This window comes from Pholcus phalangioides, unplaced genomic scaffold (assembly GCF_987345545.1).
Source record: "Pholcus phalangioides strain wild (caught in Gottingen) unplaced genomic scaffold, Ppha-v1.0 ptg000042l_1, whole genome shotgun sequence".
Lineage (NCBI taxonomy): Eukaryota > Metazoa > Arthropoda > Arachnida > Araneae > Pholcidae > Pholcus > Pholcus phalangioides.
In genome coordinates this window covers 25,863,082-25,974,368 of record NW_028301628.1, presented here as the reverse complement: position 1 = coordinate 25,974,368, position 111,287 = coordinate 25,863,082, and the positions used below count along the sequence as shown (strand labels likewise).

Genomic DNA, 111,287 nt, shown 5'->3' with positions numbered 1-111,287 from the left:
ATAGCTGAAGATGTCTGCCTTCTCTCAATTCATAGCTGAAGATGTCTGCCTTCTCTCAATTCATAGCTGAAGATGCCTGCCTCAGCTTCATTCGGAGCTGAGGATGTTTTTCTTCACTCTATTCGGAGCTAAAGATGCCTGCCTTCACTCCGTTCACAGCTGAAAATGTCTGCCTCAGCTCTATTCGCAGCTGAAGATGCCCTCCTCCACTCTATTCGCAGCTGAAGATACCTGTCTTTGAATTCATTTTAATCTGGAGATACCTGCCTCTACTCCATTCGGAGCTGAAGATGCCTGCCTGAATATCTATCTCTTCAGGCACGAATCGGATGGGGGGGGGGGAGTGATAGGAACGATTGCCTCTCTCAAGAGATTAACCATATGGGAAAACTTTTCTGTCCCGTAAAATACGGGATGATTTAACGAACTTGCATAATCACCCCTCTCGACAAATAAAATCGTCATCATAAATACATATATACATAACATCGTCCTGGATCCGCACTTGACACTCTATATGTCACTATTTTTTGGTTTATCATGTCTTGGTAATAATTTCTTAATGATGAGAGCTGCATGAGTTGAAATATCTGCCGAAATACTTTTTCGATAAACGAGGAAAATGAGGCAAAAATATAATTTTCATGACATTCACAGGAATGTCTGATTTGTCATTCTCGAAAAAAAGGGGCAGTAGAGAATATCTTGAAAATTATGAAGAAGCACAAAATTGAAAGGAAAGAATATCGAGAAATTTGTCTTGTTATTAATTTACTTTAATGGCGAAAAAAAATGAAACTACCTATTTGAGGTCGAATTGGTCATACTTGCTGGGTCGTCTTAACACATGCACCGACCTGGATATGGCCGGGGAGGCCACAAGTGTATAAAGGGGTTTCGTATTAATTAGACCAAAATTTAAAAAAATGAATATTTAATATTATGACAGAGTGCATTAAATTACAAATTATGGATGACCAGCAACTACAATTCAGTAGGGAGGATGCATGAACATAAAATTTGAGAGAATATTGCATGAGCATAAAAATCTCTGATGCAGGGTTTCTTCCTACCCTAGAGCCTGACCCACGTGTTGAAGGCAAATAAGCCTCCCTTATGTAGAGACTTATAACTTAATCGACTGGCAGGAACACCACCAATAATTGAAGCTTAATTATTGAGCTTATACATTGTACGAAGAGTTTCTGATTTCCATGAAAGTTGTCGAAGGTGTGCTTTCACAAAAGTGATCTCTTTTAAGCGGAGTGTGGAGACGCATTATCAAGAGTTCAATAGCATGAGAATGCCATAGAGCAGGGGTGTCAAACTCACTGTCTGCGGGCAGCATGCAACCTCCGAAAGAACTGTTGGTGACCTGTGACGTTCCAACAAAATCGAAAAAAAATAATAATTAAAAGAATTCAAATAATGTTTAAAAAAATGAAGAATTTCCATAAATATTTTAAATTTGAATGAGGATCGGCAGTGAGAGCTGCTACATATTCGTGAAAATTTCTGCCTTTTAGCAACAGTTCCTTGGCTAAGGAATGGATGATAAATCCATGCAGAGGAAACGTTTGTCTTAAATATGTTTAAGCATTTCATGATATATTTTATACCGGGACCTATTGTGGCCGAAAGAATAACAGGAATAGGTGATGATTTTCATGACCAGTTGGAAGTGGTATCCTTAAATGTACAGTGTTTTTCGAAAGCACTCAAAGAATTTTCGGGTTGTTCAAGACGGCTCAAATAATTGTTTTTTTGAGCTTATAATGGCGAAATGAACATCATTGAAGAATTTGAAATTAGAAATCGTTTCTATTCACGAAACCACATAATAGAGAAGACATTCCCGACGTCTTCACAAAATATATCAAATCATGCCCACTTAAGGGAAAACATCAACTTCCTATGAACAAACTCGTAGCAGTGGAAAAGGGTGTGTACACGTCAGCAATGGCTGACAAAAATATAAAAATTTTGCTTCAAGACCAGCAACAAAATTAACGGAAACGCATTCATAAAATTCTTGAACTGCAATTTTTCTTTATTCCGCAATTTATAAGTATTTTGCTGCAAAGAGTTGGAAATAAGCAGCAAGTGTTCTTCTCAAGCCTGCGGACGAACACTTTGAACTTCACCTGATACAGAGAATTCAAGCAGAGCTTATTCTCGCAATTTCCCGAAGACTTGGAGAGTGAATTCGACTCGCTACCTCATTACAAAGAAATATATTGGTTGTCTTGTCATAAAGTTCCAAAGAAAATTTTTTTTCTTACTTTTAAACGAGGTAAAATGGTTCCTAGAAATAAAATATCAAGATTTTTCGTTTCATAATGATAAGACACGGGCACTACATTATACTTCATTGATAACTAACTACTTGACATCTGAATGACTTAAATATCCAATTTCAAGATAAAAAAGACCAGCTAATAACACATATTTTTTATGCGCTGGCAAGTTTTTGTGTAACTCCCGCTGTAAGGAGTTTTTCCTTCTTTGTTTTCCCTGCTGATGAAGGAACTTCTTATAGTTGCGAAACGCGTATAGCCGTGGTTCTTTTGCAATTTGGGGTTCATCTACGTCGGCTTTCAATTTTATTATCTAACACAAAAGGTAATTCATTTCTGTCTTCAGCATTTTCCAGTCACGAGCACCGCATGCGCTTCGCATCAGAAGAAGAGCACCTCTGTGGATAATGAAATTAGCTTGATGCTAAGTCATTAATGCAACTTTTATGGAGTTTTTAATTGATGAGATTATTAATTTAGTAATTATACGAAATTTTGTGTGTACACCATGAGTAACAGGTTGACGATGCCTTTTCACAAAAGCTCTGTTTTTAACCCGCGGTCACAGCACTTACAAGGAAATAAAGACGGTGAAGGAAATATATTTTTTCTTCTTCTTCAAAGCTCGATGATGCATGTGAAGAATGCACGGTCCAGACGGCCGCCATATTGTTCCAACGCAACTCATGTCTGTCTGTCTGTCTGGCCACGATTTTCTGGATGGCTGGACAACGACAGCAGTGCAACTCGGCTTCCAATTTTTCTTATTTCACACACACAATTCGTTTTGTGTCTTACCTCCAGTCCATGAGTTCTGTTTATGGTCGGACGGTGATGGATGGACGTCAAAACGCATTGACCGTTGCCTCCACTCCCCCCCCCCCCCGTTTTTGCATTAAAATGAAAAATATTGAATATCAAGTGTTTCCGCAAAATATCGGGGGGGGGGGGGGCAATTGTCATCTTACTATGATTGGCTGGGACGTAGTCACGTGTTGGAATGCATCATGGGGGGAAAGAACCGGAGATCCGTCAATAAAATTAGTTAAAACATCAGGGCTAGACAAATCTAATGCCCGACATGCCCGGGGCATGTAAAAATTTTTGCCGGGCATGTATTTTTTTTCGAGACCATGCCTGACGCGGGCATATATAATAACATAAAATTTTAACATCTTCGTTTCTTTAATTTTAAGATTGCTCCTGAATATTTGCATGTGTCAGAAGATAAATTATGTTGCCTTGAATGTGAGTTAGTACCTATTTGATTTCTCGCACCGATAAAATTTTTTGTATAGAAATATTTGATAAGAGAATATTGCACATAAAAATATTGGTTGAAATGAATAAACTGCGACTTTTTGCTGCCACCTATTGAATAAAATATAACTATCTGATATAATTCTCTTCAAAATGTTTATCGGTTTTAAACAAATAAACAACATGAAAATGTACAACATGCGATATAAAACTATAATTTTTATTCTTTTATGCTGTATGTCTGTGTAGATTTTAAACGCTAAAATACCGGTTACTATATTTTTGAATTTTCAGCAAAATCACTTGGTAAATATTAAAAAAAATATGGTAACCGCTATTTTGTTGCATGAATTTTATGCAGGTATGCAGCATAAAAATAAAAAATTATAGTTTTATACCATATATCGTGTATATTTATGCTGCACATCGGTGAAAAACCAACATTCATTTTATTTTAAGAACTATAAGAGATAGTTCTGTTTTTATTCGATAGGTGACAGCAGGGGTTATATATAATAAGTCGTAAAAAAAGGTTAGGGAATTTTCTTCATTTCTTTATTCGTCTGTTCGAAAATTAGTTCTCGCACTCTTATGCTTGCTCGCGAAAATGTTTAATTTAACTTAATTTCAGCGGTCTCTAATGAGGAAAGGTTGGAGAATATTGCATTAAAAACCAGTGGTTCTTAACCTTTTTTTTTTATCCCGCACCCCCAGTATAATACGACTTACCTTTCGCCCCTCTTGGATAATTAGAGTTTTCTATTCATTATTTTTTCTATAACGAATTACATTAATTATTAATTAATTAATTAATTAATATTAATTAACTTTCATGAAATCTTTTACTTATTTAATTCCCTTTTCCCGGGCAACTATTAATATTTAAATTTTGGTTTCTGTTTCTTGAAATAAATTCAAAAACTAAACTAAAATAAGTTACTTCTTTTGTTAACATTTTTCAAAATTTGGGAAAAATGTTCAATGGAATTATTGATTTTTACTCCAGCCGGTACAACAATATACAGGGTGTTCCGTAAGTCCTAACTCGGCCTTCATCTCATCAAGCATTCGTCGTAGAGAGATGGTTCAAATTTAAATATTGCTCAAAATGTGTTCAAAAACTACATTGGACCAATTTTGAGCGTGAAACTATTGTGTCAAAAAATAAAAATATCTATAATTTCATATGGACGCTTCGTCCTAAAAAAATTAAATTAGAAGATAGCTGCCCTTTCTTATCTGAGGGGGAAAAAAAAATTCATGTCGATATTCGCTGAGACATTTGAATTCAAAATCAGAGAAAAGTTGGGAAAGAACTATAAACTAGTGGATAATGCTCATTTTCCTCATTTTTATGCGATTCTTTCCCAACTTTTCTCCAATTTTTGAATTCAAATTTGTCAGCTAATATTACACTTTGAAAAGTGAAAAATTTTTTTGTTGGCCTCAGAAGAGACAAGGAAACACCTGTCTAATTGAGTTTTTGAGACAAATTGGACACTTTTATGGGATAATACTGTATTTTCACTCTCAAAACTGGTACAGGATGATTTTTTAACACATTTTGATAATTTTTTAAATTCAAACCATTCTTCTACGATGAACGTTTGATGAGATAAGAGCCATTTATGACTTACTGGACATCCTGTATATATGTTTGTTTGGCATTTTATTAAATTTTCTGATGTTTTTCCTGAGTCATGCTAACGACAATATCAAATCCAAGCGCAGCATGTTAAATAACACGCGGTATACAATAATGTAAATAAACCGTGAAATATTTCAGATATTACAAATACAATGCCACAACAGGCAAATTGCCCAACGAGGTGGCTGACTTAAGAACATCATGGATCATCAAGGATTCCCCATGGATCCCCATTTCATGCGATACAGGGGTTGGACAAAATAATATGACACCTGTGAAATGAGACAAAATCTTTATCAATAGGCTGTTTGCTATGTGCTGTCATTACAGTTGACACGGTACTTCTCCCGACACCAACAAGGGTGGACGTTCTCGTTACTGTGGCCCCGGAAAGACGGGCTCCAAATATCATGCCTCTTTCGAAATCTGTCAGGTAAGCCATAACGAAGTTTTACCGCCTCAATATTCTATTTCCCATCCGAACGTTCCCACTGCTACGACTAGACCAAACTAGACCACGTGGCAATCTTCCACACTAGAGGGCGGGAGTATATGACAGTTTCCCTCGAGTGTTGTTTTTTTTCACAGGTGTTCATATTATTTTGTCCAACCGCTGTACATTTCTACAAGCGACAGTTGAAAGACAGTGTTAAAATATCTGTTTCATTCATGTTTTTTTAAGAATCGGAAAATTAAATTTTTATCATCCTTTCGATTTTTCCTGAATAATCAGTCAACATGTTGAATTTTTTTTTTCATCCCGCACCCCTGGGAACCGCTGCATTTAATCGTGAGAACCCCGGACTTTTACTGTCAATAGGTAACTTGGTTCTATGGTACTATTCCGTGTTAAAGCGGCTCCTCTTGGCACGATCCATGAAATTTGGCGACAAAAACGGCAGAAATAGTAATGGCAACCTTTAACAGATACAGATTAACGCCCTGTATGCCTGCTAAGGGCTCTTGGACTACCAACCCTTAATCAAACCAACATCAGATATAGCAGGTATCCGCTACAACTGGTATTGACCAGATACGTAATCATGCATCGATTTAGCTATGGATGACATTGAGAACCAAAAGAATCACATTTCTCATTTCCCATGATAACCATGAGCTAAATACAAATACAAAGGCCACAACAGACAAAATGTCCAACGGGACCAATTATCCAATGATATTAACATTATATTTTTATTTATGATTTACAATAGATTTTAATTATATTTAAATAAACAATAATTTATAATTTTTAATTATAATTTATTAATATGCAATATTAACAGTGTGCTATCAGACTACTAGTCGGAGGGGTTTGGGGGGTCATCCCCCCAATAACGAACGTGACGAGAGATGGGGATACAAACTCCCGTAGCTACTGGCTACATAAATGTAAGGTTCATTAATCCTTATGCTCTATAGAAATCAACTCGGACCGCTACTGAAGCACGTATGCACCTCGTCCATATTCCCCTGCGGAACTTCTAACGAATTGGTGCATATTGGAATGTGCGTATCCGTGTTGTGAATCTAACGTGAGCTTGTTTCTGTGTAATGCTTGCTATATAGCGCTGCCATCTGCTTTCTATTTTTCGAACTATGTGAGTGAAGTGTCATGATTGAAGATATACCGTTATAGGCCTGTTGCTCTCAACTCGTACCACTAATTATTGATGTTCATGCTGAGTTTGACTGCATATCTATACTGCTTCTACCGACCGCCTAGTTCGTTTCAGCGCTCCCCCTCTTAATGAGTGATATAGCCCATTTCAAGAACTTCTATAAATGAATATGGAAAGAAAAATTCCATAGCGAGAGAGCCATCAACAATAGCATACATGCTCAACCCATAACCCGCGGGCCAAATGTGGCTCTCGGGGTCATCTGATGTGGCCTGCGACCTCAAACCTAATTTTGTAAAAATGAACCGAGTGGATTTCCAAAGCACTCGAATGATCCGCGGTATATTTACGGATCACTTGAATGACCTGTGGCAGGGTTCCAGAGCACTTGAGTGACCCGCGGCACAGTTCTAGAGCATATAAAGTGACCCGCGGCACAGTTCTAGAGCATATAAAGTGACCCGCGGCACAGTTCTAGAGCATATAAAGTGACCCGCGGCACAGTTCTAGAGCATATAAAGTGACCTGCGACACAGTTCTAGAGCATATTCGTTACCCACGGCACATTTACAAATTTACTAAAGTGACTCGCGACACAGTTCCAGATCTTTCAAGTACCCACGGCACATTTACACACTGCTCAAGTGCCAGTGACACATTTAAAGATAATTTAAGTGACCAACGGCACATTTATTAAACGGCAGGTATTTAGATCACTTAAGTGACCTGCGGTCACGGCTCCCAAATACTAGTGCCAGCCCCTCGGTTGAGATTTCTCACGAGCCCCCTCTACAGTGAATTTATAGTGCAAAAAAAAAAAATCAATAAGATTTGTTTCGAGCCCTTGGTATGGAGCACTGCCCAACTCTACCCGTAGGAGGGGAGGGGGTACCCGTGACGTTGTTTCAGATCATTTTAGTGGCCTTCGACACATTTTCAAAACAAATGAATTGGCCCGCACTGTCCTAAAGGTTGAACGCTCTTGGTCTACAGAGCAATCGAAAACCACGCGAATGTTTCATGTTCGAAAAGAATCAGGTCATCCTCACGCTCATGTTTCATCCTCTCAACATCAATACAAGCTCGAATATTGGACATTCATATACTGTTTTTATTTACAATCATACCAAAACAAGATGACATTTTGCTTTATTGAAATGTCAGTCACTAACGTCATTGAAATTAGATCAAGAACTAAAAATAATCTCGATAAAATCAATGTCCGATTTTGTATCGATTCTGTCAGATTTTTTTAGGACAATAACACATTTTCTTATGAAAAAGTCATTTTTCTCTCTTTAAATACCGGTACATTTTAGTTTGTCTTTATTCTTTTTTTTTTTTAATATTTCGTTTAAATAGATTAAATTTTCGATACTTTATTTATTTTCATAGTAACAAGAATCAATGGTTGTTTATTATCATAGAATCAATGGTGGTTTTTCCTCTACAAAAATAGATTAAATTGGTAAAAGTAGGCTTTTTTTTAATTTAGAAAAATTAATTTAATAAATTTGAAACCGTAAATTTAGTTTGTTCGTTAGTCTAAAATTGCCATTAACAATGGCTGTGAAATAACAAAAAAAGGGAATTTTTTCTTGCATATTTTTTTAAATTGTAATTTGATAGTTTTTCATTAATTAAATTAATTCATTAAACTATTTTTCTTATTTAAAAGGGGTCTCCTACCTTTTAACATGGTAAAAATAAAAACTTTCTTATGTAGAAATATTGTTTGAAATATTATTTATCCATTGATTTATTTTAAAATTTTAACGTCATATATTTGATTGCGTAAGTTATCCTATGCCACTACAAAATTTTACATATTTCTAAGGCCGGGATTACACTATAAAAGTTTCATAAAAGTCCTTTTATAAAGCTTGAAAAATTCAAACAATAAGCTTATCGGTTGTATTTGCTCGAATGTAACCTATGAGCTTTATTGGTAAAATTTTTTAAGTTTTATAAAAGTTTCATAAAAGTTCATTTATAAAACGTGAAAAATGCAGCAAATAAGGTTACCGGTTGCATTTGCTCGAATGTATCCGTTCCCTTTATTGGTTGCATTTTTCAAGTTTTATAAATGAACTTTTATAGTGCAATCCCGCCTTACACTTAATTTTTTACTATTTTTCAAAAAATGCGTTAAAACAGCTTGCCGGCATGTTAAAATAGCATGGCATATGAATGTAATTGAATAAAAAATTATTCAAAATAAAGAAAACTGTTCAGTGTTCATAAAATGATGAAAAAGTTTGATATATTTTATCTACTCAATCTCATTCAAAATTAAATTTTAAAAAATTTTAAATTTTTTTTATCACCCAAGTATTTATGAATGAATCTTGTCTTTTTGTCATTATATGAACTGCACAGTTTCCTTAATTTTGAATCGATTTTTGTTCAATTTCATTGATGTCATGCTATTTTATGATGCACGCAAGCTGTTTTTAATAATTTTTTTTAAATTTTTTTAAATTATTGGAGATACGTAGCATTTTGTACTGACATATAGAATAGCAAACACATTCAAAATATATGTGGTAAAAATTTGCAATAAATCAATGAAAACATTTTCAATAATATATCTACGTAAGAAAGTTTTTATTTTGTCAAAAAAGGTAGGAGTCCCCTTAATTTAGTATATTATTATTCTCTATTTCCGCAATGTTTCTCGATATGCGTTTAGAACTTAGGGGGGTTTCTCTGGAAATCGCTAGGGTTTACATAATAAATGGTAAAGAATAGCAGTGCGGCTGCTCATAGCAATGTTATGTAGAAAGCAACAAAAAATACAACAACAACAACGTGAATATTGATTCACTAACTCTTTTATTTTCAGAATTATCTCAACATGGGCATTATTCAGGTGATTCCCAGACTATGGATATTTTCAACGAAAATCTTCAACCATGGAGATTTTCAATGTGATTCTTATGCTATGAACATCTTGAGTGATTTATAGCCATTAATATTTTCGTGGGACTTCACAGACTATGGACACATTTTGCCCATCTCAACCTTTTTTTATAAAATGTCCCGTTTTTTCATTTTATTTCAAACAAGGCTTAGTTGGATTTTTGAAACCGAGTATTAAAATTATTTTCCTAACTGTTTTTGTTTCATTGTTTTTTTGGCTTTAATGGACTTAACTTGCCTTACAATATTTTTTTTTTGACTATAATTGGCATCTTTACTTGCATTCGGCAATTTGTTTTTGGCTTTTATTGACAACTTTACTTGCATGAGAGAATTTTTATTCACGATAATTGGAGGTATTATGTATAGTTCAAGATTTGCCGTTTTTTATGGAAGAAATATGGTAAGCCTTCTTATGCGTTGTGTATTTTGATACTTTTCTACCCAAACACTTTTCATGGGCGAATGAAGCCCCATTGAAGTTTTGCATGTGGGCCGTGGGCTAGAGATGTGTAAACCCCCCCTCCCCCCCGCTGTATATACAGGTTATATACAAAAACAAATCTACTTATACAGAAACAACAATCAAGTAGATAAATAAAAATAATGTTTTCTTTGGTCCACTGAATAACAATTACTCTATTTTCCCTCTTCATGAATTCGTACTCATAAAAGTAATCGGTATTTAAAAGTATACTGTATGATTCTCATCAAATTTAACTATTTATAAAATCCGGATAATCTGATTATAATCTTTAGTTTTATGTGACACCTCTGATATCATTCTAAATATTTTTGAAGATACAATTCAATGGCATCACAAAATTATATACATCTTCCATAATGGCAGTGATTTCTAAAAAAACTCTTCAAAACAATGTAATGTGGAAAAATACTGAAATAAACGCATGTATACGGTATTAAATTAACATTATTACCTCGCCGTATTATGGATAAAAATGTCTCAAGAAACATAATATAATTTCCCATACATATAACAATAGTTAGTATAATGGTGTTCGCGTCACAAATAGTCACAATCCAAATACGATGAAGTTAACAACCTCTCTCTCTTACAATTTTGATGATCTATAGCCAATAACATTTTCAAAAGAATTCAAAGACCATGGATATTGTCCAAGTGATTACTAGGCTATACATTTCTTTTATTTGTAGTCATTAACATTTTAAAGAGAATTCGCAGACTATGGATATTGTCCAAAAGAATTCTTAGATCAAGGATATTGTCCAAGTGATTCCAAGGCTATGAATATTTTTTTGATTTGCAGCCATTAACATTTTAAAGAGAATTCGCAGACTATGGATATTCTTCAAGTGATTCGTAGGCTACGAACATTTTTAGTGATTTAAAGCCATCAACATAATTTGTGTATTGATCAAATCCGGATAATCCGATCATAATCTATATTTTTATGACATTTTTAATATCATTCTAAATATGTTAGAAGACACGATTTAATGACACGTATCCTCAGAAAATTATGTACATCATCCATATAACGGCAGTAATTTTCAGATAAACGCTTAAAGAACAACGTAGAAAAATGCTGAAATAAATACACATATATATATAATATTAAATGAATATTATTCTCTCTCACCTTATTATAGCGAAAAATGTCCCGTAAAAGGGGAAAAAAATCCCGTATAATTGCCCGATTAAAGTCAAGTCCTGTCTGTGAAATGCCTAGACGAATAGTTAGTATAATGGTGTCGCGTCACAAATAGTCACAATCCAAATACGAAGTTAACAACCCGTTTACATACATTTACAAAAAAAAAAGCAAGAGGATTATATGGAATCGAAAAAAAGGAATCGAATCGTTTTTTGATGGTTAACTTCCTCGATTAGACTATTTCTATTTTCTTTATTTCTGTATAAATAAGGAAAAAAAATAGACTAGACAAAAAAAATAAAGAAATAGGAATTGTTTTTTTTTAGGTAACACTTATGCAAATGATTGGAATCACACTTATTTTTTTTTGACTTAACGTCACGGTTGTAGTTGTAGACACCTATTGGCATTAATAGCTATAGGAATTGTCGTGGAACAGTTGTTTTTTTTAGTTAATAACACCTCACTTCACGTGAGAACTTAATCATTAAATTGTTATTTTACTCTTCGTTTTTGTTTAATCGAGTGAATGCTCGTTTTGGTGATAATTAATGACTTTTGTGTTGATCGTTTTAATGTTCTGTGTGATTTTTGAGGAGCATGTATGTAGTTCTTTTCTTTTTTTTCCTAGGCTAATGTCATGATTTATTAGAAATGTATGTAGGACTTTTCACGGATGTTTTCACGGAGTGTCTAATCGCCGTGTACAAAATTGCGCAACACGTGTTCTGCGACTTGTCGCTAGACAAATCGAGGGATTTGTTGCGCAACTTTGTGTATGAGTGTGGACATAGTCTAAGAGGGATAAGGGCTAAGTGTGGCACAAAAAATTCTGTTTGAATTTGAGGCAATGCTGTGGGTAAACTAACAGAGCTGCGAAACAATTTTTTTTTTCATTCTGTCCATAAAATAATTTACAAATAATTTTTTGTCCAATTTGAAACAAATGCGTCATAGTTTTAACAGATTTTTTTTTTTTTTTTTGGAAAAGCCAGCTGCTATATCTTACTCACTTCTTGAATTGCGACAAACGTGGTTTCGAAAGGGGGTAAGTGTGGCGCCAATTTCTTCTGCACTTTTATGAATGCCAGAGATGCTAAAAGAGAGTGAGGTTAAGTAGATACCTTTCTTTCCTCTCCACAAGAATTTTTTTTGCATACGTCAAATGGTGACGTATCTTCTAAGCATTGAATACAAAGTATGTTAAATACAAAAATCCTAAAAAAAAAACATTAAAAAATGTACATACCAGAGGCAAATACTTTTTGAAAGCAATACAGTTGAAAGATAAACATGTATACAAAAAGAAACATATTCTGAAGAAAATGAATTAAGGTGTTTGCAGACATGCACGTTAGATGCAAACTTCAACTTGCTGTGAACTCTAGCAAATGTTTTAGTTGGTTTCTGTAAAATGGCCAGTATGTGCTCTAAATGGAATGAAGGGAACGCATGAGCCATAAGTAAGAACTCATTTTCTAAACTAATTCATACACACATTCGATCCATTACTTTTACTTCATTTTCGTCATGTGCCTCTTACAAGACGACTCAAACCTATTCATTTGCTGTATAATACAAATACAAATACAACGCCACAACAGGCAAATTGCCCAATGGCTGACTTAAGAACATCATGGATCCCCGAGCCATTTTTTGGAGGCCCTACCTACTACTGCTACACCACACATGCACCCCCCCCCCCCCCCGCGATGCTAACCCTGCAAACCGTTTTTTATTTCGGTTATATTTTTCCGGTTTTTACGAATTTTTATTTCTACGGACTTTTTGCCCACCAGATCTCATTGTCATAAGGCACGTCCTACACTTGGGCCGGAACTGTTCTCGATTTAAAAAAAAAGAAGAAAGAATGAATAAAGTTATACTAGGAAATTGAAGGGCTCGGTGCAATGTTTATGTCATAGGCGGAATTACGGGAAGGGCGTGGGGGGGGTGGCATTGCGCCCCCCCCCCAGAGTCAAAGGTGGAGTCGACTGATCTAATGTATATATGTATATATGAATTGACATCATCATCATCTTGCCCCCCAGCAATAATGACCGTGCCCCCCCCCAGACTTCCAAGTCTTATCTCCGCCTATGGTTTATGTACAAAAAAATGTCGTTTTTCTACTAGCATCTATGCATCTTTTGAAAATTATTCATTATTAAAATTATTCCTCTTCATTCACAGCTGAAGATATCTGCCTGCCTCCGCTCCACTTACAGCTAAAAAATATTTGTCTCGGCTCATTCGCTGCTGATGTCCGCCACGGCTTCATTGACGGCTGAAGATATCCGCCTCCGCTCCATTCGAATCTGAAGATGCCTCTGCTCCATTTTAGCTAATAAGGAGCTACATATGTCTTTCTTTGCTCAGGCACGAATCTAGAAGGGGAGGGCTATAGTCCCTTTCAAGAGCCGAATAACAGGGGAAATTTTTTGTCCCGTAAAATACGGGACGATTCAACGAATTTATACAACTCGCCCCTCCCGACACATCGTCCTGGATCTGCGCCTCAACCCACTAAAATAGTGTTGTCCAGAGGCGTAATTTACAGAAGGGCTAAGCGGGCTACAGTACAGGCAGACAGACATGACCGCTGGCCGCCCAGAGAGACCATCTTGGGATGGTTTGCGCTCTTTCCCAAAGGGATGGACGATCTCGAAGAGCCTGATATCAGACTCGATTATGGAGGGAGAAAAAGAAATTAAAATAAAAAATAAAATAAACCACCTATTTTACCCCAGGAAACACCATTAACATTTCACGAGCAGACATTTAGTGCCCCTGAGGTTTACATAGTGCATAGAGGGCTATAGTACAAGGCAGCAAGTTTATATGGGATGCAAATTCCTGCCGACTATCACCAAGTTTTAGCATATATTGCCTATTTACGACAAAATTATACAGTATCATGATCCCCACCCATGACTCAAAAAACGACAGGGACACCGGGACGTTTGGTTGCCAGTTACTACGCTTAAGTAATACTCCAAGTGCTGTGCTTGAGTTGTGCTGTGAATCACGGAACTTGTTTATTTGCATGAGTATGTATATCGTATTTACAGAATAATAATGAAGAAAGAAAAATGTTGTTTTTTTTTTACTTCAATTTCGTCTCATAGAATTAAGACAAGGGAAAAAAAGTCGTTTTTTCCTCAGAAAAGGCAAAAAAAAGACATATTTATTTCAATGACTTGTGTTTAGGGCGTGTTGACAGACACGGCTGACACTAACAAAAGAAGATTCTCAAGGTATAGTTCCTAAAAAAAAAAACGTTGAGAGAAAACAATGTCTACAGAAAGTCCAGACCTGTCTCCACCTTTATTCGGGTGTTTGACCTGTCTTTGGATTGCTTTGTTTTTTGCTATGCTGTGCGATTTCGATGCCGGATATGATATGAGAACATCATTACCAACTAAATATTACATTTACACTTATCATATAGCATATTACGTTCTTGTTAAAAAAAACAATCTCAAGGAATTGACTAAGAAAGTTATCATATAGTTTATTTTCAAATATCACCTATAAATAAATTGCATTTCACAACTACACTCTCATTCTCAAAAGTTAACTAACTGATAACTCTCCATTGTGACGGTATGATGATCTAGACAGAAATTGTTATTGGCGACCGCATCGACCTTCACTAGAGTTTCAGAGACGGTAGTGTACTACTACTACTACTAAAACACACATCCACATTCTTCTGCGGAATTTCTACCAAATTAGTACATGTTGTAATCTTAATGCGAAGTTTGTTAAAATGTAATGCTTGTTATGTGTGGTGCTGCCATCAATTTTTCTAACTACGAGTGAAGCGCAATGATTGATAATTGCACAGTAGAAGGTCTATTGCTTCCTGTAGCGAGGCTTTTCGGAGGGGAGATAGGCACGGTTGTGCACTATCGCGATGACATCCTGGCACCATATACTCGACCTATTTCTTTCTGTCATGGGACCTGATGCCATGTTTATGGACGGTAATGCCAAAGTTATCACAGTTTGTGTTGTCGAGCATTACTTTCGCGGTCTGAAACGCTGACTCGTATGGAATAGTCACCCATTTCTTCTATGGACCCCAGACATCCATGGCAAACATTCAACTGCTCTCCGTGACCCTTCCCAAAACCTCGGCGAGCTGCGAACAAGTCTTTCAATTAAATAGACCCTGATACCGCGCAACGCCATTGATCATCTTATTATTGGTATGGATTGACGTTGTCGAGCCTGCGCATGCAGCATAGGTGGTCATAAACCCACGTTAGCCGATCTTCTCCACTGAGCTTTTTATGGCTGAATATGTGTTTGTTCCTTTCTACGCCAGTTATTCGATTTTGGATTTTCTATTACCTTTGTGATTTCACCAGAAGTGTCGTTTGCTTCACTCTATGATAATAGGCGGAGATAGACTTGAAAGTCTGGGGGAGGCGCACGATGATGATGATGTCAATTCATATATACATATATACATTAGATCAGTCGACTCAACCGTTGAAGCTAGCAGATGACCACTAGGGTAAAGGAGCCGTAACTGACCAATGGGAAGAAGCTGACCACCAGTGTAAAGAAGTCGTAAACGACCTGCTGGGAAAAAAGAGCTGTGAAAGATTAGGGTAAAGAATTCTGATCAATGAGGTAAGGGATCTGCAAATGACCGCCAAGGTACAGGACCAATAAAAAACATCAGATAAAGGATCTGCAAGTGGACATCACAAAAGGAGCCGTAAATGACCACTCGGGTAAAGGAACATTAAAAATTCACGCACAACACTTGATACGCACTCAGACTGTTACGCACAAATGCACACTTCCGTCACAACTCATTCTGGCACGACTCATTTTGCAGTAAATTGTTCAAGGCGATAGACCAAAGTTGTGCTCAGTTTTAAAGGAATGGAAAAAACAACAACAACAACACCACCACCAGAGAAAGAAGCTGTAAATGACCACCAGAGAACAGGGGCAGTATGAACTTCTGTGAAAAAACGGGGCATTTTTCTGGAAAAAAAAAATGGGGTGACAAAAATATCGACACTGTCCCGTCAAATTCGATTCACATCATAACCCTATCGTTTGTACCAGTGATGGCTGACTGACTTTTTCCTCTTGCCGGTGCCAATTTCAAGGCCAGAAATTTCACGCGTGCAACTAATTCCCCGACGTATACGCATAAACGTTTCCGCGCGACACTCAATTATCAGTTATCATTGGTTCAAATAATGGTCCCCATATTAAACAGAGTCTGGCCATTACTAAATATTCAATAGATAATGTAATTTTCTTTTCGTGCGACTGTATGATTATTTTTGGATGTTTCTTGCTTTGACCTAACCAATCAACTATCTGGACTTTGGCCTCAACTTAATGCAGTCTCAATCACAAAATACTCTTGCTCGTAGTCAATGCTAATACAAAGAAAACTACAAGGGTTCACAAGTTCATCGATTATGTATTCTTATTGACTTTCAAATTGGCACTGTTTAGTATTCATTTCCGAATCATACTTTTTTGTGAACGAATGAAAACACTTTCTATCGAATGTGAAGTACAGAATGTTTTATAATTACTTATAAGTGTAAGGATATTTTTTCTTCGTGATTTCTTCTCCTTGGATACTTTTCGCGTGATTTCTATACCATTGATATATTCCCCGTGCTTCCTAGACCATGGATATTTTCCACATGATTCCGAACCCATGGATATTTTATATGTGATTCCGAACCCATGGATATTTTATATGTGATTCCGATACCATGAATATTGTTCCGGATAATTTCTCTCACAAGTCCTTGAAATGAACCGAGGATGAAACAGAATGCAGACTGGACGTCACAGATTTATTCACAGAACAGCTATTTACAAGCAGAGATTTTGACGGAACGTGACCTAAAGATAGAATGCGATCGACAAATAATGTGTTGTCTTCCAGATATAATTTCACAACTCTTAGTTCCGTTTCAGCGGCGCTACTTATAAGGGCGAAATAGACTTTCTAGAATGATCTTGACGCTTCGAGTGACATCTTTACATTTCTGGTTTGGCATCATCACGTTACTGAATCGCAGCTGTCACCAAACGTTCCAACTTGGCAGTATTTCGAGGGGGGGTTTACAAGGAAAAAAAATGCGTTACCGATTATTTACAGGTGAAAAGTGACATAAATAATAATAAATAATTAATGATGACTATTTACATAATTTTTGTAACAATATTTTATACGTGATTCCGAGACCATGGATATTTTTGATGTGATTCCTAGAGAATTGATACTTTTAACGCGATCCCTAGAAAATTTATATTTTCCATGTAATTCCTATACCTTGGATACATTCCATGTAATTCCTAGACCATGGATATTTTCCCAGCTATTTTTTGACCATGAAATTTTCGACGCGATTCCTATATCATAATTGTTTTCCACGTGATTTCCCTACGCTTGGGTATTTTTCACGTGATTCTATATCATGGATAATTCCCGCGTAAATTCCGGGGTATCAAATCCAGACCATGGATATTTTCGACAATAACATTTTATACATGTGATTCCTATACCATAAATATTTTTCACGTGATTCCTACATACTGGATGTTTTGTGCACGTGACTTCTGTACCATAGATATTTACCAGGTAATTGCCAAACAATGGATATTTTCATGGATCTGATTTCAATGAATCATGTGTTTTCCACTCGATTCCTGAATACTTTGAATATTTCCATGAATATATTCCACTGGATTCTCTGATCGTAGACATTTTCCACGTAATTCATACACCAAGGATAACTTCCTCGTGGTTCCTAGCCATGGACATTTCCCACGTAATTTCTGGACAATTGTTTTTTATGTTCATGATTACTGGACAATTAGCTTTTCATGATTACTGGACAATTAGCTTTTCATGATTCCTGGACAATTAGCTTTTCATGATTACTGGACAATTAGCTTTTCATGATTACTGGACAATTAGCTTTTCGTGATTACTGGACAATTAGCTTTTCGTGATTACTGGACAATTAGCTTTTCATGATTCCTGGACAATTAGCTTTTCATGATTACTGGACAATTAGCTTTTCATGATTACTGGACAATTAGCTTTTCATGATTACTGGACAATTAGCTTTTCATGATTCCTGGACAATGGATATTTTCCAGGTGGTTGTTAAGGTGATTCCTAGATCCTGCATGTATGTATTCCAAGATTATCCCTGAAACACGTATGTAACTTAAAGATAACTATAAAGCACTAGCATTGTTCCAATGACTGCTTAGGACATGGCTGCTTCAATTATTCCGTAGAATTAGGATATAATTCGAAGGCATCTGAGAACACATGAAAGTTATTTTTAAGGATTCGACAAGGGCGAAAGGGTTGGAAGAAACTGAGCTATAGATAATAGAAGCTTTAAAAGATGACAAACTAGATTAGGATGAGAGATGTTCAGTTGACGCCTCGAATATAGATACGTAACATCGCGTGCGATTTCTACTGTCCGAATACAGTGAAATATCCAATCAGATTAATTTCTCGGGCTCATCTAGTAGCGGATTGTGTTATTTTGAGCGTTTATATATGGAGAATATATAAATCTCTGTAATACCATAATCGAATACAAAGCGATTCCAATTATATCTATCTTAGCACGTGACAGAAAAATGTCTCCATTGCCTAAAATATATGTACACAAATGCCTAATATATTCGGTATATTTAATACATCGAACACGTATATTCGCTATTATCATTAATGTCACAGCAATAGCAGAGATCTGACATGCCGCAGGGTGACAACAAATATCATCCATGCCTGATTGTCTTATAGTAATTATTCTTGTATTCTTTCGTGGACAATAACTTGTTTTTCCTTACTTGAAAAACATTCAGACGCAATTTCTGATAAGATGAAACACAACAACTCCAGACATCGAAAATATGTGTCGTACTCTACACATTGTGGCTGCCGCTGACATGTCATGCTTCAAGACTCCCTGATTTGGCATCTGAACCTGATTTGGCACCCGGAATACGAAATCTTGGCGACATTAAACAATCATTAATGATGACTAGGTATTTAAAAACTTTCTATTGGCAGAGAAAGACGGTGAAAGCTTGTTATTTTTGTGTCCCGATATACAAGGGCGTCTCGAAGACTGTGCGACTCATGCGATCGCACGGGGTACCACCATGCGTGTGTGGGTGGAGGGGTTTTACGGTAAGGAGTTTTCAACAAGCTTTTTCATCATGGAGGAAAATGTTGCCTATGCAGGGTCGTCTGTCCAGGATTGTCATAGGTTCTCGGGCAAAGTTATGTTTTGGGGCCTCGTATTTTAAGCTGGAATTCACATATCTAATATACTTGCTACTAAACTAGAGCATAGAACCAGATGCAATCATAAAGGCGTCTTACGAGAATTAGGCCACGGACAATGTCTGTATGGACCCAGGGCCCGATTTCTGCATGACCAAGTGGACGGCATTCATTTGCCTATGGCCTCAATATTTTGGGGCCCCAAAAACTTTAAACAATATATATTCACTAGCTAACAAGCATTTTTGACCCTAGTTGCAGTTCCCCCTCCCCATGACTTAGGTGGCCCTGTTTGAGCTCATACCTTAAGATGTCCCCTGTTTCTATGAGTAGTTCTGCTGGATTCTGGAAGTATGCATATCCTTCCCACCATGCTTCACTCATTTCTTTACGTCTGAATTTTTTTCACTGCTCCCTGTGGTGCCCCCCTTAGCCATATTCCATGGATTTTCACCCATGGGCCCCTTAGAACGTACATTCTCAACCCATGTCTCGCGGGCTAAATATGACACTCGAATCCATCTGATGTGGCCCACGACTTCAAACTTAACTTCTTTTGAAATTATCTAATTAGCATATATACACTTAAGGGACCCTCGCTGCAGTTGTACATCACTTAAGTGGCCCGTGGCACAGTTCCAGCAACTTAAGGGACTCGCGGTATATTTACAAATCACCAACAGGTTTCTAAATTGACCCGCAGTGCAGTTTCACATCAGGCGGCACATTCCCAGATCATATAAGCGACCCACCGCATATTTACAGATCACAGAGCACTTAAGCGGTCCGCGATGCAATTCCACATCATTCAAGTTACCCGCAGCACATTTCCAGACCAGCTGCATGGCCCGCAACACCTTTTCAAACTAATTAAGTGGCCCGCATTCTTCTAAAGGTTGAACTCCCTTGCCTTAGAATGTCCCAACCTGCAACGGATGCGGGGGGGGGGGGGTGGCATATGACTCCAGATTGTTTGATGCCAAGTCCATTATCAAGTCCGGCATTCCATATGGGGGGACAAGTCGAATCTTCAAGTCCAGTCACGTCTTCTTACGGTAGGCTGGATATTTTCCACTTCTGTGGCCTTTGTCGGATCATTCCCAGCATTGATTATACCTTAAAGTCAAAAAAGATTAACTTCTAACAACTAATTAGTCTCGCTAACAACGAGATATTCGTAATCTTTAGATGGAGTAAACTTATGGGGTCAGTAAGTTTTTTCTTTCTTCTACCATGCACGTTACCAACAAGCACCCCGAATGTTGCAAATCTAAAGAATAATAAGAATGCATTTCCTTGCTTGTGATTATGCAAATGTAATTAAAATTTAATTAGATGCTTGGAATCCATATATTACTTACGGTGTCAGTGATGAAATCCGTTCGGTGGTAACGAAATTCTCAGAGTATTTGTTATTCATACAATCTCATAGGCGTACGCAGAATTTCCTCGAGGGGGTTTTTCAGATTTTTTTATCCTTCGGGGGGGGGGGGTTGAACACCAAAACCCCCATTTGCGTATGCCAATGCATACAATAATATAGAAGATACGGTCTTTTTTTTTTTTAAATTGCATTTCAGATTTCAGAAGCCCTAAGATAAGGCTCAGATTTTTTCACGGGCTCCATCTACGGTGAATTTACGTGTGAAAAAACAAATGCAAAAAAAAAAGAAAAAAGATATTGTTCCGAGTACCCAGGCTGGTGCCCTGTCAGCCCATCCTTATAGTGGGGCAAAATGCTCCCTTCGGGGAACCCTGCATGGCGAACTATATTTGCCGGGCCGGGGGTTAGTATCTCTTATAGTGGGGCAAATAATCATAACTATTGTTCATGTTGAATTTTATGTGTTGTTTAGAGTTTTTCGTTTTACAGCGCCACCTGGAAGGGAATTTGAACTTTCCTTAATATTTATCAAAAAAAGAAAACTCGGTGCCATGATAAGTATTTTAGTGCAAACCGCATTTTTTATGTCAATTGGTTGATTTGTTATTAACTTTTAACATGTGTCCAGGACTTCTCGCCCTCCCAGGGCCGTCTTAACTGCATCAAGGGCCCCCGGGCCAATAGGTTTTTCTGAGATCCTACCTGGAAAATTCTTGAAAATTTCAATTAGTTCTCATTTTTGTGAGGCCCCCTCTTTTCTTGAGGCCCTTGGGCCGTCTCCGGGTGGGCCCATGCGTTAAGACGGCACTGCGCCCTCCCTCCCCGTATACTATTCATTATGATATAGGCCCTGTCAAATTAACCACTTGCCCATACGGAAATTGGGCTCTGGTTGATATATTGCTGTACAACATAGACTATATTTCCAAATGTCTGTGTGTTTTGGAGTTTAGACATTTTTTTCCTTCAATTTCTAGAAAAATACTGAACGAATCGTTCTGAAATTTCGGTCATAGTTGATATTCACCGTTTCCAGGGAAAATTTAGTCATGAGTATACTGACCATATTTCCTCGAGAGAAATACGGGACATTAGGATTCCAAATACGGGGAAATACGGGACATCGCCAATTATCGCCAAACACGACGCCAAAATCAAACAAAGTTGCTAAATATTGCTGAAATTACTGAAATATCACAATGGTGGGAAACGAAGCATTACTGCAAATTGCAGTGGATTAAAATGTATTCCACGAAAAAAAAAACTTTCACCAAGGCAAATGTGGGAGATTAATATTCTCATATATAGTTGTAATTATCATAAAATAATTTATGAGTTGAAAAATAATGTCAATCTTTGACTTCAATAAAGAATAAAAATTCAAGTAGGCTTCGTGTAAAATACGGGAAAAACCGGGACACTTTTGCCAAAAAGTCAGGACGGCCAAAAAAACAGGAAATACCGGGACTGTCCCGGGAAATACGGGACGTATGGTCACCCTAGTCATGAGTGCATTTGGGTGTGGTGGGGGGGGGGGGGGCAACAGAAAATTGAATGAGAAAAAAATGTTTTTTATCAGAAAAAGCTGCAAATGACTTGTAATTTTGACAAAATGTTGTACTAACTGTGTGTGTAATACTTTTGTGCATTTTCGTGAGAATAGCGTGCATATTCTTGAGTTAAAAATTGTATGATTTTTGCTTATAGCATGGGAAGTTTTCAACCAATTTTCACGCAATTAACAGAAAAAGTGACCCTATACATGGAACATACTGTATATAAATTTAAAATGTGACAAACATTATTGAATGAGGTATTAGTATTTTTAGTAAATGATTATTAATTACGCATGTGCAAGACGTATAAATTTTATTTCTCATAATTTGATTGCCAGATATACATATAGTGCAATTTATATGAAAATTCCAGCTGAATGTCTTGAAAATTCAGAGAAATATCGGTGATATACAGTGAGGAGAAATTTCAAAACTTCCTGAAATTAACTAAATGATAAGGGGTTTTCCACAAATTGGTATAAGATTATTTTCTGTTATTTCATTATTTCGAGAGTAAGCTCGCAGCATTGTGCGAATGAGCGAAGACGCGTGTCTGATGCCAGGGTCAGAACTGGGGGGGAGGGGCAACTATCCAGGACTTTTTTTTTTTTTTTCAAACTGAGCGCAATTCAGGTCTATCGCCAGAGGCAATTTACTACCTAGTGAGTTGTGCCGGAAGTGTAAGTGTGTGTGTACCTAACAGTCTGAGTGCGTATCTAGTGTTGTGTATGATTTTTCAGTGCTGCCATCTATATCTCAGAATTTAAGTGAGTGATGTGTAGTGACTGAATATTTGTACTGTTTGTAGGACTGCTGCTCTCTGTGGCGAGACTTTTTAACTGGGAGATCGGCTCGCATTTGCGCCTCGAAGTTGGGAACCACAGAAAACCAACTTCAGCCGACCACAACTGTCCAGGACTGCAAAATTTAGGGGGGGGGTGGCAATTTTTTAGGTGGGAACGAAGAGCACCGTTATAAAATTATCAAATTTTGAAGTTGTGGGGGGGGGGCTGGCAAAATAATGTTTGCCCCGGGCGGAAAAAATCATAGTCACCGCCCGGTCTCATGCCACGTACAAGTGTTTTAGCATGAATCACGAGTGTATGATGTCAAAATAAACTTGAATTATAATTGAAGTCAATAATAAAATAAGAGAAAATAATCTTACACGAATTTGTGGAAAAAACCCCTTATCATCTAGTTACTTTCAGGAAGTTCCGAAATTACTGCCCACTGTATCACCAATATTTTTATGAATTTTCAAGGCATTCAGCTGGAACTTTCATATAAATTGCACGATATTTATATCTCCACACCACTAAGCTACAGAGGAGATAATGCTTATCCCCTCCACCACCCCACGGGGACTCGAACACCGGTCTCCCGCTTGCCGGATGAGTGCTCTACCGTCCAAGCTATAGAAGCAGATTATAGGTATATCTGGAAATCAAACTATCAAAAACAAAATTTATACTTGCACATAATAATGCCTAATTAATAATCATTTGCAAGGATGACGTCACTCTCCGCTACCATAAGGTTTTTAACAACTGGCTGTTGCGAAGATATAGTTTGGAAAGAGAGAAAATTCAACTGCCCCTGCGGGGAATCGAATCCACGTCCTTTCACTTTCCGGGTGAACGCCCTAGACCACTAGACTACAGAGGCACCGAATCTCTCAATCTTTCCTTGGAGCTCGTGTACACCAGCGTCAGCAGTTGTGAGCTTGGCCTGAGTCTGGTCCGGCCGTCCATGTATGGTCCCTTTCAGTGTACACGAGCTCCAAGGAAAGATTGAGAGATTCGGTGCCTCTGTAGTCTAGTGGTCTAGGGCGTTGGTTCGATTCCCCGCAGGGGCAGTTGAATTTTCTCTCTTTCCAAAATATATCTTCGCAACAGCCAGTTGTTAAAAACCTTCGTAATAATCATTTGCTAAAAAAAAATGCTCATACCTCATTGAATAATTATTTTTCACATTTTAAATTCTTATACAGTATGTCTCATGTACAGCGTAACGTTTTCTGTGTACTTCATGAAAATTGGTTGAAAACTGCGCGTGTCATAAGCGAAAATCATGCGATGAAAATTATAATTTTTATAGAAAATCTTTATATTTTCGTGAATATACGTGCTATTCCCACGAAAATGCACACAAGTATTGCACAAAGTTAGAAAAATATTTTGTGAAAGTTACAAATCATTTGCAGTTTTTTTTTATCATACAGGGTTGATCAAAAACACCTTTTTCTTATTTAATTTTCTGTCGGTCCCTTACAGGCCCGTCGCCAGAGATTTCGTTAGGAGGAGGACCACTTTCATTTCGGAGTCAGGACGAAAGTGATAGAACAATATAGATTTGGCTATCTTTCCCCCCTTTTTTCGGTCATTTTCTCACATTTCGGAGGGAGCAAACTCCCAAGTCCTCCCCTTCGCTTCGGCCTTGCATAGGCGGAGATAGGCCTGGAAGTCTGTGGGGGGGGGGGCACACGGTCATTATTACTGGGGGCACGATGATGATGATGTCAATTCATATATATACATATATACATTAGATCAGTCGACTCCACCTTTGACGCTGGGGGGGGGGGGATGCCCCCCCCCATATCTCCGCCCATGCGGCCTTGGTCCCTTGAATGCACCCGTTTCTAAATTTTCACTGGAATTGTTAAGTATCAATGTAGGATATATACGAACGAACTCCAAAAAAGACGGACTTTTAGAAAGTATAGCGGAATATATTTTAGAAATTTTTTCAGTGACTATAAACAGGGCCGTTTTCATTTCCAAGTATCCTAGGCCTGGTATGCGATTAAGCTTATCCTAGGCCATCAGGCAAAGTGATTTTTCTGAAGCACCCCTTATCGGGATAGAAATACTCACCTCTCAATTTACGTCCCCACTCTGTAAAATTTATATCATATTTCATTATCTCGATGCTCTTTCTTTACTTGAGACACACGAGCCATGCTCGGGTGGGTCTTACACGTTAAGATGGTACTGAATGTAAATTATGGCAATAAAACGAAATTCCCGGTAAATTCGTGGTTAATTTCCGAGTTTTTTTTTTCCCCCTCGCGGCCGTAAACTTCAGTTTACACAATAATCGTACAATTCTTTTTTTTATTGATGAATTGTTCTTTGGCGTGTTTTCCCACAATTTGTCGGGACAAGGACGGATTTATTTTGAGATGCTCACGAAAACGCGTGATAGGCCGCCTAAGCATGTGCTTTTCTCTCTCTTATGGGTTTTTTTTTTCCTTTTCTTCAAAATGTCGTGCTTTCCCATGTCTTTTAAAATAATAATAATAATACTTGGACTGGGTAATGAGTTTGTTTCCGCATCAATTGCATATCGCATGCATCGTGCTCCGTCGATTTTTATGAGATAGGCCTATATACGGGGAGGTGGGGGGTGTGGGAGAACGAATCTCCGACGTCTAGGTCATCGCCGTTTGGCTCGTTTTGATTTTGAAATGACTCTATAATATTTGCTACCCTTGAACCTTGCCTTTGGTTGTGTGGCCTGTGCGGCCGTGTGGGTAGAGTGATAGCTTCGTATGCTGAACTATGCGATTCTTGTGGCCATTTCATAAGAAATTTACCACTGGTGAGTAATTTATTCAAAAAATTATTCAATCCAGAGACTCATAAGATTTTGAATGGAATAGTAGACACGTTTTCCCTCATCCCTCATTCTTCTTCTTTCGAATTCTGTAAATTTGTGCTTTTTTTAAATCGCCCCCCCCCCACCGCCTGCTACTACTGCCTTGACCAGACACCGATTCAGAGCGTTGTCAGTGTGTTGGGGGGGGGGGGTTGGAAAGACTATATGAGGCTTTTCTCATAGATGTTATAATCACTAATAGAAACCAATGCTAAAATTGCCGATTTTAAACGGTCGAAATGCAGAAATTAAGTGCGGTTTTAAACCACATCAATAATTTAAAAAAATTGAATTAAATTCTTGATTTTCGAAAGTTTGAGTTCGCTCGGAGATACGAAGCCCAGGATATCAAATAAAAAATTATTGACCAGACCTACTTTTGAGTTGCAATATCCATGCAATAACACTGATTTGAACTTTTTAACTATATCTTCTAAGGCAGTGGTTCTCAACCTGGGGCCATACGGCCCCCTTGTGGTCCTGGGATATTCTAGGGGGGCCACGGGAGAAAATCAGAAGAAAGGTGATGACAGGTGGTGAAGGGAGTCATAGAGAGCTGTGAAGAGAAAAGCTTTAAAAGTGAAACATAGTTGAAAAATGTTACTATTTTCATAATTCATCAGATCCGTCCATAGAACCAGGGGCATCTTAACCCTTGGGTCTATGTGGGCATGACCCGGGTCTTCATGTCTATAATGGAGGGAGAGAGACTGCACTACATGGGATCTAGTACTATGATTTTCATATGTAAGAACAGCTTATATGTGAAAATCATATTGCCAAATCTAGTACCAGCTTAGTATGGAGGGCTGCCAGAGCAACGGTTGATGTGTTGGGAGAGTCGATTTATTGTGCATGTTCGTTGGATAGTCCCGTATTTTACACAGACCTGTTTTTACCATATAATTTGACTCCTGGGAGAGATGATAATCCATCGTTTGAATCCGTGCCTAGCCAGGATTCTAGAGATTGACCTGATTTATTAAAATTTCATTCATAATAAAAAAAATAGAAAGTATCTCACTCTTGGATGAGGGTAGAGGGGGGGGGGGCCCTGGATAGAACAGGGGGGCCACAAGACAAAAATGTGATCCGTCGGGGGGCCATGAGCTGAAATAGGTTAAGAAACATTGTTCTAAGGTATGAAAATCAAAATTAATTTCTTCTTGTTGCCTTTCAATATTCAATTACATCAATTCATATTGTTCAAGTATTTTTCTTAAAGTTAATAATGGTTCATAAATTACATTGAAATAATTTAGCAGTTTTCATAAAAAATTCCTCAATTTTCATTAATTTTTAATAATCCTAAATTTGCGTTAATTTTTATTCATCTTCAATTTTTATTAATCTATGTAAATCCACCTTTAGTTGTTAGGTTCCGCCCCCCCCCCCCCGAAATAATTTACCCTTACTTCTGAATTTTCATTAATTATGATATTTCATCAATCAAATCTGAATTTAAAATTTTTTTTTTAATTATTCACTAATTTCGAATCGTCATTTCCTGTGATTTTTTATTATTTCTTTGTGTTCACGTTTTTATAAACAGTATTTTAATAGATATTTTTCATTATTCCCGTACTTTATATTTTAATTAATGTCAGGTTTTCATTTTAATGCCAACTTTAATGACCAATATATAATATTCAGGATCCGGGAGCCTCCCAAATGCCAAGGTTCCGGGCCCCACGAAATAGTTTCTTTCCGAAAGCGCTCATCCACTCGCGTCCGGAGTTCACTATGCGCATCCCCCTGCTAAGACGCCTTCATATTAAGGAGTTCTACCCCTTGCTACGCGTTGGGCGTGTTGACGTCATCGAGCTCGGGTCCCGCTCACTCGCGAACGATGCACGCGACTCAATTTGCGCTTAGCCTTAAAAACCACCATTACTTTTGTGACATTGGCCCGAGGAACCCCAGAAATTGATTCAGAAATCAAAATCTCTCCTGCATAAAGCTCAAGCAGAGTACTCGTGAATATTAAACACCTTTCGATGCTCCTGAGCTCCTATTATGTACCCTAACCCCCTCCCCCATGGCCCATGTGGTCCTCCTTCCATTCAGAATTGAATGAAATTGATGAAAAAAAAATCCCTTACCTCACACCTGCTGAAAATTAGAAGAAAGCTTACTTCATAAAAAAAGATATAACATATTTTATAGGAGAGTTTAATGATTTCCTGTGCTGCTTAAAAAGGATAAATTTATATATCCTCCGTTAAAAAGCCCCTTTTCCCTAAAAATGCTGTATATCAGTGTTTTTCAGAGTGGGCAATATTGCCCGCTGGTGGGCGATGGGCCGATAGAACCTATGGATTAAACATAGGATCCTATGGATTTAACTTGAGTTGGGGGCGATGAGAGAAAAAATTTCAGAAGAAGGGGGCGATGGAACAAAAAGTTTGGGAAACTATGCTGTTGTATACTGTCAAACCTCTGTTTCAGGGACAAATGTAACGATCCGTTCTTCTTTGAATAAGAGCTCTTCATTCTTGAAGAAGGCAAAACACTTCCCTTTTTTCGATGCAGTGGTGCCATCTGTTATAAAAATTTGCAAGGGTTCCCTTTCTGGTGATAGCCTACCGGCGAAATCATTATTTGCTTGATGAAGCGATTCTGTCACTTAGGGGCCGTTCAAGTATTACGTCATCATCTATGGGGAGCGGGTTTCCAATTTGCTGATTTTTGATGACAAGGGGGGGGGGTTTGGATAATGCTTACGTCATCAACCACCCTGTATGAAAATATGAAATATTTTTAATGGCATTTTACTCGGTTCGCCAAAAACGAGAAAAATCTTTCGATAGTTTGTGGGCACTTGAAGTGACATTACCCCCCTCCCCCCTATTGATAAGTGCCCTACAGAGCCACTTTAGTGATTTCTAAACTTTTCGCGGATCCAATTGGGATCTGGAAATGTGTACGCGCCGCTTAAGTGCTCTGGAACTGAGACACGCATCACTCAAGTGATTCGTAATTATATGCCGCGTATCACTTAAACAATCAGAGAATGTGCCGCGGGTAACTTGAGTGATGTAGAACCCAACTGAAGGCCACTTAAGTGCTCTAAAACTATGTGACACGTCACTCAAGGATCTCCAAATGTGTCACGGATCGCTTAAGTGCTATGGAACTGTGTCCCGGGTCATTTAAGTGATCTGAAAATGTGCTAAAAAGTCTCTTCTCCCTTAAAATGCTGTATACCAGTGTTTCTCAAAGTGGGCAATATCGCCTCCTTGTGGGCGATGGAATGGTCCGAAGGGGCGATAGAACCTATAGATTAAACATAGGATCCTATGCAAATGGAAACATGGAAATGCTCTGGAATTGTACCACGGGGCACTTAAGCGATCTGTAAATGTGCCGCTTAGTTCATTTTTTTTACATAATTAGGTTTAAGGAGGGCAGGCCGCATCAGATAACCCCCAGGGCCATATTTCGTCTATGCGATTTATCATTATATGGCTTTAGAGGGTGGGTCGCAATGAATTTATTCAAGATAAATTTCGTGAGTTCATAGCCTTCAAATAACAAAAGGATGGAGAGAGATGGAAAAGCCCTGGAAACCATCAAGGACCTGGTTAAATTCCTAGAGGCCAACCAGGAACATCTCCACACCAAGAGGGATGAGATCATCCAGACTCCACATGAAACGCAACAACTGAGGAGGAGCGAAAGACTGAGAGCAAGGGCAGAAGCCGAAGACAGCGTCGACGATAGGGTACTCTCCCAGGAAATAGAAGAATTAGAAGACGAAGAATACGACACAGAGGGAGAGCAATCGGAGAGAGAAGAATCGGTCGAAATATGGGAAGACTCTGACTTCAAATAGGATGATCCAGTGAAAGAGTAACCAAGAAACAAAGTCCCAATGATCAGTGTTTAAACTGCGAAGCACCCAACCAAAAGCTGAGGAGCTTTTGAATAATCGAACAACCCCCCTCCCCTCATGCTGAAAGGACCTGGCACCTGGTCGGACGAAGGGCTCACACTGGCCAACAAGCCAACGAGGGAAGACGTGGTCCCGGACCTGGCCTGGCCACAGCGGAGGGCATTGGCGTCGGAGCCGGGGGTGCTGTCGGTGCTCGAGCACCCACGGAAGTTTGTAGAACGGCTCCGAGCACCCACAGAATTGATTCAAAAATCGAAATTTCCTACATGAATCTCAAGACGGGCACCCACAGGTTCGAAACACATCCGACGCCCCTGGCGGAGGGCTCACCCGAGCCAACAAACCAACGAGGAGAGACGCGTGGTCCAGGACCTGGCCTGGCCACGGCGGAGGGCTCACCTGAGCCAACAAGCCAATAAGGGAAAACGTGGTACAGGACCTGGCGCTTGGACACAGAGAAAAACAAAGGGCTCAACCTCAATAAAGCTAAAAGAGACATCAAAAGAGCCATCGGAGACATCGGAATAAATTGTATATTGTATAATAGAAATATTTAAATCTGTATATACTTTTTTTTTTAATAATGTTCCCATAATGTTTAATAATTTCTGATCCCACCAATATGCGTTAGGATGCAGAGGGGCAGAGAGCTGAAGACGAAATTTTGCTGACAAGGGAGGGGATCAAAATGGCTAAAATTTTGCTTACGTAATACTTAAACGGCCCCCTTACCACGATTCGAAATGAAGACCGTCGATTTAGAGGTTGGTCCATGCAACAACACAGTAGAGATATCTCTAGTACGGTATTGGCCGATGTCATGATGCTGCAGAGCAAAATTTAATTGCAACTTTATATGTAGGTCTACACTACACCAGTACAGGCGGAGGGAAATATTCCCGGGTCGACCGACTTAGAATGTAATTCTGTGGTAATTATGTACTCACGCGTGGTAAGCATATATTATGTGAGTCTGTGAAGATAACGGACCATTTGATCCGAGAGAGAGAAAGGTTTATACTTTCTTTTTTTTTTTTTTTATCCATTGAAATTCTCGTTTAGCTCATTTCCTGTTACCTGTTGGACCAAGGACTTGCGTTTCAGCAATCAAAATACACGCCCGTTATTAAAAAAAAAAGAAAAGATACTTTCGTGACAATAGGAGAGGGGAAATAATAGCAAAAATGGCCTTGATGCAAGAATCGAGTTCCATTAAAGTGGACTGATATACGTACACGAGATTTAAACGCTAGCCAAGTGGAAACACCCTAATGATGTTTCTTGTGCTGTTGTGTTGTTGTTACCTCACCGTATCTTGTCTTTCCGCTGTTTATAGCGTCATCTATGGATTTTGAGAGGTACTACTATGGATGTCGGAGATCTCACGACGGGTATTACCAAAGCCTCCTAGATACTACTTCTAGGAGGCTTTGGTATTACTCAGTAGTTCACGACATATACACCGAGTAGGGTTACTAGACGTTTGTCGTTTTCTTGTCATTTCAAGCATCCTCTTTCGAAAATTTTCCTCTTTGTCCCCCTTGTTTACAGGTTTCCATAATTATTTTTCTTTTTTTTAGGGATTTTTTCCCCCCATTTTGAAACACATATCTGTTCATTGATATGAAAATTTTTATATGTATGTTTCTTTTCCCCCATTGACCAATGGTCGTCGAACGAAATTCCCAGAATTTTTTCTGCATCTGTTTTTTTTAGAGGTTCTGTTTTAGTTGGGAAAATTTATTGGAAAAATTATCATAACTATGCAACTGGGGGGGGGGGGAAGCAGGCGGGTCTCGTGCCCCGGACGCTGGACCCGAGGGGGAGCAAATTTCATTCTGAACCCGATCCTTCAACATCACAAGGGGGGTGTCAAAATGCGCTCTCTCCCCGGGTGACCAAGCATCTACTTGCGGCCCTGCTCACTGCAATTTCTAGCTGTCATTGAGGTCGATTCAGAATGGCCTTGGAATATCCTCTGGACAGTAGAAGCGTGGATGGTTCAGTCAATACTCAAAACTGCCGAATTTGGGAACCAGAAAATAATGCACGTTATCTTAGAGGTTCCGTTGCATTCACCAAAAGTGACGGTATGGTGTGGATTTACTGCATCATTTATTCTCGGTCCCTACTTCTACGAAGAGTTACATTCTACAGTAAGTCGGGACAATCCAATAACTTTACCTGACCTTAAAGGCAGCATTTCACGCCACGTGCTGAACACACACAACACACACTTCGATCAGTTGTGGAACATGCCATCTTGCGATTTCACATGGTATCTGAAAATGATGGTCATCATGTGGAACATGTTTTGTTACAATAACAATTGTAAAAGTGCTTAGCAATTGTTAAAATTGTAAACGTTTGCCTAAATGTGCCATTTCTTAATAAAACACACTCTCGGGGGGGGGGGGGCGGCTACATGTGCAACTACCAAAAACAGTCCCATCACTTCATGAAGTCCTCCACAAAATTTCACACTTTTATGATGACTGGTTTCGCCTGTAGATTACTTTAAAATAGGATCTTTTAATTATGCACGCCCTGTACATGATCAGCGTATTAACAAAAAAAAAACATAAATGACGTTGAAACAGTACCTGTGACCAGTACCAGTTTTATAAATGCGAGTAAAAAAAATAATTAAAAGATACTTTCCTGACAATAGGAGGGGGGGGGGGGTGGAGGAAATAATAGCATGGCCTTGATGCAAGAATCGAATTCCATTAAGTGGACTGATATACACGTAAATACGTACACGAGATATAAACGCTAGCCAAGTGGAAACACCTTAATGATGTTTCTTGTGCTGCTGTGTTGTTACCCACTCTAAATAAAGAAAGAAGATCTCATCAAGGGATGGTGCACTAGAAGCTCCGTCAGGAAATTTCTCGAAATCTGCAGAAGTCCCTGACCGAGCTTCTAGCGCACCAACCCCTTGGCGAGATCTTCATTAATTGTCAGAATCCTGCGCCCGCATCTACAGTGCAACCGTTCCAAAGCCATTTATATTTTTTTGATATGCTGATCGTTTTGCGATGCACAAAAGTAGGCGTTGCCATTCGAATTTTTCGAAATGTTTTCATTGTGGCTGTAATCGCAAGAGAGCTAGGGTTTCGTTTTTTCTTACATTCTAGAGCGCATACTCTGAAACACGTATGTCCAGGGCCTTCTTAAGAGTATCGTGGGGCCCCCAGGCCATATGATTTTTCTGAGGGCCCCGCAAAGCAAATTCTCGAAATTTTCACCCAGATCTTTTTTTTAGGGCCCCCCCCCCTTCTCTTGAGCTCCCCCCCCAGCTCATGCCCAGGTGCGCCCATGCCTTAAGTCGGCACTGTCTATGTCTCGAATCTCACCCGAATTCATTGATTTTTGCGGCCGCTAGGGGCTCGTTTATTGGCGAAGTAATTTTATGACCACCCGGTATTTATAATGTCTGCGTCTTGATTGTTTCGAGTTCTTGTTGGTGCTGCCATCTGTCTTCCATATTTTGAAGTGAAGGTGGTAAATGCTTGAATTTTAATATTATGTAGGCCTAAGTATCGCGTTGTAGGCTTGCCTGCTCTCTGAGGTGAGTCTTTTCAAATGAAACGGTTTACATATATTACTGAACCGTACATGCACCTCGTACACTTTTCTCCACGGAATTTCCAACAAATTTGTACAAGCCGGAATGAGCGTGACCTGTTGTGAACCTAACGTGAAGTTTGTTTCTGCGTAATGCTTGTTATGTATAGTACTGACATCTGTCATAAATTTTCCTAACTATGGGTGACGTGTAATGGTTGAGTAATTATTCTGTTGCTCTCTGTGGCAAGACTTTTCAACGGGGCGATCGGCTCGCATTTGCGCCTGGAAGCCGGCCACCACTGTGAGGTGAATGGGATTCGAACCCGGCCCGTCACTCGACCACCACAGTTTACATATACTGCAAGGAAATTTTAAAAATCTTCAGATTCACGCTACACGATTTTCATTTCGTAAGCACAATATTTTAATTTCGTAAGCACAATATTTGAATTTCGTAAGCACAATATTTGCCACCATCTCCACAATACCTACAGAAATATTGAGTTTTAGCCTCTCCCCCCCCCCCCAAATATTTTGAAACTCTCCCAATATTTCCAATAAATTTACGCCTATGTTTATAAGATGCTGGACGCATTAAAAATTCACAATATTTGCTACATCAAGGTAATATTGAAGGGCAAATGGCGTATTAATCCAATTAATAAAAATTTATACGCTTAAACATATATCCGGCTCACGGTCACCACCCCCCCTCCCAAATGTCTCTCATATTTACCATCTCCATAACTCTGTAATGCTGTCACCACTTCGAGTGTCTTACTAACGCATCAGACAGATTTCATATATACAGTAAAACCTCGATAAGTCGTCACCTCAAGTTATCGAAAAATTATGACGGCTTAAGCGGAGTTCCGTCAGTTTTAATGTGCAATGTTATGAAAAGCGTATAAATTTAAAGTAATATGACATTTATTAAAGTATGAATCAAAATAACAATATTAATAAAATTTATAGATTGCGAAAGAAAAAATAATAGCAATTTTTTTTCTTTTATATCTCTTAGTACTTGAATTATTGTGGTGAAATGTACTGTACACTTTGATTTATACAAGTAATTTTTAATTTATAGACTAACAGAGTAACTGTTTGAATAAGTAGCTTTTCTTCATAACTGAACTCTCTATTGCACATTAATTTTACATATGCATCAAATTTAATTTTAGTGTTTGAATTCTTCATCATGATGCAACCACAAAGTAATCTCGAACACTTTTGACTTAGTGAATGAGTATACACATTCAGAGCATAATCTGAAAATGTAAGCAAATATGGAGTTGGTTCTTAGTGTGGCAGGCTTTTTCCTTCATTTGAGGAGGGGGGGGGGACGGTTGGAAGGGGACAGAAAAAATAAATTTGAATCAATTAACCTCTTTACGATGACGAGCGTAATATTACGTCCAAATTCCAGTGTAATAAATTCAATCCAATATATAATCTGAGTTTTCTTTTCTCTCTTTTCACCACCGAGAAACTGTATGGTAACCCTATTATTAATGGAAGTTGCTTTTCCTCCTATCTTTCTGCACTCCTATTAATGATTTTTTCCCCCACACATATAATTTATCTTTTTACTATGCAGGGTGATTCAGAAAAAATGGGAAAAAAAATCCCATGTTTTCCGCATCACCCTGTATACATATAAAAGGAAAAGAGAATACTCACGGTGATTGTGAGAAAAGGACTCTTATCTTCTAAATATACTTTTTCCTTTTATATATTTTTATTTTCCCCCCTTCGTTTTTCTAACGTGTAGTATAGGCTATGACAAGGTTACCATATTTGTCGCCAATTCATTAAATAGAGATAATCCAAATTTCTTGCCAAACGCTTGTACGCCAAATGGTTAACGAGAAAAAAAAAATATTTGAAATTCTCGAATCATCACAAACGAACTTATTCTGAAATGATTTTTAAATGTCGGGGATTGAAAACAGCTATTTCTCTTGTATTTCAGAAAGTTTTGAGCCATGATCAGCATTTTTCTTATTATTTTCTGGTTTTTTTTATTGTCCCGACTTTTTGGCGAAAGTGCCCCGGTTTTTCCCGTATTTTACACTAAGCCTACTTGAATTTTTATTCTTTATTGAAGTCAAAGATTGACATTATTTTTCAACTCATAAATTATTTTATGATAATTACAACTATAAATGAGAATATTAATTTCCCACATTTTTGTATCCCTGAACGTTTTCTTTCCGTAGAATTCATTTGAATCCACTGCAATTTGCAGTAATGGTTCATTTCCCGCCATTATGATTTTTCCGTAATCTCAACAATATTTGGCAACTTTGTTCGGTTTTGGTGTCATTTTTGGCGATAATCGGCTATATCCTGTATTTTCCCATATTTTAAATCCCAATTTCCCCATATTTCTCTCGAGAAAATATGGTCAGTTTATTCATTATCGCATGATCATTACATCGATTATTTTACGTATTTTTCGTACAAGAAATATGGTCAGCATAATAAAAAGCACTGCATCTCTGTACATCTGTACAATTTGGCTGACCATATTTCCTCGAGAGAAATACAGGACATCGGGATTCCAAATACGGGGAAATACAGGACATCGCCAATTATCGCCAACAACGACGGCAAAACCGAACAAAGTTGCCAAATATAGTTGAAATTAAGGAAATATCACAATGGCGGGAAATGATGCATTACTGCAAATTGCAGTGGATTAACATGTATTCCACGAAAAAAAAAAAAAAAAAAAACGCTTACTAAGGCAAATGTGGGAGATTAATATTCCCATATATAGTTGTAATTATCATAAAATAATTTATGAGTTGAAAAATAATTTCAATCTTTGACTTCAATAAAGAATAAAAATTCAAGTAGGCTTCGTGTGAAATACGGGAAAAACCGGGACACTTTTGCCAAAAAGTTGGGATGGCCAAAAAAACAGAAAATACCGGGACTGTCTTGGGAAATACGGGACATTTTAGTACAACACAATACAATAATTATTATATAGGGCTTTTTATAGTAATTATAAGAGTGCAGTAAGCTTAAGCTGACCATATTTCCTCGAAAGAAATACGAGACACTGGGATTCCAAATACGGGAAAATACGGGACATCGCCAATTATCACCAAAAACGACGCCAAAAGTGAACAATGTTGCCAAATATTGCTGAAATTACGGAAAAATCGCAATGGCGGGAAACGAAGCATTACTGCAAATTGCTGTGGATTCCACGAAATAAAACGTTCACCAAGCCAAATATGGGAGAATAATTTTATTTGTATTCGTAATTATTATAATATAATTTATGAGTTCAAAAAAATTTTCAATCTTTGACTTCAATAAAGAATAAAAAACCAAGTATGCGTCATGTAAAAACGGGAAAAACCGGTACACTTTCATCAAAAAGTCGGGACGACTAGAAAAAGGGAAAAACGGGACTGTTCCGAGAAATGGTAAGCTGCTTTCAAGTGGCTTTGGTCGTAGAAGATATTAAGATAAGATATCTAAACTATATCAACAACAGTTTTTACTAGGATAGATGCTCGCATTAATGTAATGCTGTGTACATGTGCTTTTCTGTCAGACAACAATTTTCATGTGTAATCATGTAAATTAATTAATCGTGGATATTGAATCCCTATGCACACAAATTTTCAAAATAATCATTTGTATAAATTTGTTTTTATTCGTTAAATATCGGCGAGATGTTTCAATCGATGAAGCCTTTCTTTTGTCCGTTTTGTAATTGTGCTTTCTCGAGTAGAGGTAATTTCATTATTATACTAATTAATATGGCATTGAAAGAAAACAAAAATCGAGTCCTAAAGACGGGGTCTTCCTAGGAGCAGGTTTCCTGTGCCCCGCGCAACGTGATTCGCCCAGCGTGACACGCCGTCCACTCGCCTGACGACAGCGCTTTACGTCGAGCGTGATTGGCCGACTGCTTCTGGAGGAGTCAAATGCGTCATGCGCCGCGGTTTTGCCGATATTCTCTTCACTCTTCTGTGTTTAGTTTTCCTTCCTTTCAAACCGGAGCATGCAGACGATAGAGTAGCTGATGCCAAAGCCATATACTTTATATAGCCGCCCCTGATCGGATGCGCCTCACTAGGAAAACACAAACGCGCAGCGTGATTATGTAACACGTTTCTCTCGGCGTGAAATAGTCTAATTCGGTTCACGCTGCGCAACAAACCTATTCCTAGGAAAACCCGGCTTAATGCGTATTTACATCTATTAACTACATTCATAATGTTTAACAGAATTCGTTTGAAATTTCTCTTATGCTGTCGGTGTTGTATTTCAACCTGGGACCATATGTAGAGACGGATTTAGGGACGAAAGCATGTGGCTTTCGAGTACAGTCAAAGGAACCTCTCTATAGTCGGCACTGCACTACAAAAGTTTTAGAAAAGTTCTTTTATAAAACTTGAAAAAAAAACCCAATAGACTGTGTTTGGTTACATTCGTTCGAATGTAATCATTCAGCTTATAACTATCTACTTTTATTGTATCATCGAGAACATAACATGTTGAATCAGCATTATCTTCAGGTCTGTCGAGTCACAAAAAATCCTCTCGCGCATTCCCCGCACTTGGCGACTGTTGGCCACAGTCTTTGGTGAGCCGCTGCAAGCTTAATGGCTGTATTTTTTGTGTTTTTCAAGTTTTATAAAAGTACCTTTATTAAACTTTTATCGTTTAATCCCTGCATATCTTGAGACTGACAGGACGGAAAAAAAATTTTGAGATTTTTTTTTTTCAGTGAGCAAAGGAAAACCACCATGTCAAGAATGGCGAAAAATTTGATTGATAAAAACTGAAAAATACCATACTATATTTTACTGCGGGCTAATGAAATTATTGGTTAGGCCAGTGGTTTTCAACCTTTTTTGAATCACGGAGCCCTTTTCAGTACATAATTTCTATGGCGGAGCCCTAGTGTTTGACTCGAGGAGTCCTTTTTTGTACATAATTTTTAGGGCGGAATCGTGTAGACCTCTCTTATTTACTTATCCATCAAATTTAATGATTCATTTTATTTTCTCGAGTTGCTGCGGAGCCCTTGAGAGGTGCACACGGAGCACCGGTTGAGAACCGCTGGGTTAGACAATCCATTACACAATCAGTGTTCAACCTTTTATCACCCTTTTTGGAGTTTGTATCTGCATTACTCAATATTCGGAATCAAAGGTGTGGAATGCAGTTTAGCAGCATTGTGCTTCTGTATGACAAAGCGCAGCCTCGTGTTTTGAAGAAAACCAAACAAGTCCTTGAAATGTTTTATTGGGAAGTTATCGATTATCCTTCATATAGTCCTGACTTGGTCCCTAGTGACTTTCATCTCTTCACCAAACTTAGAGTTTGGGGAGGGGGTAAATATTTTCAAAACAATGGAAAGTTCAAAAAACAGGTCGCAGCTTTTCTTCATGGAATGGGCAGCAGATATTCACACACACATACACACTTAAAAGCTCATTACAAGTTGCAACAAATGTTTGAATTTAAATGGGAACTACATCGAAAAGTAGCTTAAGGTGTAAAAATGCAAAAAAAAAAAAAAGATTTGTAAAAAAATTGCAAGTAGTTAATGTTTTATTTTTGAAAACAAGTATTACTTTTCGATCGATCCTCATAGCTAAGCGAATCTATTGAGTATGAACCTAAGCATGCGTATTGTAGACCCAAAGACATTTAGAACTTGAGTTTCCTGTATTTCAACACTGGGGCGCTGTAGCCCGGTCGATAAGATGCTCGCCTAAAGTACCAAAGGATGTTTAGAGGTGTCGTGAGTTCGATACCCGGTTTGTCATTGTCAGAAAACTTTCCTGACGCAGGGGTACAACAAAGAATTGCGACTTGACCGCAGCAAAAAATTGCTACCGCAGGGAGTCTCCCATCGAGGGGTTAGTGCACCAACCTTTCAATGAGTATAAAAACAAGCCTGCCGTTCGGAATCGGCAATAAATTATAGGTCCCGGTCTAATTAGCCCTCGTGTGCAGAAAATGACCGTGGTGCGACAAAAATGATCAATGTATTTCCAGACTAAAGCCTTGCACTATAGCCAGGGATCTGTCCTATCAAAAAGTTAATCATTTTTCCAGACTCTTCTCATAATTTTGGGTTCAAAAATAGACTATTCACGAAATATAATTCGACAAAGCAGTAAAAATGACACTTCATTTCTTTTCTGGAAAATCAACTTTTACATTTTATAAAATTACTTGAAAATTGATGATAATTTTCATAAAACAGGAACTCGAAAAAGAAGTCTTGTCAGACACCTGATTACTTTATAATTTGTGTTAAATGGGCTTTCGATGTTATAGCTGAATAGGTGGGATTATTCAGCTGTATAGTTGTATGTAGAATGACGTCACTCTCTCCCTGTTAATACAACAGATACGAAGAATTGGCTAAGTGAAGAGGTATCGGTGTTAGAGCACTCGTCCGGCAAATGACAGACCATAGTTTGAGTACCAGTGAGGGCAGAGATGTATTTCTTTCCCTGAAACACAGATATCTCTTCACTCAGCCAGTTTTCAGTATCTGTTGTATGATTTTACCAAAATAAATTTATTTCCATGTTATGAAATGTGTTATCTATCGTTATTTCTGAAATGCAGTCATTTTTTTTTCAATTTTTTTTTTTTGCTATTTCAGTTATATTACTGCTTACTTTGATTTTTTAGCTTGTTTTATAAAAGCGTATGATATATTTGTATTTACAGATCATTGTCGCAACCAAAATGCTTCTCGATTCCCTCTCATTCTAAAATGTGGTCATACAATGTGCGAGAGCTGTATCAGAAACTCTTCAAAAACTAATCAAAGCATCACGTGTCCGATTTGTCAGGTAAAATGCAAATTTTTTGTTTTGCGATTCGGTCTCAAAGTTCTAGGATTGCTTTTTTTTTGGTTTATTTGTGTTATTAACAATAAGCCTTTGTTTGTGTAATATAGTACAGTTGAACACCAATTTAACAAACTTGGATAAAACTGAGAATTTTATTCGTTAAATCAAGGCAATCTTTAAATCATGGTCAAATTGATTGGGGGCCGTTCAAGTATTATGTAAACAAATTTTTAACCATTTTTACCCCCCCCCCCCCTAGTCAGCAAAATTTTGTCAATCAGCTTGCCCCCTCTGAATCCTATATTGGTGGGATCAGAGACTAACACGTGGGCGGTATAGGAGGCTCGTGTTCCCCCTTCCCTCATGATCAAAAATTTATTTTTTAATGCAAAAAAATTTTTTTTTAATTGAAATTTCGGAAGAAAATATTTTTATATGTTGTCATAATCAATTTCTGTTAATTTCATTTTTGAGAGAAGAAAATAATTTCCAGGAGTTAGGTTGTCAGGGCTCTTTTTTTAGCGATCTTATTATTTAATTTACATTGTGTGTGTGTGAATTTAATATAATTGGTTTCGCGGCAAATTTTGGCTTTTAAGCTAAAGATAGGGTTTCTGTTCCAACATATGTACCGGATACTTCTGTCAAACTGGTTTCCAATGGTTACAAAAGATGAGTAAAAGTTACGGTATTTTCTCGTGTACCCCTAAAGCAGAATATACCAAAATCTGTGAAGTACATCACAGAACAATCAGTGTTACTGCAGAACAATCTCAAAGAATTTTAAGAAAAATGTAGAAAACACTTTTATGTTTGAGTGGGAATTTTTTCTTTTTTTTAATTTTTATTACCAGATGCACCCCGCTCCCCATCAGATACAGACATCAGAGCGTTCCCAAAGATCGGGCATGCCTGGAAAATCCAGCCAACTTTTTTTTTGTCTGCTGGAATTTTTACTGCAGAACATTACAAGTCAGCCGAGGGCTGGCAGTGTGAAACATTCTGCTTTGAGGCTTGTGCACTCCAAAGCAGAATATTTTGCATTGTTCTGCAACAAGCCTTCGACTGACTGGAAATGTACTGCAGTAAAAATTACCATATTACCATATAATAGTGTTTCTTCTCTGCTTTTCTTAAAATTCATCCAGATTGTTCTGCAGTAGCACTGATTGTTCTGTGATGCACACATATTCTGATTTGGGGCTCGTGCATAAACAGAGTTTTATTGCTTGGAAATTCATTCCTGTATTAGGGGCTCATTAATTCCTGCTTATATAGGCCTACAGGACAGGTTTTTAGGAGGAAAAACCACTTCAGGACCACTGGTTTTAGTGGTTGTGAAGTTGGGGGAAGGAATTGGCTTATTCACGAGTATAACAGTGAATGGCTGTTTTGGATTGAAATTTTGGTTCTTGATTCGGGATAAATAAAATGTTACATCCACCACAGAGCATTCAAAAAAGAGTTCTTCATGGATAGCCCACAGATTAATTATAGAAAATTACAATGTGTGTGTGTGTGCTTTCTAAATGGGGGAATCTGAGGACAAGATGCTTGGCAATCCGAAGAAATTCAGCTGACTGTTAGAATATTTTGTGATTCGTCAAGTCCTGATCATTTCATTGCGTATAAAAATTTCATCTTTGTTTTTCAGTTTTATTATTTCTTTAATTGAGGAAAAATTACTTAAAAGCATATTTATTCAGGAATCATCTCTTCGCAAATCACAGTGACAGTACAGTCTGCGCTCATTATAAAGGCCCTCATTGTTCCATGAAAAACGGATATTATTCTTGGAAGTCATCATATTGAAAAGAAAACATATATAGGATAGAGACTTGTCTTACTGGTTGTTTGAACTTAATGGTTGTTATAATGTACGGTTGTTATAAGGAACATTGACTGTATACTTTTTAAAGAAGCCATATTTGTTTTGATGTAAGAGTATCTTTTGGATCATAATATCTTGCAAAGCTTATTATCTTAAATATAATATATTGTTCTTGAATGAATGTAAAGCCTTGTGTGTTCTAACGTGTTTAATTTGTCAATAGAAAACAGCTGCCATAGATGCAAGAGAAATTCCCAAGTTATTACCTGATTTTTATGCTCTCGGAGTTCTGAGTGTTTCTTCATCTAAAAGTATCCCTAGGTAATAATATAGTTTTAATAAATTGCTTTCCATGGTTAGATCTTTCTTAAGGTGATTTTAGTCTTTTAATTGTCTGTTTCATGTTTTTCAATGCTGTTTTTTATGAAAACAATATTTATTGTTTATGTTGTATATTTGCATACCTTGTTTGGGGAATCTCAAATATTTGATAAATTTAGAAACCAGAAAATCTTTCCAAATGCAGAGGAACCCCAATTTTGTTTTTTTAAGGTATCGCCAAGAAGAAAAACCTACTAGCTAAAGCAGTGTTGGAGAGAGAAAAAAACTGTACTTGGCATAAAAGCCATATTAATAGTAGTTCGAAATTTCCCATAGTTTAAATTTTGACTTTTTTTTTCTATTTCAAGATCTTTTGATGTGAAATTCACATTTCCATCCCAAGCCAATGAAAAGTCTCATCGAAATGAAGCCTATGGTAAGAGGATAAAAATTCCTGCTGTTTTTTTGTAAATTTGTATTTTTCTTTGAAACAAAAAAGTGTAATTGTACAGTCAAATCTTGATAAGTTGGATGTGCAGATAAAAGCACTTTGAGTTATCATGAGTTCAAGTTATTGGAAATTCAGATTTCAGATTGGGAAAAAGATTTAGTAAAACAACCGCACTATTTAGAAATATCTTATTAGCGACAAATGTCAAACCGGAAATGAAGCAGTTCAAAACAATAAATTTCTCTAATTTAATAATTAATAATATGAATTATATATTTAGAAATAAATTAGACATACATACTCTGTATTGTGGAAACATACTCATACATAATCATGGGTCTGTCCAGAACAGACAGACGGTCGTGTTTTTATGGTCCTGGTTTTTGTTAAGATTTCCCTTATTTTTGTGAAAATGGTCATTAGTTTTGTGATAAGTAAATAATTTTTCAGAAAGCGAAACGGCCAATTTATAACAAAAGAAATTAAATTCCAGATTTATGGTTTCGCTAATTTATATTTTGTGAAGGGTCAGTTTCCCAGACACAAATTTCAGTTGGACAGACCCCTGATGATACTTAAATATTAATGAAAAAATTATAAAATTTATACAAGAATATTTTCTGTCAAAAATGCATAGATGTTTTACTATCTCACATTTTGCAAACAGATAAATGAATCCTCTAAATGATTGTGCTAAATTCTATTGCTCAGTGCTGTGTACCACCATGAATGTGGCCTCAAGAAATTATCAGTAATCAGAACTGCATGTGGATATTCACTTATCTGACTCCATAACTTGCAGCTGAATTATTTTAGCTAAATGCTAAATTCTAATGCTAAATGTTATTTTGGAAATTTTTTCTTATTCCAAAAAACTTTGACATAAAGGAAGAAAACTGATTTAATTAAAAATTTTAACATTAAAGTACAGAAAATGTTTTGGAGCTAATTCGAAACTTTATTTTAAACAGGTATTCAAATTATCAGAGTTCAACTTATTATGAACTGACTGTATTTTGTAATCCAACATTTTAAAATATATGTGAAGCTCAAAAATTTTAAAGGAAACATTGTTCCATTAAAAAAAAATTCAACTATTGGTAGAATTTGGGAATCAGTTATGAAATACAGATTAGGCTGGAAAATTAGCTGGGCTACATAAAATGTATCTGGCTGTTGGCAATTTTGAACAGAGCATTTTTATGGAAAGGAAAAAAATGTTTAATTAGGAATTAAAAATTTTATTATCAACTTCATTATAGCCTTGGCCAAGTCTTCAATTCTTGAGTACCATGGTGCCAATCAACTCATTGGTCATAAGGTTATTCATGATTTTATACTCTTACATAGCCATTGTTATAAGTGAGCTTTTCCTTAAACTGGTCTGCAATGTGTTAAAAAGAATGTAAAGACAACTGAAAATTTTCAAAATTTATGCCATCCTGTCTATCAATACAGAAGAAATTACAAAATTCCTGAAAAGTTAAAAAATATATTAAAAACCATTTTTTTTCATGAGGGAAAAATGTACCATATTTTTCTGTGAATAATTTGTGGATTATTCTTTGAAAAAACATTGGAATCTGTTAATGTGAATAATATGCTGCTGCATATTTTTTTTTCCTAAGAAGTTAAAATATAAATTAAAAAAATATATTTGTGAAAAATTATTTTCTACAAATATCAAAGATTCTACATTTTTAGAAAAATGAACATTCATTCTACAAAACAGAATGCACAACCGCTTTCATTCTTTAAGATTGTATTATCAATGGATGAAATTTTCACTTGCAGATTATGCATTGTCGTTGACATAGGAAATTAGGTATATATGGCTTACAAGAAATTTGGTTGGTGACTAAATTTTTTTCTGATATTATCAGGCCCTGTTCTCATCAAATGAAGGTTAAATGTTCATGTTTTTTGTATTCGTAATATTGATAATAATGGGAAAATTTTTCTTACTAATTTTAGTTACGTGCGAACATTGCATGAAGAAAGAAGCATCCTTCAGGTGCCAGAAATGTGAAGAAAATTATTGCAATACATGTTTTGACGAGGCAAGTCTTTTTTTTTTTTGCTTAAGTTGCTATTCAGGCGAAAAGTTTTAGTGCTACTACAACTACTTAACAATACATGCACCTCGTACACATTACTCTCGAAATTTCTAATGAATTGTTACATGCCAGAATGTTTGTTTTGTGTGTATATGTGGCCCCTAGCATATTTATGTTGTCAGGGTTAGGCGTGTTTTGTGTTTTTGCTGGTACTGCCACCTGTCTTCCATATTTTCAAGTAAAAAATGGTGTATATGCTGGAATTTTCATGTTTATGCAAGTATCATGTAGAATCTGCATGATCTCTACAGGAAAAATGTTTAGAGCTGCAGATTTCTGGACGATGATTTTTTAATTTGTATTTGGCCATCAATTTTCTGTAATTTCCTCTATCTGACATCTTAGGTTGATACAATAATATTAGTGATGGCCCAATGTTGAAACTCAAAAAAAACAAAAATTTCAAACACCAAACAGCTGTTTCAAGGCCTCAAAAATAACCCGTTCAATGGAAAAAGTCTGTTATTGTGTAAACTATAGTTTCCCAAACTTATTGTTCCATCGCCCCCTTCTTCAGATAAAATTATCCCTCATCGCCCCCCAACTCAAGCGAACCCATAGAATCCTATGTTATACCCGTAGCTTCTATCGCCCACTTTGGGAAACATCGGTGTAAACTATTCACTTGAACAAAAACGTATTGATAAAAACTGACACATGATGATGAGAGTCAAAGTTGCATTAAGAGTAAACATTCAACCGGCTTTGATGATGGCAGAAAAAAAGATTTGACTTGTTTATAGTGATAATGATGGTGGTACAATTACTATATGGTTAAGCAGAGTATCGATGATGGAGTGGAAGGAAGGGGTAGGAGAAATTAATTCTGAAAGTTTACTCTTATGCTGTTAATGCCCACACCTTAATTTGTTTTGAATTCCGTTTCGATATTGAGATATTTTGTTGAAATTACACCAATTACGAACATTTCAAAAGATTTTTTAAATACATCAATAGGAAATATAGCACTGGACGACACGTGTTCTCAATTGAGGGCAGCAAAATATGACCACATATTTGAATAAAAAGTTGAAATGAAACGAAATTGAATTGTGTTAGTTATTCACAATTATATGAACTATAACCAAATAATCAATTAGAAAGAAATCACTTGCATGAAAATAAAAACATAATATAAGGTGGAAAACAAAAGTACCCACTCCAATATAATAAAATATACCAACTTCAAGAGTTCATTTTTAAACCGAAAATGACTTCTTGAGCATTTTTTCGATGCTAATATCTGAGTAGGGTTGTCATCTACAAATGCCAAAATATGCAACATCTAGTTGCATGGCTGAAATATTATGCAAAGCCAATTCCTCACTGTCCTCAAATAAGGGCTCTGGGCAGAAACAGGTCAATGCAGCTCTGGCTATCATCACCACCATCACACGTCTATTTTCACTCAACCACATGTTTTTTATCAAGCGAGTAATTTGCACTACAACTTTTTTCACTAAAGAAGAGGCTATTTCAGCCTCAAAATAGCTGTTTGGCATTTGAAATCTGTTATTTTGAGCTTTAACATGGCATTTAGGCTGTCACTTATAATTTTGTACTGTGCTGAAAAGGTATTCCCTTTCCTTTATATCGTAGCACTCTCTATCAATACTACAATAATACAATCTGCGATATAGGCACAACTCTGTATCAAGGTTGCGGTTGTATTCATTCATTTATTGTATCGCTTCTGTGTGCACACGCTTTTTTTTTTTTTTTTGCCAATTTGGATGAAGTTATTCCTCTCTGAAGTTGGCTATCCAATTTCACTCACTTAAATATTTAATGTAGTGAGATGCTGTGATTTTGGTGAAACATCTATTACAGGAGGTTTTAACATTTTATTTTATTTCAGACTTCGTAGATTTACCAATCATTCATTGTAAATTCAATTGTAATCATTGATTTTTTTTGTTTTCCTAAACACTGATTGCTTCAACTTTTCAATGTTGCAGTTTCACAAAAAGAAAAGCAGGCAGAAGCATGTTGGGGTACCTGTTTATGCAAATATGTAAGTATTTTTCTGTTTTTTTTTTAAGTTTATCACGGCTAGCATGTTATATTGAGGTATTGAGCTAGTTTTAAATGATCACCTTCTGAGCAAAAGTTTTCATATATTCCAGGTACTCAAGCATGGTTCAAGAAGGTTGTGTTCAGCATGACAATAGAGCGATAGAATTTTACTGTGAAGATGATGGTGCATTGACATGTAGTATGTGTGTTGTCACTGGTATTCATAAAGGCCATTCCGTGCTGACTTTAGCGGATAAGGTATGTTGTAACATCATCTGAAATAAAAATTTTAGTTACTTATGGAGGACAAACTTTTTGTTTTGTTGAGAGCATTAAGGTAGATTAGATAGTTCGGTTTTTTTTTTCTTCTTTTTTTTTGAAGATACAAGTGTGCCATGTTTGAGATTTATCGTCCCCCTTATTCCAGAAACTTGAATAAGAAAAAATTTCAGAAAATTGAGATATGATGTTTGAATGTTTACTCTACCCATATTACTCTATGAATGTAGTTTTCCTAAAATGTTTTGTAACATGTTTTTCAATAGGGGATACACATCAGTGTTTCTGACAAAATCTAGATAGCAAAATAAGATATCCAACCAGCTGATAAACCCAAACATCGAAAATTTTCACATTCATGTCTTTAGCATGAGGGGAACGATATCATGCTCTTTGTGGGAAAAAATTTAATTTTATGAGCTATATGTTCTCTATATTATTGTTTGTGATAAAAATCAGTGATAAAGAAACCAGCAGTTTTTATTACCATGGGGCAAAAAAGATGCAAAAATTGCTCACATCGAACATTTTATTTTTGTGAGAATTTTTTTTCTCTTAGGTAAAAAAAAAAATTCTAAATTTGTGTAAATGATGCTATTGTGGTAGTGCTAACTTTAGAGCAGGGGTGCACAACCTCTGGCGAAGGAATACCATTTGGCCTGCAAAATGTGCTCCGGTAGAAAAGTATCAATACACACACATGCCTTGACTGACCGTATTTCCTTCATGGAAATACAGGATATCACCAGTTATAAAAAAAAACAAAAATTATCAATGGCAAGTAAAGTTGCCAACCATCACTATGGATATTGCTGAAAAATCACCAATAGCAGAAAGTGATGGCTACTGCATGTCGCTACGGGTAAAAAATATAATTTGCGGACAAATATGTGAGAGGAAGTACCAATGAAATTGTCAAAGGCGATTAAAGTTGCTCATTTAAGCCAAAAATGCCAAAGGTTTCATGTAAAGTTTAAAGTTATCAATTACAGTCAAAAACTGCCAAAGGCAAGTAAATTTTCTATCTATCACTAAAATTGCTGGAAAATCTCCAATGGCGGGAAACAGAAGGTTGCAATAGGTAAAAAATTCACCAAAAATGCATATGTTGGGAATTATGGGAGATATAGTAATTAAATTATAGGCATATAAATATATATAATTTACAAGTTGTGAAAATAATTTAAATTCTTGATTTCAGAAATTTAAGTAATTGTTGAAAATAAGTAAAAATTACACAAAAAAGTTTCGGATGGCCAAAATAACAGGAATGTCCCATAAAATATGGGGGTTATATAACAATCCTATATTTACAAGCTTCTGGTCCACGAGCAGCAGAATTACTGCATATTTAAAAGGTTGTGCACCCTGCTTTAGATTTTTTGGTATTAAAAAGTTTAGGGAATATTAGGGGTTAGGGGTTTTTATTTCAAGGATATTTTTTAGTTTGTAAAGTTTGTAGAATTTTATCAAACAAATCAGCTTTTTATTGTGATTGCTCATTCATGCATTTTCTTAAATATGAGAATACCTTTTTATTCATTAATTGAGTGTTTCTTAATTTATTGAGTATTTGTTTGTTTTTAGTGTTTTTTTATAATTTGATTTTGCTCCAATATCTGTTTTTTCAATTTTTTTTGTTAGAACAAATCGTGCTCAGAGGAGCTGAAACTGGCAAGAGCGGAAGCTTGTATTGTAAATAAACGTTTAAAATTAGCAGAAAAGGTAGATTGATTTCAGTTTCATGTTTTAGTCATTGTTGTAATTTCAAATGTTTATTTTTACCATGCATCATAAGTTTACAAATGCTACGATATATATTTATAGAAACTTGCAAGCTGTGTACCTAGTGAAAAAGTTGATGATTCTCAATTTATTAAGCAGATACGAGAAAACTTTCACAAATTGCATACTGCATTAATACTACGGTGAGTATTTTATGAATTTTTTTTAGCACTCAGTTTTTTAATGAATTTTTTTTTTTCATATGAATCTTATATATCGATGGGGATGGGCTCAGTGTACACATGTGGCAAGTGGCATTTGGCTGATTTTTCAGGAGAGCATTTTCAATGTTTAGTGCAGCATAAAAATACATTCACATAGCACATCAGTGAATGCTGAAACTCAGCTTTCTTAACTTATCACTTACCACATTTGTGCATTACAATATTTGGAGCTATGGCTTCCAACTCATACACTTACTCCATTTTTACAAAAAATGTCACTTGCCACATTTTATGCATTAAACCATTAATATATAAACACAGTATGACATGCCAAAAATACTAAAATCTGTACCATGCTTCTCTCTATAAAAATTTTTTACTGGAATTATTGCTAGTTAACTTTTTTACAATGAGCATTATTTCTATGTAGCAACTCAAAAGAATTATTATTCAGAACATATTTGAAATTTCCTTTGCTATTCATTACAGGGAAAGTCAATTGATATCAGAAGTTGAAGCCGCATCAAATTCTAGCATCCACGAGCTCGAGACATTGGTATGCTTACTGAATTTCACACATAACATGATTATTTTACATGCAGGGGAAGGGTAGCTCAATTTCAATATCACTGGTTAAAAAAGTGTGTTCTGTTTAAAAAATATATATACTGGTATAAGGCAACTAATGAAGCACTACTCTAATAATGATGCATAAAGGTAGATGGACTTTGCCTGTCTCTAAAGCTAAGTCTGACAGGCTGCAGCCAAGATAGCCAAAAAGTTAACAAATACTTAATTTAACAGGGGAGAATCAAATTCCAACCTGTAGTTTTCTCAGATTCTAGGACAATGAATTATATACTTGTGTGAATATATGAGATTACATTAATTTGCTTATTTTTGAAGATTTTATTATGCTAGTAATATAGTGAGACTTCTATATAACAGTGCTCAAGGGACTGAAAAAGCATATCATTATAAAGAGTTTTATCATTATAAATGAAATATATATTAATGCTATGAAAAGTGAATTAGTAACAAAGATTTTGATATCATTATGTAGGTGATTATCCTTGTAGAGGGTATCATTATGTAGGATTTTTACTGTACAACCAACTTTGTGATCTAAGCAATAATAGTACTGAATACTTATGATATTTGAATCTTTATTGGTCTATGTGTAATTACATGTACAGTTTTTCATTGCAGAGACAGAAAGTTTCAGATGCTAGTAAAGATCTTGAATCCATATTGAAAGGTAATCCTTTTCTACGTAAGTAGACTCTGGACTATCTGGCTTGCTTAATGTGGTGGAAGGGCAAACCAAATAATGGAGAAAAGCCAGATACTCCAGAGTTTAGCCTTCACTTCCTACCCCCCCCCCCCCATACCATCAAAAACATATTGTTCATACAATGAACCTGCTCCTATTCATATTTTCTGGCCTAAAAGTACATGCGAGTATTTAATGTTTGTTATGCACTTCTGAACTGGTTGTGTTTTAAAAATTTACCATGGGAAAAAATTGGAGTCCAACATTAAGAATATTGCACATATTTCAAGATAAACTTTATAATGTCTGACGTAATTGTGCGGAAAACGAAATCAAAAGCACTGCTGTGCAGTGCTTTTGTTCATTTTCAGCGAACCCCCATGGGTTCGTGGGATCATTTTCATTTACTATTATTGCATGAAGGACACATTTAGTGTTCTGAAATTTTAATTTACTACAATTTTTTATGATATGAACAAATTTCTATTTTCTAAGAAAATGTCCTCCTCCTTGCTGTGTCCAGCCCATTTTCAAATTTTAAAATAATTTGCTATCCTAAAATGAATATATATTCTTTTTCGCAATAATATATATTTTTAGGGCCAGTATCCTTTCATATTTCATCTTTTTTACAATTTAAATTTTTTTTACATATAGTTTATTGACAAATGAAAATTTTCCCCAGCCTTTTTTCCCCATTCGTGACATTTGGAAAATCTTATGATACTAGTTGCAACCTATCAAATTTTGTGTTGCAAAGGTAAAGAAGAGTGTGCCATCACTTGAATCTCCTTTTAAATAAATTACAATTGTAAATTAATTCACAAATTAGAATTATTCAGGAAAAAAGAGACGGGTGTTTTTATTTAGTGTCCTTCTGACTATTTTTTTTTTTGTGAGAATTATATAATTGAAACTTATTTTCACTTTACCATGTTCAGAGACATCTATTTCTGAAAAGCACATGTTTTCAACATGCTTAGGTTTCGATCAATGTTGCAAAACATGCAAAAATTTCTTTCTCCTGGCATTAGGAAACCAGGAGAAGAGTTTGATCATAAGTTAAAGGGGGAAAAAGCAAACAAAATCAAAATATCTTGGTTGCAACATGAAGCTGCAGTAACATTTCATCTATAGACCTTGTTTTGGGAATGAAATTCTTCCTCCAGCAAAACAGGGACAAATTAGAAATCTATTGTCCCCGAAAAATTGATGAAAAAAAACAAAAAACGATGAACACAAATAAAAATGTGATCGATAAAAAAATTAAAGCATTAGTGCTTGTCCAAGTTGAAAATAAAATATCAAAATATATGGAACACATGCTAAGATTGTCAAGCATAAATATCAAGTTAAGTGCTGTCAAAATGGCTCGTCTTATTTGCCTATCTCTCAACATTTTTAAATTTAAATTTATTTTCACCATGAATTTTTAACAAACTTCATTGCTGACCATATTTCATTTATCAGCTGGTACAAACATGTTCTCAAGAATTTTTTTTCAAATGTTCAAATGTTTTGTTCTATTTCATAAGAATGACCTACATATATTTATTTTGACTGCAGATGCAGAACGTGTCCTAGAAAATCACACACTTTCGATTAGTGTACCCGCCATCATATCAAAACTCCAAGATGCCAAGTCAATTCCATGTCATTTAGTGCTTAATCAAAGTGAAACTAAAGCCAGGAAAATAAGGTAAATTTTGTGCATTTGATTGAATGAGATTTTACTTTTTTACGCTCAGTGTTTGCCAATGTGGATCTAGATACGTATTTCAAGAATCAAAATTCATTTTTTATCCCTCCAAGTATTTTTAAGGAGGGAAATACTCCTTAAGTTTTGAGTGGATTTTTTTTCTGTTCAATATTGTGAAATTGTTAAGTATAAAAAAAGACAATAAACATGCAGTGAAAAGGACACAGGTGATGGGTTTTAGCTGTTTAATTGCTGCAATTTGACTATATAGGCTTTTAATTTCAATCAGCATATTAATGACATTGCTGAAAAACCATCAAGAAATACCTGTTTTATAATCTGCAACAGCAATTTTTTTCAAAATACGGAAACCTTACTACTACTTTACAATTCATATGTCAGATCTGTTCTAGAACATTGTTCCATAATCTCAAATCCATAGTACTCATTCAATAACATTAAGAGTGAAAACACACAAAATAGGCTTTTGTGCTTTGTTTTTTTCAAGAGATTTCAAATTTTTGATATTCAAATTCCTACCGAAATACCCAGATCTGCTTTCAACTATGAATCACGTGAAGTCCTCCATCAGAATGCATTTATCAGTTTTTGTTTGTGAAAATTACGCATTTCGAATTAAATATACCAGACATTTTTTAGCACAAATCAGTTTCCACTGTAATACGTAACATCGATCTTCGTAATTGCAATCTCTTCTATATCCCACCATACAAAACGAGTTGAAAAATTCTCCTCTTTTTCGCTTGGATGGACGAATCAGCTCCACACCATGTTACAAGTACCATGTTTAACTGTAGGAAGCTGATATCTGCTGTTGAATTGCTGGCGTAATGGTAGCCTAATATTGTTGTTCACTCGATTCAAACATTTAGAACTTGAACTCATCACTCCAAAGAAATTTTGCCCATTGTTTTGGGAATTTGACTTTGGTGCTCCTGAGCAAATTCAAGTCGAGCATTTCTATCCTTGACTGAAATCAAAGGTTTCTTTGTTGGTCTTCAACCAAAAAGATGAGCTTCATAAAGACGCTGCTTGATTGTAGAGACACTGACAGAAACTCCATAACTGGCTCAGAATTCTTAATTTATCTCCATTGCACTTCCTCGGATTCTTTACCAAATGTTGTTTTTTCAAGAGATTGATTCCAGAACAAATTTTTTTGGGGGACTAGAACCATACTTTCTGTATATCTCACCACACACTTTAAGCTGCTTCCAAACATAATATATTTTCAATTTTAGAACACTAAGAAGTTTAGAAATAGAAATGTAGCTTTGTCCATCTTGGATAAGTTTCACAATCCATTCTTTTGCTTCCAGAGAAATTTGTCTTTTACAAGACATTTTCCTCACTTCCAAAGTTGCAAGAAAAATAAGAAACGGCTCCAGAAACAAGAAAAATTAATGCTGTCCAACTTTTTGAGCTTTGAATTCCTTTCAGGCAGTATCATATTATATACCCTTTCTTCTTCTATGAAGTTAACTCAGTCATAAGAGTTATGTAGATAGACGTCACATGATTCCGATTTGCATTTCATTTTAAGGGGAAAAAAACTGATTGTCTGATTTGTTTTGAATGCTATTTCATGTATTTGGGATATTGGTTATACTTATTCAAAATAATTGTAACTTAATGCTGTAACTATTTTTTTTTACAGCTTGGAGTTTGATCCTTGTATAAGTGATGCTGTTTATTCATACGGAAATGTTTTGACGAATGAAATTGAGCCCAAGTAAGCTCTTTTTTAAAGTTGGTTTTCTTTGTCTGAGAGTTTTGCCATTGAGATGCTTAATTTGCTTTTTCTTTGCAGCCATTCGTAGTCGTACCAATAATGAACACAGATGCAGTTGAACCTTTCTAAATAGATACCTTTGAGCTTGTAAAAAAATATTTACTTATATATATATATGTATGATTTTCCCTCTTGAATTTGTTTACTCTGTACTTTTAATGATAAAATTGCATTTGTATAGTTTTTTTTTTACTTGTAAATATTTACAAACACCCTTTTTAAACATTTTGTACAAACAATTGGATGAGAAAGGCAATAGAAAAATTCTTACCTTGATAAAGCGATTCTCTCTCTACATGTGTGTATTAATGTTTATACAGCTTTCAATAACTTTATTGTGTTTACTGTATTTGTGAAATTCACTCGTTTCTATGCACATTTGCATAATAAGTTTTTTTCTTTTTTTCTGTACAGGTTCAGTTTAAAGAGTTCTAGTCAGCTACCAGAAAATTTCATTGTTGAACCATTACCAGTCACAGATATTTGTAACAGTATTGAAAATGGTTAGTTTTTGCTATTGTTTCTGTGGTTTTTCAAACCTCAAGGCATAAATACAAGCCGGTCTCTCACCTGTAAAAGTATCTTCATAGAGAGCAGGCAGACCTTAAAAAAGGTGATACTTACATAACATGGAAATTCAGGCACTCACATATAGAAGTTAGATGACAGCACGAGTATAACACAAAACATGCATAATTATGACTACATAAATATGTTAGTGTCACACATACACTTAGAACACACATTCCAGCATGCACCAATTTGTTTGAAATTTTGCAGAAAAATGTTTATGAGGTACATGTACGGTACATTCCCTGTTTGATCTCCAGTTTTCCCAAAGAATAAAACTCTTGCAGACAATGGCAAGGAAAATACACAGATGCAATTTTTCCACTTGGATGTAGATTTATTAACTGTGTGTGTGTATATATAAAAACTTGAAAATTACACCAAACAGTTGAATTCAACATGTGATTCTAATTTCAACAATTAATTTAAAACTAGTATAATTACTGTTCAGAATTTGGTAATTGTATATAATATTGCACACAAAATGAATGTCTCACCAACTGGCGACAGTAATGGAGTTGGGAAAACTGTCTTCCATCCCGCACTACAAGTGTGCCATGTTTAGTCCATGAAATCTTCTAGTCTGTATGTTAATACCACTTCCCCATGCCTATTGACATGGTCAATCATGCTGACGAGGTCCAAATGTCTCCGTCCAGATGCTTGGTGACATGCATGATTTCTCTTTCCAATTGTGTCTGCTGACACGAGACAACTTGCTGAGAGGATTATCTGGATATTATGGCGATTGACTTACCAACTGCGTATAGATGAGTGAATTGTTGCATCATGAGCATTCTCAAAAAAATCTTTGTATCATAGACAATGACTTCACACAAAGATGACGTAATTACACTACAATTTAATCACAGACTTTATCAAACATGTTTTACCATCTAGATCATAGTCTCCCAAACTTTTTGTTCCATCGCCCCCTTCATGAGAAATTTTTCCCTCTCATCACCCCCCAACTCAAGTAAACCCATAGGATCCTATGTTAAATCAGTAGATTATATCTTCCCCTTGGACCATTCCATCACCCACCAGGGGGCGATATTGCCCACTTTGGGAAACACTGATCTAGATCATAGTTTCCCAAACTTTTTATTCCATCACCCCCTTTAGTGGAAATTTCTTTCTCTCGTGGCCCTCTAACTCAAGCAAACCCATAGAATCCTATGTTATACCTGTAGCTTCTATCTCCTGGGGAAGGGGAGAACATGTTATTGCCCACTTTGAGAAACACTTATCTAGATGAACTCCCATCAGGAACCATGTCCACTAGATCATTGTGGCATTGAAGATTTGATCCTAAAACGATCAACTGCCATAAGGCAGTACTGAGATATGAATACAAAAATATAAACAAGAGAAAGAGAGCACAATCACAGCTTACATGCTGTAATAAAAACAAAATTTCCTGGTCATGCAGGACCATCCTAACCAATCAGCGTCGAGAGATACCTATGTAGGAATTTGCATATTGTATCAGAGCATTGTATAAAAATCATAATAGTGATTTACAAACTCATGCGATATTAACATAATTTTTTATCAACAGACATCTGGCAACAGTTAAACACCAGCTTATTGAAGACTTGGCCATTGTAGACAATATATGGTCAAGTCTACAATGAAATGAATAGGATTAGAATCATGTGGTCTGCGGCTGACCACTGGCAGAACAATAAAAAAGTTGCATTTAACTATTCAAAATATACAATTCTAAATACTTAAAAATATGGAAATTTATAATTTGATGTGGCGTTTTCACCAGAGGGGTAACATATAATGTTACTATGGTTGAGTAAGTGGTAGTTGTATAGAAATAAATGATTCGAGTAATCAAAATGTTAGAATATTTTTTGTAGATGTAACATCATGTAACAACTTCCACTTATTTCGATATTGGTGTAGAAAAGTGTAGGATCAAAGTACAGGTTATGGACAGGATAATCCAGAAAAAGAAAGAAATATATGAAAAACTTCTTGTATATCGTCTGATGTTTTTTATTTGATTTTGCAAATATTTCTTTACAGATATCGAGTCTGTAGCATCTGACACAATTTCTGAAGATAGCTTAATTACTGGTCCTAATGCTGCGACGATCATGGCACCGAAACAAATGGAAAGACCGGAATATTCACCTTGTAAGTAGTCTGGACTTAAAATATTTTAATTTTGTCTAGTATTTTTCTTAATTAGGTAAACTTTATTCCATTGTAATTATATTATATGGCATGAAATCTCTCTACAGTGATATTCAATATAACAATAAATCCCTCTGCAGTAAGGGTATTCAACTTTTCTCGAGTCATAAGCACTTCCTATACCAGTGATTCCCATCATGGGCGTTAATGCCCCCTTGGGGGCGATGGAAAGTTCCAGGGGCGGTAGAAGTTATGGGTATTACATTGGTTCCTATGGGTTAGATTACGATGGGAGAAAAAAATTCTGAAGAAGAAGGCAATGGGACATAAAAAGTTGGGAAACTGTGGCCTATACAAATCATCAAGTGAAGAGCCCCCTTATGGCAACATGAATGATAATTCTGGAGTGCAATGAATATACACTTAGTTTTCTATATGACATTTTTTTTGTTCGAACACAGAGGGGAAACTATAAATGCATACTCTATGCCACGGCTGCTTAAATTTTTATTCTAATTCATGTTTTATTATAAAGCACATCCTGTGAATAACCAATCTTTTAAAAACCATTCATATAGGATAAACAGGGTGTCCTGCAAGTGCTAATATGGCCTCTATCTCATCAACCGCTCGTTGTGGAGGTATGGTTTCAATTTTAAAAATTGTCAAATAGGTTCAAAAATTACCCTGTACTAGTTTTAAGAGTGAAAATACAATGTGCAACAAAATGAGGAAAAAAATTTAAATTTTTATATGGTCACCCTGCCTCTTAACTTCCTATTAGAAAGTTGTTCTGTCTTTTCTGAGTCCAACAAAAGAGATCCTATGTTTTTAACTACAATATTCACTGAGCTATTTGAATTAAAAAATCAGGGGAAAGTTAAGGACAGTATAAACGAGGGAAAGGAGCATTGTACGTTAGTTTTTGTTATTTCTCAACTTTTCATTGATTTTTTAATTAAAATATCTCAATGAATATTGCAGTTTAAACATGGGGGTTTTCTTGGGCTCAAAAAGGATAACCTTTCTAATTGGAAGTTAGATGACAGGGACCATATAAAAATTTAGATTTTTTCATTTTGCTACACTCTGGAAACTGATAGATAATTTTTGAACAGCTTTTCAGCATTTTTTAAAATTGGAATCATACCTCTACCATGGACGGTTGTTGAGATAAAGGCAGCATTAGCACTTTTACAGGATGCCCTGTATAAAAAGAACTAGTTTTTGAAGTTGCATCACAGAAGTGAGAGTGTAGAAAATTACTTCCTGTTTCATTAGTTTTAATGAGGTTCAATGAAGTTAGTGTGCTCTTTGCATTCTTGAGTGTTGATCACAATCATTGACTAAAGTTACAGTACTTCAATTTTAAATTTTTTGTTAAAACTTTTGGATTTTTTTTTTTGAACTCCTTAAATTAAAAGCAAACATTGCAATATCTTTTTGTTTTAAGATCAAGTAATATAAGGACTATTTACAAAGATTATAAAAAGAGAGAGCAAAATCATAGCAAAATGTAGGAAATTTGGTAGCAAATCTACCACAGCCAGGATGGAAGCGTATAATGGAACAAAATTGTAAACCTTGTATTCCCGTTTTTGATAGCATTAATTTTTCATTTTTTTCCTTACTGTTCAAGTTGGTAATATGAACATCAAAATTTAATTAAATTCTAAGTTGCTTCTTTTGATTTAATTAAAAGGAGCAACTGAGTATTATTGGCAAAGTACTTTTTTGACATATTACCTTTTTTTTGTTAAGGAAAATAACATTGCTAAAAACCAAGTTTTGCTTGAGATGCACACCTCTTACATAAAAAGCTTCCGCCTCTTCAATAATAGTAATAGAAATATGAGAAAATAAATAAATAGTGGAATCTGTATCCATCACAATTATAGTTCAAATGATTGATAATAGCATAGCATCCATAATGTGATATGTATTTCCAATTTTTCCCCCATTTTTTACCAGGTTTTTCCCCATTTTTTTTCCACTGTTTAACAAAATCCCAACCCCTGATTATGTGGGAAATGCACATCTTTTCCTTTGTTTTTTTCATGTTGAGTTACTGATTTCGCTTCTTTTCAGCATCTCCGGAAAAAGTATTTGTGTGCCATATTCGCGATCCAAGCCATTTCTGGGTTGTGAAGTGTCATTTCCTACAAAAACTCACAACGCTAAGCAAGGGAATTAATAAGTGGTGTGAGCATCCAGCAGCAATTAAAAACATTCCATCTGAAATTAAGAAAGGTATTTTCAATAATTTATTTTTGTTAGTTTAGTGTCTGTCAATTTTTGGGTGGCTAAAGTTATTTATATGCAAAGAAAAATTGTGGTTGGTTGCGCCATAGACATGAGCACAAGTTTTGATGTGAATAAGTTTTATGTGCCTTGAATCGTGTAGTATGTGCAAACATAATGTAATTATATCATCCTCAGCTTGGCCTTTGGGATAGCTAACAAACAATACCAATGTCGTCTATTTTCATTGTGAACTGCTTGAGATATAGTAAAAAACAATTTGTTATGAACCAGGGTAACAGGCCTGGTGCCCAGAGTGAAAGAGATATTAACACTGCAGTGATATCATTGAATACGTCTTTTTGTGCAATGTGCATCTGACGATATCATTGCTTTTGACTTGCATTGCATACTTCCTGAGATATGAAAGTTTAAAGAATTTTGTGACAACTTTTTGCAAATGTTCCCAGTATCATCAGGTGGTTTAAAAGACGTATTCAAGCCAAAAAAATGCTCAATTATTTTAATTAAATTAGAATATAGGAAGAGTAAAGGAATGTCTCAGTGGCAGTTTTTCAAAGCCGACAAGTTTTCTCATCTCAAATACAGTGAAATCTTCTACAACAATCACCTTAGAACAACAGATTTATTTGGAAAGGTAGGCATTCTATTGGATTAACATTAAAGTCAACCTCTGAACAAGGATTTGCCAAATAACTGCCACTTTTGGACATGAAAATAAAAGAAATGAAGCGTATCATAAGAAAAATAGCCATCACAAAATTTATTCTTAAGGAATTTTTCTTCCTTGAACCTTATGAACATAAAAATAAGTACAGTTTCTTCCCTACATTAGTGGTTTCTAAAATGTGGATCATGTACCACTACATTCACAAGTAGTTGCTAATCTGTGCTCTAGACACGTTTTGGAAAAGAACTAAACAAATTTAGGTTAAAATATAACAAATGTCTGTCCTGAGAGTTTTTGGTTTCCATGCTGTTTGAATGATAGTGCTTGAGTAAAACCCAATTGAAAACACTGCCTGGATAACAACAAAAAATAGCTGATTGGTACCGGAAGATGAGTTTCTTCTCTCAAAAAGAACACATTTCTACCCATGCTAGGATCACAGCATAGTACCGCATATACTCGTGTATAAGTTACGTTTTTTTTGTGGAAAAATTCTTTCCTCAAGTGGGGGGGGGGGGGGGAGGGTCGGCTTATACTCGGGTCAGTTTTTGATCAGAAAATTTCGACCCACAATCAGTAGTCATTTTTGTAGCAGTGTTCGAGAAACCGGCATTATTGGTACGAGATATGTTCAAAACCCAGATAATGTCAAAGACGAGGCAAAGAAATCAAAAACATCATTGGCTTTGATACCAGGTGAGCTAATGTCGATTGTAAAGCCATATGTGAGCATGAATAAGTCTTTCAAAGACTATTTAAGGAATTTGTGGATCGAATAGATGAGCTCCAATGATAAAGAAACTACAAAAACTGGTGCCTTGAAGAAACCTGACATTGGCCTACTGTGCCAATGAGTACATGAGGCGTGGAATTCTGTTTCCACCGAAATTATCACCCGATCCTTCAAAAAGTGTTGCATCAGCAATACGATGGGTGGAACTGAAGATGATATCCTCTTTGAAAGTGACAATGGCGATGACAGCCCAGGTGAAGATGAAAACGAGGAGCTTCCCCCCCCCCCGATGATCTGATGGATTACCATGAGCTTGGAGACTCAGAAGAAACGGGTTAAAAAGTTTGAATCGTTTTCTGTTGTAAATTTCTGTAAACTATTAATTTTGCATGAAAATATAAGAATTTTTTTTTCTCTGAAATGTATGGATTTTTTGGGGTCGGCTTATGCACAGGTTTTAAATTTATTGCGATTTTGGTGGTCCTGAAGTGGGGGGGGGGTCAACTTATACACGAGCATATACGGTACTTCACATTTTTTATGAAATTGACACTTTTTTTACGGAAACCGGTTTTATTTCTTTCGTACCTAGAATGTAGTTTGATGTTTCAATGAAATTAATGAAAAGAAAGTGTTCAGTCAGAAATTGAAAATTTTCATGCGAAATGCATACATCCTTAATACTAATTGAATATTTTATACTGCAAAAACCCCTTTTTATTGATTTTACAAAAGTATGTATTGTTTTCGTTTATGTGATAGCAAAAATTGAAAAAAATTCAAATACTGATCCTTTTAATAACTCGCATTTTGTAAGTCTACATGTGGCCATTTTTGGGAAGTTTCACTGTAATTGATGTGTTGATTATTTTTTTCTTGAAAATATCCTGAATTCAAAGAATACTAGGACATTACATGGCACTTATTGCAATCACATGTAATATCATTTGGGTATTGCCATCACTTACATAAAATAAAGGTCAGACATATGAGGACATGGAGAATAACATCTTTTTAATAATCAAGATTTAGGTTCTTGTTAATTTTTTTCCTATCAAGGTAATAGAAAATATACCTTCTCTATGTATAACATCATTACGATCACTGTTCAGTTTTTGAAGAGGGTAGTAATTATGTATTTTTCCTAATCAGTGTTCAAAGGTCATATAAAGCAGCTATTTTTGATGGTATCATTATTGAAATTTTTGTTTTGCGTCAGTGTACACACACAGAAACTAGGACAGTCTACTTTTAAATATACTGACAAATTTTTGCTATCTTGATAGGCACGTGTGCTTGTTAATAAAATTATGTTTATTTTTTTGGTCTTATCTGCTTGTCTTCTGTGTATATTTTACATTTTTGCTTACAGTTCATTCATCAATGTTATGAAATATATTTTATTTCCCTTTACTAATTAATTTCTTAAATTTTTATTGTTTAGGAGAAATTTACCTTGTGCAATTCAGTGTAGACAGTAAATGGTATCGTGGCAGAGTAGAGTCTATAGTAACGGCATATTCACCGGATCAGCCAGTTGAACAAGAGGAGAAAGAAAATGTGGAAGCGTCAGATGAGGAATACGCAGAGATATTCTACATTGATTTTGGCAATACTGAAATTGTATCAATTTCCAAGTACTTCAGCGTTTCATTATCTTTTGAGTTTTGACACTGTAAGATTAGTCTAATAATTAAAATAGTAACGATTGATCTATTGATACAAATCTAGCTTAGCATATTTGGATTGATTATTCAAAAAAGAATCAGATGCAGGGTATGAAAAAAATCATGATTTAAAAATAAAAATCAGATTTTTTATTAAAACTGACTGCTTATTAATTAAAACAAATTTTATTGTTTTATTGAATATTTTCATATCACCTAACTGCTTTTTTCTTCCTATTGTTAAAATTTTATTCAGTATAAAAACTACAAATGAACTACAAGCAAAAAATACGAACACCAAGAATTTGTTTTTATGTAACATGAAGTTGAGCATCAATTAATTTCATGGATTAACATTTTTCTTGTAGAAAGTGCTTTTATTCACAAAGGCTCCCCTCCCATTAAAGTGAATGTGTGGTAGCAACTCAGTATCACACATATGATGCAGGCATCTGAATTCACTCGATGTACAACCAAAGGGACATTCAGCATCAACTAAATAAAACAAATTCTATATTGACAAGATTTTCTTGTGCAATTGGTGGATGTATTTTCGACTTGCATGATGGTTACTCAATAACTTTCACATTTTTTATTTTTTCACAGATTTGATGAGTTTTGGTAAAATAATAAGCAAACTCAAAATTTTAATATGAAAAGTAAAGTCAAAATCTCATGTTGTTACAACTAGTAATTAGGGCATACAATTCAAGGTTTTATACAAAAAAAAAAAAAAAAAAAAATAATTCATCTGTTTTCTAATCAGAGGAACTATAGTGCCACATGGTAATGCATTGAAAATACTTAGCGTGGTTTAGCTAAGTTCAACTCCCTATATTTTTCTGTAATTTTTTCCATGCACAAAATCTAGAAATAGAATAGCTTTCTTTTTGCTCTGTATCTGGGAGGGGGGGGGGGGTGTTAAGTTTATCATAAAATTTTTAATTATTACCCCAAAGATCTTCTATATTTCTTTTAATCACAAACTTTACCACATATCTGTGTATATATTGTTTATAATGTTTCTAATTACATTTTTAATTGGGTTGCTTTATTTGTGGTGAAATATATGACATCCATATTTGTTATGGGCATCTTTTTCTCAGCCACTTCGTTGGGCAAGTTGCCTGTTGTGGTGTTGTATTTGTATTTGTATCAACAATATGCATACTATACTAGGTTGCTTTTACTTCAATATCATTGAAGTAAAAGTAAGTAAAGAAAAAACAATATTTAAATTTTTATTTGAATTAACGACTTTTTTAAGAAATCATGTGATTTAAATCAAGCTACAATCAATCAATTTAAATCAAGCTACAATCAATCAATTTAAATCAAGCTACAATCAATCAATTTAAATCAAGCTACAATCAATCAATTTAAATCAAGCTACAATCAATCAATTTAAATCAAGCTACAATCAATCAATTTAAATCAAGCTACAATCAATCAATTTAAATCAAGCTGCAATCAATCAATTTAAATCAAGCTACAATCAATCAATTTAAATCAAGCTGCAATCAATCAATTTAAATCAAGCTGCAATCAATCAAATTTCTTAGAGCCTAGCATTTTTTCTGTGAAAAAAAAGGTCTAAAATATATATTTTTAGAAAGATCTTTTTTTAAAGACTCCAGGATTAGATCCATGTCTGCGGAAACAAGTGTCAATTACAGTCTTATAGCAGTTATAGAAAATTTTATCTGAAAATACCAATTGTTTTAGTCACTATGGCCACCTGGCTCTTTAATCAGGGATTGAAAAACTCCTGGTTAAAGAGCAATGCTTTGAAAGATAAGCTAAGCCAAACCTTCATACATATATGACATATAATTTTCATATTTAGGGACTAGAACACTATAATCTACATCAAAGGAATATTATGTAAGAAAGAGGTCCCCATATATCAAGTACCTGCTTGATGGTATTGCAATCGGTTTGTGTGTGTGCTCATTGCATGTTTTTTCACAGAAGTCAAGATTTGATGTTGCCTAGAGGAAAAGTAATGAAACTAACTCAGTTCTTGCTCTTTAATTTCCTTGGTTATCAAGTGTAGGCGAATGTGTCAAAGCCTAGTTTATTGTCTGTTCTTCAATGCCACCAAATCTTCCTGTAATTCTTTTAAAAAAACTGATTTCAAATCAGATCTTTTAGGCAGTCTTGAAGGTTTTATAAAATTTTAAAACAAGTACAGTAATACCCGACTTACATCACCCCGCATTTACATCATCTCTTCCAAAAAATGGATTTTTTTCTCAGACGCATTTTGAACTGAGCTTGAAAGTTTTTTAAAGTTGTGTTGTTTGAGAACCACATAAAAACAGATGGGAAGGAATAAAGAAAATCTACAGATTTACCCTTCTCCTGAGAAGGGCGGAGCATTATTATCAGAAGTTTACCTCAACTTATGATTTTTCGACTTGCGTCTTTAATCTTGGAACAAATCACTGACTTAAGTTGCAGTATTACTGTATACTCATGCTTGAATCACTCTGTGTAGTCAGTAAAACAAAACAAAAAATTTCATTGGTTTTGGCTCTGCTATCAAATATTTTCTCAATATCCACCATTAAAAGAAATATTTTCCCAAATTTTTGCTGCTATCATATTAAAGTTTTGTACCTGGTATCAATCTAGTTTAATGATCATGGTCATGTTTGAGATCTTGACCATAAAGTGTTAAGAAAAGAGATTTCAAAAATATGGTACAAGAACATTTGATTTATTCTACGAGCATTAAATTGATGTATTGCAGAGCAAGAGTTCACAAAAAGCTTCACATTTCGATCAAATAATGCTGACTAGCATTATTCAATTCAATAAGCAAAATCTATGTTAATGATCATGAGTTCAGAAGTAATACCATTACAACGGTTTTCAATTCTGCTTGATTTATACTGTATGATTGATTGCAATTTTTAATTTGTTTTAGAATGAGGAATATTTCGAACCAGTTCCTTGACATTCCAGGCACTGCAAAGCTTTGCAGTTTGAGTAGTATTGTACCAATAAATAAGGTGTGTAGAAACAGTATTTTTAATTAATATATTTCCCCAGTCTTATTCAATTACTGAAATGAAGTAATTTTTAAACTGTACCAATTCCATTCTCGTAATCTAAGTGTGTTATGCATATTATTTGATAATTTGGAAAATGATTCAATATTTGTTTATTGATGTGTGAAGTTTGATCTTCAAAATTCTTTGTGAGTCTATATTTTTGCTATCTCCTGCCCTCTCCTTACCGGTAGCAGATGCATGAATTGTGGCTTGCAAAGTGGATTCCACCCAGTCCACAAATAATAGCCATCTTTTGCAACACATCAAAAGGCCTGCGGGTAGATTAATGCACAGAGACCCTCGTCTCCTAACAGTGAAATACAATTGATGATAACTGCTATGTAAGGGTTCTCTCCCCCCCCCTGCCTTAGTGCAAGCACACACGTAAGCTTATACGATAAGGCAACCCTGCATGAAAGGCATTTCCAAAAATAAAAGTGTCTATTCATATAACATAGTAAGTAGGCTACATCAATTTGTAGCCTTCAAACAGTGACCATTTCACATGTCAGGCCTGCAGACTAAAATGTTTTACACCCATACCTTTCTGCCCACTTGGTACTTTGATGTGATAAAAAAATGCATTATTGCTGCCTCATAGAGCCCAACATCAAAGATGTGTATGAGTTACCTATAGGTCTATACCAGACGGCTTCAACCCATTGTTCGTGAGCACCACAGTGTTCCTTAAACCATCCAGAGTGCTTGATTTGATTTTGTGCTCACGAGCACTTGATCAATGTTCCAATTGAACAACGTTCTAGGATTGAAATCAACCTGATTTCACGCATTCATATGTCAAACTTGCTGAAAATTGAGACCTGTAGCTGAAGCAAAGTAGAGATCTAATAGGAATGTCTTGAAGCTCCCAGGGCTCGATCAACTGATGACCCCAGTGCTCAAACCTATGTGCAGAGCATATTTCATATTTCTCAAAGAAAATGAATAGTAATTTCTTCCTTATGTAAGCAACCTCTACTGGTGGGGTCATTACTAACTCTTATGATATTAAGATGCCTTTTAAGAATACAGTGACCAGTAAGTAGACCAACAGCTTTGAATACCATGTTTTGCTGAGCTGCATCAGCTCCTTCTGCCTAAAAGTACTCTTGGTCCAAGATATACAGTAATCTCTCACTTGTGCAATGGTAAGAGAAAAAAATATGCATAAGTGAGAGGGAGATATAAGTGAGTAGCATTATTTTCCTATATATTAGACTGTTTGCGCAGAGAAAGTGCAGAAAATCGTCTCATAACTGAGAGAAACGTATAAGTGAAAGATCACTATTTTTTAGTAAATAATGCTATTCACTTATACGCCTCTCTCACTTATGCATCATTATTTTATTGTTCACTTGCACCTGTGCATAAGTGAGAGATTACTGTATATAATACAGATATTATACTATATCTTTGATAGGGAGTGCAGAAAATTGTCTTACAACTGAGAGAAATGTATAAGTGAGAGATCACTACATTTTTTCTTTAAATTTTTTTTGGGGTATGCTTATACACTGGTTTTAAACTTTTTGCAGTTTGGGGGGGGGGATTCCTTAAGTGGAAGGAGGGGTTTTTTGGCTTATGATTTTATACCGCAGTTATGCTTTTTGATAAATGGAATATTTTTGTATTGTTTCTTAATGATGTGATTGGCATGATTTTTGAGGAACATTTTTTTGCTTTGTTGCAGTCACATTGGTCTTCTGAATCTATCAAAGTATTCTCAAATTTTGTGAAAGAGAAAGAAGTTTATATGCAGGTATGCTATACCTTATTTTAGTTTATGTAAATATTCTTCACACCTGGTGTCATTCATACCAATCATCTTTACACTAGAAGGACTGTCACTGGTGAAAATGACAGGAGCTTGATCTTCCCTACATGTTCCAAATTTTCATAATTATTATCATGTTTGAATGTACATAATAAGTATAGGTAAGCAATAAGATATGAATTATAAGATTTTTTTTCAAATAAAATTACAAAAAATAAAATTGAATTAAATTCCAAAACATTTTTTATGCCATAATGAAAAATATTGATTTTCTAAACGTTATTACTGGAGTTGCATTCACACATCACATTTTTTACATTTTTCAATACCTATGTTACAAATGAATTTTCTGCTTACAGATTTCTTACTTATTGAAAATGTACCGCTTGTTATGTTATTGCATGGGGAAATCTGACATTGTTGTCTTTTTCCTGATATCCTAGTGACTGTAACACAAACACCACAATAGACGAATTGCCCAGCGAGGTGTCTGAAAAAATATGGATGCCAAATCTGACTAAAATGCAGCAACCCAGCATAGAAGGATATATCCCGAAAGAAAAAAAAAGCAATCTAAACAATTTGGTTCATTATTAAAATCGAGCAAGGAGATCGAAAATGGTCAGAATGAACGTTGTGGTCCTTCCAGTGTTAATATAATAAGCCCTTTTCAATATACAGGGTGTTTCAAAAAGAATCACCCGATTTGAAATGTGTATATTACGATAAATATTAAGATAAAGATTTTATTAATTCACTTGAGATTAATTTTATATTACATGTCTGATCATAAAGTTTTTTTTAAAAACCAAATTAAAGGTGCCCAATATGTCCACCTTGGTATGCATGACATATGTCTATACGGTAGTCAAATTCGTCCCAAACTTTTGCAAGCATGTTTGCATCCACTGCAAGTGGATTTCTGGGGACTATGTGTGAAACTCTGTCGGATACGATCCACATTTTCGTCTGACATGCGGGGATAGCCAGGGGATTTCCCTTTACACAGACAACCCGTGTCTCGGAATTGTTTATACTATCGCCTAATGCTCCGAGTGGTAGGAAGTTCAACACAAGGGTATTGTCTATGAAAAGCACGATGAACAGTTGTTATGGACTCATGCTTCACGAAACTTAGAACACAAAACAATTTCTGTTGTGCAGTTGCCATCTTGAAAAACACAAGTGGCGGCCGAAGGAAGAGCATTAGTGCTACCTGTCAGCGACTGCACGAAACTTGAGATTTCCCTCTATGAATTAGTTTTTTGTACTTTATCAGTTATTGATAAACTCCACACAAGGCATTTTTAAATAAAGTCAGTGGCACTTATTATAAGCATGGATAATGCTATCCTTCAGATATTGTCACTTTCGCAAAAAACAGAATGGACAAATGCCATGGGGGAAAAATTTGTTTATAGTCATCAGGACTTCAGTTTATTATCAATTTATATCTTGTCCTTAGTTTTTTTTGTGAGTATTTTTAAGCTCTTGGGGTGAGAATTAGATCTATTTCCCCCCCCCCCCCCAAAAGTTATCATTATCAATCTGCAAGACTATGCAGGAGATCAGAAAACAAAAATTTTTGCACTCAGTTCTCTATGTTTTAATTGGGTCCTAATAGTTGCCACGAGCCATGTACGTGCGGTGCTGCTTTTGTGGTGACTTATAAGTGAAGGCACTTGTAAGGTAAAAAAATCTCATTCTTCAGTTCTTGGTCTGTCTCTTTGAACTGAAAACATTCAAAGTTCCTCGGCCATAAATACTCATTAGGGATCTATGGAACTTACCATACATTAACAAAAGTATCATAATTGATGATACACATCAGTCAGTTCTATTCTAACTCATCACAATTATTTCTGAATAAAGGAAAAAGAATTTAACTTAAGAAAAAATATCCATTTTTTTAACAATATGAAAAAAAAAAAGAAAAACTCACAATTTAGCATTTTGAAATTCATTGTGTAGAAAGAAAAACCAAATTATCCCATTTCCATGTGTCCAGTTTGACCAAATGAGGCTTATGTTCATCGGACTTCCAACCAGGTTTTTTGAATGTATTTATCAATCTGTTATTTTTTATCAGAAACCCTTGAGTCCAGATGTGATCACATTAAGTGACATCAACTGTAATTGATTTAATTAATTTTTTGATCACACAATGTCAATTTAAGTGTTAAACCATTGAATTATGAATCCTACACGTATGTGTATACTTTTTTCTTGTAGATAATTGAAGAAAGGAACAATATCCTTTATGTAGATCTCTCAGAAGGAGCATCTGCCAGTGTAATAAATGATGTTCCTGTGTCTGTTCGAGATGCTTTAGTATTTTTAGAGCATGGCTGCTTTATCAAACCTGAACAAGTTCCGAAATGTAAGAATATTTCTGTTTGAAATTTAAGATTATGGTTAACACAGAATAAGAAATATATCTTTAATTACTACAACCATTCCTGGGAAAAATATCTGGTGGATATTTTACTGAGGCATACATTGGAAAGAAAAATTAGTTGTGTCCTCCGGGGATCAAACCTAGATCCTCTTGCAAACTGGGCAAGCTCATTAACCAATATACCAACTGCCTATTATAATGCTTATAGCAGGCATTAATAGTGGGATGCACTGAGTAGAGATATTTCAGCCTTTCCCCCCCCCCCCCCTTACCTACAGCATAATATCCAGAATGTCTCTTTCCTACATATGTTGTAGGCGAAGAGAGAAAAAAATCTTTGTACAACCACAGCTTATTTATAAATACATTCTGCTCTGAACTGTTAGTCAAACAGGTTTTAAGCTTAAAACATGATATGCAGTGTAACATAACTTACCCATTGATCTTTGGTATTGTGTGGAAAAGCTCATGGGCTGAGATAGCCTTGAAGGGTTGGAAAGGGGGAGGGCCCATGATGATGATTCATATACAGTAAAATCTATCTTTTGCACACACAGATGCACATAGAGGTATCTGTCGGTTGTAGCTGACCAAAAATATTTTCTATGTGAAAAGTGGTGTTTAGCTTATATTACATCATATTATACTTTTGAAGTAGTTTTTCTTTGGAAAATAAAATATATTTTTTTGCACATACAGGGTGTATAAAAACATTGCAACATGTAAGAGTAACATTAATTATAATGAAACTCTAGTAATTTATTCTCTGGTTGTGTGACTGCGTGCGCTATAGTATTTTATTTTTCAATAAAATTGTATCTTATGAGAATTAACTCAAAAACTAAAATTTATGATGTCACTGTGTATTTTTTTTCTCAAAAATTGAAGATTCATAATGTTTTAACATTTTTTCTTGTGCATTTCGTAAGTTTTGACATCGATAGAAAATCAAAGTGCATTTGTAAAAATTGGCAATTGAAATGAAATTGCTTGAGATGATCTCTCTAATATTTTGATTTAATTAAAAATTAGTGTATTGTGGGAGAATTAGTAGAGACGGGGGGGGGGGGGGGGGAGATAAGAAGTCAATTTTTTTTTTTTTTTTCTATGGAGAATGTCTTGAAAAGTCATGTTTTAACTCTTGTTTTTGTCCTTCTGGATAATCGTTTTTGTAGATAAGATTATTTTCAAGAAATTTTAGTTTTCTTGTCTAATCTAGGCAAATGCTGGTTTAGAGAGAAAGATAGATGGCTTTTTCTCAGCTCAATATATCAAGGAAACAGTTATTTTCCGGATATTATGCTGAGGTGAACTTGGAAAGAAAAGTGATCACGTCTCTGCCGGGACATGAACCCAGACCCTCTTGCCCGGTATGCAAGAGGGCCTGAATTCGTGTCCCGGCGAAGACTTTTCTTTCAGAGTTCACCTCAGCATAATATCCGGAAAATAACTGTTTCCTTCAAATGCTGGTTATGAAGTAAGGTTAAAGAAAGTCTTGACATAATTTTCACTCAGATGACCCTATAATTAATAAAATTATTACCTACAAATTAGATTGCCCATAAATAATTAAAAACACCTAAAAATTAAAACATTGTTTTCCAGAATCTCAAAAACATTTATTCACAGAAATACAGATTTGCATCTGAAATAAATATCTTTAAAATCTGCAGTTTTCTGTGGCAAATGTTTTCAAAGTTACTTAGCACTCACTTACAGTAAAAAAATCATTGGGAAATATAACAAATTCCATATTGAATGTATTGAATTAACAATAAAAATTGGCAAAAATATACGTTTTTTTTTTAAACTGAGCACAACTCAGGTCTATCGCCATAGGCAATTTACTACCTAGTGAGTTGTGCCGGAAGTGTAAGTGTGTGTACCTAACAGTCTGAGTGCGTATCTAGTGTTGTGTATGATTTTTCAATGCTGCCATCTATATCTCAGAAGTGAAGTGAGTGATGTGTAGTGACTGAATATTTGTACTGTTTGTAGGACTGTTGCTCTCTGTGGCGAGACTTTCTAACGGGGAGATCGGCTCGCATTTGCGCCTCGAAGCTGGGAACCACAGAAAACCAACTTCAGCCGACCACCACTGTGGCGACGGTGGGACTCGAACCCGGGTCCCCACAATGCGAGTCCGTCACTATGACCACTCGACCACCACAGCGGCAAAAAAAAAAATATATATATATATATATATATATATATATATATATATATATATATATATATATATATATATATATATATATATATATATATATATATATATATATATATATACGGTATCTGTCATATTGCCTTGTCTTATATTTTAAATAAATAAATATAAACAAATTCATGTTAAAAATACAAACATATATACATGTGCGGCCTTTCAGAATCCATAATAATTCAGTATCAGTAATAGTTTGGAACTCAAAAAATAGGATTGAAATAATGCAGTCTCAAAGTTAATGTTAGGGTAATCCATTTACTGCTACAAGAGAGTTTGAATTTGTCTGACTCTAATTATATCACACAGAAGAACAGTGTATGACCGTAAGTTGATTTTCCCACTATTTGTCTTCACTGTTAGCTATGTTTTTCCCACCTCAGCTGTGTTTTGAAAAACAGACTTTTAACCAGCAAGATTGGAACAATGCCCCCAGGTGTGATATGGACAAATTGATATGGACAAATATTTTTGTCCATAAAAGAGGGGTTGCATTGAGGGGTTTTCTTTAAGTGTTATTTTCCTTTTTACTGTGTCTATATTAGATCAGTCAGCTTTGTCACTGATGCCGTGGAGTGGGGGAGGGAAGACTTTCCTGTATCTCCACCTATAGGCCCAATTGATTTGAAGTGCTAAGGATTTAGTATTTGTTGATGGTTGGAGCAGCACAATTTTGCAATTGCATTTTCCAATATTTACTGGCAATTCTTTCACAATATGATTGTCGTTCTTTACCATGACTTCCAATTTCCAATCCGAACACTTTTCACCAGAAAATCAATGCACTTAACAATGTTTTTTGGTCTGTAATGGCATGAAGGGAGCTATAAAATCAAAACATGGGAACCATACAGTTATGGTGCATTAAATGGGAGAATAAAAACAAAAAGTCCATATGTTAATTTATATGTATCTGCACATCATTTTTCGAACATTGTGTAGGAGCACCACACATACACACTGTGTTAGCTTTCTAATTCATATTGAGCATTTCTGTTATATTTTTTGGAATGTATAAGACCTTATTATATCATCAATATATATTGTGTTCATTATTATTATTTCAATAGCAAGGTTTTATTCAAGTGTGAAGTCTTTCCTGCCGCCAGAAGAACTTCGGGCAAACACTAGGGTTGCTGTTCAAATTTCTTACGTTGAAAGCCCCTCACTTCTGTATGTCCAACAAGTGAGTACTGTTTCTTAGTGTCTGAGACAAAGCTTAACTATTTTCCAGGATTGATAAAAGAAAATTGGGTTAAATAGCATTTACATTAAAATTTCTAGAAAATCATTCAAATTTCTAATAATTAATTAAAATAAAATGCATGGTAATGTAGTTAGGTAATTATTCCCATATTAATTAATCTATAAATATTTCTTGAATTTTAACAAAAACCATCTTTTGCAGTTTAATTATTAGCTTAATGTGTAAGGAATTATTTTGTGTTTGAAAATTCTTGATGTTGTTATTAACCATCTAATAAAAATGTTTTATCCAGTTTCTTTCAATATGCTTAATTAGGTAGCTATTTTGCAAAAACTGTGATAAAAACTAAATAAAAATACAATATGTTTAATGAATCATAGTTAATACAGATTTAGAGATGGTTTTTGATATACAGAGTGATTATAACTAACGTTCCAATTTCAAAACATTTTAAAATAAGAATCGTTGATCAGAATGACTTGAAAATTTGTATGAATATTCCTGAAGCAGTAGAATTTTGCTAAGGGGAAAAAGAATTTTTTAAAATGTAAAATAGTGTATACTGTACTCATCCAACATGTGGGAAATTTGTTTGCAGAATTGAAATGATGGCCAGTCAGGACAAAATAACTTAATTAGCATTATGCAATTTCATAATTCATGGAAACATCATAAAAATTGAGTTGTTAAAGAAACAACCACAACTTACACAAGAAACGCTAAATATGTATGTTGTCCATTGTGTTCTGCTATGAGGTGGAAGCACAAAAATGCTTGTTAAACAATGGAATGATCATAGTATGCCATGGTAATGATGTGGATACGCTTTTAATTCACCCAAGTTTGCAATCAGAGCACTGTACACAATATTTTGAGGTACTCCAAAGCCAAAAGTTACAAGAGTGTTACGGTCAGGTAAACGTGGCAGCCAGGTGTCGTGTCATCCTATTATTAAAATGCTTCTTCAGCAGCTGCTTTATTGATGTTGCAATGCACATCTTGATGGAAGTTGTGCTACCCACACACCGATGCTATTGAAGTTCTAAAACGATTTGATTGCACAAAATAGATTATACTGTTGGCCAATTCGGCATCATTATCCACCGGTACATTTAAAATTTTTTTATCTTTTGCCAAAGAAAATTCTGTTGCTGCAGGAGTTTCTATGAAAATTTTTAGGTCATTCTGACCACACACACACACACACACACAGTTCTTATTATAGTCAATTCGTGATAGGCCAAACTCTGATAACTCAAATATCTGTTTAAGTTCAAGTTTTCACTCAGTTTTTTTAGTTTTTTAGTTAACTTTCCGTATTTTAGTGTTAATATTTCCCTTAACTTAGTTTCCTTCCTTCAAGTCAAATTTTTCAGGAATAAGAGATATTTAAAAAATAGTATTTAGTAATAGAAGTTAACATTTAACTATGGAATTTAGCAGATCCATTTGTCTGTTTGCAAAAAGTGAATGACTTTTGCACGAAAGGACAAAAAAAAGGAATAGTCAAAAATCACTGCATTTCTTGGTGAAAAATCTTGTATACACTTGACATTAATATGAATGTTATGTATGCATTTGTTTCCATAATACAGTATGTACATCTAGTTAATTTCTAAATATTCTCATTCAATAATTGAATATCATTAAATTATAATAATTTATCTTTTTGAATTTCTTCATTTTTTTAGTTTGACATGTTTTACCGTTACAATATTTGTAAATGGTGCTGTTATTTTAGTAAATCTTTATTTTTCTCCCTGAAATCAAAATTTCCCGTAAGTTGAACTATCGGTAACTCAAATATTTTTGTTGGCTGCTGCACGTTCGATTTATCAAGATTTGATTTTTTATTTTTATATATATATATGTGTTTTAGAATTGGAACTTTAATTATAATTACTCTGTATATAGCTGATTATTTTCATAAATCACTTACTTTACTGCAGTACAGTAGAACCTTAATTAACTGAGGGCAATGGTAAGAAAACAGAAATAAAAACTATTGAATACTAAGCCCAGTGGTGATATTCAGTTTGAGATGTGCTGCTGTTTATGAAATAATAATGTCTGAGGTGATGTAGCTACTACTGCACTGATCTTTATTTCCTTTGGGGGCAGCTAGTGTCTTTGGGATTATAAAGGTCACCTGCCCCCCCCCCCAGAAATGATGATGTCACTGCTTTTGTTTCTTCTTTGTGAAGAAGAAGGAAAAACACAAAAGCCTGTGAGAGATAATACACCACTACATTTGCATGTATGATGTAACCCTCATTCATGAAATTGCTAAAAATAAAGCATCAAGATGTATCCCAAGGTTATAAAATCGAGAATGAGAAATTTTTATAGAGTGTATAACTTTAAGTAACTAATATAATTTATATGAAAAAAATATACACAATTGGGTGACTTTTATGAGATTTTTGAAAAAAATAAACACTTATGCCATCTTATATCATTTAAAAGATATACCTTTGGCATGTACCCCAAGGTTTGAAAAAGTGGCAATAGTGAAAAATTTTGGCTAATACAGAACAATATATTTTTTGAGGAGAAAAAATTATATTTCGGCCACTTTTTTTGTGATTTTTTGAAAAAAGAGAAAGAAAATTAAAACTGAACAACCTTGCTCTTGTCAGATTATCTCTTTTAGTGTTATTAAAGTCTCAAAAGCTATATATATTATTCTCTGACATATGTTACTATAGTAGGGGGTCCACTGTATTAAAAAAAAAAAAAGCAAACAATATTTTAAGAATGAATTCTTAAATACATTTTTCTCTTTTATTTCATCGTATGCAGTGTGCTACATCGAGGTACTTCACTGACCTATTGATTGAGATGCAAAATGTATATTCAGATGACACAAGCATATTGTATGCAGTTTATGTCCCTTACATTGGTAAGTTTGCAGCCATTTTTAGGAAACTATCTGTTTGTTTAGTTAATTTTTAAAAGCATTTGAAAGAATTGTAAGCTTACACACACTAGACTACTATTCACATCTCTTTGATAATCTAGCACTATTATGTGGATCTTTTCCTAATTGGATCTAAAAAAAAATTCTTGTCACTCTGCAATGTGTTAATTTGGCGTGCTATATTTTGTTCAGTTTACCTAACAAAGAGATTATGGTATTATTTTTAGAATATGATTGAGAAATTTTCTCTGTCTGAATTTCATCACCTGGTGCAAAGCATGAATGTGATAGGTATGACTAGAGTATGAATCAGGGTGGAGGGGGAAGCCATTGCTCTTTATGATAGTCTATCCCATCCTAAAACAGATAGCTTATCATTTGAACCAAATTAGGTGGCAAATAATTTGATCACATTTGCTGTTTTTCTCATTTGATTCATAATTTATTTATCACAATGTTTTAAAAAACAAAAAAAGCTCTCATGGTTACCACACTCTGGTATATAATTTGTAGTGCAAGCTTTATATCATGTGTTATAAAAAATGCAATCAATTTTGCAATGGTTTCTATTTCTCCTGATAATCCAGATTTTCTCTAATCTGCTTCCTCTCAATCCCACTTCGGTCAGATAGGAAGTTTTAGTGTGTGTATATGTTTTAAATTTTTGGCGGATTCAAATGCCTTGACATGCATAAAAAATATTTTCTTAAAATATGAGCAAAACTTTGACTGAATCAGTATAACACAAGAAAAAACTCATTTGATGCATAAAAAAATTGGGTACTTTGAAAGAGTTGAAGCTGATAGTTTTTGTCAGACTGTTTAGGCCTTTTAAGTTTATTCAGCGTAGAATGTATTGAACAGTCCAATGCAGTTTTTTTTTGTAAAGTAATTAATATTATAAGAATGGAGAATGAATTTAAGATCTAGATTGGTTTTTTGTATTGCTTGGTGATATACAGGACACTTGTTTACAAGTGATTTTTAGAAATTAATTGAGCTTGTAAGAAAGGGTATCACTGCATACAATATTTCAACAGATTTTTTTATTCATTTTTATAATATTTGTTGCCACTTTTCATGATTAGGGATGATATGTGCTGCGAAGTTTGAAAAAGATGACACGTGGTACAGAGCTAAAGTTATTGGCTTACCAGGAAGTACTCAAGTTGAAGTGCATTATATCGATTTTGGCAACAAAGATGTGGTTCCTCTTTGCAATCTTAGAAAGTTATTAGATCGTTTCTGTAAGATGACAATGCAGGCTATTATGTGCAAGTTAGCAGATGTAACCTATCCTCAAGATTCTACAGGGTGGTCTGTTGAGGTACGTTTGTGCAGATTAATTTTTCGACTTGATCAACTTGAAAAACTGTAGATTGTACTTGGCTGTGTAGACTTGTAGAGTGTACTTGAAATGTCATTATTTTACATGAATCAGAAAAAAATAATGTACTTAAACTCAAGCGTATTTTGCATTTAAATATTTTTTTCTTGTTAGGCGAAAGAGTGGCTAAGCATGGATGTATCGAAGAGGCAACTTACTCTACTTTCTCTTGGTATGTTATATTATTGATTTAATTTTATAAAACAATTTGATCAGGGGTGCACAACCTCTGGATGCGGACCAAATGGGGCCTACCAAGGATGTTCTAGTAGAAAAGTATCAGTAGCTAAAGGCTGGCTATGTTTCCTTCATAAAAAATACAAATAGTTGAGAACTGTATGGGCCAGTCAAAGATAAGTGAAGTTGGCAAGTATATCTGAAATTGCTAAAAAACAATCACTGATGGCAGGAAATAGATGGCTACTGTGCAACTCACAATTGATTGAAATGATATTCACTGAAAAAATTTATATGTTTGGCATATATGTGAAATGAATGTTTATATGATTATGATAGTCATAATTTATCATAATGCAATTTATAATCTTAATCCTTGATTTCAGTAGAAAAGTAATAATTCACACATGTAAAATTTGTTGAAAATCTGAAACAACAGGACATTTTGTAGGAAAGTCAGGACGGGCAATATATGGGAATATCTTGTAAAATATGGGCCCTATGGTCAGCCTATATATTTCAGTTTCAAAAATACCACATATCTGGCCCCTGAACTGAAAAAGTAGTGCACCCCCTTGGTTTTCATAATTCGAAAAATGCAGTACTGGGGGAAAAATTGCTGAGTAGTCATTGTAGTAGCTCATTATAAGTGGGCATCTAATTGCAGAAACATTTTACGGAAGCGGGGATCTTTTAAAAAAACTCAGTGAAATTAATTTTGTAAAACTGCTATAAAACATTCAAATGGTTGACAGTTGTTTACACAGCTATGCAAAGGATTATGGGAAAGGAAGCATGAACCTCAAAATATGCTTTTGGAAAAAAACTGAAATTATTCAACCTCTCAATGAAAGAGATATCAAGCGAGTTCATAAACGAGACACTTTTATCATACCCACAAACTTGTTTGTGTTTACAGGGCATTTGCCAAGTTATTCATAATGAATTCTGTATGTCTTGGCTTAATTAAGGTCTGTTCACAGACAACAGGTACAGCTCGTCTCCATTTCGAAAGATTGGTCTCGTCTCTCCAAAACACATTAGAATTTGAGTCTGATGAGTGTGAATGAATAGGCTGGTAGGCAGAAGAATGTTTTTTCTTTTTTGAACTAAGACGATACGGATCTCTCTAAGTGGAAATGAGCTGTGACTGATGTGTATGGGTTGACCCTTAACCTATCAGAGTGAAGTAACTGCAGTGTATCAAAGTGAATAATTAAAGTGCTATGATTTTGCTTCTTTTGATATAATAGGTATGCTAACTGGTGAGCGGTGCATTAAAGCTGTGCTTTATGATGTACAAAATGATATAGAGGTATGCATCAATGCTCTTCTGGTTCAAAAAGGATTTGCTGTCAGCACTGGGAAGTTGTAAGTATATTTTTTACCTGGTGTGCTTGATAAATATAAAGATTATGATATGCAATCTTATCTTTTGGAAAGGAAAATAATCAATTTACATTAGTTTGAGTATTCTTTTCTTGTGACAATGGGACATCAGACATGCATTAAGATGTACATTACAAAACATCTGTATAATGGAATCCATCTCTCAAAATGGAAAGTATTGGAAACTATGAACAAATCTAGAGTTGAAACTCATACTCTTAGTGAGAATCTTCCCTTTTCCTTTTATCTACTACAGTCTCATTCCTCAGTTGATTTGAACAATGAAAAAATCCAGCACTTTCTTGTATTAATGGTTTCTCATTTTGTCTGTGACAAAATAAAAGGTGATTAGTATTTGATATCTTGCTGATTACAAACACAATGAAAATATTGTGATAAACACATCCACCAATTCTGTGTGAAACAGTGATACCTTGGATAACAAAGATAATTTGTTCCAAAATTAGATTCATTTGCCTAAATGTAATTTTCCCCAGGTTACTAAGGGAAACTGTTTAATTTGTTCTAGGAATTGCCTAAAATTTCAAAGGAACTTTCTTAAAACACTGAGAAGCACTATATTAAAAAGAAACTGACCAAAAGCTGCGATAACTTAACAATTGTATGAAAGAGAATTGAAAGGAAGATGAACTAAACATTTTATTTTGCACTATGCATGCTATGCAGTCAGGTCCGTAGTCATCTAGCAGGGTCTATAGGCTGGAATCTTCGGGGGGGGGGGACCTCTATAGTTAATTTATAGTGTGATGAAACAAAAAATGAACAACAATTGTCCTCCCCAAACTGGAGCCCTGTCCCTGGGTAAAGTCATGAAAAATGAGTCTTTTTATTGAATGACATTGAGGTTTTAAAGCATTGCATTCACTGGTACAAAGATCTAGAGAAATGCTGAATGGATAACGGGAATACAAAATAAGTACTGGAAGAAAGCGAAACACCATAATAGAATATCTGTTCTCCCTCTGCCCCAAAGCAGAATGTTTTGCCTTGTTCTACAATGAATCCTCGGCCGACTTGAAATTTTAGGCAGTAAAAATTTCCAAAATAGTGATTTCTACATTTTTCCACCAAATTCTTAGAGATTGTTCTGCTGTAGCACTGCATGTTCTGCGCCATATTTCGGATTCCAGCATATTCTGCTTTGGGGTCTCACGGTATTTATGTTCACATAAGAAGACTGTCCATTTCAGCATGTTTAGTTATCATATAGTTAATAAATCATATTAGTTAAATATCTCTATAGCGGTTAAAATGACCATTGCAGTTGTTCATTTTACCACTAAACTAATGAACCTAGAACATTTATATTTTGGAAATTCAAGAGCCTTAATAAGATGAGCAAAGTCATGAAATTTCAACACCTTGAGAACCGTTTGGGTGTCAAAGTAGCTTTGTGGTCAAAATGACCATTTCCGTTGTTCTAGTGTTAATTAACCATACATGCATTTCATAAACATCTGGGAAAATTTTAACAAATTGGTGCATGTTGGAACGTGTTTATGTGAATATATGTGGCCCTCACATATTTATGTTGGTCTGTGCTTGTTTTGTTTGTGATGCAGGTGCTGCCATCTGTCTTCCATGTGTACAGGACAAGCTATTGTATCATTCAAGTTATTGCATTTTATATAAAACATGATTTTTTTCAACTTTTCCCACATAGCTCTTCAGAAGTAGAAAAGCCAAGAATCAAGTCCCAAACTCCCACACCACATGACTCGTCGAAAACAATACAGCCTCCTTCTCCTAAGGAGGAGGCTGATACTTTTTCTGGTCAACCTAATCCTGCTGGAACTTCACTGCAGCATAGAAAAAATGTTTCTTCATTGCCTGATCCTGAGCCAGAAATTCCATTAGCAGTTCCAGGTCCCGTGTTGAAACATAAGGAGCAACCCGATGACTCCCTCAGCGTCCATGTTAGTTATATTGAAAGCCCTGGATTGTTTTACATCAGAATAGCTGGAGAGACTGAGAAAAACTTTTTGCAGTAAGAATATATTTCATAACCACAGATTTAATTAACATTTCATCAATTTTATTTGTTTGTTGTTTATTGACAGCGTCTACTATCACAAAAAAAGTCTTGATATGCGAAAAAGGTCACAGATTTTTTTGATCCCACCCTAAAATCCAAACTTTTTAAACTGCGGCATCTGATATTTTTTCTCCTCCCTTGGTTTCTTTTCTACAAACTTCTTTGTGCTAGGGAAATGGATGGGTTAGTAGCAAAAGAAAATAAACAATGTTATATCTGTCAATGTGCATACCTGCCAACTGTTAAGATTTTATCGTATTTAGTAAGATTTTATCAACTTAATACGATTATACGCTGCTTCTAAAAATATGATTTTTTTACCAAATCGATAAATTTGATGTTTTCTTGCTTATGTTGCAATCTGGTTGGCATTAGAATCATTGATAGTCTGTTGATCAACATCACTCTGCGGAACCCAGCCAAAAATTCCCGTGCGGTACACAGTAGAATTCGAAGGGATAAGACATTTAGAAGGCTACTCTAGTTTTAGCAGTACTTTCTATTCATGTAAATAAAGGTGATTATTTGTTCTCGAATCCTCGTTTCTGTGAGTGTCTATCCATATTTAAGTCTTCAGCAAAGAACCCTGGAGAGATTCGCGCGACGGGACGAATCTGGTGAAATATGTTCGACAAGTGACTTGGCGCCGTAACAATATCAATCATTCAGGTGACTAAAATTTTAAATTTTGAATATCAGATGGTTTTCAATATTTTAGCATTCATCTAATGAATTTTTATTTTCTTGATGTTTTCACATGATCAGGGGACTATGTGTCTCAGTGAGTGAAAACATATTTCATTTTAGATAAAACAGTACCGCAAAATGTCAAAAGATAGACAAGACCAAATTTTGACTGATCTGTTGTTTTCCTGAGAATGGGTTTTTTAAAGTAAACCATGTATTTTCTCATGCAGCAATTACTTTTTCCGATTATAATTGATTTCCTCCTAATAAATTTTAGTATGGGGTACCCCCTTCTCCCCCCTCCCCCTGTAAATTGGAAAACTGGCCGTGTTACGTTTTTTTAGGGATAGAGTACACTTTTTTTTCTGAGGTTGGCAGGTCTGAATGTGTATTCTACATTGGAACAAACATTATGGGGGGAGGGGCTATTTAGCTCAATGAACAAAATATAATCTTTCTTTCTTTGCCTGCCCAACATTTCAATAGCTTTGATATTAGCCTTGAGTAGAGGTGGCCAACTTTTTTCCAAACTGTGCCACATTTTTTAAATCATTTTCAATATGCATGCCATTCTATGTATTTTCACATGAAGACCATATGGAGGGATATTTACGGGACAATTTTTTTTTCAAGTTTTAATATAGTGTATGACCGTCTCCATGTTTTTGCAAAGCTCCTCTTTTTCTTGAATGAGAAAGAGAAGAAGATGAGAAAATTTCTTTGTTTTAGAAGGTAAAACTTCATTCTCTTTGTGCAAATCGCGTGTGTGCATCAATAAAAGTTCATATTTTGTACATTATGTTGAGGATAGACATTGGAAATAGAGGTGGCTCTGAACTCATGGACACTCAATAAAATTTTCCAGAGGGCTGAGTTCAAAAATAATTCATGAGAAAGCAATACAAAGCCGGCCCAATATGCTGAGGCCCTTGAATCCCTTTTTATAGTATGGGATGCCCAGCACAATGCTAACTTCCCTTCCTTTGATGTTTTCTTAACATGCTTACCATTGCTGGTTAGTGGCTGGTTAGTGTGAAGTGCCACATTGAGCTCAATTCTTCATCATGGTTTCTCTAATTATTAGAGCTATTTAACTCAAGAGAAATAAGTCAAGTACAAAATTAACGTCTGTGGTTCAGAACAGATTGGGTGTTTTCCCATGATGAAAAACAAAACCACATTGTATAAGTTCTAACATAATTATAGTTGAAGGTCAACCGTATCAAATGTAGGTATTGTTAGCATATAAGACTTATCATTTGTAAAAAGCGCAATCATTCAAAAGATTGAAAGAATTCCTTTGATTGGATAATTAAATAGAATTTTTTAATTTTTGAAGAAAGCCTTCACATGCCACGTCACCCTCTGACCTAACATGTTTGTCATCCAAAAAATTTTTTTCCCTCATAGAATTTCATTTTATCAATCAACTGTAGTTTGCTTTGTTTGCCGCCAACAGCTATTTTTCGCATGGAGTTATACTGTATCTTAACTCTCCATGATGCATTGCATACTTTATAGAAACATTTTCACATAAATTAGATGGTGATAATTTTACTGACCATATGACCAGTATTCGTTTTTGGAAAAAAAATTTTGTTTTTCACTGAAGCTCACTTCAATTGATATTTTTTGCTGAAATAGTGAATAAAGATGATTTTCACAAATTAAAAAATGATTATGACCATGTGTGCTGGCTGTATATCATTCGGGAAATTTAATTCCTGACTTTTTCATCAAAAAGTTGCTCACTGTCAGTGAAATCACTGAAATATTTTTCTTTTAGAGGGAAGAACTATTGTTGCAACCCTTTGTCAAAGCTCAGTAACTTGAAATTTATTCCTTGATAAAAATGGTGAATATGACCAGAGCCATCTCTATTCTTCTGAAGAATATAGGTGCCCCTGATATATGACGGATGAAATTGGTTTTGGCCAGCTAAAATTACAACCCTGTTTTCCAAAGCAAGAAGAGAAGGCTTTGTTTTTGGAGGCTGTCTCTGTGAACCCTATACAACTGAAATTTCTATCAGTTTATGATGTTATGTCGATATGAATTGTCACAAACTTCTGAAAATATAATATGTAAATGTAATATTGAAATCATGTAAACCCCCCCCCCCCCCTACAGTCTGGATCTTGCACCATGCAATTTCTGGCTGTTTCTGACATTGAAGAAGCTCTGTGAGAAAACTAAGTTATTTCAGCTGTGCAGGGTTCACTGAAAAGAAGCTTTCTCTAATTGCTGAGAAAAGTGGATTGAATGATGGGTCTCTTGTATATAATCTGAGGGAAGATTATTTTGAGAAAATGGAAACTATTTTTTTGTGCTGTTCCTCTATCTTGATTTTTTATGATTTTACTATCAGTTCTTATGGAATGCACCTTGTTTGTATAATGTGAATATTATATAATTAAAAATTCAAGTGTATTTTGTCAGAAACATGAGAAAAACAGGAAATATAAATCTTAATAATCTTATATATAGATTTTATAAAATGTCAGGACAATCATAATAGGGGAAAATTTGGGAGTATGCTGAGGAAACTGATCATATATGGTCACTTTATTCAGTCCCTCAAAAAATTTCCTATTTTCCCCTCTTATTTGACAGTGAATGCAGACCCTTGTTCATGCAAACTCAATTGTATAACCTTGTTTTTATTGGGAAAATCTTCAAAAATTATAATTTTTCTTTCTGTGTGTAGATTGATGAAAGACATGCAAAAGGCATACCAAGATTTGGAAGGTGATATTGGAGAAATATCAGTCGGTAAGACATTTGCAGCTAAGAAGAAATCAGATGGAACATGGTATCGAGTCGTCATTTTGAGTATAGAATCAACCGAAATCGTAAAGGTGATATATTTTTCCTATCAAATATGTTACGGTAAAAACCACCTTTACATGCACAGGATGAAAAGTTGTCCATAAAAAAGGGGTGGCTGTATCAGAAGTGGTTCCTGTTTATATAATGTATGGTATTAACAGTAACTGAAGTGGTTCTTTATTTGAATATGAACAAAATTCAGACAAAATGAGATGCATTTAGTTGTGAAAATACATAATTACGACATAGATACACAACTAAAATTACAAAAGAAATATAATCAAAGTTTATATACTTAATTTACATCTTTGCAAAACTGATTGATCGATGTTTGGTAGGATTTGCTGGAGTGAATTTTTTGGAGTATATAATGGGTTCAAAATACATTATTTAAATAGGCTTTTTGCTGGGAAATTTTTAATTTGTGAAGACCACTAAGAAGAGTTTTACTGAATTTTGTTTACTGTTTCTCTAGCATTACCTGAAGAAAAATTTGAAATAATTTAAAAATAAATTATGTGTGATTTCCTTATGCATACCTAACCAAATTGTTTTGTCTTTAGGCACGTTTTGTTGATTATGGATATGTAGAGTCTGTGAACGTAGAAGACCTCCGGGTTCTTTCTGAACAGTTCAAAGAGAAAGACAATGCTTTTGCTATTGGCTGCCAGCTTGTAGGTGTCCTTCCTGCTGGTGATATCAAAAGGTGGTCTCAAATGGCGATTAATACGTTCAAGGAATTGGTTGAGCCTCATGATACACTGTTACTTGTTGGAGAGGTATTTTTTTTAAATGTGCTTTTCTAGCTTAATGGTTGGGAAATGGAATATACACAATATATGGGGCCGTTCAAGTATTACGTAAGCCATTTTTGACCCCCCCCCCTTGTCAGCAAAATTTCGTCATCACTGCTCCCTACCTCCTAACGCATATTGGTGGGATCAGAAACGTATGCGGGAGGGGTGCATAGGAAGCTTGTGAGCCTCCCTCCCCCCCAGACGAAAAAAAAGAAAAGAAAAAATTTTAATGTGAAAAAAATTAAAATTTCGAAAGAAAATACCTTTGTATATTATTATAATCGATTTCTGTTAATTTCAATGCTATTTGAAAAAGGTAAGAACTCAAAATTTCTCTTTAAAAAATTCATTGCAACCACCCTTTAAGCCATAGCGGTAAACCCTTGACCCGTGGACCAAATGTGGCCCTGAAGTTAATCCGATGTGGCTTGCCCCCCCCCCCCCCAAACCTAATTTTGTAAAAATGAACTAAGCAGCACATTTACAAATCGCTTAAATGACCAGTGGCAAAATTTCAGAGCATTTAAGTGGCCCGTGGCACATTTTCAGATCACTGAGGTAGGACTCAAAGGTCACTTTCACATTCAAAGATCACTTAAGTAACCCGTGACACAGTTACAGAACGTTAGACGATCTGTGGCACATTTAGAGATCCCTTGAGTGACATGTAGCACAGTTTTAGAGCACTTGAGCGGCCCCCAGTGCTGTTCTACATGTCTCTCAAGTTACCTGCGGAACATTCCCAGATTACTTAAGTGATCCGTAGCATAATTAAGAATCACTTGAGTGATGTGTGGCACAGTTCCAGAGCACTTAAGTGGCCCAGAAACATTTCCAGAGCACTTGAAGGATCCATGAAACATTTAGAGATCATTAAAGTGGCTCTGTAGGGCAGGGTTTTCCAACGTGAAAGCTTGCGCTGAAACCTTGATGGTACAAAGCTATTCCGCAGAACCCTTAACAAATTTTGAATATTTCTTCAATATACAGGGTGTTCTAAAAGTCCTCATTCGCTCTGCAAAACAAGAATCTTCACTTGTAGTAGATAAAAGTGTCAAAAAAGATATTTGTGAGTTACACATAGTGTGACCATATGATCCATATTTTACGAGGCAGAATTATTTTTCATAATATTCAGTTATTTCATCGTTTTAATAAAAATGTTAATTTTGTCAACCTTTCTAAAGAAATTCACTTTGAAATTTTTAAATCGTGAATTCGTTATTTTAACATGAGCTATAGATCAATGCAAATGTCTGGTTTTTTTTTTTTTGGTTTTTTGTTCATATGGTCATCCTAATTATGCACATAGCTTTAGGATAACGAAAAACATGCTCATTTAATCTTCTTTTCTCCTCCACATTCAGTTTTCTCATTTTCAATAAACGAATTAGACCGTTACTTAAAAAGTTCACAGCTGATCCCGAACAGCTTTTTTGTTTCTCACAGAGAGGGGTTTGAACGACAAACATTTGGTGTGCACACTGTTCAATAGCAATGTGCTGTTTGATCATCATGGCGATCACCATAAAAAGCACTGTAAAGGACAAAAGAGGGTATTGAACACGACATCTCTGAGCATCTCGAGTATCTTATTGACCTAGGCTACCATATTTCATTGCTATGTAATTAGTATTTCACAAATACCCACGGTTTTTTAATTGTGACAACTAGTGCAAAAAATCACTGATTTCTCGTTTTCACGAAATGCAAGAAACTGTCAAAAAAACAAGAAACTAGTAAAAAAATAGATGAAATCAAGACCGAATGGGGAAGGGGCAACCGCCCCGGGCGTCAAACTTTTGGGGGGGGGGCTGCAAATATCAGTGAAGAACAAAAATACTGTAAGGTTCAGGAGAAAAAGTGCGAAGAAGGCCCGGGAGGAAACGGGAGTCGCGAGAGAAAGAAAGGGGAACGAGCGGAGACATTCGAAAAAGAGAAGTAGTGTGAAATTTTGTACCAAAGGGACAGGACGGTTCCATTGGAGTTGTTGGATAATAAATTAAATAAAGTGTTGTTTTCTTCTTTTGGGAGTCTAGAATCCAGTTATTTTGTCCTGGAATCGTAGTGGAGGTACAGCCGAGGACCTACGATCGATAAGAAGTTGGGGAAAGTTTACTAATACCATTATAAAATCATCAGAATTTAAGTTGAGAGGGTGACAAAATGATGTTTGCCCATAAAAATCGTAGTCACTACCCTGGATGAAATTCTCGTTAACGACAAATAATATTGATAACAAAATACAGAACAAGCGGAAAAAATTACTACTCACATTGTACTTGGTCATGGGTTGAGTGTGAATTTTGGCATACACCATTCTCATCCGAAATGCAGAACGAGTGGTCAAAGTAAGTGAAAGGGTGAATATAACCCCCCCCCCCCCTGCTCCAGGATGTCAAATTCCAAATTCCAACTTGAGCAAAAACACAAAAGTCAAAGGACTGTCAGTTTTTAGCAATTGACCATTTTGTTTTCCTGGAGCATGCTAAATGTTTGCTTGTCATGGGATGTTACATGACCAACACTGATTAGAGATTGAGAGCGATTATGTGTTATTACTAGGGGTGGGAATATTGACATTGACATTTTCGGTTAACTCACCCACATACAATGATAGTCACTCGTGGAAAATTCCCCTTACGCTTTTCTTTCACCATTAAATAAAAGAATAATTGGGAGAAAAAAACGCAGGTCAATGTCAATGCCTTTATATACAAATTCGACCTTCCTTTGAGAATGATAATTTCTATACATTGAATCGATGTAATTATTTGGGGATTACAAAAATGTATCACTATAATAGTTTTTCATTGCATATTGTCACCTCAAAAGCTCTAAACTTTGATGATCGACTAATAGACTTGACAGAGGTACGGTATCAGAGGCCGCAACCAGATGCTTGGTCAGCCAGGGCAAACACGCATTAAGAAGGGCCACCCCTTTAATGTTGGGGAGAAGTTAAAGAGTGAAATTTTTGCCCCTGTGGTCCGGTGCCCGGATCACCAAAACTCCCAAGTTACTCTCTGGTTACAGCCCTGCTCAGAATAGTTAAAAAAAAAAACCACCCTTTTAAAGCACTGAGTAGGCAATCAGCAATGTCGACAGCTTACCGCGATGACCTTGACAAAGGTTGGCGATACCCCAGAGAAACACTGATATCCAGTATTTCGGTTCTTCTCTTTTAGACAACTTTTAGAGAGTTGGACTCGATGCCCAACCATTATCTGCTTTGCTTAGATATGGAAAATAAAAAAAAAAAAAAAAAAAAAAACCCTTTTTCATAAAGTGAAAAGTTACACGTTTTTTTTTCTTCAAATCTTCAGAAGACCAATATAAGAATACTCAGGATTTTTAAGGAACGGTGATGAAATGCAAATTAGTTATTTAAGTAATTTATAATATCGTTTTCAAAAATTAAATATTGTGGCTAATTTTTCTCAAGAATTATTATTATATAACAAACAAAATGAAACCATTGAATTTTTGTGATATTTTCTGTGAAGTCTATGGGAATTGGGGGGGGGGGGGTCATTTTCAAAGAAGTTTCAGTTGTACGATTTTCACCGTTATACGACGTTTTGACGTGGCCTCTTGAACATTGTGTAAACGAGGTTCCATTTGTGGTAACGAATTTGTAGCATGGAAGAATCTGGTGGGGGCACAGAATGCAAAGGAACAAAAAACTTCAGAATCTTTGAAGGAAGACCCTCATAAAAATCCTCATGTAGGTCTTGAGAGTTTTGGGAATACCAATTCCCAGGAAGTCATCTTGACTGCTGTTGTCTGAAGGACTTGTGTGCAAGAATAAGAAGAAAGAAAGAAAAAAGCCAACAAGAATATTGTTTGTCTGGTGATTACCCAATATTTTCTCTGAATTATTTTAGAGTACCCGTTCTCAACAGAAATAAAAATAAAAAATTTCTTCAGGTGAAACAGTAACAAGAAAATTTATCAAGCTACCAGGGTTCCGTGATTTTGGGGTTTCATCCCTTTTGATTCCACGGAGCCCCAAAAAAGCTCTCATGGAACCCAAGGGTTCCGCGGAACACCGGTTGGAAAACCCTGCTGTAAGGGACTTATCAATAGGTAGAATGTTAGCTCAGGTGCCCAATAACTATTGAAAGGTTTTTTTCTGTTTTTGGCGCTCCGAATAAGATGCCATTAAGAATATTTCATATCTTCATAAACGGTGGTTCATTACGTAAACATAATCCAAACCCCCCCCCCATCCCCCCACATCGATGCTGACATAATACATCAATGACCCCTATATATATGTTACTGCCAAATCCCGAAATTGTGCCGATTCGCAAATGGACCGGCTACTCCGTGAATTGACCAATTTTGTTAAATATTGATGTGGTAATTAAGTTGGTCAGTTCGCGAAGTGGCTGGTGATCCCTGGCCAAAGTCTGATCACAAAAGACATGATTTGGAATCAATATCAAGTTGACATTTTTTTTGTGATAATTATGCCCACGTTAGTTATGGCAACCCATTAATATGCAGTTGCGATGCAGTAATAATTTTTTCTCCAAAATTTGGCAACTATATCTTTATGTAATTATTTTTATAGTTTTTCTCTCAAATTTCACTCCTTTCTCTTGTCACGTGGAGCTAATCCAATACAGCTGCTATATATAAACTTGTATCCCATGTTGACAATTAAGAAATGGATTTGGCTCCTACTGGGCTCTTACATCAGCACATCGAGCTTTATCCAGGGATCTCCGGCCACTTTGCAAAATGGTCGTTCAAAGTCCTAGTATGTATGTATATATATTCTTTGATTTTTTTCATTCTAAAGTTTTAAAATTTTCAATTTCCAACTCACATAATTAATTTATTTTCAGTTTTCCATACATAAACAATGAAACTTTAACAATATATATATATATATATATATATACATACATACATACATACATACATACATACATACATACATACTAGGAACAAAAATCAAGAGATATGAAGATATGGAATGAAGAAATAGCATAAATAGCTTTTCAAATGACAAAAGCACTAGTGCTGCTCACTTGTTCATTCAAAAATAGGGGTTCCCCCTGATGAAGACCCACTGCATAGATTCTATTTCACTCATAAAATTCCATCTTGTATTCATTTTTTCTTCAAATACAAAGTAATTGACTTTATGCAGTTCTACTGTTTAAGCGCATGTAAAAAATGCATTTATTTTTGAAGGAAATTTAAATGGTGATGGATGTAACAGACTTTGCATATTATTTTTATAATAGCTCTGTTTAAAATATGCATTATTTGGTCTTTTGCTTCATCAAGTTTGACTCGTACAAGGAAGGAAAGCCTCTACCATGCGATTTGATGTATGAAGAAATTGTACATGGAGGTGCTCTGGAACCATCATCTCTTATTTATACTAGTCTTGTGAGCAAGCTTCTTGACCAAGGCGTAGCTCTCCCTGTTAGAAGGTGAGTTCAATGTTGCCATTCTTTAATAGCGTCCATTCAATGGTGGCTAAAACTTTAATAATTTGATCTTCAATCATTGATTCAAGAACTTTCAGAGTCTTGACAATCTGGATGCATAACTAGAAATTAATATATATCATTTGTAATGTCACTCTACTTACAGTGTCAGTTTTTATATGTCCCTTCCAGTATAATTAGCAAATTAGGCTTACTCATTATTTTCTTGATTGTGAAGCTATATTTCCAATTCATAATGCTTTCGAGGTAAGGTCAGAGTTATAATGAGGTCTGACTGTATGTTATGTATATTTTGTTATCAACTGATTAAAATAATTTTTAGATGAATTTGTTTTTTCTGACAGTTTTGTCATATTTAGTTTTATATACTAAAGTTATCTGCATTTGGAAATTAAAATCATATGTGTTATTATTTTACAGAAAAAAATCATTGCCTGACAAAAAGTCTGCTGAAATAGCTGACTCCACTCATATTCAGCCGGAGAAAAATATTGATAAATGTCAGTCACCCGCTATAAAAGTACCTGATCTTAGCAATGTTCGTAGAAGGCCTTCCTTCACCTGGCTTCCTTCAAGATTGCCCACAAAGTTGAAATTTGATGCTGTTCCAACTCACGTAGGAGAAGATGGTACAATATTTTTGCAGGTGAAGCCAAATGGTAAGTTACATGTAGTTTTATTCAATTTTTGTTAAGAGATGGGAGGAATATATTTGGTTACTATTTGGTATTTGACCTGTTCAGCTCTTTTGCCAAATATTCGGTTTAGCTGAATGTTGCTTAGGTATTTAGCTGATAATCTGTGTGAATCTAAGTACAGGGTGATTATAAAAAAACTATCCCGTCATATGGGCCCCTAACTATCATACCATTCACAGAAACTGAATTAAATTTTGGCATAAGGTATTTTGATGTATGCGCTCAAGAATGATATGGAAAACAACAGTGCCACTCTAACAGTTAAGGTTACAGTGAGAAAATTTCAAAAATATCAAATGGCAACACCAAGTTTTTTGTATTGGAATGTGATCTCCATTGTGAAAAACCCTAAATAGCGTTCGAATGGCAACTGTAGCATGAAAATCACCGGCGGTAGATAGGCTAAAAGTGAGGACAACCAATAAGGACAGAGAAGCAGCATAAAATAAAGCATTTTATTGTGTTTCACAAATTTTCCACATGACCTTGTGGGGGACTAATCAGGCTGGGATCTCAGCTGAAGAAACGGTGTGACGAATGAAACAAACATTAATGCTCTGGTGCACGGCAAAGTCCTTTTTACTTTTCCCTTGCCTAGCTCCGAGGATTTTCGTGGTACAGGTGCCATTCCAACGCTATTTAGTGTTTTTCAGTATGGAGATCGCATTCCAATACAAAAAACTTGGTGTTGCCATTTGATATTCTCGAAATTTTCTCACTGTAACCGTAACTGTTAGAGTGACACTGTTGTTTTCCATATCATTCTTGAGCGCATACATCAAAATACCTTATGCCAAAATTTCATTCAGTTTCTGTGAATGGTATGATAGTTAGGGGCCCCTATGTCGGGATAGTTTTTTTATAATCACCCCGTATATCAAACTGATTAAAATAAAATTATACTAATCAGAATTTTTCACATAAATTAAAAATTTACTGATTATATTGTATTGTGTGGTGTATATCCCCTCCATGAAAGAAATTACATCAGGGCAATTTTCTAGGATAATGGAAACATGAAACTGAAAATAAAATCCTACTGCAATCAGGTGAAAGTGAGCATGAATTATACAAGTCAAGTTCACTGCTGAAGGATGTATTTAGACAAAAGGTAACAGTGATACCTCGGCAGATGATCACCTTGGCTTACAGATTTTTTGGTTAACAAAGATTTTTTCAATATTGTTCTGCCTTGGCTTACAAATGCTGATTCAGCTAACAGACATTTTAGTTGATATGGATACTTTGTTAAAACTGCCTTGTCATGAACTAAATTTTTGTGCCTATCAAAATGAATCCAATCTGTAACTCTTACTAGAGCCAGGTCAAATTTTGCCACCTCTGAATCACTTCCCCCACAGAAAGATTTTGAATAATTTCGTGTAAAATGAATGAATTAAGAGAAAATGCATTTAAAAACCCCTTAGATTTTTGAATGGTGTCAGTGCATATGGATACGTCAATTCTTAATACCAAACTAGGCATTCTAGGAACTTATCTTTTCCATATGCGTGGTGTGAGAGAAATGAGCTGACTATTTCACATGGCAACACACACTTTTTTTCACTATGGCTCACGAACTTGACTGCATACAATACATAGTATAATACAAAAAAAAAAGTTTTTATCTTAATTTTGCTTTATTCAATTGTGATGGCTTCTATGTCAGCTTTTGGTCAGTTTTTAATTTTTTTTATAGCGCTTTTTGGTGTTTTATAGAAGTTACTTTCAATTTTACTGCAATTTGTAGAATGAATTAAACTATTTTCCATAGTATGGAAAATCACATTTTGGCTAATGAATGTGATTCTGGAATGAATTATCTTCGTTAGCTGAGGTGCCATTGTATTAAGCTACTTAAAAAGGTAGAAGGGGGCAAAGAGAGAAAAACAAGAAAATGAGTTGTAAATTTTATGAAGCATTATTTGTTGAGAGTAAATAATCGTTTTGTGTGTGTGACAATTTCTTAATTTGATGTAAAATTACTTGTTTTAAAATATGATATAGGTCTATTAGTTAACATTCAGTATTCGGCCCAATCATTACCCGTCCTATCCCTAATTTTTGTTTATTTCAAATAATGCAAGTTTGTCAAATTCATTATGGAACACAATTTCTTATAGTCAAGGAGGAATCAGTTTTGTTAATTTCATTTATTCTTATATACAGTGAAAGGCCATTACAACAAGTTTCTCATTATAACGAGTAGAGCCCAGATTATATTCATTAAAAAAAAGTAGCAAAATATGCTCTAACAAACCCAAAATATATGCTAAAAAATTCTAAAAATGTTAAAAGTTCTGAAGTATGTACCAAAAATGAAAAAAAAAAAAATTCATTAAAAAATCATTAAGCCAAAATAAAGCGCATATGTTTTTAAAATGCATATTTTCTATTCCTTAGTGCATATTACTGTATATACTCGTGTATAAGCTGACTCGTATATAAGCCAACCCCCCAATTCAGGACCACCAAAACTGCAATAAATTGAAAACCAGTGTATAAGCCAACCCCAAAAAATCAGTGCATTTTAGAGAGAAAAAAATCTTATATTTTCATGCAAAATGCGGAAATTTACAATAGAAAATAATTCAAACTTTTTCATTTGTTTCTTCTGTCTCCAAGCTCATTGGAATCCATCAGATCATCATGGAGATGCAGCATCTTTGTTTTTATCTTCATATGGACTGTCATTGCCATTGTCACTTTCAAAGAGGATATCATCTTCAGTTCTGTCCATTGCGTTGCTGATGCAACACTTTTTGAAGGATCAGATGATAATTTCAGCAGAAACAGAATTCTACGTTTCATGTACCCATTGGCACACTAGGCTAGTGTCAGGTTTCTTCAAGGCACCACTTTTTGTAGTTTCTTCATCATTGGAACTCATCCATTCGATCCACAAATTCCTCAAATAGTCTTTGAGAGGCTTGTTGAAGCTCACATCTAAAGGCTGTACAATAGATGTTAGCCCACCTGGTATCAAAGCCAATGACGTTTTCGATTTCTTTGCCTCGGCTTTGACATTATTGGTTTTGTGGGGTTTGAACATATCCCATACCAATAATGCTGGTTTCTTGAACACTGTTACAAAAATTACTACTGATTGCGGGAGCTAATATTTTCTCATCAAAAACTGACCCGAGTATAAATCAACCCCCGCACTTGAGGAACAAACTTTTCCACAAAAAACTCTACTTATACACGGGTATAAATACAGTAATTTACAAAAAAATATCTCCATATATGTGTATATGCAAATAATTTCTAAACATTTTTATTTTGGCGTTTTTAATTTTTAGTTTGTTGCAGCTGCTCAGTAACAAAATACCAAAAACAACAAGAAAAAAAAATTGATACTATTTCTAAAAAAATTTAACACTCTAGAAATAGCACGGTACAATAAAATATTAACACTCTAGAAATAGCACAGTACAATAGAATATTAACACTCTAGAAATAGCGGTTGATATTTGGAAAATATTTTACAAACACCTCTATTAATTTCCTAAATCATACCTCCATGAAAAAAAACCGATGGTATGAAAATATTATGAGCAATATTTATTTGAAAAATTATGTTAAGAAAAGTGATTGAGCTTAAATAAACCTTCAAAAATATGCTCTTACTCTGAAAATTCTTTTGTGTTATGCATTTATATGCATTAATGCTAAAAAGGGCCAAAACATATAATCCAGGCTCTAATAATAAGTGATTGTCAAATAACTAATGCTAAAGAGACAAATTCAGATATAGTGAGTTAAACGTTAAGCTTTTGCCAAATGTAAAAAAAAGGACCTTCATGAATGTAAGTTTTACTTTCCCTCCCAACCCTAGAAAAATTAAACTGAAAGCATGGATTGTTATCATTTACTATCACACATGCTCCTTGTAAACATTACTTAAAGTATTTTTAACAAAGTATGGACTCAAAAGTCACGGTCTATACCCTTTCTCTTCATATACTACTATGCAAATGTGACGATTCTATTTGGCTTTGGTTTCCCCAGTGACTAAGAGCAAGGCTGCAGGCGACAGGCAGGTCTGGTGCCTTGGGCGCTTTACCAGAATAGATGTCAAATTCACCCTTTATCTGTTATTTCTATATGCATGAGACGCCACAATTGCAGCTTGCCCTAGGTGACAAAGTATCTAGTTGCACCCCTGACTAAGAGATCACTGTCACTACCAGGGCTTATTTGACTGTACTTGTAGATTAACCCTTTCAAACTCAAGCATTCATTTTTTGGAATTTTCAATTTTTTTTTGCATTTTTGATACTAAAAAAATTGATGAAAAACATAGATGTCAGCAATTCTTTATTTTTTTTCAATTCTTTTCCCTCAAATTTTTAATTGTTTTATTTTTTATTTATTTTTTTTAATTTCTTTTTTTTTTTGTGAAAAAAAGTTTACTTCATTCAAAATTTTTCAGCTAAGATGATGTATGTTCATCTTTGCATACAATGTTTGTTCCAGAATTTTTTTGTTAAATATTATATATAACCTTCTGTAAGCCATCTAAAAAAACCCTTTAAAGTTCAACTGTAGGTGCTGCCCTCTGATGAAAGCCCCCAAAGTTCATATTCATCATATTTCTAACTCAAAACATACACAATCTTTTCCCTTTCAACTCCCTGAGGTCAAAAGAAAAAAAAAATTCTACAGTGAGATTAATCATTGAACAAAGCGTGCTAAAAAACTTTCCAATCAGCAGAAAAATGTTAATGAATAATTCATAAGCCACAGAATTGATCAGTGAGAATTTCATTTGCTCGGTCACTCCAGTAAATTGTTTTGAGAACAAAATTCTATGCAAAAACATCATGGAGATGAGAGACTGCTGTTAGATCAAAAATCAATTTCATTAGTGGAGTTCAGTTCATTTGCTTATATTGGAACAAAATGAGCTGAAAGATGATTATGATGCAGGTGTAATAGTATTTTTCTAAAATTTGTGTAACCTGACAGAGGAAAAAAAAATTAAATTTGCTTATTACGAGAAGTCTGTTATGATAATTTTCCCCCCATTATTGTGAGCCTTCATTACAACAGACTTTTATTGTATTTCCATTGCACTCGCTCCTTATATCAGTGGTCTTTTTTCAAAGATTTGTGTTATTTCAATCAGTGTTGCTTCTTCAGTCATTCTGTGATGTAAAATATTTAATTTTTCCTGTTCTGTTTACGTACAAGAGACATTTTCAAAACCCTTGTAAAATGGAGTAAAGCAGTTTTCATTTTTCTGTGTTTCAATTCACAGCTACAAAAATGGTTGAATTCATCAAAAAAGTGATGGAAACTCAGCTCAAAGACCTACCTGTTGAAAAATTAGATTGTGTTCCTCCGATTGGAGAAGCTGTTGTCGCAAAGTTCAAGCTGGATAAACTGTGGTACAGAGCTGAGATTGTGTCTGATAATCCTGATAAAATAATGGTACACAGCATTTCTGTATGTCTCTTAAAATTGGAAGTTACATTTTTAATGCAACTTTATTTTTTGTGCTATATATCTCATACTGAGTAACTTATTTTACAGGTGCAATTTGTTGATTATGGCAATTATGAACTTGTTAGCATTGATGACATTCGACTCGACATAACCAAGCAAAATATACCTCGGCAGTGCATAGAATGTGCCCTGTATGAACTTCGTCATGTAAGTAATTGGAGATAATTATGAAAGTGTTGCTTTTATTATTTGGGAGTTTTGACTAAAATTAGGGAGTTGGAGTATATATACTCTATATGAAACTTTTTGCTAATCGTGCTAACAGGAACCCTTAAAAGCAGATGCTGTAGATATAAAGACATTAAATTTACGGCTGAACCGATTAATCACTTGATCACTGTTAAAAAGTTTAGTTGAATTAATTAACTCAATCAAAATAAAATCAATTTGATTGCAATTTTTATTAAAAGTTTATAATTTAACTTGATTTATTTGATTAAGCCAATTAGAGACGTCTTAAATTATGTTCCTATGCATAACATTTCAGATAAGTGACCACATTTAAAAATATTTGAATCAATATTTTGATCAAATTTTCAACATTTCTTTGCTATTTTGTCACAAATCAATTCACTGAAAACTAGTGATATCAGTTTAAAATTGAATCAGAATCTTATAGAAATTTTGGAAGACAAGACCACCACTGTGTGAAAAGCATTTATCTTATTCAGGAAGCATTAGCTCCCTGCCCACTAGTCATCATCGCAGAGTTGGTTTTTTGTGGTTCTCAAATTTGAGGTGTAAATGGGGGCTGATCTCCCTGTCTTGCCACAGAGAGCAACAGGTCAACAATTATGCAATCATTACACTTCACTCATGGCTATAAAAACTGATGGCAATGGGGTGGCACTACACATAAGCATTACACAGAAACAAGCTTCACATCAGGTTCACAACACATGCACACACCTTCCAACATGTACCGATTCGTTAGAAGTAGGAATGTGAACTAAGTGCATGAGGGGTGTGTGTTTAGTAGTAGTGCTATTTGAGAATAGTTTTAAGGGAAAAAGTAACAATATGTGAAAATCAAAATCACTCACTAACCTAAAATAACTGATTAAAAAAAGGGATAATATCCATGTTAAGAAATTCTATGTTATGATAAATATGGAAGAGTAGATAAACTTTGCCCAAGAATATTAAGAAGTCAACACTACAACTGTTGGCAAGAGGGACTTGATTTAAATTTCAGGAAGGTAGTTTTTCACAAAGTCAAGTCCACAATTGATTTAGATTACTATGAAGGCACATATATTCGGGCCTTCAAAAATATATTAGTAAATTATAATAGATCTATAAAATAAATATATAGCACCATCATTTGCAATGCCATTTCTTAAATTTATTATGAGCTGGAATTCTAAAAAAATTTGAATAGATTAATTAGGTAGCTTCATTCTGCAAGGGTCTAGTCAGGACGCAGCATTACTATCACACACTGGCTCTCTGCTTCATTCTGACCACGACATTTGAAGTGAACAGATATACTTTTTTCCACTAAGCAACCAAGAGTTAAGATTTGTTATTCAACCCCAGTGGGGTACTCCCTCAGTGTGATTAGTGGATTAAATATTTTTCCTCTGAAGATGACACCCATTATGTGTCGACATGCATTAGGAGGAGTTGTATTTTTCATGTATTTGCCTTATTCGTTGGTTGACTTCTTAATGTGACATATGTTCAGCATATGTTTTATTATTATTATTTTGTTACTATTATTTCTATATTTGTTTACATCCATTCTGTGGGTAGGTGCATGAAATGAATAGAATATATTTTTATAGCACAATTAATATCATATACAGTAGTTATTAATGCTATGAATAATTATCATTTGAAAACATTTTATTCATCAATTAAAATTTTTTGATTAACCAGTTAAAAATTACAATCGATTCTCAGCTCTAAAATCTATCAATGTTATACCAAGATCTTATAGTACCAATGAAAAGGAATGGCAATGTATGGGATGGCATCCATTATGGCACTGTATACATTCTCTGTGGGTGCAGTATGATTGAGGAAGCATTTTTAATTTCTTTTTTATATGACTTATCTCATTTTCTCACCTTATAATGAAAACCTTGTAAATAAAAAATTCCCAACTTCACAAGAAGAGCAAAAGAAAAGAATGGAACGTCCCATTGAATAACACACAGAGGGGTTCTATAGAGAGCAGATTTTTGCCGGGTTTTTTTAAATCTGTAATGGGTGAGATATGTTCTCAATTTAAAACTGTTAAAAAGTCATTTTCGAAAAAAATGAATGTACAAGGTTTCCTTATATAAGGTGACTATTTATTCCTTGTTTTATGAAATCACAATTTTGAAATCAAGATTCTATTTTGTAGACAACAGTAACAAATATGCCAAGGGAGATATTTGATTTGCTTCACAACACCATTGTTGAACAAGAATGTGAAGTCACAATCAGAGTAAGTGTCTTAAAGTTGCTAAAAATGTGTCTAAAAAGTGTCTAAAAATTTAATAAATATTAGATTCAAAGGAATCTAATATTTTATTACACCAGTTACCTATTATAGGGCTGGGGGCTGCCTAGCCCCTTTCAAACTTAAATTACTGTACCATGTGTATTTGCTAGGTGGTGTTCCTAGAAAAATAAACAAATAAAGAAGTTAGGTTCTTGGAGGGGGGAAAAGATGTTTCTCAAGAAGAAAATTCGAAAAATTCCAGTGCCTTTTATTTTCGAGATTCTTGTAACTGATAAATAATATTTTTCTTTTGTTTATCAAGTCCTTATGTATATGAACTAATCACTATATATGTATAATTTCCTATAAATGGAATCAAGGTTCAGCGAATGTTATGTAATCAATGAATGTATATGTTGTGGTGAATGTGTGATAAATCAGTGATTATCTGTAATCACCATTTTCATGCATTATCATCAATCTTTTTAGGTAAGTTTGATCAATTTCCTTACATTTATCACACATTTAATGGTGATTATGTATAATTTCCAGAATGAAGCTTGTAAGTATGATAAATCTAGAAGAAATCATGGAAATATTACTGAAATGCAAGCACTTACCAGTATCTCCATACGTGGTGGTTGCAATACACAAATTTTGCCATAAAAATTTAATCAAAAATTTTATAAGGAAAAAACATAAATAATAATCAGTCTTGTAAAATTGACTTTCTTTTCAAACATCATCAACGGAATTCATCAGCCTAGACTGAAGTTTGATGAAAATGTTGGTAAATTTAAGTAATTCATTGACAATTTATCATATTTACCATTACGAGCTATCATGTTCATATAATTGTCATTACACATAATACACCACATTATACATAATCACCAGCAAATGTGATGAAATCACAAAATTTATAAAACTTACCTAAGTTGTTGCTGATTATTTATGATTATCAAATTTATATCACATTTACTGTAACTGTTTAAATCTTCAAAATTAGATTTTTGAAAATGAAATGTTATACAGTGACACGTCGCTTAAAAATTTTTTGGCTTTACTAACATTTTTTATGTATTATTCTTACCCCAGCTAACAAATACAGATTCGGCTAATGAACATTTTAATTGACAATGAATGTACATAACACAGCAGCATTGAGCACTGAATTTTTGCACAGTCATATCAAAATTACTGCAGCAGTAGCAGTCAGACATGGCCCAGGCTCTTTCCCCTTTGGGATCATCTGAATTACTGTTACTTAAGCCTGATATACACCTCAGAGTCTTTCCCAATACACCTCTACCTCTCTTCCAGAAAGCTTTTGAGCCCTTTCATGTAAAATGAATAATTAAACTACAAAGAAAATGCATTTAAGAAAAGAAGAAAAGCCCATCAAACCTAAATGTTTTCATTGCATATGTTCTTTTGATGCAAAACTCTTAGCGACCAGACTGTATGATGTGGATATTCTAGAGGGCAGTGGTTCCCAAATACTTTAAGATTTCTGAGGGGTTCACAACTTAATGTCTGCATAGACCTGCACTTTCAGTCATGCAACCCCAGAAATCTTGATGTCTGGACTCCCTGCCCCTCCTATTTATAGCAGCAGAAACAACAGCCATCTATCATGGAGGACATTCTCAAATATTGGCAGACATTCTATCACAAGTACTAATGATGAGATAGCAATGCCATCTACTGGACTGCAAAAAACATAAAACAGTGTGTCATACTCCTCAAGAGATGTCTCCACAAGTATAATTTTTGTCAAATCATAATACCACTATTGCACTCTCTACCAACATTGCAGCGTGCTTTTGGGTGTGAATTTAATTAAAATTTACTTGCAAACTTCTTTGCAAGTAATTTATATTTTTTTTAAACTTAGCATTAATTTTTTTCGTTTTATAGTTCTACAATTGAACTGGTGACACCTGGGGGGAAGGGGTCCCAGCCTTCCCCAATCAGGAAACGGTGTTCCAGGAGATTATAAAAAATAATTAAATATCATATTACTTATTCATTCTTTTCCTCTCCATCCAAAAAGGTACCACCGAAACCAGGGAAAAAAGTTTCAATCTCATTGAGAATTAAAAAGGGTGATAATGAAGTTTTACAAGACATTATTGATGCCTTGACTGAAAACATTCCAGAAACATCTCATTGTGATACCAGAAGCGGAGTTCCAATGTGCACAAAAGTGGTAAGAGTTATTAAATTATATTTCAAGCATTTAATAGTAACTGTAATTGTGTGATTGAATGTCAACACATTGTGTGGTAGGCTGCTGAATAGATCAATATTCAATTCCGATATTTATACACTGTCAATTGAGTGTTTCGACAAGGGGGCACTAGTATCATTTCGTAAGGGACAACTTCAGGTTGTGGTGTCTCAGGGAATTTTTCTCTAACAGGGGGTTGTGAATAAATGGAATGGCTTACCCCTTCTGTGTTGGGAATTATACCAAAATTAACACGTTAAAAAAGTGATATTCACGTTGGGATCAATCAAGATGCTATCCATGCTTAGATAAGACAGTCATAATTTTTTATGGAGAGAGTATTATATTTCATCATAATTGTTAGTTTTTTGGTATAGTTGCAATTTTTTGGGCTGCTGTTTTTTAGATATATTTGACATCAATATTTTTATGGGTATCTTTTTTCAGCCACCTCAATGGCCATTTTGCCTGTTATGACCTTTGTATTTGTATACATTTTCAATGTATGGCAGAACTTTGATGTATCACAGAACTAAATGCATCTCTTCTACCCTATCGTCACTTCCATTATTTTATTGAATTAATAAAGAATAACCTTTATTTTTTATTCAAAGAACTTATTGTAAAGACTGTATTATAATATCGGTTGGGTGCTGTAATTTCCTGTGTATAATCTGCAGATTAAAATTTAAACATCTGAATATTGAATTTCCTTATGCAGATTGTAGATTGCTGTTGATCTGTAACTTTTTTCTTTCTGAGACATTGGAATGGAAAGGGAATGTTTTTAAAAACAGAATTTGTATAAAATAGTTTTTTAAACATATATAAATACAAGTGTGTTTTGCAATCAGTATTTTCTCTTAAAAACGTGACCAATCCATTGCATTCTTTAAGATTTTTTTTATTGATGAATGAAATTTGCATATGCAGATTGTGTGATGAAACTTTTTCTCAAAGTAGTGGGATTCACATGCAGATTATACTCACAGAGTTGCCAACTGCTATAAATTGTTAGTAGTTTCTAAGGACTGTGGCAATAAACTACGGGGCTATGGTAGACACTCTCACAATACTACAGAAATTGGTTTTTAAAAAAATCAGGTCTGAGTTTCTTGTAGTGTTTTATTTATTTTCATCACTATTTTTTTATTAAATTGCATCGATCTTTACCATATCAATGACTTTGTATATGCATGTGAGAGAGTTTGAGAGAAGACAAACTCAGAGCCGATCAGTTTTGTCTGTGCGCAGAAGGCAATCTCCAAAGCCACTTCTAAACCCGCCGCTCTACTCAATGCCCAAACCCGCAAAAATTTGTTTTCCGTCAAAACTGCCCCAAGGGCGGGGGGCTAAAAAAAGGTTTTTCAATGGTTCAGCATGGCTGGTCCAGACCTGGGTTCATTTGCATAGTGCATGGTCGAGCTCATGGAACTTATGTCGTAAAGAATGTTTCATTGTAGGTGCCAGAGAAACTCTGATAAGAAGAAAACGGGAGATGGGAGTGTCTAGGGTTGTTAGAAGTCCTTGAATATTGCCCACAAGGAGTTATGAAGGTTGGGATTGCATTGAGTATTCATGAATTAATTAAGGGATTCATCGACCTCGGAATGTTGATTCCGGAGATGGAAGGGGGCTCAGGCCACATGAGCCCTCTAGGTTCCAGTGCCACTGAGGTGCTGTATTTGATGAACTTTGAATTAAAATTAAAAAAACTTAAATGTTTAAGTGATTATTTTTTATTGAATTATGTGCTATGATTATGTTGTACTAGTGGTATCATCCCCCATGGCAAAACTGAACATTTATCACTACTGACGAGCTTTAAGCCAATTTTGGCATGTCTACTCAGGGCATTATTTCATGTGATGACAAAATCAACTCTGCATTGGACGCAATCAAAAAAGGTACAGAATCTGGTACAATACACCTATGCTGTAATAAAAATTTTTTCTAGGTAGAAAAATCAATAACAATATTAATTTTTATATTAATTAATAATTAATAATATGCTGTACATTTATATACTGTAATACACTATATACTATAATGTTATATATACTATTAATTAATTTATAATTAATTTTTATATTATTAATTGTTATATAACACTTAGTAATTTTCCTGAAGTAAATGGGTTTTTTCAGCATAAAATAAAAAATAATGGTTAACGTGTGGATTCTGGCCAATGAACCAAGTGACCAGACTTGGCACATATAGATACATATATGGAATGGAACAAAATAGAAGTTTAAAAAAAACGTATGAATAAATCTGAAAGCTCATACACAAATTAGTGTACAGATTTTGTAGCGTACGACCCCCGCCCCCTGCAGCGGTTCTAATCCGCTCGTGGGTACATAAACTTCCTTTGTGTTCAGTGGAAAAAACCGATTCCAGATGGGTCCAGTTAAAACAGCTCAAGAATCGCTTACAACACCGTACAAATTACTGAACAACCAATTGTGAATGCTTTCATTGCATGATCTGCTCACTAATGTATATACGGCTTTAACAAGAGGATTAAAAAAAGTTTAACAAGAGGATTAAAAAAAGGTATCAGCTTCTGTGTTACAGTAAAGCATCGATTATCCAAATACGGATCAACCGAAACATCGGTTAACCGAAAGCATTCTAGTCTACAAATTCACTGCCTTGAGACAGCTGTGAAGTGGTTAGAATAAGAAGAATGTGATACTGTCCACTGCCTTTAAAATGTTTGCAAGATTTAGCAGCAAAAAGACGAGTCTCTGCTCTGAAGCAAAAGAAAATTTTGGGCATTTTTCCTTAACTGTAGGCCTACTTTAAGGGCCATTTTGAACTTGTTAAACTAGGCTAGTTGGTTTTCTGTGTTATTTGTAAAACATGTGATCCCAAATATATATAGTTTTGTGTTTAATATTTAATATCACTGTTCCTTTTTTTCATATTGTTCCTGTGACACTGGAACAATTTTTTTACCATGAATAATTAGTTATCTGAAAAATCAGTTATCCAAACACCCCCAGTCCACAATTTTTTTCGGATAATCGATGCTCTACTGTATTGAGTTTTGAAAAAATAAATGCTGCATGAAGCAGAACTTGACAAATCCCACACCCCTTGTTGCCATGTTATAAGCAAAAAAACAAAACAACAGCATTTGCTCACAAAAATGTTATGTGCATGATTAATAAATAGGAGTTCACTGAAAACAATTTTTTTTTAAATTTGCGTCAGTGTCCCTTTTCTTTATTAGTAGATATTTCAAGTACTCAAAAAGTGAGGAATAAATCATTTTTTGCCATTTTTATTGGGAAGAAAATCTTGGCCCTTGAGTAATAAGATGTACCTAATTTTTTTTTTGATATGTGAAAGCCCTGGCATAAAGCAATTGTACATAAATGCAATTTCATACATTATTGCACGCTTCAAAGCACAGAGATTGTTTGCAAAGTTTACAGAAATATTTGGGAGGCCATTTTCTTAGCTCTGTAAAGTTACTTGGGAAAACACGTAAAAAATATGCCAAATGGGTGCAAAGGCATCAACACAATTGACTAAAACTCCAGGTAAAGGAAGAAGATGTGTCAGTATTCCACTTTCAAGTTTGAACTTTGTATTTGAGAACTTGTTTGTGATGTAGATATATTGTAGCCAACCATTATACCAGATGAAGAGCACATGAGGGCTAACTGAAAAAATTAAAGGCAGGTGAGAAAGTGAAAGTAAGAAGACTTCAGGAAAAGGTAGTATTTCCTCCACCCCCAATTCAATTGTAATAAAAACTTACATTCTTTAACTTTGCACTTCCTAAAAAAACAGATCTTATACCATCAATTTCGGTATTAGATCATGTTCATGATTGGGTGCCATACTTCCAGACATTAACTCGTTTACAGCAGCAATCCTGAGATATCTTGTGAAACTTGATCTGCTTTATTTCAATCACCCCAAAATATCTCTAGTTTTTAATATGCTTTTATTTTGACATTGACAAATATAATGTAGATCAAGAAAATTTTGAAAACTGGTTAAAGAAGTGTTTGTAAAAAAGAAATGTATTATTAATTTATTATACAACAAAATTCAATTTTATTATTATGCAGTGTATAAAACATATGAATTTAATTTTTTGCATTTTATTTCCATGGTTTTTTTGGTTTTTTTACAGACTGACAGCCTTTCTGCTGTGAAGAGTATTGGCTTTCTAAAAACGAGTCCCTGGAAAGCAATGGAGCCATTCAAAGTCTGCATCACCAATTTTGCTCCACCAAATATTATATGTCTGCAGAAACTGCAAATCGACGAGCCAGCGACAGATGAAGACTTCAGCCATAACCTGGAACTCCAGATGTTTTTGAATTTAATGGAAGAGCTGTCGGAAAACGCTGAGAATTATCCGGAAGTTATAGCTCCTGAAGCAGGTAACTTTATATAATGAGATATATCCTGAAAAACTTGATATGAAAGTTTTCTCTCTCTCACATATTTTTCTGTCTATTAATATAATTTATAATCTATGCCTTATAATTTATCTCCCATAAATTATAAGGCATATGTGGTCACATACATCTTTGTGTTTTATGGGATGGAATCCCATTTCTTTCCAACTGTCCCATTGTTTTTTTAAATACTAATTTTTTTTAGAAAACTCAATGCAGATATAATTTGTGCAATCTTTCAATAAATTGTTATAAAATTATGGAGAAGTTATTTTCTTTATTTTACATTCAGGCCTGGCATGCTGTGCAAAGTTCTCATATGATAATAGGTGGTACAGATGCCATGTATTAGAAGTCTCTGATGATGGTGTTGGTGTCGTTTATGTGGACTATGGAAACTGTGAGATTGTTCCTTTGACGAGGTAATTGTTTACTGTGAAGCTCTTAATGTGATTGAAAGAATCACTATATACTTTTATATATAAATAGAAAATGTGCAAGAAATACAATCGGACCCACTTCTAATTACCTCATTTTCAATAAAAATGCTCATTAAATCCAGTCGCTTGCAAGATCTGTTTTCCAGTCGGAAAAAGGGAACTTTCAGAAATAAAGTACTTAAAACGAGTACATATACAGTCAAACCCTGATGTAATGCTACCATTTGTCTCACAGATTTCTGACGCTATAATGAGTTTGACATTATATCGAATCACAAATTACCATGTGTAATCCTATGCATGGAAGATTTGTTCGCTGAAAAATTTTGGCACTTATCTTTTCTACATTTTCCCTCCAAAAACAGAACTCAACACACGGGAAAGGAAAAATTCTGCTGACGATCCATACACTCAAACACACAGCCTGTATTGAAAGTTGAGCTGTATTAGACATTTTCGGGGCTCCCACTCATCCTACTTTTTGGGAAAATGTCCTACTTCTTTTTACCAAAATCTGTCAACAAAATTCGTATAATTGATTTTAATTGAGGAGGGAATCATCGTTATATTTCCAAATATTACAAATGTTGTAGATTGCAATTAATGATTCTGCCAAAGCAGAAATTGTATGGTTTTTAAATTTATTTGGGGGGGGGGATGTATGTGGGCCATTTTTCCATTTGCTTAGTTGGTATAGTAGTACGAAGGTTTTTAACAACTGGCTGTTGCGAAGATGATTTGTGGAAAGAGAAAATTCAACTGCCTCTGACTATTGTAATTGATATTGGTTATGCCCATATGGGTTAAAATAAAAGTTATTCCTTCATGCATCGGTTCATCATATCTCATCAAGGTAAATGTGATCATAAATAAAAGATGTTATACTAATTTAAAAAAAAAATTATAACGAATTTGTCAATGACTGCTAAAATTGCTGAAGGGTAAGGAAATAAATGGCTGCTACAAATCACCATAAACTAAAACTTATTTCATTGAGAAAAATAAACATTCAAATGACTTAGAATTTAGCTTAAAAGTTTTCGGATATTTTGGCTGACGTGAAGTACAGTTTTTTGTCTTTTGATGTTTCGTTCACAAGAGTGGCGAAAATTTTCAAGAAATCTTTGTATGTTATATGTTAGATTTGTATGTAAAGATTTCTTGAAAATGCTCGCCACTCGTGTGATCAAAATGTAGAAAGACGAAAACTGTACTTCACGTCAGTCAAAAAACCCGAAAACTCTGAAGCTAAATTCTAATTTACACGATGTCCACGAAAGCCTTTTTTTGTTTCATTCAAATTACTATTTCATTGAAAAAATATGGGAAGCTGATCAAAATACGGGATATCGCCAATTATCACCAAAAAAGTTGGAATAAATTTTTCAAAATCACCAAATGTTGAACAAGTATGTGGGATAAATATGTATGTAGATAGCAATAATTATTGTAATATAATTTGTTATTAAAACTGTTTACTTACGACTTTATTAAATGTTATAAATGCAAATAAGCATTGATCCAGAAAGTTTTACTCAAGAAATTGTATTGCATAATAAATTGTGGTTCACTTTCCTGCTTGGATTCAAGATCTTGGTGTATTTTAATAAGTTATTCTGATAAAAATTACTCAAATTTTTTTAGGCTTCGTATGCCAAAAGAAGATATCCTAGAATTTCCGGTCCAAGCTCAATTTTGCAAGCCGTGGGGACTAGAACCTGTGGGAGGCGAATGGACTGATGAAATTGTATTAGCTCTTCAGAAGAGTCTCATGTCATCAACTGAAGTATATGCCAAAGTACTAGTGAGTATGATTATATGATTGTGGAATTTTCTGAGTCCATCATGAAGATGAATCAACTGTGATGTCCAGTTGACTGCTTATCCTGCTAAGTAGAGGGATTCTATAGAAGTTCTATGTCACATCTGTTGCATCATTTTACATTGCTTGGTTTACAGTTGGCAAGTGTTTAAAGTAAAGTAGTCCCTTACTGCTGTGGAGAATTTGTTGTGGAAGAAAACAAAGATTCTCCATGAGCAAATTTGTGAGTTTTTTAAATTTTGTAGCTACTTGATACATGTTTTGTTAAAATCTCATGACACTATTGTTTGCTGATGCATACCTTTTCTGATATTTCAGAGAGAGTCTATGATATTCCCCTTGCCACACTTCTGTGAAATCAGAAAATTTTGTGCCATGCTTAGACTCTTGACTAAAAAATTACACATGGAAAATCTTATAAACCATGTTAATCTTAATCCAACATGGATAATCTTAATTGACATCAATATGGAAATTTTTAGGTGCCTGGTACTCGTCAAACCAGTAGAAAGTTCGGTTTTATTAGGAAAATCGAATACATGTACTCATATGTAATACAGTAAAAGTATGCTATGACGAGTACAGCTTATAATGAGAATCTTGCTATTACAAGTAATTTTCACAAGTGATTGTCAAAGAGTTAGTGCTAAAGATACAAAAAGAAATTTAGAGTGAGTTATTTATGAATGAAAATCAGATATTCTCTGTAGCGACAACAAAAATTCTTGAAAAGCATGTTTTACCCCTTTCCTTTTCTTTAAGAATTACACATTAAAAATATACTGGAAGCAATGACATTTTATTAAACTTTTCACCCTATTCACAGGTGTTTATTGACAAAAGGGGGGGGGGGAAATGTCAGTACCTCCTCATAGATAAGAAGACCACATGCTGTACCTTTTCTTGTTATTTTTATAGGATGTGGGAAAAACATGTCACTTTGTTAATTTTATTTGTAGGTGTGTTGGTTGAACACATGGGGCACAACCAGGAGGTTTTGACATTATTTCCCTTGAAAAATCCTTCCCCCTCCCCTTTCTTGAAAACCTTCATTTCTTTTAAAGGTTATCCCCCCCTTCTTCTAAAACTGGACAGGTCTTATCATTTTCTCTGCCTCAATTCTACAAAGTGAAAAATTCTGTTATACAATCAACATTGTGTGTGTATAAACAGTTGACTATAGATGGTATTTCAGCACAAGTACTTCAAAATAAAATTTAAACGGAAGGTAAATTTATCTAGTTTGCTTTTTTACAGATTTACATGTTTATACAGTGCAAAAAAAAACTTAAATTCATTCATAATGAGATGATGTAGGCCATAACGATAATTTTACCTCTGATTGCGAACTGTTTTTATAACTGACCAATATTGTATGTTTGTTACGGTAAATGTGATGAATTTGGTTATTATTCATGATAACTTCAAAGCATGACTGCCAGTTAGTAGTCCCCCATTCAAAAAATGTGTCTCCAAAGAGAGCAGGCAAATAGACAATATGATACTTACACAAACATGAAAATAACACTTAACTCGGATATCATATATGTGTTAGAGCTATGCATAATACAAATACTTCCTGGCATATGTACCAATTGATTAGAAGTCCCCCCCCCCTCTAAAATCGAACCAGTTCGTGTGAGTGTATGTCACAGCCAATTATAGCCAATTGCTTTTCACATGATGGGACCTTACTTTACAGATGGGACCAAATGAAATACAGTCACCACTCAATTTTACGAAAGACACGTTTTTATGAATTTGTCTTCTGGTCTTGAAAAATATGCTATTTTGTCACTTTATAATGAAACCTTGTATATTAATTCCTAACTTTACAGGAAGAGCAAAAAAAGAAAAAGAGGGGGTGGGACGTCCCCTTTCACAACACACAAAAAGGATTAATTTTTTTCTGTAAAATATCAGATTTTGTGTTGCCACTTTTTTTCTTTGAAAGTAGTAATAGGTGAAATATGATGTTCCCAATCTGAAACTATTAAAAAGGCCTTTTCAGATAAACATTTATGTACAAGGTCTTCATTATATGGTGACGATTTATTTCATTCTTTTTTACGAAGTTTCAATTTTATGAACTAATTTTTCAAGTCCAAGTTCATAAAAATGAACATAGACTGTAATAAATGCAATGCTTGATGCTGCAATTGCTTTATATTTTACTCTTGTAAGTAAATGAAACCACTAATTAAAGTTATTTTCTTTTTCCTTGTACAGGTTCCTGATGAGGACTTTGATCAAGTTGAAATTCTTATCCAAGACGGAGAAGACATGAAATTAATTTATCAGGACTTAATTGACGAGGGATTACTGACATCATGTTCATAGTGAATTTCGAGTATTTAAATTCTGTAAATGTCAAATCGTTCAAAACAAATCATTGATCTGATTTGATTTTTGTGTTTCGTGTTAAAGTTTTGTTTTAGTTCATATGGAATGAATGTATGATATGCCAAGTTAGGTAGTGATTGTTGTATATGTTTTGTAAAAATTGTCTGTCATGTTATACAGAATCATTGAATTGAGCTTTCAGAGTTGTATTATATGTCATAATTTTTGATATAAACAAAATGAAAGACACATCATATTTGTGCTTAGTATTGTGTTTGGAGTTTTTTTATGATCAATTTTCTGCTTCACAGGTGGCACTCCCAGGTCAGTAACTAGGATTTTTATTTTCCAGGGAGACAAAATTTTATTGCACCCATCTTTTCCCGGTTCTGTAAATGTAGATGGTTTTTCCAGAAAATATGTAATAAGACTTCGTCAAAAGTTTTTCCCCTTGTATTTTTGCATATTTTGAAGCTAAGGTTGAATATGTAGGAGGTCAGAAGGCTCTCTTATTGACAAAATTTTTCATACTCTGTTTGCAATATCAATTGGGCAGTAATAGCCATTATAACCCATGTACGTGTAA

The 111,287-nt window shown here is 34.9% G+C and overlaps 1 protein-coding gene across 1 annotated transcript; it reads left to right on the top strand.

Annotated features, from left to right (window-relative positions):
- The first annotated feature begins 37,280 nt into the window (after window positions 1-37,280).
- qin (tudor domain-containing protein qin) lies at window positions 37,281-110,954 on the top strand. Its single transcript, XM_089254575.1, has 38 exons — window positions 37,281-37,530; window positions 40,498-40,622; window positions 42,677-42,774; window positions 43,143-43,210; window positions 45,200-45,285; window positions 47,301-47,356; window positions 47,469-47,616; window positions 49,282-49,362; window positions 49,465-49,565; window positions 50,076-50,142; window positions 50,796-50,844; window positions 52,426-52,558; window positions 54,237-54,311; window positions 54,786-54,874; window positions 56,982-57,092; window positions 59,181-59,342; window positions 62,202-62,394; window positions 65,357-65,441; window positions 67,174-67,242; window positions 69,490-69,637; window positions 72,947-73,062; window positions 75,886-75,985; window positions 77,092-77,330; window positions 77,505-77,562; window positions 78,821-78,938; window positions 80,641-80,964; window positions 84,407-84,557; window positions 85,092-85,307; window positions 90,630-90,778; window positions 91,217-91,455; window positions 96,758-96,930; window positions 97,033-97,152; window positions 99,359-99,442; window positions 101,496-101,651; window positions 105,826-106,078; window positions 106,389-106,518; window positions 108,181-108,340; window positions 110,588-110,954. The coding sequence occupies exons 1-38, from the start codon at window positions 37,470-37,472 to the stop codon at window positions 110,696-110,698; spliced, it is 4,902 nt and encodes a 1,633-aa protein (XP_089110701.1). The 5' UTR covers window positions 37,281-37,469; the 3' UTR covers window positions 110,699-110,954.
- The last annotated feature ends 333 nt before the right edge of the window (window positions 110,955-111,287 follow it).

Excerpts from the sequence above, each read along its gene's own strand:
- qin (XM_089254575.1), top strand. The coding sequence starts at position 37,470 with ATGTTTCAATCGATGAAGCCTTTCTTTTGTCCGTTTTGTAATTGTGCT. Across the intron at positions 40,623-42,676 it reads TCACGTGTCCGATTTGTCAG|AAAACAGCTGCCATAGATGC; the intron begins GTAAAATGCAAA and ends ATTTGTCAATAG. Across the intron at positions 43,211-45,199 it reads TCATCGAAATGAAGCCTATG|TTACGTGCGAACATTGCATG; the intron begins GTAAGAGGATAA and ends TACTAATTTTAG.